Here is a 144,179-nt window from a genome sequence, read left to right as displayed (position 1 = left end):
AGAGAGCATAGGAAGGAGCCACTCAGCAATCTTGCCAGACAGCTTCTCCCGGGTATTCACTGCAACGTTAGCTTTGCCAGTGCTGTAAATACAGAATTCTGCTTGTTGACACAGACACGAGTTACTAAAATAGGTAAGAAATCCAGGTTCCTCTTGTAAATAAATTAAAAATTAACAGTGAATGCATGCTGTCCATGGTTCATTCTTATTCATGCTAACAGCCTTGTTGAAGTAAATAGAACTAGTAGTGTGAGTAAGTATTACTCTGAGGAGTATGTGCTGCAGGATTTGGGCCTTCTTTTACAGCCTATCATTGAGGTTCCACAGTCAAAGATTGCTTCCAAAACATCTCAAAAATAAAATGAAATAAAGGAATTATCGGGTGCTTTTGACCTGTGCCACTTCAGTAAATTTTCTAAACTGGTAGATTATTTTCTGAAACACCCTACGGGCAGTTGGTAGGCCAGTGACATCCCACAGCACCTTTAAGAAGCCATGCCATGATCCTAATTTGTGTGGTCGTTTAGAATGAACATCTTTCTAAAATAGGATTTCAGGCGATGCACATTATTTTAATCAGATGCTGCTGCGATCTTTGCAGCACAAATGACAGAGATCGTTGGCAAGCTTTATTGAGTATGACTTAAATGTATTAGATTAAAAAGCACTCAGTTTAGCAGGTTGATTTTTCTGATTTGGTTGGCTACTCCAGTCATCTCTCCCTTCCTCTCCTTGTATTATGATGAGGATGCCATTAAGCTGGAATGCAAAAAGACCTACGTCAGTTCATTCAGAGATCTAAAGGTGAGCTATCCATGATTATATATTATAGTAATGAGCAGAGTTCCATATCTATCGTATCATAAATCTGAAATTAGATGCAAGAGACACTGGGAGTAATTTAGGGCCTAATATTCAGAAGGTCAGCCTCTCATTTTGCATGTACACTTTGCACCTGGAATTGAATTGCAGGCACAAATCAGAGCAATGAAGCCTCTAAACAGTTGCAGGAGTAAATCAGATAGTTACAGGTGCAAATATTCAAATATGTGTCTACATTTCATTTTGCAAGTGCAAAAGACCATACAAAAGTGCAAAAATTACACCTGCAAAAAGAAAGGCCAGATCCCAGTTCTTTAAAAATGTTAACCTTTGATTTTTGCTATTATAACTTGTAGTAGACTTATTTCTCCATTAAAGGAAGAATTTCATATAGGGAAACCATTGAAGTACATAACACTTAAACATAAATCCCTTATATAACATAAAGAGCCTTTCATTCTGAATGCTACGAATGCCATAGCTGTATCCTGTACCTTTTGAGCTCTATATGAGATTATCTGTTGACCTCAAGGAAAGCAAGAATGGGAATCATTGGCTTGCAGCTATCTCTCACGTGACAAGCAACAACCAAGTCACAAGATGCTACAGGGAGGGAAAGTGTTGGTCAAGGACATGGTGAGAGCCCTTACTGTTGAAATCACATGTTGAACAGACAGGCCCTTGTTAAGGTCACATACAGAAGGCTCATATACAATACTCAATTTATCTATTTCTTCAGAAGGAACTTCTGAGTTAATCCAGCTATGATTAGAAGCTATGGTTTCAAGGATGTCAATGTCACCATTATAGGGATAATTGTACCTTTGTCACCCCTTAAGAACAGCCATACAGGATCAGACCAATGGTCCACCTAGCCCACTATCCTGTCTTCCAACAGTGGCCAGTGCCAGATGGTTCAGAGGGAAATAACAGAACAGGGTAATTATCAAGTGATCCATCCCCTGTCGTCCACTCCCAGCTTCTTGCAATCAGAGGCTTAGGACACCCAGATCATGGGGTTGCATCCCTGACCATCTTGGCTAATGGCCAGTGATGGATCTATCCTCCATGAACTTATCTAATTCTTTTTTGAACCCTTATATATTCTTGGCCTTCACAACATCCCCTGGCAACGAGTTCCACCGGCTAATGGCTTTGTGTGAAAAAGTACTTCCTTATGTTTGCTTTTAAACCTGCAGCCTAGAATGTCATGTGTTTTGTGAAGGGGGAAATAACATTTGCTTATTAACTTTCTCCACACCAGGCATGATTTTATAGACCTCTATCACATTCCCCCTTAGTCGTCTCTTTTCCAGTCATTTTAATTTCTCCTCATATAGAAGCTGTTCCATACCCCTAATCATTTTTGTTGCCTTTCTCTGTACATTTTACAGTTCTAATATATCTTTTTCTGAGATGGGGTGACCAGAACCGCCCACAGTATTCAAAGTGTGGGCGTATTTATTTATTTATACAGTGGCATTATAATATTTTCTATCTTATTGTCTAAGCCTTTCCTAATGGCTCCTAACATTCTGTTAGCTTTTTTGAGTGGATGTTTTCAGAGAACTAGCCACAATGACTCCAAGATCTTTCTTGAGTGTTGACAGCTAATTTAGAACCTATCATTTTATATGTATAGTTGAGATTATGTTTTCCAATGTTCATTACTTTCCATTTATCAACATTGAATTTCATCTGCCAGTCACCTAGTTTTGCGAGATCCCTTTGTAACTCTTCATAGTCAGTTTTGGACTTAACTATTTTGAGTAATTTTGTAACGTCTGCAACCTTTGCCACCTCACTGTTTATCCCTTTTTCTAGATCATTTATGAGTATGTTCAATAACGCTGCTCCCAGCACAGACCCTTGGAAGGCTGCTCTATTTACCTTTCTCCACTATGAAAACTGACCATTTATTCCTACCCTGGTTTCCTATATATTAACCAGTTACTGATTCATGAAAGGCTCTTTACTCATCCCATTACTGCTTACTTTGCTTAAGAGTCTTTGGTGAGGAACATTGTCAAAGACTGAATGAAAGTGCAAGTATACTGTATCTACTGGATCACCCTTGTCCACAAGTTTGTTGACCCTCTCAAAAAACTGATGAGTCATGATTTCCCTTTACAAAAGTCATATTAACACTTCACCAACATATTGTGTTCATCTGTGCATCTGATAATTCTGTTATTTCCTATAGATTCAACCAATTTGCCTGGTACTGCAATTAGGCTTACTGGCCTGTAATTGCCAGGATCACCTCTGGAGCCTTTTTAAAAAATTGGTGTCACATCCATCATTCATCAGGCATAGAGTCTGATTTAAGCAATAGGTTACATACCACAGTCAGTAGTTCTTCAATTTTATATTCGAGTTCCTTCAGAACTCTTGAATGAATACCATTTGCTCCTGGTGACTTATTACTGTTTAATTTATTAATTTGTTCCTAAACTTCCTCTATTGACACCTCAGTTTGGGATGGTTCCTCACATTTGTCACCTAAACAGAATGGCTCAGGTGTGGGAATCTCCCTCACATACTCTGTATTAAAACTAATGTAAAGAATTCATTTAATTTTCCCACAATGGCCTTCTCTTCCTTAACTGCTCCTTTTACACCTTGATTGGCCAGTGATCCCACTAATTGTTTGGCAGGCTTCCTGCTTCTGATGTACTTTAAAAAATCTGCTGTTTAGTTTTTGTGTCATTCGCTAGCTGTTCTTCAAATTCTTTTTGGCCTGCTTTATTATACATTTACACTTGACTTGCCAGCATTTATGTTCCTTTCTGTTTTCCTCTGTAGGATTTGACTTCCAATTTTTAAAGGATGCCTTTTTGTCACTAACTGCCTCTTTTACTCTGTTTAACCGTGTTTTTCTTAAATTTGGGGTATACATATAATTTGAGCCTTTATTATGGTGTTTTTAAATAGTTTCCATGAAGTGTGTAGGCATTTCACTCTGGTGACTGTTTCTTTTCATTTCCATTTAACAAGCCTCCTCATTTTTGTGTAGTTCCCCTTTTTAAAGTTAAATCTGCTACTATGATGGGTTTCTCTGGTAATTTCCTCCCTACCAGGATGTTAAATTTAATTACACTATGGTCGCTATTACTGAGTGGTTCAACTATATTCACCTCTTGGGCCAGATCCTGTGTTCCACTTAGGATTAAATCAAGAATTGCCTCTTCCCTCATAGGTTCCAGGACTAGCTGCTCCATGAAGCAGTCATTAATGGTGTCTAGAAACTTTATCTCAGCATCCTGATCTGAGTACCCCGAGTCAATAGGTGGGTAGTTGAAATCCCCCATAATTATTGAGTTTTCTATTCTTACAGCCTTTCAGTTCTCCCGGAGCACCTCACAATCACCATCACAATCCTGGTCAGGTGGTTGGTATTATATTCCTATTGCTATACTCTTATTATTCAGGCATGGGATTTCTATCCATAGAGATTCTATGGCACAGTTTGATTCATTTAAGATATTTACTATATTTGACTCTGTGCTTTCTTTCACATATAGTGCCACTCTCCCACCAGCATGAACTACTCTATCATTATTATATATTTTATACCCTGGTATTACCATGTCCATTGATTAACATCATTCCACCAAGTTTCTGTGATGCCTATTATATCAATATCCTCATTAAATTCCAAGCACCGAAGTTCATCCATCTTAGTATTTAGATGCTTGAATGCTTCTTGCATTTGTATATAAGCACTTATAAAATCTGTCAATATTTAGTTGTCTGCCATCATGTGATGTAATTGAATGGGACTCTTTTTCATTTGATTTTCTCTTCAGTTCCTACTTGTATTTTATCAAAATCTATCCCATCCTTTCCTCTTGGATAAATACAAAGTATCCCCTCTAATAAATCCTTCCCTAATGGATGTGTCTGTCCAAACCGTGTGCTCCTCCGCACTTGTTGGCTTTCCCCCAGCTCTTTATTTAAAAACTCCTCTATGACCTTTTAAATTTTACATGTCAGCAATCTGGTTCCATTTTGGTTTAGCCCATCCTTCCTATATAGGTTCCTCCTTTCCCAAATGGCTCCCCAATTCCTAATAAACCTAAATCCCTCCTCCTGATATTGTCTCAACCACAAACTGAGACCCTGCAGTTCATGCTGTCTAACTGGCCCTGTGTGTGAATCTGGAAGCCTTTCAGAGAATGCTACCTTGGAGGTCATGCACTTTAATCTCTTTCCTAGCAGCCTAAATTTGGTGTTCAGGAAGTCTGTCCTACCTTTCCCTATGTCACTAGTACCTACATGTATCATGACCACCAGCTCCTCCCCAGCACGACACATAAGTGTATCTAGATGTCTCAAGAGGTCTGCAACCTTTGCACCAAGCAGGAAATTCACCAAGTGGTTTTCCCAGTCATCATAAACCTAACTATCTAGATTCCTAATAATCAAATGTCCCATTACTATTACCTGTCTCTTCCTAATAACTGAGGTTCTGTCCTCCAAAGAGATATCCTCAGTGCTAGCAGATATTATGACATAATCTGGAAGGAGGTTTTTGAACTATGGGATCATTTCCCTCCATTCCAACTTGATGTTCTCCTTCCCTGATACTTTCATCCGCCTCAACAGCACAGAGGCTGTCAGACTTGGGATGGGACCACTGTGCCCTGGAAAGTCTCCTATGTACTTTTCTGTCTCCTTTAACTCCTTCTGTTCAGCCCCTCTGATCTCAAGAGCCCGTACTTGGTCTCTGAGGGCCATGAGTTGCTTGCACCGAATGCACACGTATGATACCTGTCGACAGGGGCAGTAAAATAAACTGCACAACTCCCACTCTGCAGCTGGACCTTTGCCTGCATTATTTTTATTCTTGCAGGAGGGGTTGTTTGTTTTTTGGAAGGTGATTATTGGCCTATGTTTAGAGAATGTTTATTAGGTGTATCTGACTCTCACACCCCATCTCTAAACTCCCTTGCAAAACTCCCCTGTTTGCTGCTCCTGTTTGCTAGCTCCTCTGGTCTCTGAGTGTATCCCCCTCAGGGGTTAGGCCTCATGCCTTCACCGCACCTGGGGGTGGAATTTCACAATTCTCTCACTCTTAGACTGGGCTCAGTGCCACAGTGTTCTATTTATCAACTATGATTACCCAGCAGGCCCTACTTGGTTCAGTACCTGCTATTCTTGCCTTTGAGAGCTTGTGACCAGTGGTGAATACAGTGGCCAGGCAACCTTCTTAAACCAAGGTATTGTTTAATCTGAACAGCAGGAGCACAGTATAACATAACAGAGAAAAGGATTTTTATACAACCATAGGTCTACATCAGTGTGTATCTTACCTTAAATACTACCATCCTGTGGAAGTGGGCCAGGAAGGTACTGCTTCTTCAGACCCTCCATCGTGATTAATTATGTTTTTATTATTTGTATTATCATAGTGCCCTATGGGTCTCAGCTCCTGGACCACTATACTATAAACAAAAAGATGACCCCAACCAAAAGACAAAGTATATGACAAGAGACAACAGATACATACAGACAGATTGGCAGTGTCTATCTCTCTGTCAGTTTGTTCTCTGCAAACAGTTCCCTGATGACTGCCTCTCCCCTCTTTCTAGAGAGTAACTTTTTAACTGATTAGTCTCCTTTTGAGCATTTGGCTCACAGCCTGGGTAAAATAAGTTTCGTAACTTTGGCTGAACCTGGAAGTATCATCCTCCCAGTTAATAGTTCTGGCACTTTGTGACCTCCTCCCCCACCATGTTTACCAGGCGGTTGCTTATCTGGAGCTGTTGTGTTGCCTTCCAACTGGTTTCCTAACAGTCCTGCTAATAACTAAATCAACATATGCATGCAGTAAACATTCCAATAATTCAATATGGCCATACAGTAACTATCTCAATAACCAGGTCACATGCAGCATTCATAAGTTACAGATCAGCCACCCGTCCTTCAGTCCATCATGATGCTCAGATCACTAACATAACCTCTCCAAATCACCATATAATGATGATACGCATATATTTGATTAAAATCAGGGGTTTTCCCTTTCCTTCCTGACCCTACAATGAACTCAATGCTAACTTTGTGACATCAAGATCACGTACATGGTAACAGATTGTAATTCCACAAACACAGGTTTATGACTTCACTGCTGGATCAGGGTGGAGAAATTGTACATGAAAATGTTCTTATTCAAATACAGATACCTGAAGTAATAGGAAGGGGAAGAGGGACAATTAATGCTCAAGTGAATTGCTCTTGCTTAACTTTCCCCAAGTTTATTACAGTGTAGAATTCCCTGTTTAAGGTCTCTTGGAGTGAAAAATATAGGCCTTCTTAAAGAGCAATTTTCATGGAGGTTACACGGGAAAGAAATATACCATGACTCATTTATGGGATTGTGATTAGCCAATTGCAGCCATTAGGCTAATGATGAAGAACAATCTTTAAAAAATTGTGCCTAATAATACTGACACGGAACTTTTCATCTTCACAGCCTGTTACAAATTAATCCTGTGAGACAGGCAAATTAGTATTATTATCCCCATTTTTCAGGTGGGTACAGAAGCGGTGCTGTTGCACATAGAGTTGGCCAGAAAATGTTTTTTATTTTGTTTTAATTTGAGGAAAATTCTGGCTTTTAATGAAAAAAATGAAAACATTTTGGATTTTGTTGAAAATTTTCAGTTTTCAAATGTTTGGTTTCTCCAGGAAATCTGAAAATGTTTGAGGAAAGCAGACACTTCCTGTGCTTTTTTGTTTTAGTTGAATACCCCATTAAAGTCACTGGGACTTAAGCACATGTTTCAAGTTAAGCACATATTTGAGTGCTTTGCTGAACTGGGGCCCAAAGCAAACCAATCTAAGCACCACAGAGACCTCTCACCCTTAGTGAAATGAAATGTAATGTAATGAGGATTTAAATTAATACATTTAATCTGTGTTACATAAGAGAATGTTATTATTTGGCTAAAATTAAATACTATGAGATTTAGTAAAAAACAAAAATCTAAAAGGAAAACTGAAAGAAAATCATCATGGTTCAGTGATATATGTTTAATCAGCTTTTGAGTCTGCATGCATTGAAAAGTAGGGGCTCCTCCGGGCCCCACAATTTTAATCAGCTTTCATGTATGTGGCTACATCTGACAATGAAAATATTTTCTTTGTGATCCAAGTCTGCAGTGTTATTTCCTAATATGCAATTTGCTTTTAGCTAGAAGTAGCTGGTGAAATTAAGTTGCAAGCAACCAAGCTTGAAGCAATATTGCAAATGTCATTAGAGGTTACTTACAATACTGTACACCTTTTGGGATAATATAGTCTAGTGTAAAGAGCAGATGCCAAACAATATCTTTGCTGTGGATTTCCCTGCTGCCCCAGCAGCTTGGCTAAATTATAGCATTGCTCCCCTTACCTTCAGAATGGAACTTTAATTTTAAATTTCACAAGACCAGTATTCTGGGAACAAACAAAAACAAATGACAAAGTAAATCAAGGGGGGTGGGGCGGGAAATGACAGATAGTTGGTCCAGCGACTTCCACATCTTAGAGATGTTCACTTGATTTCATGTGTGTTACAATCTCAAAGTGGCCAGAGCTATCTTAGTGTATTATAGTCATGGCAGTTGAGGCATGAAAGCTGGCTTCCAATTTTCATTTTAACCCTTTGAAATCCAAAATGGAAAAACATAAAAAAGAAAAAAACCAAGTAATAGCAGATATAAAATGTAAGCATGTTGTCTGGGCTCTGGCCTGCAAAGTGCACAAGCAAAATATTCCTATACCTGTATCATTTCTCTGAATAAACAGTAACAACATGGAGATTACTGAGCATGAAATTAACACATTAAAGTTTGACAGCACTTATATTCACTGGCAAGAATGACCTATACTGAAAGGAGATCCCTATAGCAACACCACACCTGTGTACTTCGTGCTCTCGCTGGCAAAACTCGGAGTGATTGGATGTCTTTCCGAAAGACATGCTTCAGCTCAGCAAGGAGTTTGGGGCTTGATGCAAGAATCAGTGGGTGAAATTGCATGGCCCCTTCTTTTTTCCCCCAAGAGCTCAGACTAGATGATTATCCTGGTCCCTTCTGGCCTTAAAATCTACTAATCTATTAATCCAATACAGGGGTGATGGGCTGACTGGCACAGGAGGCTTTATACTAGCAGAGAGTTCTCCTGCATAGGGGGAATTCTCTACTGGCCTTCTCCAGTGGTGCAAAGTAGCATTAGCAGACCAGAGAATCTGGCCTGGATTGATTTCAGTAGAAATTACATCTGTATAAAGGTTGCAGGATTGGGCTGGTGTGAGAAGATCTTCTGGGCATTGTACTCAAGGAATACCTAGAAATCTGTCTCTTTTCAAGCTGCATCTTATAAGATTTCCATTGTTTCCACTACAGTAAAGTATTTTAATGCAGTTTCTTGAATAACACATTATAGATTTAATAAATGGTGTACTGCAGAGGCGTAGCCAGAACTGATTTTTTGGCAGGGCCTGTGGTTGACATGGGTGGGCACAAGCCTTGTGTCACAAGCGAAACAGAGGCTGATAAACACGCAGGATGAATTGCTTAAAATCTGATTGAGTGGGTCTGCTTTCAAAGTGGGTGGGCCGTGTAGCTATTGGGGTAATGGTCTAGAGGGAGGTGTGGTCTGACAGAGGACTGGCAGACAGGAACTTCTGAACTGCAATCCCACAATCCCCAAACATTGATTCCCTCTTTGACTTTGGGTCAGTGAAACCTTTCTGCCTCAGTTTCCCTCCGTATAAAATGATCCTGGGAGTAATAATAGGATAGCAAATCATTTAAGTTTTCATTATGCGGTATGGCATGGACCCTCAGAATTTCACAGCAGCTGTAGGGATAGATCTCAGATCCTCCTACTCTAAAACTGTACTCCCTTATCACTTGAGTTAAAGAAGAACTTGACAGCATAGGACACCCATCCAGACTAGAGAAGTGATATATATACACACAGAGCTGGTTCATTACAATACTTGCCTACCTCGCAGGGATGTCGTGAGAATAGGTTAATGTCTGTAAAGCACCTTGAATAACTCCAGGTAATTTTATCATTATAGTTCAATTCCTTACTTTTTAAAAGCTTTGAAAATCATCCTTGCTCGTGTTAGCATGTCAGAGATTTAACAGAAAAGGTATAGATCATTTAATAGCAAGCTAGGAACCGATGAAATGTGTGTACATAGTATGCATGTATATTTGTGTGTGCATGCATGCATGTGTGTCTGTAATATCTTAGTCAAAGCAGACATTTAATAGCCCACAATTTTTATTTCTCTTTCAGAAAAATCACCCTCCAGTCTCTAGTGCATTGTTCACCCTATTAATAAACACCTGGCAAACACAACTCACTAGTGACAATGTTATTCAGACTGAATATGGAATGAGAATAATCATGACTTGTAAAATTACTGCAAGCTGACTTTCTCATTAAAATTTCATTAATGTCTTTTTTCTGATTCTGCTAAATCTGGTATTTTTAAAAGCATCTCACTCTATTATATTTCCATTAACATTAACCATCATATTAATAGCTCTGTAATATGCACTAGTACGTCTGTGCTGTTAATGAGAAAAAAAATCCAGAAACACAGCTATGCTGTGCAAAATAAATAATAATGATAACACTTTGTATTCTTCCCATGAACGTACTTTAAAGACTTCAGCAGGGTTCCAACCTGTTTTCAAAGTTCTGATTTGTTTAGAAACAAAATGGCACTAAGGTAAGATTACTGAGCACAACCACTATCTGCCTCACAAAAAATGTAAGTGGATACAGTCAAACGGCCATTTCTTTCTCTCTTCTTTGTCTTCTCTACTCTTCTTCCTCCAGTTCCACTGGGAGCTGCCCTATTGCAGTACCCTTTCATCAACTGGTAGGACAGGCATTCATGCGAGTGACTCTTTGGAACTTGCTTGGTAGACCTTGGTCGGCAGAGGTTTCTACAAGGGCAATGCAGCTCAGACCCTCTGCCTCTAGACGCTGATTACATCAACTCTGTGACATGCAATCCTTGGCTTGATGAGCGGGCTCCCTCCCAAATCCCAGTGTGCCCCTTTGAAATTCAGTCTCTCTTTTCATATTAACAGCCCCTTGCTGCGGCACTGCACAGTGAATGAAACAGTTTGAAATGTTGAACGGGGCAAATGGATCCTCAATACACATCCTAAAGGGTATGGTTCAGCTCCTGTGAAAGTCAATGGAAAAACTCCCAGATGTCAGTGGAAGTTGTGTCAGGCCCATATTCTTTTGTTAATTTAATTATGTTGTTGGTTGCCTAAAGAAACCTGACAGGCCTGATTCTAATCTTAGTCCAGTGCAAACCAGGAGTAATTTCATTAGGGGCTTAATGGAGTGTCAGCAGTGTAAAATCTCTGTAAGACTCCATTCAAGCAAAGCATTTAAGCATGTACTTAACTTTAAGCATGTGAGTTCTCACTCTGAAATCAATGGGGCTTCTCACATGCTTAAATATCCTGCTAAATCAGGGCTGAAACAGCATTAGAATCAGGCTGTGACATGCTGTACCCCATGTACACCCATATAGTGTGATTTGTGTATCATTCATGTTCACCCTTACAGTGTAATTGTGTATTGTCTGATGCAAAGTATGTCATGTAAGGTGTTTTTGGAATGCTCATGACATACTGCACATTATTGTTATGGTAGCATGTGTGGAATCAAAGAATTAATCATAGAATTGATTATAGAAGGCCTGAAACTGGGTAGCCTGAACTGTGATGGAAGCCCTCAGGTTAAATCATTGACAGGATGCCCCAAACTGAGACTGAGATAAAGATGCTAAAATCCCACAGGATGTCTCAGGACCACAATCTAAATGCAAACTCCTTTTGTGAACTCTAGCTCTTTTGATGTCTACATCTCCTGTTCTAATAAGTATCGGTACATGCCCCACTGTCTTCCTGGCCCCATAGGAAGTTACTCCATACAAAGTAGCATTTTAACATGTATTGTGTAACCACCCATCTTCGGGTGATAGCCAGGGTACCTGATAACCACATTGTATAATCAAGTGACTCTTTGGTCTTTCCTGTGAAAACATCTGGCGTACCCCATTGTATATATAATTGTCTTTCCTGTTAAGTATAAACTGTTAATCAAATTCCACTATACGATCAACATGTAAATGAACCTAAGCAACCCCTATATAAGTCTTTTGTATCTGGTAGCCAGGGGAAGTACATTTGCCCAGCATCCAGACATGCTGCTTGACTTCCCTATAGCCACCTGGGTTTTCCCTATGGCTATAGTATTCCCCATAGCTATGGTTATGTGATTGTGTGTGTGTCACAATTAAAGCTGCACCCGATCCAACTTTAAAATGTAGCAGTGTGACTTTATTTTTTCCTCGACACATGTTTCCTGCCATGTCATACATATGTACAGATATGAAACTCTGGTGTGTCATATCCCCAAATGTGTGTCTCACATGGCTTGAATAGATCCAGACAAATGCAAAGCTGAAGGTACACCCGCCTTGCAGAGGCATGCATGCAGGAACAATTGACTGGCCGCACCTTTGAGCACTTTGGCTCAAGTGGAAGAAATCATGCCCATTGCTAGACATGGCTGATCACCTGACCCCAGGGGGTCGAGGAAACTTGTTAAAAGAAAAAGGCATCTTTGCCTCTGGGCTCTCTCCTGGAATCCATCTTCTAAGCGACATCAAGGATTGGCAACTGCCCACAGGAGGCAGAGGCGTGTTGCTTGCTAGAAGCATCGCAGCCAGCTGTGGGTAAGTTAACATTACGGATTGAAAAGCTACTGAAATATTAATCTTAGTTTAGGATACAAGTTACCTTTTGGTTGGTTGTGACCAACTCCTTGACACATTATTCATCTCTTGATTTATATTAATCTGATTTATGGTCACTTAAAATCTTGCTGCACTCAATAAACTTATTTGTTTGTTTTATCTAAAACAGTGCATGTGGACTGAGTGTGTGTGAAGGCTTCGCTTGGAGTGACAGAGCTGGTGCATATCAATTTCTTTGAATAATTTGATGGAAAAATGTAAATGAGCTTTCAGGGTGCAGTGTACAGCACTGAACTCTGCGAGATGGCAGTTCCCGGGGTTGCATCTGGGGCTGGCAGTGTTTGCTAAGGGTCAATCTCATGTGCGTCTGGCCAGGAGTACTCCTTCATTGGGACAGGGACCGATTCTGGAGGATGGGGTAGATTGCTCTCAGCAAGTTTGCGGACGACACTAAGCTGGGGGGAGTGGTAGATACCCTGCAAGGTAGGGAGTCTGGGCGTGCAGAGTCCTCCACTTAGAAGGAAGAATCCCATGCACAGGTTGATCCAGGAGTGGGTCATTCACACAGCAAAGAGGAGTGAGTCGGGGCGCAGGACTGAGGAATTGGGGTGCATAGCTATACACAGTCCAGATTGCAGGGGCAGAATGTCACACAGGCCCAACATATTTAGATCAGGAAAGAAACAATTCCATTTGAAAGATGCTCCCAATGATCAAAGATTGGTGGGAGAGAGGAGAAATGTTGAAAAACGTAGGGTTATTGAGCCAAACTCTGTTTGTACCAACACTGATGTCCATCTGGAGCTAATCTAGAGTTACATGCAGATTTATATTGGTGTAAATGAAAGCAGGACCTCACCCGCTGCTTTAACATAATAAAAGATATAGTGTCCCTGAGGATTTGAAATAACCTCATCCGTCCATCCTTTCAACTTGTGTAGGTACATCCAGTAAACTAATAAAGTAATCCAGGTGCACAAAGGATGCCTGCTCTATTATTCAAAGTATTACGCAATCAGTGATATTTACTTTCCTATACCTTTCTAATTAATGTGAGAGAAAAAGCAATATCCATGTGCTCCGTCTCCTGGGAGGAGACTGAAATTTAGCATGTAACCTAAGAGGAAGACAGAGTTATCTATGGCAAGACCCCATCTAATCTTCACTTTGCCATGGAGGGATTAGGGTTAGAGTTGTGGATCTGCAGTTTTAATCGGAGGAGTCACTGGAAATTTCATCATCTACTTTGGATTATTCTGGCCATTCCATGTACCCCCATCCCTCAGAATAATGATGAGCATTTGATTGAATCCCATCTCACCGATACGTCTAGGTTTATATGGCTTTATGAAAATTTGCAGTAATGTAGGCTGCCGTCTCTCAGTTCAGAACATAATGAACTTTTGTGTCGTTTCTCCGCACAATATTCCACAGGATTTGGGGACTTAATGAAGGAACATTTTCTATGGACCACTGGGAGTGGTGTTCCTGTGTAATCTGATCCAAGTAAATTAAATTCCTGTTCTGAGTGACTAGCAAGCACATCACTGACATCCTGCCGCTTTGTTTAGGGGAAGCACGGTATGGTCTTGCCAGAGACACTACAATATCAAAGAAATCTCAGTTCATCTGGTCTAAGGATGAAAGCCTTGTTGGGATTCCCACCAAGACCTCTTTCCACTCGGCTTCCCAAGAACTCAGTTCGACTCCCGCCTTCATCACTCAGGTATCTTTATTTGGCATACAGCAGTGCTACACTGAATTGATCAGACTTAAATGCAGGAGGGATGGATGCAGGGTACATCACAATTCCAAAGTTACACAGAAACCCTCTCCTTCGTATACATTACACATCTCATTGCATTTACTATACAGTGTATCGCACATTTTTGGATTGGCTAGGTTACTTTGCAGGAGCCAATCCCTGTGCAGCATGCTCTGTCCACACACTGTTCATGCTTCAACTTCCTCTTTATCTCATCTCTATATTCCTAACTTATTTTGTTCCTTGTTATCTAGTTCATAGTAAATAGTTCGCTGGGTGTTCTCCCTCCTATCTTAGTTGGCAAGACATTCTGTCTTTTTAGCTCACTGACCTATTTACTTATCTGATTTAGCACAAACATTCTGTGTTCAACCTGATGATTCATTTAGGTCCCTAATTCTATTTTCCAAAAAATGAGGCCTCCTTCCATGTGCTAATTACTCATGTCAGGCCAGGCCTCAGCTACAACCTTAAACAAGTTCCCACTGAAACCAGCTGTCCTCATATAACAACAGAAGACAATTTCTAGCTACAAAACCCCCATGAACCTGGAGCATCACAAAATATGTGTTGCCCTGATCCTGCCTGACTGTGATTAAAGAGGAAAAGAAGGTAGCTCATAGGGTAAAAATGTATTGCTAGTAATTTATGTTGCACCTTTTCATTTTGCTTTATAACAGGATACTTCCGGTCGTCTCAGTGAGAATTGTGCATGGTCATTACTTCGCAGGATCTCACCCAAAGAGGCTGATTTACCATTCATTTTTAGGCCTGTATCCTGCAATTTACAATGTGTGGTCAGTCCCCATGTTGATGGGGCTCTGTGCACATGCAGGCTGTGCCCAAATGTTGCACATTTGAGAATCAGGGCCTTTGATTACAAGCTGTTTGGAACATCATCATCAAATATGCATGCTCTCCTGGGGACAGCTGCACCAGCCAGAGTGACCATGGTGTTGCCACAGATATCGTGCAATGAAGTTTGCAGGTCTGGCTCCATTCCACAACTGCACAAATTTCTGGGGTGGTCTTGTGGGCAGTAGGATTTAGGGGTCAAGACGTGCACCTCTTCACACATCCATGGAAAGTTTGAGAGTACAGTGTACTGGGGTGTCTTGTCCATCCTGGCAACATGGCCAAAGAGCATGCAATGTTGCTGTTGAATACAGTGAGCAACTGAAAGAAGGCCACATCTCTGAGACTGTGACATTTCTTACAAAGTCAAACCACTTTCTGCTCAGGCTTTGGTGCTGTCAGCACATATGGAATGTCTCTATCTATTTCAAGCCTGCCTGTAAGAGAGTCCTGGTTTCTGACCCATATAGCAGTACAAGTAGCACACAGGTTTGACAGACCTGAACTTTGTTTCAGCACAAAGACATTTTTGCATCCATAAGCAAGACATGAACTTCATGCAGGAGATCGTGAGACCTCTTCATTGAAGACTTTCCAGTTTGCTGTGACCACTTGAACTGTACTTGCAGCCTAAGTAAATTAACTTGTCAGTGCTCTCCACAGTGCATGACCCCATCTTCACTCAGAGTTCTGGTGGCCCATCTCTGAGGTTTTGGACCTTTGGACTTCTGCCATGAGACATTCAACCCCAGTGTCTTGGAGACCTTGGAGGATAAGGCTGAATTTCTCTGATTTCTCCATAAACAGGACAGTGTCATAATTGTAGGCTCGATTGGTAAACACTTCTTGACCAACCTTAATTCCAGCATGTGGAGAGAAATGTCCTAATATCCAGCTGATAGCTTGACAGAGTAGTGCCAGGGCAAGAATACATACCTGAGGCTGTGTAGAAATACATCGAACACTGTGACCCAACACGAAGGGACTGTGTTTTCCTATGTATTTGTACTGCACCTCACACAGTGGACTCTGAGCCTGAGTATAGCCTCTGAGATCTACTGTAGTAGTTGCAGATTTTGGGACCAGGCAGGCCAGTTTCCTGGTTGGAGCAGAAATGGATTATGTGGAATCAAGTATTGTCACAGTGTAAATTGTTTATGTACAAAAAATAACCCCAGTCCGGTTTCCTCAACCAGAAGGGTGACAGACCGCACCGAGGCAGTGTAAGGTGCACCTCTGCCCTTTCCCCAGAAGCAGCTGTCTTATATCTTTCTCTTCAAGCCTCACACAAGGCTCACGGCTTAACAAACTTAGTGCAGCCCTTTTCCTCCCATAGTCCCTGAACTTTTCATTTCAGTGACCCCCAGTCCGAGGCCACTCACATTGACCACAGGAGAACCGGGGCATCTACCCTGCTTTTGTGCAGCTACTTTGCAACACAAAGAAACCTCAGAGCTTCAACTGCCAGACAAAGGGAGATTGCTTTAACCCATGCAACACACTTAACCGTTGTCTGGATGCAGCTACTGCCTGGGATCTCTCTCTAACTCTTTCTATGGAGCATTTCATCCTGAGTGAAATAATCAGTGAGACTGCAAAATCAAAAAGGGCCAAGGCTATACAGGAAAAGCAAGCTCCCAGCCCCAGGGATCCTGGCCAGCATCCCTCAAACCTCTGCACACATAAGAGCAGCATGTCTGGATCCTGAAAGCATTGCCACTGGGATGTCTGTTGTGCTGCATGATTTCTCTCTGGGAAGTCACCAAATGCAAGAGATTCTGCCTTTCACCTCCACAAGGCTTCACCACACGTTTTAGCTCTTCTCTACCCCAGGGAGCATAGCAGCCTAAGAAAAAAATAGCAAACGTGGGGCCTAGCTGGGTCAGGAATTTGGCAAAGGGATACAGAGCTTTTTAACCTATACTGTAGAATAGTATTGCCTCTTTTAGTCCAAGCAGTTAGCCGATGTTTCAGGCCCTGCTGGGTTGTTTCTATTACGAAGAGAAATCAATAATACGAGTCAGGTACATTCTTTGGTGTATCCCTGTTTATTTACAAAGGACGTACACAAAGTCCTATTTCCCTGAACACAATAGACACAAACAACGGTATGCAGTTTCCTGGCTCAGAAATCCCCAAGTCTGCCTTTCCCATGAGTTCTTTGCCCAAGAAGCTTGGTCTCCCTGCTTCCTCCCACTCTCTACTGCTTCTCTGGCTTTCTCGCCTCTAACACCCACAGCCTGTCAACCCCAATTCCTAGCCCCTTCATTTTCAATCAGCAAACCCCTCAGGTCTCACAAGTTAGCTCTGATGAGGTCTTGCCATGTGGCCCCTTACTTTGCACTATACCCACCATTGTTTCTAGCTATCTCACTATATAAAGGGACCTAACTGTACCTCCCACTGAGCCTGAAGGAAGGGTGCTTAGTAGAATTGGTTGAAACCTTTTGGATACAATGTGTTTTCATCAAAATATGCCGTTTCATCGAAGCCACAGTGTTTCCTGGGGATGTACTGATTTTCACAAAGTCTTCAAAAGTCAGAGTGGACTCTCTGGCCACTTCCAGACAGAGAGAGATGCAAATCAGAAACCTGACTTAGCTGAAAATGGATGTTTCAGTACAATTCCCTTTTGTGAAAACATTCAAAAAGGTTTGGCACAGAACAAAACCAAAATTTCAAAAGTTGATGTGAAATGGAATGTCATTCTCCAGCCAGCTGTAGCGCTTAGCACAGAGCACTTTGGACCAAAGACACACGAGATGGCAGCCACTAGCACCTTTCAGCATAACGTGTTACCTGCTGTGTAACAAATTTTAGTCTCATCCTAGTGAACAATGTCTTCCTCATAGATCACGACTAGCAGTCTCAGCAGAGAGGCCAAGGACAGAATGCACCTGGAGACTAAACTATCCTTTCACCCCTGCTGGTCTATCTGTGCAACCTCTGCTTCCCATGGAAAAAATTCCTGTGCCAGATCTCTGGAAAGCGGAGGTGGGCATGGGCAAGGAAAAGGCCACAGCATCTACATTTAGGGGTTTCAGGTAAAGAAGGAGTAAAGACCTCAGGATTTGGCAATTTATATTGATTGTACACATTGAATACCGCAGAACCTCAGCCAGTGGATGCTAGGGACTAGATTCAACAACTACTTTGGATCACTAGAACAATCCACAGCTGCCTGATATTAGTAGTTGTCTCTGGGCCCTAAAATGTTAGCATCCTACTATCCCATAGAAAACAGAATTCGCTAGACAGCCTTGCAACGCTGCAATTGCTTTTGCTTAATCTCACTCACGTTTGTGACCCTGGATGGAAAGCGATAACTCACCTTTTTCCAGTTTCTCTGCCATTGTTTGGTACAGGACTGAATCGCATTCAGTCAAAGCGGTTTTTATAATAAACCCTGAAGCAAATTGAGTTTAAATTCAACCTTTTTGTCTGTAATGCAGTTTTCATTGATACAGTAAGTTGGTAGAATGGATGTATTCTGAGGGCCTTTACTATATTTGTTAATGAGAACAAGGAAATGTCACTGGAGCATTTCCACTATTGTATTTTAAATCCAGAGACATTTTAATTTCTTAGTAGTTTTCATTAGCTGACAGCTTCAAAAGTGAGAGACCAAGTGGACAGACACAGGAAGAGGGAATTTATCATTCCTTTTAAAAGAAACCCACTCATTTCCTTCTGAATACATTTTGTTTTTCTCTGCAGCTCTGGGAAAACCATTTGTCCCTCTTTTACAGATGTCTACAGCCTCCTCCATTACCTTGTCACTACCAGAAAATAGGATTTCTCACCTGCAGATGGTGAGGAAGGAGGAGGGTGTCTGTGAACATTAGGTTGAAATTACTTGTCAAGTTTGATCAATTCGTAGAAAGACAAAATCCCTTTTGAAAAGGCACGGTTGATTTTTGAAGATTAGTGGTGTTGTCCTTCCAGCTCCATTGTTTGGCTAAATTATACAAGGATGCAGTTTATTACCTAAATGAAAGATGCATTTGCATGTTGATGGTGCATAAATTATTTCATTCTGCTCAGGACAGTGCAATAAACACTTCCCCCCCCCTCCCCCCCACATATACACTCCAATCTGGACTTATGAGTTATTTGGGTTTGGGGTTTTTTTTTCTCTCTTTTCCCTTTTATTACTTTGTATGTATTATTATTTGACAAGGCACTGGGGAAGGACTACATGAATCTATTAAAGATAACAAAACTCCATTATGATCTGAAACTCAGGAAAGGAAACAAATACATCTTTCATAATGTGGAATAGTTGGCCTCCAGCTCTGAGGGCAACAGAAAACTAAACAAAGAAAAGTTGATCTCAAAATGGACACAAATCTGATTCCTGCTGCTGTTGTAGGGCTTTCTTTTTACGGTTTTGTCATGGCGTGATGTATTAATTACCATCTAGGTGGCTCTGTTTATGGGAGCATTGAGAGACAATACCCAATTCAATCCATCCTTGAGCAGTATTTCCAGGACACAAGTATGCATGTGAGAACTATGGTTTCTGCTTTGTTGTTGTTTACGGTCCATAGCTATAGGCTGCTAATAGGCAGGTAGTTGGCTCTCTTTTAAAGAAGAAAAGAGATTTTTTTTCATATGTGCCAAAATGAAGCTCTTTTGTTTATAGTTGAGAGAAAAATCTTGATTGCAGACACTGACATGTATAATTTATAGCTAAGGTTGTGCCAGTCCTATTCCAGTAGAACCCATCCATTTCATCATTATCACGAGAAAGGCCCCATCCTGTACCACTAAAGCCAATGGGAGTTTTGCCACTGACTTCTATGGAAATGGGATCTAGTGCAAAACTTCTCTCCTGAGTAAAATATGCCTTACAAGACCTCAGCCAAGAAGACCAATTTTATTTTATTTTATATAGCTGGTAAAATGGGGGGCCAGAGCTTGATCCAGTTGCACAAGCTCCACATTTAGGTATCTAACCTTAGTAATCCAATTTTGTAAATGTCAGCCTTAACATCTCAGGGCTTGTCTACGCTGAAAACTTACATCGGCATAGCTATGTCTCTCAGGGGTGTGAAAAACTCCACACCCCTGACAGACATAGCTATGCTGATCTAACCCCCGGTGTACACAATGCTAGGTTGACGGGTGGATTGCCCTGTAGAGACAGGCGAACTCCCATAGTGTACACGTAGCCTCAGTATCCACATCTGTAAAACAGAGATAACAACACCTACCTCTCAGGTTTCTGAGGATTAGTTGGGTGGGAAAACTGCCATTTTGAATGGGAAATGGCTGTCCAGAGCCCTAAATCTTTGGCAGTGCTGAAAACTCATGCTTAATATTTATAAAGTGCTATCCAAGTAGCATTAGCAAACAGATTGGGCCAGATTCTATTAATCACATAAAAACAGTAATAATTTAAAAAAACCTTCCTGTTTGTAGATACTTTCCTCCCTCCATTAACATTTTTTTTCTAAAAAACTCCCTCAAGTTGCTGAACACTTTAAACAGTAGAAAAAACAAAAATGAAACAACTTTTTAAACTGCCACATTTTTTTAAAAAAAGATGGTTCTAAAAGTGGTCCACACGGCGCCTTTGTAGCCACTTTCATTAGCATTCCTGGTTATTTTTAGCCCATGGTCTCACTGTGCATGCGGAGAGACTGTATTATCGTAAGTGCATGCTGCCTTTTAGTCCCCTGGCAACATTTCAATCTACAAAGTACATTTTTAGTACTGCCTCAGCATTCTGTGGCACTACATTTTCATTTGCAAACTGACAATTGCTCCACAGCCATCTGTGTATTAATTAGATGGGGAAGTGGGGGGAAACCAGCCAAACAAGTAACAAAAATCAATTCATTCCTCCCACTTGCCATTACAGAATTGATTGATCCTGAAAGGTGCTGAGTACCTCCCTTTGGACCTTGCTGGACTAGGCCCTAGGGTTATGCTAGAAACCCAAAAGCAAGGGCCTTCATATGAAATCCTCTACCCAATGCTTCATGGGAGGTTTACACTGACTCCCATCAATGCTGCACAGGGAGTTCACATGGTAACTCCTCCATCAACGTCCATTGTTACAGTCATGAATCCCCTTGTTCACTGATGAGCGGTTAGTCTCTTTAGCATGAAACTCACATGTAGGCACAAGGAGATAGCAACACCATGGCTGATATGCTTGTGGTTAGAGTTTTATGCTTTGTTTTTCCTAGAGATTTGCATCGCCATCAGAGAACTGAGGTTCATCTCCTTTCTTTACACACCCCGCTTTAGTCTTCATTCCACTTATGATGCTCTCATTTATCCTCCAGGACAGCTCATGAGTTTAATTTTTAACACTCTGCTTTATGGAACAGAGACCAAAAGTTTCATGGAGTCCAATAATGCAGCCTACAGCCACCATGTATCATGCTGTATCTTAGATATTATAGCCAGAAACTGGCTAATGTGCATGTGCACCACTGCCCTCTGTTAGACAGAAATAGATCTGCTCACATGTGCATCATATATCCTATACTGTTAATCATAGAAATCACAGCAATGTAGGGCTGGAAGGGTCCTCAAGAGGGCATCAGCTCCAGCACCCTGTGATGAGGCAGGGCAGAGTAAACCTAGACCATCCTTAACAGGTGTTTGTCTGACCTGTGTGATGTCACGTTTATAAGAAATCATTTATAATATTATTTAGTATCAATATTGCAAAATTACAATAATTTGTATGAGATATGTCAGGTACCGTTGGAAAGGTTATCATTTGCTAAAATTGATAAGCACATTTATATATATGCATCAGTGTTATATGATAAGTTCTAAATATGTATGATACTTCGGTGTTTCCACTTGTGCTGTGTTTCCGGGTGACACCCCAGACATGATGGCAGCAGCACTAAGCCTGCTTAAAGGCCCCTCAAGGGAACTCAAAGATAGAGTGAGCCCAGGGGCCTACACCTTATGAATCACCAGGACATGTAAGAACATGCCTAGGGGCAGAAGACTCTAAGGCTTTTCCATGCCATGTGCTGTGTGGCTGTATTTGGGGCATACCATATGGCGAAGGGACATAAAGAGGCAGCTGCAGCATCCCCATCTTGTCTTCATTCCTGCTTCTTACCTCTGGATCAACTCATCTGCAGCTGAAGCTATTAAAAAAAGGACTGAGACCCATCCAGGTACTGGATGTGCACCAGAGGGACTGTACAAGCCTGCAAACTCCACAGTTCTACTGAGAATCTGATATATATGGACTTTACAGTCATTTGTATGTATCTGATTGCTTTGACCATTTAACATTTCTCTTATCATTTATTTCTTTCCTTTTATAAATAAACCTTTTGTTTAGCTACTAAAAGATTGGCTGTCAGCGTGGTATTTTGGGTAAGATCCAAATTTATATTGATCTGGTAATGTGGCTGACCCTTTGGAGTCAGGAGAACATTTTGGTAAAGGGAAGAGAATTTTAAATAGCTTATCTCTTCACCAGACCTAGTTACTAACCAGAAGCCAGAAATTGAAATGCAGTAAAGGGGGCTGTCTATTTTTGTTTTGTTTTGTTTTAGCATCTTGATAACCAGTGTGAGGAATCGGAAGCACTGTTTGTAACTGGCTGGGGAATCTAACTGCAGTGTTAGCCACCAGTTTGGGTGAATCTGCTCTTCTTTCTGCAACCTGCCCTGACCTTGGCATTTTCAGATGGACTACCCTGGGCATGGATGGGTCATAACCTGTTCTTAAAAACCTCCAATGATGAGGGTTTCATAGCTAAAAGAGACTCTCAAGTGATAAGAGATTGTGCTTTATAAGCAGGAGGATCTCAGTTTCAGCCCTGTTATCACTCTATTGTGTTCCATAGTAATCAATCAATTCCATCATCAGTTACTCACATCAATGCATCTGCTTCATGTACATGTTCAAGGAGAGAATTTGGCCCTTCATGCTCTTTTACTGCCATTTTCATGAGCATGTGCATAAGTGAATTAAAGGTGTCTCCAGTCCAGAGCAAATACATTTTCTTTCTCTGTTTTGCTGAATTATTTAAAATACCCTTGGTGCATCTCCCAGCTAGGTTCTATTAGGATTAAGTAGTAATGACTTGGTAATTCATGTGGCGGATGAGATTATAGCATGGACCCTGCACTAAAGAGTGAGCCAATGCTGCGCCACTAAATCATGAATATTCACACTGCACATCTGGTCAGTTTTGATCATTCAGGGCTATTCAAGGCAATTTCTATCAGGCATCATGAAAACAGGAAACAGGTTCTGGGAATAAGAAAGTAAAGAAAAAGATTGAGGTTAAAGTGAATTGACAGGCAATAGGATTAGAACTCCTGCCCAATCCTGATCTTGCAAATAACTAACAGTAGCCTGGAATTAAACCACGAAGGTTTTCTTGACAACTGATCTGATAGCTCCAGAAGCCTATTCCAGGGGCATTCTCCTGTCAGTCCTGGGGAGACAGAAGGAACACCAAGCAAGCAGTGATGACACCAGCCTCCTTTCCTTTCTTCATAGTCAAATGGGAAAAAGTCAGTAACACTAAGACATTGTGTTTCCTTTCTCTTTGTTTCCACACACTTAGCCAGAATTAGCATCTGGCTACTGAGGGGCCCTAAGCAGAGGGCCCCATCTGGATTTTGAAATCCCCTCCACCAAAAATGGGGAATGTTGTGTTGGATCAGATGCTTTGGTTGAGCCTGGGAGAGCGCGAGAGGGATTGGCCAAAGTGTGGGGGGTGTTTGGACCTGCATACTGGTTGTATTTATTGTGGTGGGGACGGTGACCCTTTTCTCTTTGATCTAGTTATGATTGTAAATAAGAGGAAGATTAAAGGTGGGGGACAATGAACCATAAGGCAAGCTCCCCAGCCAGTGCACTTTTGCAATTGTTCTTTCTGCCATAGACTTTCATTCCCAGCCTCTCATGATGCAGTGCCCTGTTCATAAAAATAACCCTCCAACGCAAGCTGGTGTTACAAGGAAAGAATACCAAATAGGGTTTAATGGCATTTTTCATGCCAGATACTGTGAAATGTTTCACAGATACACATAGAAAGGTTTAGTACTGCTCTTACACGTAATACATCATCATAAGGATTTCTAGAAAATTATATACATGGCTTCAGATTAAGCAATTCTTTCTCTGAAATATCAGAGCATCTTGAAAAAAAGTGTTTATCACAATACAATACAATTTATTTTATGATAGCAGAAAATTAACTCAAACAAATGCAAGCATATTCCAGACATTGTTTGGGAGAAAACAGTATGTAGGACTCATGTAGATACAAAAAAATCTCTTATTTTTTCCTATGTCATTTTGTTCCCTTAGGATCTGATCCAGAACTCCTCATTCAGGGGTCAGTTAAGATCCTACTTAACTGTAAGCATGTGCTTAAATCTATCTCTATTCAGCAAATGCTTAAACACCTGCTTAAATCCTATTAAAGTGCTACTGAAATCAATAATTCTTAAGCATATCTAGTTAAAATTAAGCAGCTGCTTAAGTGCATTGCTGCATAAGGGCCTCTGGCAACATGCCCAGTTATAGGTAATGTAAAGAGAAAAGGATTCAGGGCCTTAGCTGACTATTTTCCTATGTCATAGCAATAAAAAGATCACTTGGAAAGGAAATTAAAAAGTAGAACCCAGCAAATATCTTCATTATGATTAGCAATCAATAAACTTCAAAAGATCTGGAGGTTAAGCTAAATATTTGAAATATTATCTGAACTTTAAGCAAATCACAGAATTCTTTGTACCTGTTCCACAAACTATTCCCTTTCCTCTTAACTTGCCAACCAAGATCTGGGACTTTGCAGCTCCAGACCCAAACATCCTTTGTTACTGTCTTTAATATTCTTTTCTTCTTATCTTTGGAAAAACTAGATGGTCTTAGCATACCTCACTGCCACTTTGCAGGTCTTCAGATTGCCACATGCTTTCAAATTCCCTACACTAGTACACCCTGGAGTTGTCTACTATGGTAAATGACATTGTGTAAAATATACATTAGCACTCAGTGTAGACAAGGGCTGTGTAGTGGATTGCCATGGGCCCCCTGCCCTTGTAGGTCCTCTTAGCAGTCTTCCCTCTCTAAAACAAATGAACTCACAGGCATCACCCATGCTCATTTATTTACAGTATGCAAATGCAAACACAAACCCCACTACCAAACCAGAACCACTTGGCCCTGAGGCTTTGAGCTGCTCATTCTTCCTTGAACAGGCAGCACCCTGAATAGCAGAACTTCTACCTTTCTCCCTAGCCCCACCAGGCCTCCCTAGCTGGCTTATATACCCCTCCAGCTGGGGGAACAGCTGTTCCCCCTTGCCTCATTAGGCATGGCTCTGGTATGCTCTCATCAGCACCTTCTGCTGTGGCTTCCTTGCTTGCAGTCTGGGGCCCTGCTGACCCACTTTACCCCAGCCCAGGCAGCTGGGGTAGGGGTAGCAGAGGCACCAAGGGGCTAATCACCCTCTACTCTGCCACAGCTGTTTCTAAATTGGACCCTAGGATTAACCATGACCAGTTGCTGTCTACAGCAGGTGATAATATGTGTTTAACATCATTAGTTACCACGTGTTATAAAATACAATTTCATTTCCCTTGGCAGACAAAAGCCCTCTGAGGCTTCCTCATTATTGGAAACCCAATGTGGATTCACCCAGAGATGGGAGGGTTTTGGCAGCTGAGAGGGCATCAGACTGTCCATTTCTTAGAGGAATTGACTCAAGAGGATTTCAGCTGCTGGGAGAAGAAAGGAGGCTGGGAGTGTTTGTCAGGGAGAACCAGTGGGGTGTGCTCCACAGATAAATTAGGAAAGTTTGGGTTTGCAAATAGGAGAGACTCTGGGCTGGTCTACCCTACAGACTTTTGTTGACCAAAGTCAGCTTTTTGGATCAAAACAGTGGTGGTGTCCACATTACAACCCTCCCCCCCAACTCCCCTGATTTTGCCACAAAATAAAACCACCTCACTGAGAGGCATAGAGCTTTTTGCACCAAACTTTTAATGACAAAGCATCGGTGCAGAAACTGCACTCATTTATGTTGCGATAAATGCCCTCTAGGAGGTGTCCCACAACGCTCATCCTGACCGCGCTGGCTATCAGTTTGAACTTCGCCACCCTGCAGCCATCAACCCCTCCCTCTTTAAAGTACTGCAAATTTTTGAAATTCTACTTCCCTGCCTGGTTGGCATGGAGAGGTCACATTGCATCTTCCCAGCTGATGATAGGGACTCCACACACCAAATGCTCTCGTACTTGGAGCACACCAGAGATTCTGGATTTGATCAGCATTAGGGGAGAGGAGACTGTGCAGTCCCACCTCCGCTCCTGCCAAAGGAACTATTATGCCTAGGGTCAGATTTCTAGTGCCATGCTAGAGAAAGGCTATGAATGGAACATGCTGCAGTGCTGTGCAAAAATCAAAGATCTGTGGCAGGGGTACCAAAAGGCTAGGAAGTTAAAGCAGCACTCTAGCACAGAGCCAATGACCTGCCGCTTCTCTAAGGAGCTGGAAACCATCCTCGGCGGTGATCCTGCCTCCACTGCCCAGAGACCTGGGGATATCTCCATGGACCTGGAGACAGCAGATACTGGATTCAACACTGCAAAAGAAGTTGTGGATGAGAAGGTCGAGTTGGAGGATGATGCAGAGCTGAGGATTGAGTCATTTGGTGACATGGGGTTCAAGTCAGTCCCAGCCCTCCAGTCCTGGTGTGCAGGATGCAGGAGAAGGGAGCCTCTGGTAAGTGATTTTTTTTGAGCTGATGCTGTTTGGTTATATGAGGTACAGCTGTCCTTTGCTTTGTTGCATTATACAGGTGGTTGAAGGAATAGAAATACACAAAGTAGCTGTGTTTGCATATGCTTCCCATTCCCCCAGGCAGTGCAGTGGAAAAATGTGTTAATGAGCACCGAGATTTCATGGGAATCCTCCAGAGAGATCTCAAGGAAACTTTCCTGGAGGTACTCATCAATCCTCTGCTAGAGATTCCTTGACAGAGCTGCCTTGTTTCTTCCCCCATTGTAGGAAAATTTCCCACGCCAATCGGCAGTCACTTGTTCAGGGTCCAAAGCAGCACACAGGTGAGCAACATACAGACCCAGTTTGAAGTTGCTCACATGGAGGAGAAGCACCCTAGCATCTCTGCTTACTCTCAGGAGTGAGATATCGGCTCCTATGGCTCCTGCCTGTGGAAAATGGTGTCACAATTTGAAATTATGTCCCTATCTACCTGCATCAGTACCTTAAACAACCACCCAGAACCTTTTCCCCAGCTTGAGTGCCCCCTCCCCCCTGACACAACTCACCATGCCCTGAGTGATCTTCAAGCTGTGTGCCTGCCAGCGGACAGTGAGAAAGAGATATATTTTACAGTAATGTATCAATGCTGTTAGTGCACTCACAATCATGTTTCTGTTCATTGTTTATTGTGCTTCAACAAAAATCCCTCCACACCTGCTGAATGCCTACAACAGATAAGAAAACAACCATGGAGAAGCAAAGAGATGTTCCAAGAACAATTCCAGACCTCTGAGGTGGGAAAAAAAAAGAAAAAAAAAAGGGCATGGAGACACAGTATGACCGAAAATAAAAAAATGTATAAGCAGGAGAGAAGGGAAAACCAGGAGCAAGTGATAGCAGGTCACAAGTGCATGATAAAAACCATGGAGGAGCAAATAGAGCTGCTAAAGTCACTCAGTACGCTGCAGACTGAATTCATGCATGCTCGCCACCCCTTGCAGCCAATCCAGAACTGCTTTCCATGTCCTCCCACACATTCCTACCAAACTCCAGGCCTATCTCGGTAACCTGTTCACTCTACCCCTTTAGACAGCTTCCAAAATGATAGCTGGACTTACCCTAGCTGTCATAGTTCACACTGCCCCTCACTCCTTTCTCCCCTCCAGCCTAGCTTTTTGTGTGTGTTGTAAAAAATTGTTATTTAATAAAGAGATACTATGTGAAGTGTAGGCAATCTTTATTTGTCTCTTACACACAGTGGTTGCAGCTTACATTGATACACAGTGCAAGCTGGCTAGCAGGCATAGCATGGCACAATGCTGTTGACAAAGACACCTGATTGGTGTTCATTCTCAAAATGGTTCCTCAAGGCCTCCCTCATTCAAATGGCCCCCCATTGTGCCCCTCTAATAGCCCTGACATCGGGTTATTCATAGTCAGCCGCAAGGTGATCCAGCTCTGCGCTCCACTCAGGGGGAAACTTTTCACCCTTAGCTTCACACAGCAGGTGGCTATAACCATGGGAATATTTTCCTCATGTAGATCTAACCTGCCATGATGGTATTGCCAGCGATCTTTAATCTGCCAAACACACAGTCAACGGTCATTTGGCACCTGCTCAACCTGTTATTGAAACACTTCTTGCTGCTATCCAGGTTGCCCGTATAAGGCTTCATGGGACATGACAGAAAGGGGTAGGCTGGTTCTCCCAGGATCACTATGGGCATTTCAACATCCCCCATTGGACTCTTTTGGCCTGGAAAGAAAGTCCCTGCTTGAAGCTTCTTGTACAGTCCAGTGTTTCTGAAGATGCGGGCATCATGCACCTTCCCTGACCAACCCGCGTTGATGTCAGTGAAACATACACGGTGATCCACAAGTGCCTACAGTACCATAGAGAAGTACCCCTTTTTATTGATGTACTCTGTTGCAAGATGATCTGGGGCCAAAATTGGGATATGTGTGCCATCTAGCGCCTCGCCACAGTTAGGGAATCCTATCACTGCAAAGCCACTTATTTCACACACATTTCTAAGACTCACTGTCCTTCATAGCAGAATGCGATTAATAGCCATGCAAACTTGGGATAACACAGCACCAATGGTGGACTTGCCGACTCCAAACTGATTAATGACTGACAGGTAGCAGTCTGGAGCTGCCAGCTTCCACACAACAATCGTCACGCGCTTCTCCACCGAGAGGGAAGCTCTCATTCTGTTGTTCTTGGGCCGCAGGGCAGGGCTGAGCTCCCCACAGAGGTCCATGAAGGTGGCTTTGAACATTCGAAAGTTCTGCAGCCACTGCTCATCATCCCAGACCTGCATAACGATGTGATCCCACCACTCAGTGCTTGTCTCACATGCCCAAAAGTGGTGGTGCATTATGTGCAGATGCTTCATGAATGCAAACAGTAATGCGGTGCTGTTTTTTTGCATGGCACACAGCAATTCAGGTGCCTCAGATTCTTGTTTCAGTTGGGAGCTCATGATATGCTGCATGACCAGCCATGATGTGTTCAGAACATTGACAACAACAGTGGAGAGCAGTGCAGGATCCGTCCTTTCAGATAGAGATGGTGGGTGCTCAGAGAACCGGGGATGTTGAAAAATGCCACGAAACACAGTTGGAAATCCATGGAATGACGGGACAGAAATCAATGCATCCTCGGACGTTGCGCCTGCACCCATGTTGCGCCCTCTCCTCCTTCCCACAACTCGTAGCAGCACAAGGTGGTGAGTTGCACAGTGAGATAGCTGCCCCCAGTGCACTGCTCTCGTTGTTGATGCTAGAGCACCCACTGTGGACACGCTTCGGCGACACGACGAGTGCTGCATGAACTGGCACAAATCTTGTAATTATCGAGCTTTTTGATCAGTGCTGTAACTTGCGCTGACAACACTCTCTAGTGTAAACAAAGCCTTGGGTTGGGGTCCAAGGCTGCTTGTCATGGAACAATGAAGAGATTGTTGACAGCTGGTAAGGGGTTGTACTGGGGCCTCCAGCTATCTTAAGCATGGAGTCTGAAGACAGCTGGGAAGTGGGTCAGGGATTAGATGCAGGAGAAATGGGAGTGGACATGGGAGTCAAGGAGTGGATGTGGTCACAAAGAGATGCTGCGGGGGGAACACCTTCACTCAGATTTGAATATGAGCCAGATGTTCGGGTTGAGGGAATGGGGGACAATTGTGACTGGTTCTTCACTAACTCATCCATCCCTAATTATAATATGGAAATGGAAACCTGTTCTGAGCTAGGTTCAGTGGCCTAATAATTAGAAGGTACTTAAAATAAAACTTCTCTGGGTTAGAGTTTGAATGCCTGAAGCACCCAGACACTCTTCAGATCACAACCTGCCACAATAAAAAGAGAAACAAAATTGATGCCTCAGTGAAGGTCTAATAACACAGTCTTAACTATAGAAACACAAAGCAGGACAACAAGTAATAGACATGCTATGAATGAAAATTGATATGATATTGATGCTATGAATGAAAATTGATATGCAATTAAAATGATCACATGCTTCATTCACCATTATGAATTCTGTCTTTTTTGAGCAGACTTTGGGACAAACATTTGTGCAGCTGAGGGTTTATTTATCTACTGGCCAATTGTGACATAAATGTAACCTTTCCCATGGGAAGTCTGCAAGCTTCTGAACAATTAAGTAATTGAGCTGGCTCAGTTTCTGTATCTCATCAGACTCTATTACATTGTATCATTTAAAGTGAAAGGTTCTTTGTAAAATGACACTATGTGGTTCCATGTTTACTGATGTTCTTCCATAGTCAATTTGCTCAGTTTACAGGTAATAAAAAGATTATTTGCCAAACTGCCAGCCCTGCAAACTCAAACTGGGATCTGAAATTCAAGCTGTATTTGTTCCTGCTTGTGCATTATTAGCAGTAATGAAGAATTTCCTTTAAGATGTTGACTCTCTTGATCCCCACTGTAGGAGTCTATTGTGAGAATTCTGAGAGTGTGACCACAGAACATTTTGAAAGCTGTAAATAAGTAGTGGTGTGTGTGCACATCTCCCTGGAATACCACATTCTGGAGCTGAAGGCATAATAGCACCTAGCATCGCGGTATCTTCATTTTCTCTCTTTCTGCCAGCCTGTGCAGCCACAGAACCAAAACTCCCCCTACATCAGTTTAGTGTTAAGTTTAGATGAGTTGATTTTTTAACCTTTTCTGCTGAAACGTGTTGCCTTTTATAATGTATTGCATAGCCCTTCATTTCATATTAAGGTTTATTTATACTTTTAGAGTTTATGATTTTAATTAGTTTGGAGGATGTGGAGAAGAAAATAAGGTTTATGGATTCATAGTTTCATAGATGTGAAGGCCAGAAGAACCATTATGTTAATCTAATCTGACTTTGTGCATAACATAGGCCACAGAATTTCACCGAGTGACTCCTGCATCAAGCCCATAACGTGGTTGAGAGAGAGCATAGATTTAAGAGGTTTAATAGGTGTTCCTCTTGTCCCACTATAATGTCCATTTCAGACTAACATCCTCAATGCTTAAAGTGCTTGGTTAAAGGGCACTTGTTCATCTAAGGGTAGTACTTTTATATCCAGGACTAAAGAAAGGAGTCTGAGACTCAAACCCATTAATAAAAGAAGAGGCTTTGGGAGAATCCAAGATGCAAATGGAGCATTCCCCTGGTTACTTGGAACTGGTGCTGAAATTCTTCTATGGGTATGTCTTCACTGAATCAAGTTATATACATTCAAGTTACTTCTTTCGAGTTAGCCTAGTTCAACTGAGATTGGCCGAATTGTGAAATAACACCTGAGCTGCTATGTTCACATTGGCACTGCACTCACTTGTGAGTGGCACTATGACAATCTGGGGATACGTTACAGGGTTTTCTGCACAGCAGTATGCTGAGCCTCTCAATGAATTCTTCCTCAGTGAATTGTGAGAATTTGTCTGTTCCTTCTGAACACACTGGGGGAATGGCAAGAAGGCACTGGAGGATTTTTATGTATGAATGACTTTTATGTATGAATGGGACTCAAGACAGGGGCAACACCAAAGTTACAACTCAAGTTAACTTTGCAGTGAAGACAATCCCTTTGTTTGTAAAGAAGTAAACTGATTTGTCAGGGAAGGAAGGATAATGGAGGCATGGGTTTGTGGCTCAGGCTCAAGGGCTCCTAAGTCTGTGGATGTGAGTTTCTCAGACCCTTCTCCTCTGAGATGAGAGGTCCCCAAACTGTTGCCTATGGAATCTGGATCACAAATGGTGGGTTAGGTGCTTACTGGAGATGCATGCAGAACGGGTCACATGGTGCTGGTTCCCTCAGGTATGCCTCCTCTGCAATTAGATACCTATGGCTGGCCCGAGCCCACTGACATGGGCTGTGGGGCTTGGGCTATGGTGATAATTAATTGCAGTGTAGTCGTACACTCCAGCCAGAGATCGAACGTCTGTACTGCATCTAAACAACCCCTTGTCCCAGCCCTGTAAGTCCATGTCAGCTGGCAGGGGACAGCCCCAGGTATCTAACTGCAGTGTAGACATACCTTTCCTGACCTCCAGCTGAGGGGAACAGAATAAGCGGGAGGAGAAGATGGCATGCAACACAAAAGTGAATACTGTGATCAACTGTTTGTACTCACTACACTAAAGACAGTTAACAATAAATAAATGATCAGTGTGTGTTATTCATCTTCCTCTGCATCCAGCTGACAGAGGATGTGAGCCTGGTACAGTCTCCAGCCACAGAGCCAGGGCTTTTAGCTTCAAGCTGTAGAAAATCATGTTTTCAGATCTGGCGGGACCAGATTCAATTTCTGGTGCTGGTCAAAATGACAGCTGTCACATACGCAATTGCCATGTAGTTGTGGTCATGAATGGGAGGAGAGGGCAGGTGTGCCAGATACAGTCCCTTTATTAAGATTGTGGTCCCCAGTCCTGTGAATAAGTTGGAGAACGCCTGCTCTAGAGGATTGGAATGCTCCTCAACTCCATTTAAATGCTCCCTTTGAAAAGAAAAAGAATGGGAAGTACAGGAATGATGATGGCTCCTCTAAATGTCTTGCTCAAGAAGGAATTTTTCATCTGCTCCTGCCACCAAAGGACCAGATTCACAATTGCACTCCAGCCCCTTTGGGCCACATGACCAGATTCTGGCTGTACATGGCCAGCTGAAAATTCCCTCTGGGCAAAGACAGCTGAGAATTCCCCCTGTGGAGGACAAAGCTGACAAAACTAGCTCCTCTGCCAGCCACACCCCAAGCATAAGGAGTGTGTTGGGAAGAGCACGTGAGGGGTTGCTGTTTGCCAGAAGCTGGGAATGGGCGACAGGATGGATCACTTGATGATTGCCCTGTTCTGTTCATTCCCTCTGAAGCACCTGGCATTGGCCACTGTCGGAAAACAGGATACTGGGCTAGATGGACCATTGGTCTGACTGAGTATGGCCATTCTTACCTTCTTATGAGCAATGCCTCAGCAGCATAAGTTAGGACAGCCTCATGGCTGCTCTAACTCACACCATAGTTTCCCAGTCTGTGTTGAGTGGAGCTTGGATTCAGGGGGTAAACTGACCAAATATGTCCAAAAAAAGAAAAAGGCACATTTGGGAAGAAGGCATATTGCTCGGTGTCTTTTGCTCTGGGTATGGCAAACTAACAGGTTGTTATGAGACACAATAGTTCTTGGGTTGGGTACAAAAGGTGAGAAAAAAAGAAGTCAGTGTTCCTGATATGGGACATAGTAAGGTCCTTTTTAAGGGCATCCTATGGTCTACTGGACCTGGCAGTTCACTCCTTGGCTACAGATGTCACCACCACATGTACTTTTGGTTATGAAATTCTGGTCTTTTGGCCAAGGTGTAGGTGAAAAAGATTGAGGAGACTGATCATTTCCACTAAAACACTAATGGAACCATAGAGTAGTTCCAGGCAACCAGAGGAACAGGTTGGTCTCTGGGGCAGATTCAGCCTTCCCTTTGGAAAGGATAATCTTCTTTCTGATATCAAGAGAGCCATTTCCATTATTCTTTTTCCTCCATAAGGCTCATTCTAGGAAGTCGGGGAAGTCAGATTGTCATTTACTATCTAATTGTACAGCAGCACAATGTGGCCCCAATCTGGTTGGCTTCTAGATGACAAAGCAATATTCCCGCTGTTAAATAATAATAATAATTTAAAGGTGGTCAGAAGTCTACATAATCTTCCTCGGCCTTAAGGACATCATCTTCTACTCTAGATCTGGCAGAGAAGCAACTTTGAGGATTTGTCAAACTATATTGGATCAGGCCTATCTTTAGTCCCAATTCTTGTTACTCCTTTTGGAGACTATTTGTCCTATTTTTTTGTTGGTCTGACTAAATATCTCTGGGGACCAATAGGTTCTAGTGTTGATTGAATAGGTGGTATACCCTCAATTTTGAGGATATGCCAAAGCTTAATCCCCATTCCGTGTTTCTCTTCAAGGACATTTGTCATAAGTGACTGCTATAATAGAAAGCATTTCTTTCAGAGGTATGATCTATAGAATTCATGCCAGAACCGAAGGAGGCTATTTTTTTTAATTCCATGAATTCTCTATGTCCAATTTTAAGTCTTCATAAGATGAACAAGTATTTTAGAAAAAAATATAGTGTGTCTGGCTTGTCCGAGGAACATCAGTTCTTCCCTATATATTCAGAATAGGTCTAAGACCCTCAATTTTCAGGATGTCTCTTCCACATCTCACTAAGGGAAAGTCACTAAGGTAATAGTTTGGGTTCAAGCTGAGCAATGATCACTTCCAGTAGAAAGTTCTACTTTTTGGGATGACTGCAGGACTGAAGTATGCTTTATTATTGTTGCTGAATAGGGGCTGGAACCCCCTCTATCCTGGCCTCCTACCAGTCTTCTCTAGTCAGGAGCAGAACCCAGAACTAACTCTCCCACCTGGGGTTCCTCCTTGATCCTCCTGGTATCACAACTCTCTCTAGCCCCAGAGAGTAACTGCAGCCCCTCTCCCTGCATCCTCTTTCTGCTTTCAACTTTCTCTTTTTATAATCCTCTTCAAGCCCTTCCCCAGCTGTGCTTCACCCACATTTAATCCTGGTGCTCCCTCCGGGTGCAGCCCAGTATGGTAATCAGGTCCACATTAACCGTTTCAGAGACTTTGTGGTGCACACAACCCATCACCAGGTCTTTCTTGGGGGCGGGAACAGTCTGAGAGATGTCTGAAACAGTCACTGGCTGATGGAAGGATAAACTAGAAGAAGTAAGCTTTACCATCAAAACTGCCACTCCTACCATCTCCTGAATCTACCATAAAATCCCTGGGCCTGATCGTCCTGATCCTGAGAGAGATCCTGACCAGACCAGGTCAGAGAGAGGGATGCAGATGACATCACCACCTTCACCTCCATTGGCTCTAGCTCAATCTGACTGGGAAGTGAGACTTGTCACTCCCTTCCCCCCTGCCCCCCCACCTTTTGTGCCCTTTTCCTTCCCCACTTTCCTATCTCTCTCCTTTTGCCTTCTTTTTAATAAGAGTCTGGCTTAGATGGCCAAAAGCGTATATTTTGCAACACTGCTGTGAGCGTGTGACCGAAGAAGCATCTAAAAGCAAAGCCAGATGCTGCTACAAGTTGCCAGGTCTCAGAGTGGCTGATAAGATCATGTGCCATGCCTATGTTTCTCCAGCAGTGAGGCTGCAAACAAGAGTCAATACCAGAGACAGAAGCTGCATTTTCTATCTTTGTTGTTCTTTTCTCACCCCTCTTATGTTTGTTTGTCTTGTTTTGTCTTCTTGGAAACAGGATTGTACTTTAACAGCATCAGCAAAAACAACAGTTCTAGCCCATCTCAGCTAACTTCTTCTCTTTTCCCTAAAAAGGACAGTTACTACTTTCTTTAATACATCTACAAGACTGTCAATGGAGGGGGGAGAAGGCTCCTTCTAAAATCTTTACAGCTAAAGTGAACAAGGAATGTTGTTAAAACGAAAACCGTTTCTCATACTTTTACATTTCAAATGCTTCAACTGTTTTTCCTTCTTTTCTGTATCTTTAATAAAAGGTTAAAAAGATTTTTTCATGGTGACTTTGCCATGATACTGAGCAGGCGGAGGGCTCTGTACACCAAATCCCAAACCTTGTTTATAACTGTTTAAAGTTGGACAGTAACAGGGTCATGATAAAGTCATTGACTCTTTGGGCCTATCTATTCCATCAGAATTAATACAACAGCACACAGCTTCTACAGTGTGGCTCTGCAGAAGCAAATACACAGAAAGAACAGTTACTGTTATATAACTTTTCTTTCTGAAGGCCAAACCATACCCTCAGGTATAGGTGTGCATCTCTACTGTCTTCAAATTTTGCTATTTTTACATCTGTGATACCCCATTGTTGTTAATGAGGTTGCTCACAACTAACTGAAGACAGGCTTTTGCCCTAACAACGCTGTTGTCAATGTGTGTCAGAATATGAGCCAGCTCTCTTTCTCTTAGCTGTGTTGGGGGTGTGCAGTGCTAACTGGATGAAAAGATAGTAAGAACTCCCATTTGTCTAAAGTAAACAGTTCTGTCCCTGATTACACACAGGCAGCAGATTCCTTGTGTAAGGAGGTGTCATGTTGACATAGTCACTTTTGGGAGTAGAACCCACATTAACACATGATATCAGGTGCTGACACATGTCTTAGGGTACCCATATTGTAGAATTAGTGGCACTGGTTAGAGGAGCAGATAGGTAACTAATGCTGCAGTACTGACTGTTAGAATATAGATATTTAGGCCTGCCTGTAAAGGTCTGTGATTGTTTAAGTATATTCTAGTTATAGGAGTATAAAAACAAAGAATCAAAATCACAGGCCACCTGTCTATAGGCCTTCTTTCTCTGTGACAGTCTGAGGCCTTGTACTTCAGCTAAGCAGCAGAGGCAGCCATAAACTGGGAAGCGTGTGGTCACATCCACACATTCCAAACAAATTACATTAAAACAAGGCAATACCAGGCTGTTAAGAAGGCGATCCAGTGTAATACCTTCAGATAGAGGATGGATCCTAGAATGTTTAAAGAAAACTTTGTTTGATAGCATTCGCTCTGGTTTTTAAACACTTGTCAACAGTTGTGGTTGTAGAATCTACACTTCATATTGTTGGTCATTATGGTACTCACTGTTCTGATAATTTCTGTCTGATTCTTTGATTGTTTCTGTCTATCCCATAATTAATTGTAATCAGTTAAGGTGATGGGGTATGATTGGTTAGAGAATTATGTTACAATATGGCAGGATTGGTTAAAGAATTATCCTGTAAAATTTTTAAGAAAATGATTGGTTAAGATACACTATAAAAACTGAGGTCAAACAGAAAGTAAGGTGGGAAGAAAGAAAATTACTGGTGTGAAGAACTGGGATTCTTGCTTGATGACCCCAATAAACCCATAGTATTGCCTGCTGCTGACTCTGGACTTCTGCTTCTCTCAGTGAGCCAAGAACTGAGGGAGGGGGCCTTAACACTGACCCCTGTGTTTCATTCCCCTGACACCAGGAGGGGATGCCGTGGTATCTTTTTAAAAACCATTACAATTTTTATTCCAAAGAGTTCATATTCTATCCTGTTTTTGTTGGTTTGTTTCTTGCTCTGTGTGTGTTTATACTGGAAGGAATGTAACCCATGTTATGAAGTAATGTTCCAACAGGAAGAAAATTACCCACCTTCTCGCCACTCAGAGCAGGCTTCCCCATTATTCTGAAAGCAAGAGGAGTGGGAAACTCTGGCTGATGAGAACTAACTGATTTATGAAGAGCCATAGGTACGTGGTGTGGCTTAATTCTGGATGGGAGTGGGCTAAAAGGAATAGTGTCCTCTTACTGAATACCCTAAAGTAGAATTCATAGCATTTTCTGTTGGTTAGAGCAGAGGAAGGAAGTCAAATTTTCTAATCTGACTGTGGGCTATTCACTTGGCCCAGCCTTACAAAAGTGTCATGTAAATTTACTAGCCTAAGCTCAAAATCTATTTATGCACCCTGCACCACGAAGGCTGATGATAATGGGAAAAAACTAATGTTGTTTTTCTCATTTGTCAAAAAAATATTCTCACCCCAGGCAAGTGGGGAAATAGAATTTTACAAAGCTGATTTAGCTCAGGCTCAATTTCCTCATTACTAAAACAAGGATACTTATCTACCTCACAAATTTGTAAGGCTTAATTAATCAATGTTTCCAAAGGCCTTTGAGATTCTTGGATGGAATGTGTGATAGAAGCACTAAGTGTTCTAGTATAATACTCTTTCCAGAAGTGAAAAATCCAGGTTCTCATTTGTGAAACCAAGCCACGGTTGCCTTTCACTTATGACAGGAGAGGTGTAAAAACCTACAGTAAGGACATTTCAAGGATGCATGCAAACCAAATTTCATTGATTCTATTTGCCAACATTTTCTGATTTCTGTAGCATTGTTTTGCCACTGAAATGGTAACTTCACCTTCACTTATTGGCAGCAAAGAGCTGTCCATGAATTTCGAATATGAAGGAATTATAATGCCTTCTATGTCAGGAGGTATTATACAATCTGAAAACATTTGCGTTTTATATTGAGATGCTTCTGGGGGCAGTGGAATACTTTTTATTTATCAGGACATGCCAAAAGAAACCATGTAAAGGGACCCACCTAGCTTAATCATGATTAATTTGGGGAGCAGCTATACCTCTAGTGTCAGCCACAGAACAGAAGGTTATTTCATTATCAGGTTCATGGCTTTTACCCTTGCATACAAAGGCCCGGGCTGGTTTAAGCTAGTGGAGCTGTTATTTTTTTTTAGTTCAGTAAAAGAACTTTTGCTTGAGGAGCTAGAGACTCCAGTTTAAGTCCACAATATGCCAATGATTTATTTATTACTGTTGTTTAGGGAAATGTGCTGTTCTAAATATTTAACTTTGTGTAGAAAAATTAAACTGCTCTGAAATGCCTTTCATTTTAGTGCATTAATATAACCAGTACATTCCAACCAGAACTGACTTAGAGCAGAGAACTATGCTAGCTAGCTTACACTGTAGCACTGTGATCCCATTACTGAGACTGACACTTCCTTTTTAGAAGTCATACTTCATTTCTATCCACTTATGAATGGCAGATCCAAGCCTGTTGAGGAAATCTTGACTTTGATTTTTCAGTATCATCAGTTAGGATGAAATCCTAGGTAAAGAGTCAATGAATGTACCTCAGAATATATTATCTTCCTGGTATTCTCCTCAGAAAAAGGGAAAATTTAAAGGCAGGGTTTTACCACTGATTTTTATTGATGGGTAGAGATGGCCCTGAACCACAGTGTTCAGATCCAGACTTCCCCACAAGGCTGGAGATTTTGGCTTTGTTTTTACTAGAAAACAAGGCGTGCTCTTAACTTGAGTTAGCTAACACATGGTAATTAACATGAGGTAAAATCTTAGTGAAGATAAGGGAGTTCAGAGTTTTCAAGTGAGTGAGCAGGTCAAGGTAAACCCTAGATTCTCCCACTCAACCTGCTAATACATGGGAAAATTACAAACTGCTTTGTTGTCACTAAGATTTTACCTCTCATCAGTTAACTTGAGTTAAGAACACACCTTTTTTCCAAGTGAAGATGCCCCTTTAGTTTATCCTTCTATGAACAGCGGTCAGACACAAAGTTCAACTCCACATCTGGATCTGAATTTGCCTTAAATCTGGGGCTATTCAGATCCAGGGGATTGATTCTGACCCATATGTTGTACTGAATCAGCACCAAGTGCTGTCACAGAAGAATAGCTCTTCTGAAAAAACCAAACATTTTCATGACATGACTCTTACTTGGTATCCTATGATCACTTTTGAGCAGGAGGATGTATAGAAAAAGTAAAAAACATGTGAAGTTGGAGAAAAGAATGTTAAAGATATTATTATAAAAAGGACAAAAAATCAAATTTAACTGTCCATATTGCAGGTACACATTCTAGCTGTCACTTTAAAATGAGTATTAATCAGTGAAAGCCATGAGGTTGAGGGCCAGGATTACAACAGCACAATCAAGCTGCAACATGCATCCTGGAAACTTTTGAGGGCTTTAGATTTATTTTTTGAAAAAATACCCTTTGAACATTTGAGAAAATAAATGTTAAACAATGAAAACACTAATTATAGACAATGGATACCTGGGTTTCAGAGACAGATTGGTTTTCCTCTAGCAAGCCAGTCACTCCAGACAATATGTGAATGTAACTTAATTTGGTTCAATATGGCATCCAGCCATGTGGTGTTATCTGATTTAAATGGTTAGGATCTCCAGGTCCTGGATCAGTGAGGAGTGAATACTATCTAGAGGTTGTGGGTTTTTCTTCAGTGGACGGAGTAATCTAAGATCATCAGTGCTGGTTCTATATCATGAGAGGCTAAAGAGCGTCCTTTAAGGTATGTCTATGCTGCAGCTGACCACGTGCCTTCCATCAGTGGCGTATTGTGGGTCTACGGCACCCAGGGGCCAAGCCTTCATTTGCACCTCCCCTTCCGGGAGACCTCTCACCAGATGGCACCGCATCCCAGCTGCCTCAAGGAGGGCGGGTCTTTACCTGTGGGGGTAGGGGACACGCTGCTTACCTCCTCCTGTGCAGGGAACTTTCTGTGGCTCATTGCAGTGGCTTGGCTCTGTCCGGGCTCCGCTGCCCCCGCCATTTACCCACCATGCAGCGCCTGCATCTCCCGCTCCAGCCCTGTAGCCCGGCACCGACTCAGGTAGAGCGGCCTGGGGCCGGCCCTTCACAACACACAGGGGGCGGAGGGCACAGGAAGATCTGAGGGGCACCTGGACGGCAGCCACCTGCCTCCTCCTGACAGCCTCCTGCGCTCCCTGCCACCTGCGCGTTGTGAAGGGTTTGCCCCGTGCCCTCCCACAGGCTGGCGCCCAGGGTCCTGGCCCCGCTGCCCCCCTCAGTACGCCACTGCAGCCCATGTAGATAGATACGTGCTAGCTCTGCTTCAGCTAACATGATAAAAATAGTGGTGTGGAGCTGCCTGTGAACAAGCCCACCCAATCCACTCTGTCTGTACTCAGGTGGCTAACACATGCCACCACTTATATGTGATGGGGTGTCTACCCCACACAGGACTGGTAGGGGTTAAGGTGGCCAGCTAGGCCTATTAACTCTACAGGCTGCACTTGGAAGGAAAGGCAGCGAACAGGGAATTGACTGCAAGCAAGCTCATCTGGGCAGGAACAGGCAGGGCCTATAAAGCAAGGAAGCTGGTCCAGAAAGGGGCTGCTGCTGGGAAAGGGCAGTCACTCCCTGGGAAGAGAGAGAAGGGTTTGGAGCAGTACAGAGAGAAAGGAGGGGAAGCAGTCCAAGGAAAGAGCTGGGAGAGGAAAGCCCAGAACTTCTGGGTGTAGGGTCCCTGGACTGAAACCTGGAGTAGAGGGCAGGCCTGGGTTCCCCTACCAGCCACTGAGCACATGGCATAGACCAGCAGGGCAGTGAATGGGAAAACTGCCTGGGTCACTGTGGTAGTGACAGAGAATTGAAGGACTGAACCCTGGAAGGGGTACCACTGAGTGACCTAGCCAGGGGGCTGAGTCATGAAGAGGAGGCTGTGGCTCTTGGGACAAGAGAGGACCTGAAAGAGATACGGTCTAGCAGTGTGAAACCATGGGAAGGGGCATCGACCAAGAGAGCTAATCCCCAGACTGACCAGGAGGCGGTGCCAGACAAGCGGGAAGAGGAGCACTCCGTGCCACAATGTCCATACTATTATTTTTAGTATGCTAACTTGAGCAACAGTAGTGTGTGTCTGTCTGTCCAGGCTGGGAGGCAAGCTCCCAACTGCAGTGTCAACATACCCTTAGATTGTAAGCTTTTGGGGGCAAGGACTGTTATTTATTATATGTTTGTAGAGTGTCTAGCACAATGTGGCCCAACTTGATTGTGGGCTTTAGTCTCCATTTCACTATCAATGTTAAATGATTATGGCTATTGTTGTTGTTAAATAAAGTAACTGCGGAATAAATATGAGCCGCCATTTGATATTGGTTCTGTGATTCCCCCTGGCCTTTATCAGTGATAGTGCTTCCCAGAGGTGGTGGGTCATATAATGCAATGTTCTATGCAGACCATCTGCGGAGGTCAGATGGATCATTGCATGCTGGAGCTTACCATCTCCTTGAGTGGTGCCTTAAAGTTTTGCACAGCTACAATTTGCTCCATTTAAAGCAAACTAATTGCAGTTCCCCACTTCCTATGAAATTGCTAATGAGTGACACTCACAAATGGGAAAAGCACAGACCTCTGTTCCATGTGATACATTTCACCTTACTACCAGGAATAGAAAGCTTCATTAGTACCCAATTATTAGGCAGACACTAACGGAAATGCATTTGTATGGCGTATCCAAACCAAGGATTCTACAAGTCACCTTGCTGGTGGTTTCCACACTGGCAGTCTCCGCTCAAGAGATGCAGTGACTTATTTTGATGGAGACAACAACCTGATTATCGCCTTTAAAATGTGTCATAAAATTGTATTAACAAAACAGCGAATACATTACATAAAGGCCTTAATTCCAGGATGTTTACATACTGCCCACTGTGGACAAATACTAAATACCACAAAAGACCTGAGACCCCCCAAAAAAGTCTATGAGTTCTGGCTTTCTCAAGCTGCTGAAGCACAGTGTTTTCTTCTTTACATTTCTGTTTCAGCAGCATGAACTTTGCTCGCAGTTATTGCAATTCCTATAGCCAGGCTTCCATTATCGGAGAAGAGCTGGGCCAGTGAGGTGTTAAGGACAAGGCAATCGCCGTCTGATATGACAGAGTCAACACACTCCAGTACTGATCTTGGCGTGGCTTCCCACTTCAGGCGCCTCTGATTCCTGTTGAGCTCAAGCCTGTAGGTGAAGTTATCAGCTTGTGTGGGGGTGCCGATCAGCATCATGGTGGCAAAGAACTGGGGGTGGCCTTCGTATTTCTCCTGCTTCCTGAGCACAAGCAAAAATTGGTGGCCAAGGCAAGAATGCATTATTATCCAATCCATTGGTGCAGGAAGGTGCATGTCTGTGGCCAGGAAAACAATCTCTGCCCCGTGAAGGATGTTGATCCGATGCGTCTGTCTCAGATGCGATACCACCACTTCTAAATGGCCTTCCCATTGACAAGAAAACAGAGGGCATGTGCAAGGAATTAGTTGTGGGTCATGCACTGCCTCCTGGGGATGGTGGGAGTGAAGGCTGCCTTGCTCCGTGGAGGTCTGACCGACTGCATGCCTGTTTGATACATACTGCAAGAAGAAAAGAAAAAACATGATGGAAGCCGGGGATACCATTCTGGGCACTTACTTGGAACATACTTACAGGGCCTGGTCTGAGGAGCTGAGCACCTGCAAATCCCATTGACATCAATGGAAGCTGAAGGAACTCAGCACCTCTGAGATCAGACAGACCCACCATGAACAAGATGTGGACTTGTACAGACAGCAAAAAGTGCCAGTAGCTGTCTCGTTCTTCAGGGGAAAAGATAAACCAACAGGACTACAATAAATCATCTTAAATGAAAGTGATGTATGTGTTTTAAAAAGCAATTGCATTAGTTCAAGGGAAACAAATCTGTATTATTTAAAAAAAACCAAGGGAAGCATGGGGCATTTTATGCAGTTATGGCTCTTAGAGCTCCAAACAGGGAAATGCAATATTTATAGCTTTATTACCCTTTAATGAGACACTCTGGCAAACATGGACAACTTTTCCTGAAATAACATGTTTTATAACACCCATAATTTGTGAACCAAAAATCAATGTTAATTGTGTCTGATGGCCTCAGTATTTTTCTTTATGACTAAAAATACTTTGTGCCTAAATCATGCATTCTCATCCGCATATATCAAAAGGTAGACACATGAGAAATTAAGGCAGCCACACAATAGCACATGCACAGAGCCAGCAGCTCTGGAGTCCTGTGATTATGTCAGAATTTCAGCGTTGATTACAAAAAATGTAAGTTTCTATCCTCATGGGTGTGAAGAAACACTCAATGTCAGTTTTTGAGTTTACCTGATACAGTGATCTCTGCCTCAGTCTGCATGCATCCTGAAACAACAGCTCTGGGTGATGTAAACTGTCTCATACATCTCAAAGGGTTGCTAACTCTGAGATCCACTGCTCTGATGGGCCTCGCCAACACCTCCTCAGAACAGGATTTTGTGAGTGACAGAGGGAGAAGAATGCAGAGGACATTCAACCCATCAAAGGTTGCTCAACACTAGGGATAGTTGACTACTGGAGACCCAAGTCTCTTTCCCCAATTTCAGCCATAGGAGGTGCCCATGCACTCAGAGAAGTGAGCATGCTGCTGCAGAACAAACCATGTGCTGAAATGAATGTGGTGATGTAATGTTTTAACACTTTGTCCAGCAATACTGTTCATTTTAACACAGTTCACCTGACGTAGGAAACAACAGTATGTATCAGAACATCTATCACCCAACCCTCTCCTTATTATGTCTCTAGTATGACTGGGAATTTATCAGGCCATGTGACGTTTGTTTATGAATGTCAAGATGCTGAGACCTAACTGTCCCACCCTGCCCCACATTCTGGACTGAAATCTCCTTCCAGTTTGCACAGGCTTGAGCAGATCTAAATCTGCTCCAATGACATGGTGGATAGATCTATTACCAGTTTTGGGTTGTCCTGTTTTTGTCTGGGTGCCCTTTGTTAACATTACAAACACTGAACCAGGAGAGAAAACATTCAGAAATTCTTACTTTAACAATTATTTCCACATCACTTGGACTTTGTCATCCCAGACATTCTGGTGGGTGTCCTTTCACTCAAGTAAATTGTCCCACTACTTAAATGGTCAATATTCACTCGGAAGGCATGATTGCAGAGTTCAGGCTTTTCAGGCAATTAAATTTTTATCTAAAGCTACAGTGGGCAAAGAGCGGTGTTAAGTGTGCTGCTGTGTAATAGGTGGTACTCACTGAAACCCTGTACATCAAGTAGATACATTTCTACTTTCTCTGACATTTGATGCAAAGAATAATGGACCATTTAAACACGTAGTGAACCATCTAGTACTTGCTTTGGAGAATTATTACTCCTAATTATTATGCTGTGTTCTTTTTTCATTCTTCTCCTTTTTTATGTAGTTTGTTGTGTTAAAATCCAAGAACTTAAAACTTCCAACAAGATTTTGAACCAAAGACTGAAAAATAACCAACATTGTCTGAAAAATAAAGTACATAATTATAAACTAATCAAGGTGTCTACCTTTAGCTGCCTGTTTATCACAGAGGGAATGCTAGAGATGACAAAAACAATGAGAGTGGCGAAGTGATGAAGTGGGTTGCAGCCCATGAAAGCTTATGCCCACAGAAATTTGTTAGTTTTTAAGGTGCTATAGGACTCTTGTTGTTTTTGCTGTATACAGACTAACACGGCTACCCCTTCAGAACTGGACATGACGGGTTCACACTTTATCCTGCATTTCTTCCTTCTTCCTATTTGGATGAAAGTTATGGTTAATTTAAACCATCTTTTGGTGAACAAGATTATTTTGCAACAGCAGATCATAAAAGACCCTTTTTAAAATCTCTGAAATGCTAATAGCTTTATAAAATGAATTCTAATCTCCCCATCTAATACAATGTGTGTGAGCAAGTACTTTCGCTCAAACTGTTAATGCAACATTAGTGATTATACTAATTAAAACTAATGAACTCTTACTCGCATGCTGATAAACCTCTCAACAAATTCCAACCTTCTATCAGTTTTATTTAACTTCCATTTTGGAAGATGGATCTTAAATTAACCTCTGGAATAACATTCAAAATTAGGTTTTGAAATGTAAAGCTTTATTAACTGTGTATAATTCCTCTACAAAGATTACCAGAGTCAGAGAAACCATTTCCATTGAGGGTGTAATTGAATTTAAAATGCATTCTCCTAATTTGATACGTTACACTAGCATGATGTGTAATGGTAGCTCATCTATCTGCATCTTAGACAAGGTAAAAAAAAAAGAGATGTCTCTGCAAATATCATGCTATGACAATCATTCTTTAGTGGATCAGGAGCTTGGTAAATATTTTGTAATGAATAATGTATTAATTGAATTTTACCTCTTCCTAGTTTTGTGAATTTTCCATGAACAAATTGTGAATTTCTCAAATTCACTACTAGAAAGGATTTGTTGAATCATTTCAGTGAAGAATTTCAGGTTGGTATCTTCTTTCAGGTCAGATTAGTATGAAATACTTGAACTTCAAAATAGGTTGATTACACAAAGGTCACATGGTATGTGTCTATTCTCTGACAGGATAACAGCAATGCTTGACATTGAGTTTCTGGTATGAATTCTTACATGCATGAATTCAAAATTCACTTTTGCCAATATTTTGTAGGATTTGTTTAAAATTCATGGTCTCACTGACCATGCCTGCCAGAAAACAAATTTGCTAAAATATCTCCTAAAACCCTTGAGATTTAAGTAGTGCGTGGGCCTTTTGCTGGCTCTCTGCCCAGGCATGAATTGCACCATAAAACACAAAAGAGGCATGAACACAACAATTGTGAATTAGTTTAAGTATTCAGATGAATACTTCTGAACATTTTTCCACGTGGACCCACTCAAATATGTTCCTTCTGACATTTTTTTTTTTTCACAGTATGACTTGCAGGACTGTGGTTCTCTTTAAAAACAATAAAGTGCAATGCCTAACTGATCCGTTTGGCAAAAGGCATATTTATAATACAAATATTTATAAATTCAGCAAACTCAGCTGAATTACAAAACAAGAGAGAGGAAGTTTGGGCTTGTTGTTAGGATTCAGAAGATCCAGGTTGAGTTCCTGGCTTTTTCGTACATTTTCTGTTTGAACCTGGGCAAATCATTGAATCTCTCTGTGACCCTGTTCTCCAGCTGTAAAACAGGGATAAGAATCTTTCCTTTTTTCCACCATTTGTCTGGCTGGACTAGATAGATGGCAAGTTCTTTGAAGCAGAGATTATCTCCAAAGCATGTATATCCCCTAACACAATGTGGCCCCAGTCTTAGTTAGGGCCTATTAGTACTACTGGAATATAAATAATAATCTGTGTATTTTAGATACTCACTCAGAAAATCAGTGGCAGAGCTGAAGATAAAACCCAGGAGTCCCTGCCCTTCCCAGAAGACTGTACTTCTTCTATAGCGCTATTTTGGCCATAGATGTGATTTTTCTTGATTTTTAGCAAGGCTGTTGACACAGGCTTATATGACTTTCTCATACACAAACTAGGGAAATGTGGTCTAGATGAAATTACTATAAGGTGGGTGCACAACTGGCTGAAAGACCATACTCCAAGAGTAATTATCAATGGTTCACTGCCAGACTGGGAGGGCGTATCTAATGGGGTCCCACAAGGGTCTCTCCTAGGTCTGGTAGTAATCAACATTTTCATGAATGACTTGTATAATGAAGTGGAAAAATATGGTAATGACCCCAAGCTAGGTGGGGTTGCAAGCACTTTGGAGGACAGGATTAGAACTCAAAATGACTTTGACCAATTGGAGAATTGGTCTGAAGTCAACAAGATGAAATTCAGTAAAGACAAGTGCAATGTACTACACTTAGGAAGGAAAAATCAAAATGCACAACTACAAAAGGGGAAATAACTGGCTAGGCAGCAGTACCACTGAAAAGGATCTGGAGTCATAGTTGATCACAAACTGAACATGAGCCAAAATGTGATGCAGTTGCACATTTGGTTTATATTGATCCGGGGTGCACTAACAGGAGTAATGTATGCAAGACACGGGAAGTGATTGTCCTACTCTCCTCAGCAGTGGTGAGGCCTCAGCTGGAGTATTGTGTCTAGTTTTGGGAACGTCGCTTAAAGAAAGATGTGGACAAATTTGAGGGTGTCTAGAGAGCAACAAAAATTATCAGAGGTTTAGAAAATCTGACCTATGAGGAAACATTAAAATAAAAAACTGAGAATGTGTAATTTTGAGAAGAGAAGACTGAGGTGGGACTTTATATGTTTAAATACGTTAAGAGCTGTTATAAAGAGGACAATGATCAATTGTTCTCCATGACACTAAAGGTAGGACAAGAAATAATAGGTTTAATCTGCAGCAAGACAGATTTAGGTTATATATTAGGAAAATCTTTCTAACTACAAGGATAGTAGGTCCCTCGAGGTCCCTTGCAGCCCTACATTTCTATGATTTTTTGTGTGAAAATTCTGGCTGACAGCCCAACGCACCTTGATAAGCTGGAATTTTACATGTAATGCAGGCGGTAAGCAGACACTTTTCCTTTTATGAACACAAACAATGACTTGTTTCCTCCAGTGCTTGAACTTTTGTGCTGAATTACAGCAGGCTTGGTAGACCGTCGCTCCCATATGTGTCAGTTAAGGTAGATAAAGTCCTCTTTGAATTAGACTCCCATGTTCTCCCAGTTAGACTCCCCAGCTCCTGCACACCTCATCTATGGCACAAAGCACACATTACTCATGTATTTCTTCCCAGTTTACAAATGATTTCTAGTTCAAAAGTCCATAATGTCTGGATTTTCTCCCTCAGGGAGTTTTGATGTTCATTTGTATAATCTGAGGGCCACACTTTAAACAAAGTATATCAAATAAGGATTTGATTAAATGTAACTGATTTGCTTCTTGTCCTCCACTCTATCAGCTATACTGGTGAATCATTTAATATCAATGAAACACAGGTTGTTCTTGATACATCCCAGTGGAGCTCAGAATGTGCGTTCTGCCTGAAACATGGAATGTGGGACATTCAGGATCAGTCAAGGAGTTAAAAAGTCACTTTTAGTGTTTAATTAAATACCAGTTAATTATTAAAACCATATTTACTGAGGCTAAATAGCTACAATATAAAAATGGCAGATATACCAGTTCTTAAACTTCAACAAGAATATACCACAAAGTTATTAAGCTTCCATAATAAATACACTTTCCACAAAACCTTTTTTTTTCATGGGAATGTAGCACTGGTGAAAAGTATAAGCCTATTTACATCTGGAGATAGTAGATGGAGCTCCCCCCCCCGAACAACAAAAGGTCCACCCCCTCCATGCTTTGGAGTAGGGCCTTGAAATTTGGTAGGAGGGTAGCCTTTGCTTCAGGGAGGTGCCTTTTGCTATTCCTGTGAAATTCCGCCCACATTTTGCTAAATCTGAAAAAACAAAAAATCAAATTTGCACGTGCTCAGAAGAGACTTGAACAGATAAATTCCCCAAAGATTCCATCACACTGAACATGCACCAGCCCAGGGCTTAGTAGGACTCTCCCTCCAAATGCAGCACTGCATTGCAGTGGAACTGATGGGGGCTGAGCACCAGTACTAAGAACAGGGAGCCTGTCCCTCCTCTGCTCTCAATGTCCCATCAATACTCACCTCCTCCTACCCCACCCTTGAGACCAGGCAGTTTGCGGAGGAAGCTGCCTGATTTGAATGAAGAGTGGACAAGATCCAGATTGGACAAGATCCAGAGGTGGGGGTGTGGGCCGTGTAGATTGGAACAAGAAGCCAAAGGGGAAGATTGGGACTGGAATTTGGGGGAGACTGGGACTAGGAACTAGGGGACAGTGGAACTGGCTAGGTGTCATGACCGGGATATGGGCAGTCTGACCTACATGGTCAAAGCGGGTGTTTGGGAGCCAGGTCAGGTCTGGTACCAGGAGATCAGAGTCCAAGACAGGCCAGAGGGCAAACCAGGAGGCAGGCAGGCACGTCAGGTTATCAGGAGATCAGATATCAGAGTCAGGCAGCAGGCATGGGTGCCAGGGTCTTATAATTTTTGGTGGTGCTCTGGCCAGGGTGCTGGGCCCACATCATGTGGGAGAGGAGCGGGGCTGGGAGGGGGGAGCTGCCGTCGCATGGTGCTGCTTGGGGCCGGGAGCAGCTCCTGGTCAGGGCGCTGGGCCCCTGTGGGAGAGAGCCAGGAGGGGGCAGTAGCCACCACTGCACCACACAGCTTGGGGTTGGGATCAGTGCCGGAGCGGCTCCTGGCCAGCTGCTGAGTGTGTCGGGGGAGAGGGAAGGCAGCAGAACGGCCGGGCTGTCCTGGGCGCTGGGGCCGCTGCACTCTGCACTTCCACGCCGTCCTAGTTTACAAATAGGAGCACCACAGAAATATTAGTGGAGCTGGGCCCACCATCCTCAATGTTGGTGGAGCCCGGGCACCACGGGCCCATATAACTTGCCGCCTATGGCAGCAGGAGCAGGTAGTACAAAGAAAGCAGTCCTCAGCAGGGGAAATCCAGTTGCATGGGCAAATTCCTGTTCCTGTGTTCGGTTTAAATAGAAGCAGGGAACCAATCAGGACCCTCAGAATTCTGCCAATCAGATCCTACAGTCCTCAGTCAGAGCTCAGTTTCTAGTTCTGGCAACCATTAGGAGGTTACTAGGTAGCAGGTCAGGAGAGGACTAGGAGAGGAAAGCTGCAGAAGTTCAGCATTATGCAAATATGGACTATGCCAAAGATATTCCCATAAACTTGATGACATTCAGGTCATTGTTGGCAGGTTTTCTGAAGTATTCCAGCTCTCTGGCCTCACTGTCAGACTCAGTAAGACAAAGGTCTTGTTCCAACCAGCACCTCATTTCAATGCCCCAGTATCAACCATCTTCATCCAAGACATATAGCTGAAAAATGTGGATCAGTTCAAGTATTTGGGCAGCACCATTTCGAGTGACGGTTCCCTTGATAAGGAAATTGCCTCCAGAATCAGTAACGCTATCCGGGCCCTTGACTGACTCCAAACAAAAGTCCTTAACCAACCCAACATTCGTCTCTTCACCAAATATAAGATCTACAGTGCAGTGGTTCTAACATCTCTCTTGTATGACTCTGAGACATGGACTTTTTACAGACAGCACCTTCAACAGCTTGAGCAATTTCACATGTGCTCCCTCTATTCAACAGGAGCATTCTTTGGCAGGACAGAGTGACCAATATTAAAGTCCTTGAGAAAGCAACATAGCCAGCATTGAGGAAATGCTATTGAGAGCGCAACTTAAGTGGACAGGACATGTCATCGGAATGGAAGATCACTGCCACTCAAAACAGAGCTTGCATGGGGAGCTGAGGCAGGGCAAAAGAAAGGGTTGTCCGTATAAGCACTTCTAAGATAACCTAAAGAGTAGTCTTCAGTGGGCTGGCATCAATCTCAAAGAACTCAATCAAGTGGCTCAGTACAGAACTTACTGACGGTCTCTGACAAGATCATCATGTAACAGGTTTGAGTGGGATCAAGAAAATCATCTCCAGTCTGCACATGAAAAGTGCCACAGAGCTGCATCATTAAACATCAAGAATACGGACTTCTCATGCCCTCAGTGCAGCTGACTCTATGCATCAGGGTTCGGACTTCAGAGTCATATGCGTAGCCATAGATGAGAATTGTGACAATATCATAATCTTCATCAGCGATGGACTACCAAGAGGTGGCAGGTCAGAAGTTACTAGTATTCAAGGGCTCTGTGGACTAGTGTTCAAGACCCCCAGTCTCCAAAGCTACGAAGGAGACTGGGACAGAGGCCTTCAAAAACTGGGAATGGTTAGGCAAAGAGAATGGAACTGGGACCCCTGGCATAGTGGTACAAAGGTGGGCGGGGGAGGAAACAGAGGTATGACAAGAAGTCAGGATGCAAGGGGAGAACTGGGACTGGCTGGACAAAGAGACTGGGATGGGGATGCTGAGAGTGGATGAGAAGCCCAAGGAGGGGACTGGGAGCCCAGTGAGGTCAAGGAATGTTGATGGGGGGCATGACAGATTGTCTGATGAGCCAGGAAAGGAGAACAGGGAGTGGTTGGATAAGGAGACTGGACTGGAATGGAAAACTGGGACTGACTAGATGAAGAGAATGGAAGTTGGAATGAAGAGTCAGGGGCAGGGAAAAGACAGGATTGTAAAAGGACCGATTGGAGGGAATTGGGACAGAAAGGGTTAACTGTGGGAGGACTGGGCAAAATAGCCTGTGCCCACTAGAGAACACTCTCCTACAGTGCCTAGAGTGAAATCCAAGATTCCTGAATATCACCATTCCTCTCCTTCCAGCAAATATCTGTGAAACCCACTGATAAAATGTCTCATCCCCTGTCTTGTTCTGGTCCAGATTCAAGATGACAACTTACGACCATTATCAATTAGCTCAAGTGGCAGAGGTCTGTGTGGTGGATATAAAGGTTCCAACTCAGATGATGATCTAGTCTGATGTCAAGATGTCATCACATCTGTTTTTTCAGTTTGCTTTTTAAAAACACAACACGTTACACCCAAAAACTATGTTAAAAGAATGTTATCAAGCTTGCAAAGCCAAGCACTCAAAAGTTAGGAAATGCAGAATGAAGATTCCCCATGCAACCTTTATTTGGCCTCCTTGTCCATATGCAATTTGATATAACAGTCTTCAATTACATGATCACATTTTTCCAGAGGACCTCTGCCTCATTCAGCGCACAGGCTGGATGGTGCTCACTTAATTCTCTTTTCTTCTTGTTGTTCAATGTGTGGCCATAGGCCTTATTTGCTGTACATTACTCAAACCCTGCTCTGAAGACAACATTATTAATTTCCTCATGTACTGTTTTAGTAGCTGAAAGCTTCACAAATATTAATCAATTTACCTTCACAATACCCAAGTGAGATGAGTGTGTATTTTTCCCATTTTACAGATATGGAATTGAGACACAGAATGATTAAAGTCAAAGTATCCACTAATCTTGGGGGCCTAATCTGAAACACCAAGGGCCTGATTTTTCATATGTTCAACACAGCTCCCATTGACTTCAGTTGCAGCTGTAAGCACTCAGCACTTCTGCAAATCTGACCTAGGGTCTCAAGTCAGGCACCCAGAATATGAGAAACACACAGTTAGTAACTACCTGGAAAAGTTTGGTTTAAGTGACTTGCCCAGCATCACACAGGAACTCTGTGGCAGAGGCAAAGACAGAATCCAGTCCTCCAGGCCAACATTCAACTGACTTAACCATGAGATCAACCATTATCTTTCTGCAATGCCCTGCCTCATTCACCATACACTTCCAACTTCTACCATAAGTGAATACTGGGATCCTACAGAAAAGAACCTTCTTCACTACTCAAACATGATTCATCTCCAAGGCAAGTCCATCCTGTGCACTGAATGAGTCAGGGTTCCCGTGGAAAAAAAAATAGTAGGCTATCACATAATTCAAGACCGTATATATGATGCATACTGTGATGAGGCTTACTCCCATCACTTGTTAGACAAGGAGGTTAAGAGACAATTAGTACACTTGTGACTGATTGTGTCCTTGCCAGAGAGGGCAGAGCTAGGTAAGGATTGTTCGTCATCTGGGCATTATCAGGAACCAAAGGGACTTCAGTAGGGAGGAGATAGGATTCTGCTGTAGAAAGAAACCCATAGGGAACATGTTAGGCCCTGGGGTGGGGGGAAGCCCTGAGATAGGCCTTAAATAGGGAAGTAGTCAGATAGGAGGGTCCACAGCAGGCTAGGCTTCTGTGGGAGAGGCCCTGAGGTAGGGTCAGTAAAAGCACTTCAATGGGGCCTCAGAAGGGTGGAAGGCTTATTAGTTCGGTGCAGAAGGCAGAGGCTGAGAACTAAAGGGATGCTGTGTTAAGCACAGGCTGTGGGGAGGCAGCACAAGGGGACTCAGAGGTAGGAAGTGGTTCAGAGAAAAGCAAGGTGGTTGAAGAAGCAGACCTAGCTGCTTCATACAGTGTCCCTGGGCTAGAACCCAGAGTAGCGGGTGGGCCTGGGTTCCCCCTAAAGCAGAGGCATGCAAGCCCAATAGAAGGAATTCTGAGCCCAGGATGGAGCTAAATACTGGCATAGGAATAGCCCAAGAGGAGGGGCCAAAGACTCTTTCATATTGACACATTTTGTAAACTTTCAGTTGGACCTTCTTGATACCCTAGAAGGGGGCTGAACTTCTTATGACTAAGCTGGAGGGCCGGGTCATGGAAGACCTGGTGAGAGGCTGATGACCTGCAAGCAATGCCAGAGATGAGAACCCATTGTAACATCACACCATGACACAAAGGGGCATTGCAGGGAGGGAGTACACTATCTTACATGTATGCACCAGTGGGCCAAATTAAAGTTGCATGAGTAACTCTGAGTTCAGGATGGGGCAAGGAGGCCTGGACTTATTCCATGCATTCTTCACCATATCTGTCGCTGTCTGGTTTGGAGAAAGAAAAGAGTCCCGAGGGTCTGGAGATTTCTATAATGCAATCTCCACCCTGCTTCTGCTCCCCCACATGGTGAGGTGGAGGGGATGGAACAAGGCCTGGTGCCCAGGAAGGTCCTTCTGGGTGCAGTGGGGAGAAGGTTGGGCTGGAAAGCTCTGAATTAACCCTTCTCCCCTTAGCTGATGTTGGCTGCTTAAGGGTCAGAGCTCCACATGTTCTATAGAGAAGTTATGATTTTCTATCAAAAACTATATAACTTTTTCTGAAAGGGGCCTGATCTCTTAATTTGTGACAGTCTATGAAATATGCTACTTATCCTATGTTCTTCCTGACATCCTCCTTTTCTTTGCTTATATGGGCCCCACCCTATCTCACCAGCTATATAGGAACTGTCTCCGCTAGTTCTCTAATTCTTAGCTCCCATTTGACTCATAAAAGCTTTGCCACCCACTGTTATACACCCCCGTTATTTACACTTACCATGTGGGGCGGTAAGCTCTAAAGTTAACATGAAGAAACTAGTGATCCTTTTAATTCTGGGCTTCATTTAATTTCTTTTCTGCTCTTTTTTTATGATGCTAATGAGATTTTATAACTCTGTTGGATGAAAGAAGACGGGGAAAAAACCACTATGCCAAAAGCCAGATTTCCATATCTGAAATTAAGAAGTCCAAAACCAGAGCCCATGTTAGAGATTTATTTAAAATTTTAATTACATGAAATCCTATTAATTATGAATGCATCAGTAGAATGTCTTAAGTACTGCATGTTAGTCAGAGGTTTGGCAGTGGAAGGAGCTATTTGCACCACTATCAAACGGTGCTGAGAGGACAACTTCAAGCTCATTTTGCTAATCTCAGTTTGCAACATAATCAGGCATGAGATGGTGACACTGTGCTTCTGGAATGTGTTAATGTTTCTAATGAGGCATCACTGTCTATGAAGAAAAATTGCTGTGATAAGCCTTGTCTACGCTAGAATTTTGCATCATTAGTAACTGAACCAGCAGGTATGCACCAACAGTGCTGTGTGTCCACACTAGTCTTGTTGCTTCTGATGCAGGTTGGCCGCAGATTTGTCATGTCTCCATGCTAGCACTGTACTATACTGCCTTCCAAGTACCTCTCCCTCAGTTCCTGGCCCAGCTTGCTGAAGTAGGGGCTTCTGGGAAATTTCAGTAGGCCTTCTGGAAGCCACGGGGAACTCCGAGGGAAGAGGTTAAACTCCCATAGCTCCGCAGGGAAAATCCTGTGATTCCCTTGAAGACTTTTACCATTTCATAGTCCTTGTCCCAAAATGGAGGCCAGAGTGAATGTTCAGCTCTGTCCTTCCTCAGCAAGAAGGATGTCTGCTGGAGCTTTTGAAAAGCATTTGTGAGGCAGCTGAAGAGGCTGTGGCAATGCAGGTGAAGGATTTTCTATCAGCACTTGCACAGAGCCAGAGATCAAGACCAGTATGTCTCGGAGTTCATGATGGAACAATATTCATGCACTTACCACTGCCTGAGTAGATAGCTCTTTATTGTAGCTGCAGCTGATCTTCAGTGGGCAAAGTGTGGCTTTCGGGTGTGCACCACAACCACAAGCAGGTGTGACTGAGTCGTTTCTGAGACCGGGGATGAGCTGCAATGACTGTATGACATTGAGATATGGAAAGAGACCATTCTGTGCCTATGAGGCGAGTTAGCCGTGACACTGCCGTGCCAGACCATGAGGAGAGCTCCTCTAAGTGTAGACAGTGAATGAAAAGTAAGAGAGATGATCTCCCTTGTAGAATCTGGTTACCACAGATAGCAATGGATCAGCTGGGTACCAGTTTGTGACTGAAGTCCCCAAAACACTGTGGAAAGCTTGCACACTGTTTTGCAGGAGCATGTGATCAAGATGGCCAGTGTGTCAGAGATCAAAGGGATGTAAAGAGCTGAGGTTCCAGAACGGAAGGAGACACTGATGGAACCCATGCAGCCACACTAACAGAAAAGGGTTCCATTCACTGATCAGGCGTTCCTTCCTGGATCACTGTGGAAGGCTCATGGGCACATACATAGGGCTGTAGTATTGCCAACCCCAAAAAATCATGAGGGGTTTTTTTATATAAAAAATGTGATCAAAAGATGTCTCAGGCAATGATGCTCTAAGGAGGATTTGGGCTGTTTGCCCGTGAATGCCTTCCGGTGGTCAAAGACTGTTCTCATGAGATGCACTCCATCTGAGTGGGAAGGGAAATAGATATCTGGGATAGACGTGGGCACAACTGATTAAAAGAGCTTTAAACTTGAAATGAGGGGGAAGACTGCTAGGAGGTGCTCATGTAATCTCCATGCCTGATTCTAATATTGAGCTGGAGAAAACTCCAGTGAAAGAAGATACAGCAATGGAAACAAGAACAACAGAGGGTAGGAGAATAGACAAATGGCAGAAAATGACTGTACCTAGTCTGGCAAAGAATCTGGGTGAGGCCAAATGGAAACAATTAAGATGTCTGTACTCCAGTGCAAGGAGCCTGTGAAACAAAATGGAGGAACTAGAACTAGTGGTCCTGGAAATGAAACTAGATATTATAGGGATAATGGAAAAATGGTGGAATAGTAGTCATGGCTGGAATATTGAAGGATAGGTGATGGTCAGGAAAGACAAATAAAGCAAAGGTGGTGGAGTAACATTGTATATTAATGACTAGGCTGTAAAGAATTGAAAAGAGATGGAACAGATAAAACAGAATCTGTTTTGGGTCAAAATCACTTTGGGGAAGAATGGTAACAGAGGTTCCACTGGTATGGTGCTTGGAATCTGCTAAAGACTCCCAAGACCCAATCTGGATGTGAATAGAGTCCTCTTTAATATTCTAATCAAATAAATACTACTGAGAATTGTGTGATTATGGGAGATTTTAATTACCATATGTAGATTAGAGGACAAATGCTACTAATAATAGTAGGGCCCAGAGATTCCTTGATGTGTTAGCTGACAGATTTCGTCACTGAACCAACAAGAGGTGATACCTTTTTAGATTTAGTATTGGTAAGTAGTAAGAAGACCTGGTTGTAGAGGACAACCTTCGTTCAAGCGATCATGATTTAATTCGGTTTAAACTAAATGGAAGGATAAAAAAAAATAATTTTGCAAATAGGTCCTTGATTTCAAAAGGGCAAACTTTAAAAAACTAAGGGAAGTTGAGCAATTATTTAGGGAAGTTGACTGGAGTGAAGAATTCAAGGATCTGAAAGTGGAGGAAGCTTGAAATTACATTTAAGTCAAAGTTGCAGAAACTATCTGTAGCCTGCATCCCAAAGAAGCGGAAAAAATTATAGGGAAGTGTTGCAGACCAAACTGGATGAACAAGCATCTCAAATAGGTTGTTAAAAGAAAGCAGAAAGTCTACAAGGAATGGAAGATATGATGGATCAGCAAGGAAAACTACCTCTTGGAGGTCAGGAAATATAGGGATAAAGTGAGAACTGCGAAAAGCCAAGCAGAGCTGGATCTTGAAAAGGAAATTAAAACCAATATAAAAAGGTTCTTTAGCCATATAAATAAAAATAAAACAACTAAAAAAGCCCTAAGCACTGAGGATGAGGTGGAGATTAAAGATAATCTAGGTATAACCCAGCACCTAAACCAATACTTTCCCTCGGTTTTTAATAAGGATAATGAGGAGCTTGGGGCAATGGCAGGGTGGCTAATGGGAACAAGGATATGCAAATAGAAATTTACTGCATCTGAAGTGGAAGCCAAACTCAAACAATTTAATGGGACCAAATTAGGGGGGCTGGTTAATCTTCAAAAATTATTAAAGGAACTAGCACATGAAATTTCAAACCCAATAGCAAGGATATTTAATGAATCCATAAACTCCTATACCCTATGAATGGAGAATTACAAATATAGTACATATATTTAAGAAGGGGCGTGGGGTGGGGGATAATGATCCAGGAAACTACAGGCTTGTTAGTTTGACCTCAGTTGTATGCAAGGATTTAGAACAAATTTTGAAAGAGAGTAATTAAAGACATAGAGGTAAACAGAAATTGGGATAAAATACAACATGGTTTTACAAAAGGTAGATCATGTGAGACCTACCTGAACTCTTTCTTTGAGATGATAGCTGATTTTCTAGACAAAGGAAATATAGTAGACCTAGGGTATGTCTATCCTGATGGCGGCAAAGTCACCGCCGTCAGATCCATCTTTCTGGATAGATTGAGTGGTCAGTGTAGACCCGCTCAATTGACAAGGAAATCGATGCCGGTAAGCCACCCCCTCAAGTGGCATAGCGCTGCGTCGACGGGAACGCGGTTCCCATCGGCACAGTGCAGTAAAGACAGCGTGCAGAAGGGAAGCATAGCAGTTGACGGAAGTTATGCAAGCTACTCTGTGTAGCTTGTGTAACTCCTGTCGACTGCTACCAAATTTCCGGGTAAGTATAGACCAGGGCTAAGTCTACATGGATTTTAGTAAAGCATTTGTTACAGTTGCACATGGGGAATTATTAGTTAAATTTGAAAACATGGGAATTAATACAAGAATCGAAAGGTGGGAGTGATGGGGTGTACCTACCCTGCACCAGTTCAGCAGGGGTTAACTGCACACTGTGGGCAGAGGAACCCATGTCCTCTCACCCCTGCTGGTCATGCTCCACTGGAACCAGAGTATAAAAAGGAATAGCTCAGTTCAGTGTGGGCTGGCCACCATTGAGAACAGATGTTGCTCTCAGTGTTGCAAGCTCCTGCCAGGAAGCTACCAAGGCACTGAAACCAGCCAGGTGGAGACTCCAGTGAACCCCAGCCGACTGCCAATGCCAATGGAAGAGAGACAGTGGAGGCCGTGAGACTACCAGCATCGGAAGGAAGGGTAGGAAATGGCCCAGGGAACAGGGCAGTAGTACCGCATGACCAAGACTCATTATAGAAGTACCAGGTCCCTAGGGCCCTGGGTTGTGACCTGGTGGAGAAGGTTAGGCCTGGGTCTCCCTACCATGGCTGTTCCACCAGAGGGGACAGCTGACATGTGGAAGGGTGAACTCTGAACAGGACTCACTAACTCTGGCCATTGGGCCATACTTCCCTGAGCTGTAGGGCTGCCAGCTAGGTCTAGGCCACTTGGGCTACCAAATAGCCATTTCAATAATCCCCACAACCTGACACCCGGTGACAGGGTGTATCTACTCCACAAAATTGGTAAAGAACTGGTTAAAGGAGCGATTACAATAGGTCATATTGAAAGGCGAACTATCAGGCTGGAGGCTGGTTACCAGGGGAGTTGCTCAGGGATCAGTCTTGGGTCCAATTTTATTTAACATTTTTATTAAATACCTTGGCACAAAAAGTGGGAGTGTGCTAAAAAAATTTGCAGATGACACAAAGTTGGGACATATTGACAATACAGAGGAGGACCAGAATATCATATAAGAAGATCTGGAAGATCTTGAAAACTAAAGTAATAGAAATAGGATGAAATTTAATAGTGCAAAGTGCTAGGTCATGTACTTAGGGACTAACAAGAACTTTTGCCATAAGCCGGGGATTTATCAGTTGGAACAGAGAAGGAGAATGACTTGGGTGTATTGGTTGATCACAGGATGACTATGAGCCGCCAATGTGACGCAGTTGTGAAAAAGGCTATATGCAGTCCTAGGATACATCAGGTGAGATATTTCCAGTGGTGATAGGGAAGGGTTATTACCATTGTACAAGGCCCTTGTGAGACTCATCTGGAGAATTATATGCAATTCTGGTCTCATCTTTAAGAAAGACTTATTCACACTGGAACAGGTGCAGAGAAGGGCTTCTAGGATGATCAGAGGATGGAGAATGTGCCTTACAAGAGGAGACTTAAGGAGTTTGGTTTGCTTAGCACAACAAAATGAAGGCTGAGGGGAGATACGATAGCTCTCCATAAATACATTTGAGGGATAAATATCAGTGAGGAAGAGGAGTTATTTAAATTAAGGACCAATTTTTGGACAAGAACAAATAGATATAAACTGCCCATCAATAATTTTAGGCTTGAGATTAGTCAAAGGTATCTAACCATCAAGAAGAGTGAAGTTATGGAATTGCTTTCCAGGGGAGTTGTTGGAGCAAAAAAACCTGACTTGTTTCAAGACTAAGCTTGATAAGTTTATGGAACAAATGATATGATGGCCCATCGGCATATGGCACAGTGGCATATGGCCCATCCACATCTGCTATTAGCAAATATCTCCAACAGCCAAATATGGAACGCTAGATGGGGAGGGCTCTGAATTACTACAGAGAATTATTTCCCATTTGTCTGGCTGGTGGGGCTTGACCACATGCTCAGTGTCTAAACCAGTGGTTCCCAACCTGTAGCCCGCAGGCCAGAAGTGGCCCACGGGGTCTTTCAGTGTGGCCCGCAGCTCCCCTCCCGCTGGCTGCAAAAGGGAGCTGCTGCCTAAGTACCCAGGTGGAGCGCATTGCCAGTGCAGGCTCCTTGCTGCACCCAAGGGGATGGGAGATCAGCACTCCTCTCCCCCTAGCCGTAGCAGGGAGCACAGCAAAGCTCTCTGCCTGGGTCCCTAGGCGCTGGGTCCCTGCTGGAGCCAGAGGGAGGGGAGCACTGATCTCCAGTCCCCCTGGCTGCAGAAGGAAGCCACTGCCTAGGGACCCAGGTGGAGCTCTCAGTTTCCCTGCTGCAGCCAGGGGGATGGGAGAGCCTCCTCACTGAACTCCTTCCCTCTGGCTGCAGTGGGGAGGTAGGGAGGCTGGTGGTGGAGCCTGGTGACCCTTCAGGGTTCTAAAAATTATATTTGTGGTCCTCAAGCCAAAAAGGTTGGGAACCAGTGGTCTAAGTGATCACCATATCTGGGGTCTGGAAGGAATTTCCCTATGGTCAGACTGGCAGAGACCTTGGGGTTTGTTTGTTTTTTTTGTTTGTTTTTTTGCCTTTCTCTGCAGCAGGAAGCACGGGTCACTTGCAAGTTTGAACTAGAAAAAATCAAGATTTGAGGACTTCAGTAGCTCAGCCAGAGGTTATGGGCCTGTTGCAGGAGTGGGTCAGTGAGGTTCTGTAGCCAGCGATGTCCAGGAGGTCAGACTAAATTATCACAATGGTCCCTTCTGACCTTATAGTCTTTGAGTCTCTGAATCTGCAGATCATATACTGTTTTATTTCTCTGAGTCTACTTCTTGTCATTTTTCTGGCCAGTCTTTTGAATTTTGAATTCCCCCTATTCCCAGTATGTGCATGCTGCCAATGTTCTCAAATTTATTAAGGTGACTTTTTTTGGCCCCCACTGCAGGTGTTCTCACCCCTACATCTGCCCAGTCCCTTCACAGCAATTAATTCTACTCCCCAAACCTTAAACCAATCCTGTCCCCCAACTCCCCATCTATTCTACCCCCACATCATCTCTTCCACCTCTGCCCCTCCTGCAACTCCCAGGGCTTTTCACCCCCCTCTCCCATTCCCAAGCATGGGGACGGGTAGTGGAGCTCCGGGGGATTCCCCTTCTTTTCCTTCTCGGCTGGAGGAGGCACTGATGTTGTTTCCATCCCTGCTGTAATTTCGGGGTACTCTGCATACCATTTTTTCCCCTGGCCAGTGAAACCTTTTCATAACTGACTACTCAAACCTGAAGAGACACACTCAGTAGGTTCAGGATGGTGATGGAATGTGCATTCAGGAGCTTGAAAGCAAGATATTGAAGGCAACAGACATCACTGACTGCATAACATTCATGAATGCAAAGGAGAAATGTTCAGTGGACAATGGAATGCTATGGCAGCCTGGCTGACATCAACCTATGCACAGCTGGCCAGTGGTTTCATCTGAACTGGTAAGTGCAGTCTGCACTGAACGCACCGCATAAATTAGAAATGTTCTATGCACATGTTTTCATACTGATGATGGATTGGGCATAGGACAACGGAGTGAATATAACCTTTAGTATAAGTTATTTTATGCTGTCATGAAGCTATTTATGCGTTAAGATATCCTTTATTTATCCTCTTCTCTCTGGACTAGATTGAGATTTTATGTCTTGTCCCAAGTAAGGGATGATGTATAGCTATACTGTCCAAGCAGCAGCACAAGGAAAGAACTGTGACTCAGATTCACACGTTCTCCTCTGATTTCCCTTCTTGCTCCAGAAAGGAAATAATTGGGGGGGAATGCCCTTAACCAGCAGCAGATAACTCCTGAGTTACAATGTGGCTCCTGATCTGCTTTTTGGTAGTTCAGCGATGTGAGGCCCTCTGACGTGGGCTGGACTGCAAAGAATACCGGTACAGAAATTAGGATGTAGCAGGTAATTTGTTTCACCCTTTATTCGGTCTGTATTTCATACAAACCTTGCTACAAAGTCCAATGCTATGATTGGCTTTAATTGAAAGCAAAATGATAGAGTAGTTCTGGGCAGTATCTGCTCAATTTGAAAGAGGAGTGAAGGGTTCAGGATGGCCCTGGATCTGACCTGGTTTACAATCAGACAGGAAAAACATGAATAAGGAAAGGAAAAGAAAAGGAGGAACTGGTTCCCTGCTGTCCTTATAAACTTACCAGTTCAGACTGGCTCTAATAACTCATCATCCAATATTCACTTACAAGTTACTACAGTAACAGCATGTCTGAGAGAAGAGCAGATTTACTGGTGTCAGCTGAGATAATTAGACCAAATCCACACAGAGACAATTGAAATTCTTTCCTTAAATCAGACAATTTCCAGTTTTCACAGTAAGGTAATGTAAAGGTAATATAACACTCTCAAGGACATGTCCTGAAAGTACAGGGCTGTGACATAAAACACACATTTTTACTAGGAGAAAAGAAACCCCAAACCAGGAGTTCCCAAGCCCCCCATTGGTATAGATATTATTGAATGTCAGGCTTCTTTGACTAGTGTCCTAGGTTCCTCTTCTGAAGCACAGAAACATGCTGGACTTGAATGTGCCACAACACAGCACAGGCTGCTCCAGACCTCAGTTTTGCAGCTCTCCTGCAGCAGTAAGCATCTGGGCCTAAACCATGAGGTGCATATCTGAATTGGGATTTAATTCCTAATCCCCTAAAGTCTGGAGCAGTGTAGATTCGGTGTTCCAGTTCGGCACATTAGATTCAAGTGATTAAGTTTAAGCCATCGTGTTCAGCTCCAGATCTGGACCCAAATTTTCTTGGTGTACGGCGGGGGAGAAGCTTGGGAGGTTAGTATTGTGTCAGCCCATTATAAGGATGGGCCTGGGCTGTGACTTTCCGATTGAAGTCTGCATTTCTCCAACATTCAGGGAGGAGGGTGTTTTATTGAAAATGGGGTTTGGGGCCATCTTGAAGTCACAAGGCCAAAACCTGGTCCCTGCTCCGGCCCCTTCGTCCTGTTTTACCAGTGCAAAGGGGGGCAGAAGCCTACCCTAACAGGGTAGCTGAGAATACCTCCACCCTGAGGGAGCAGAGTTGGTGCCACTGGCTCCCTACCTAGCCACCCATAGGGAAGGGGATGTGGCTAGCTGCCAGTGTGCCTCGCTGGAGCATACTGCTCTCTGGTGATCCCTGGGCAGTGTAACAGCTTTGAGGTTGCTCCATTTATGCCAGGGGCTGTAGCGGTCCTGTCAGACCTGGGGATTGGAGAGTGAAAGGTGGCCTAAACCCACCTCTGTTCACTATCTTCTCAGCTGCATCAAGCAAAGCTCTAACACAGCTGTGAATCTGGCCCAGGGTTTGGAGAAACGTAGGTTTAGAGTGTACACAACCAGTTGGTAAAGCTGCAGTATTAGTCTGCAAATCTGGGCCAATTGTCCAGCCTGGGCAGAAACAACTGTGTTAAAGAACATTAGAAAGAGAATAGAGGGGAAAACCTCAGGGTCCTAAACTCCACCTAATCTTACAAGTCTCCTCCCTGAACCTCCTCTACTCCACCAATGACACCAGCTTAGACTTCCTGTTTGTCCACTGGTCCAACAAGCAGCTCATTTTTTTTCTGTCCACACCTCTTGCACATGGAAAGAACCTCCCAATTCTGGTTCATTAAGGTCTCTTCATTCAAATCCCATGTTAAGACTCACCTTTTTCAGGATGTCCATAAGAGGCGAGTCAGACTCAATTAAGATTTTTTTTAAAGATAATTATGTTAGCAAGAGGTACATATTTCTAAACTGAATAAGTGTGTGTGAGAGATCTTATTGCTGAAAGCCTTTATCTTCCCCGACCCAATACCCTCTTGTTTGCTACCCTCACTCATGCTTGATGTGTAGAATGTAAGCTCTTAGGGGGATAAATCTTTCTATTTGTTCTATAAGAACCTGACCAAAATCCCGCTTATGACAATAGAAAAACTGCTATGATGTCCATGGGAACTGGGTCAAGCCCTAAGCTCCAGATTCTCAAAAGTATTTAGGCACCTAATTCCCATCCAAGATCTGGGCCTAAGTTCCTTGTATGCTAACATGCTTCTAAGCACTGTAAAAATAAATAATAAAAATTATGAAAGGAAAGATGGTCTTATGGTTAAACACTCATCTGGGACTCAGGAGAGCTGAATTCAATTCCTAGATTTGCCACAGACCTTGTGTGAGTTAGTCTTTCTCAATTCCTCATCTGTAAACTGAAGGATAATATTTCTTCCTCCCACCTTTCGTCTAGGAAGTTTATCTATTTAGATGGTTAGCTTTTTGGGGCCGAGACTGTTCCTTGCTATCTGTATGTACAACACCTAGCACAATTTGGCTCATTCTCGGTTGAGGTCTGTAGAAGCACAAATAATAATAATAATGAAATCGCTTGTAAACAGGCCTCCTATTCAGCTGTTTGTGTGGGGTTTTTTTCTTTACATGATATTTAAATTTCTTAGTGAGGGGTCAGTTTTGAATGAATAAATTCTTTGTAGTACAAGATTGACCATAATTCTTCGTTACTTAGCTGGCACCTGAAAGTGTGACTTGAATTTAAGCATTCAGGGTTTTAAGAGAAAAAAAACACTCCTCCCTATAAATATCTTTAGTTTCTAGAAACAAAAAACAAGAATTCAGGGAAATTTCACTCACTGCATATAAATTATATTGCTGCACCCTTAGTAAAGCTTTTGTAGTGGGGAAGAGGGAACGTCTATGGGAACACTAGTGATTTAAGCCACAATTATTTTTGTTTGATTCAAATCATAGTCTGCTCCTCCTCCCACCTCTCCCTGGAACTCGGTGTCAACTTGTTCACAGGCAGATGAGTGCAAGTGGAGGGAAAAAAAGGAGGCTGAATTTAGTCAAAGACAATGTTCCACCTACACCAAGCAAATTATGTCTATTAATAGAGTGAAGGAGTTTTATTAAAAAAAAACTTTTAAATTAAGCAATAAAATTATGAAAGGTACCAGCTTGACAGCTCCAGAGACTGAGGAGCTCTGTCTGCAAATGAAAAGCATAGTGGGGGTAGAGAGGGGTCATGCCCCCGGGCACTGGCCTGGGGTGGGGCACCAGCCAGGCCCTCTTCAGCAGAGCTGCCCTCTGCTTTCACAGGCAGCCAGTGGCCGCTGGGCTTTAACATCCCTGGCAGCCGTGCCAACCGCAGCTCAGGCCTGCCGGTGGCCAAGGGCTCCTGCTGCAAGGGGAGCAAATATCCTTCTAGCCTCTCTGGCCCCATGCTGGGCTTAAGAAGGGAGTCACAGGGACCCTGGCTGCGCAGGGACCAGGCAGCCAAATGCGGGACTCCAGGGCAGAGCCCGTCACACCACCCCCTACCTCCCTGCCATTGGGTGGCCTGGGGGCATCTGCCCCTGTCACTCCTCCTCCCCACCAAACCCGCCGCCACCAAAGCGGAGGGGGGACTGAGGGAGAGTGGGAAACGGGCCCGCAGATCCACCCTCCCGCGAGGCACTGCTGCTGCTACTGCCAACAGCAGAGGGAGGGGTGGGGTGCAAATGTAAGTGTTGGCCCCCAGGCTCCAAAGTAGACAGCCAGGATGTTTGTTTTCTCTATACTGCCCAGCCAAGGTGCCTCAAGCCTAAACTGAGGGAAACATTTCCTCACATGAAAGGTGAGGTCAGTCTCCATACCCATTCACACCCAGGCCTCCTCGTAAGCAAGTGTGCCAACCGGCATGGACATTTTTGTGATGAGGATTTTCCACCAGAATTTGGAATTTGGCATTTCACACTGGAATATGGGGTGTGTCCTCTTGGCCCAGCTTACTGCTCCCCCACTTCCAGTAACTTGCATCTGGCAGGGGGCAATCCTTGATGTATCAAAGGAAAACAAATAGATCCCCAAATGGTGGTAATGTTTGATCATTGCCAGCCCAGGCTGGATTTTAACTGATAACCCAAAGGTGAAAGACTCCATCCCATACCACTTATCTATCCTGAGAGCCATGCACATCACTAGGCTTGTATGGAGTTGGTTTTTATATTCAGATACATACATTTACCTTTCTAAAAGTAAAGTACAAGTAATCAATGTATAGGATCCGTTGCTTCATTCTTATGAGAATAATGATGTCTTGGAACTTCTCTGTTTGAATGAAATTTCCCTACTATTGTGTTTAATTATTTGAAGAGCCACCAGTGTGTGACACACAAAGAAAGACAGTTCCTACCCAGAGGAGTTTACAAAATAAATAGACGGACAACACAGGATGCTCTGGGAGATGCAGAGGAAAGTTCTATCAAGGAGCATTTGTATTTGATGGGTAAGATTTTCAAAAGAGCCTAAGGGAACTGGCATCCTAACTCTCACTGACTTTCACTGGGAGTTAGGCACTCAGCACACTTTGTTACCTGTCAGCTCTGTGTTATTGGGGAACCAGGATACAGTACACAACCTGTCTGACTCACGGGACCTCTCCCCTCCTTACCCCCCCAGCCTCTGCTTAAACCAGAACAGATCAGAAAAAAGACTTACAAAAAGCAATAAAAAGGCAGTGGGAGACACTCTGGACAAGGGTGACAACCTCATCTAGCCTCTTCTACATCAAAGATGGAACAAGGAAACATCTCTATTAGCTTACCGAATGGAGAACCAAGCTTCAAGGCAGGGACCGCACTGAACTCTGGGATCAGCGAAGCATGAAAGCACAGCATGATGTGAGATCTCTGCTTCTGCTTTAATGAACCCATGCCTGCACACACCCAGCTCAGCAGTTATCAGACCAATTCTAGTCATAGATCCTTTACTGATATCCAAAACACTAAATCTGCCTGATTACATTGTGAGCTCCCTGGAAGGAACACTGCCCATAGCCAGGAATGATCAGTTCCTATTGTCCAGCCTAAACAAAACAACTCTGCTATACTCCCTTGAGTCATCGTTTACCTATAAACAAATATAGTGTTCTCCCTGGAACCATTGTTTCTTCCCTACAAAAACCCCTACCCAACTTCCAAGTTCAAACATATTCTGTTCTGATGCCCGGATCCAAAAGCTGCACCAGTTCCACTGGGACTTCACCGTTTCCAATCCTGACTGATTATGTTGGGGCCTCTGCCTGTCTCAAGCACTCCGGACCCTAAACTGAATAGTCTGTCTACTGGGAACTTTTGACCAGTTCAAACTGTGCTGAGTAGTGAGACCCCAACTCTCTCTCTCTCTCTCTTCTCTGGTTAAGCCCACTTTTTTCCTCAGACCTAATTTGATCTCTCTCTCTCTCTCTCTCTCACTCCAGGTATAACTTTCTAAACCTGACTTGTAATCAAACTTGGCCTAGATTTCCTCAATACCCCGTGTAATATTGTAACTGTTTTGTTTATTGGTCTCTCCTTGTATGGCTATTACGCTATATATCTAGCAATAAAATAACTTTTATAATCAAGCTGGTTGCCAGACTCTCTCCAAACTTCATTTACTCCTTCGTGGTCTCAGCTTCCCTATCTTACTTTGCAGCAATGCTTCTTTTACCTAAACCAAGATCCCTGTAACTCCCAAAAATCCTGTGGGGTTTGCTCATTAAGGGGGTTACTACCAGAATAATTGTAGAGTGAAAGTGGGGACAGCGACGTGCTGAACCTGTGGCATATAAGGGTGGCAGCTGGAAAGTGCTGCTCTGTCCCGCCTGTGGAGTCATGGGGCATATAAGGATGTCAGCTTAAAAGTGTTGTTTTGACCCAGCCTGTTCAGATGTATTGTATTCCGGTGCGGTGCCAGTGGCATATAAGGGTGTCAGCTTTAAAGTGCTGTTTTGACCCAGTCCGCTCAGATGCGCTCTGTTAATCTGTGAATTAACAAGAGTGTCTCAACCTGCAGCTTCTGAAGTCACCGGAACAGAACATGTCCTCATCCAGACACACCGAGCAACAGAAGCCAGAGTCCTGATGTCCCACGAGGTTAGGGACAGTTCTACTAAACAAGTAAAAGAGGTGGCCAACAAACAGTTAGGTACGTTATAGAAAGAGTTTTGATACCCCTACCCACAATGAGTAGTACTTTACTCCATGAATAATCCCATAGAGTTCAGTGGAGCTGCTTGTGGAATAAGGTACAACTCAGTATAACTATGGGTGGCGGAATTTAGCCCTTAATGACTGTAGTCTAAGACTATTGGTAGCTATTGCCAATTTGCCTGCGGCACAAAATTCCTTGAGCGGGCACTGGGTTAGCAAATTATGTTACCAGTTGAAGTAATTGGGCTGGTCATAACAATTCTCAAACCCTCCAGGTTTAATTGTGGAATAAAACTAATTTGCCATTTTTGCCATTCTCAGGACAAATTTTCATCTCAGTCCTTCACGAGAAAAGCACTAGAATAAATGAATGATTACTGACCCATGATACCTATTAGAAATTACACTTGGGTCATCTCATTTGTTTGTTTAACACAAGGGCCCTAGCATGGCTGTCACAAGACTTGAATTGATAATGAGAGAACATCATCTTTACCAGAGACTTATTCTAGCACAGCACACAGGAAAACTAACAAAGAACAAGACCTTGAACCTTAGGCTTTAGTCAATGAAGCTGGCAGGACTTTCCACTCACTCTGGCATGCTTACATTACTACCTGCAAGCATAATATAGCAGTGATGCATTTCAGTACTAGAATTAGGCTTCATATGTACAGATAAGTGCTCTTGTCTTTTTGCTTCATCCTTCCCCTACATCAGTGCACACAGCTAAATTGCACACTGAAGTGTTTTTGAATCAAAAGAAGTTAAACTCATGGGCCAGTTCATTTCCAACAACAGCAGTCTAGTTGGACTCCTGTGCACATTTTCCGATTCTGATTGCAAACCAGGTCCCTGCTGCCAAGTAAGAAAATTGCACTTTGAAAGGCATCTTTGGCACTGACAAAGAAATATTTCTTACAACTTTAAAATGATTAAAGTGCTTCATGGCTAATCCATCTATGGACCACCCATTACTAAGGGCTAGATTCTGCTGCTCTTTATTTAGGTTGAGTAGTACTTTACTCTGCCAGCAGCTCTGGGACCACGCACAAACTAAGGTACTACACATGTCTAAAGGTGCAGATTTGGTCCTAATGTTTTAAGGAAGAGTTGACTGCCAAAAGTCAGTTAGTTTTTTTCTTTCAAGTGATAGGGAGGAGCCCAGAAGCCCACCTCACCAACGGCAGTTCCTGGAGACATTCAGCCTGGCAGGACAAGTACACTCAGTTGGCTTCTACACCTCCTACTTGGAGTTCTATTGTATCCTCCCCTGGTATGGAAAGATGGCAGAGCCATGGCTTTGTCTCCTCAGCAATGTGTTCCACCACAGGCAGCATTAACCCTTTGTGCTCAGAGAAGCACAAAGACAGGGATGATGCCCCCCACTTCCTCCCTAGTACGGTTGTGCAAGGTGGCAATTTACATCCACACAAGGCTAGCTAGTGTGGGCCACAGTATGTAATCTGTTTTGGATTTAGACCAAGAAGTATCTATAAACACAGAGGCCTGAGTCTTTCCTGCCCCTGGTGTGGCCATTTACACCTATGCAAAGGGAGTGCAATGTGGGTATAAAATGGTACCAAACCAGAATGGTAGGGCCAAATCTTCTGGCAGTGTAAATCAGTGTAGCTCCATTGACACTGATTCACTCCAGTTTAGGATCTGTCCCAGTAGTTTTATACCTGTTTTGCACCTCTTTTGCATGGGTGTAATGACTACACAGAGGGAAGGGAAGGGCACAATCAAGTCCTAGTGTTTTTATAGCTGTTGTTAATGCAGCTGTGGAGATGACATCCCCTCCCGTCCCCCCATTTCCCATCTTATCCCTTCATCACACAGGCTGTCTTTCAGTTCTTTTAAGGTTTCCTCTCTTTGTTTCTTTGATGGGATTTAACCTCTTCTGACCTGAAGCTGTGAAGGCAGCTTTGCAAAGCTGGACATGCAGGTCACAAATGACTTGTATTTCCATTTTGCATCTATTGTGAGCCTACTTGTCATTTGTTTCAGCTTCCTAGTTACATGGAGGCCTGCAAAAGGAACCCAGGCTACAGCTTTTAGTCTTACTCCAATTCTCTGAAATTTTCCAGGGATTGTTCGGTAACAGATACTACGGGGCATTGATACTGAGGATACATTAAGTAATTGGAAAAATCAGGCCCATGTCTCCCCCTTCCTTTCACTGCATTGCCATTTATCATAACAACATCCTTCAGCAGCCAGAAAAGATGTGCAGGATCTGAATCAGTCATGGTTTAAAGTGGCCATAGATAATTCAAAGTAATAGCTTACAGCGGAGCACCGGTGCTATCTTAAATACTTACAGGTGTGATAACTATCTCAGTTACACTGGGGCAAGTCAAGAGTAACAATCACCAGTGAAGTTACACTGTTGTAAATAAACCAAGCCCTGTGCCTTTCAGAAATTTGGGGTCTCTGCATTTTGAAGATATAGGCTATATCACACTGCATCTTTCTCCATGTGTTGCTTTCTTCTATACTCATAGTGTTGCAATGTCAAACACCAAGCAGGAGAAATATGTTTCTATCTCTAATACAAACGCCCATCACTGTGATGGCCTGGAGCCAGGCAGAATAATGTAACTAGGATGTTAAAATATAAAGACCAGTAAAAGGGGTGAGGGAAATAAAATCACCATTTTAGAATCCTCCCATTCCTGGATATTGAAATGGCATTGGCAGAAGACTAAGGGAGAGTGAATGCTTCAGGATGAGAAAGCAAATCCCAAAAGGCATGATAACAATTTTACAATAATATATATAAGGCAGAGTATTGGGTAGGATGAGTACAATGGACCACAACCTCCCCATAATATAAGGACATGAAAAAGTGTCAGTGCACACCAATATCTACCCAAAGTAGCGTTCTTTGATACACACGTTTTGACTTACAGAGACCTTTCTGCTTGAGACTTTGGCTGTTGGCGTTAGAGAGGTGAGCTTAGTTATTGGAATATGGGATGCAAAGATAGGGGGCTGTACATCAGAAGATTATGGAAGAGCAACATCCAGGGCAAATTAAACCATCTAGAGCTAAAGATAAAGCCACAGCAACTTCCTTTATAATTCATCCTGTCATTCCTATGCTTTTGGTATTATTGTAGTGATCTCTCAACAGCAGAAGGTTTTACATATTACATGTGTTAGGGTACTAAAACACAGAGGAGTGAGTTACAAGTAAGCCTTCAGTGGGAGGTCTCAGGGGTTCATAACAGCAGACATACAGCCTTTCACTTCTAGGTTACCAGTACAAATCCACCCTGGGCCAGTAGTAGCCACAGGTTGTTCTCAATTGACTGGCCTATGTGTCACGAATCTAGTGATCCCATATCCATTGCCAGTGCAGGGGAGTTCACATGACAAAAACAACCATCACAGTTCACACTCTTGCTGATAGTCTGAGGACAAAATCTGCATGAACACTATCCTACCTTCTCACCCTTTGTGAGATTCCATCCAGGTCAGGACTGAGGCACATGGGTGAAGCAGTGTATCTTGACTTAGGCTCTCCATACTGTACATGTTCAGTGAGTAAATCAATTAGGGATGTCATTCTGGCACTTTTCCTAAATATTAAGCTGGTGGGCTACATTCAGATATATTATTATATTCGGTTTTTTTAAAAAACACTTCTTTATAAAAAAAATCTTTCTTCCTTCAATTGTGCATTGTGTTGGCAACTTTTCTGGGACCAATTCAACTCATAAATTGTATTGTAGCCCTTCTGTTGACATTAAAGGTCGTCGGAGATTTAACTTCACTGTCACTGGACCAGTTAGAACACAATGCAAAGTACCCTTGAAATCAATGTGATTCTCATATTAGAAATACTGTGCCCATAAACTTTAGAAAGAAGAGTCAAAGTGTATTATAAAGCATGTAAAGTAGACACTAAACCTCCAGTACAACCACATTTCAAACCTCAACACGAACCTCTCTCTCTCATATATATATAGTTCAGAATTTTTAGTAATTGTAGTATTTGTGACAGCTCTCAACTGACAATCCTAGAGAGTGAAATCCAAACAAGGGTCTAGGGCTGCACTACATTATATAGTTTTATGCAGCTGTACTTCCAGCTGAGATCCAGTGTTAGAATAAGCTTCCCCTCCCAGTCGAGGTGCCTCAACTACAACCTTAAGAGATCACCACTGTGGGTGCTGAAAGAGCAAAACAGGGGTGGAAGTAGCTCACCAGTTTTCATGGCTATCACCACAAGTCTTGATCTTAAGTGGAGAACATCTTATGGTGATGCAACACAGCAAGGAAAAGAGAATGGTAATCATCTGTGTTTTTATATTGCTTTCATCCCCACGTTACCTGAGGACCCTACAGATAGGGTGATCAGATGTTCCGATTTTATAGGGACAAGTCCCGATATTTGGGGCTTTTTTTATATAGGCACCTATTACTCCCCTGCCCCTGACCTGATTTTTCATAGTTGCTATCTGGTCACCTTACCTACAGGGACATAAGAGGGATGTATCTGAAAGGAATTCAGATCCAAAAGCAGATTCATAGCCCACCACACAAAACTATGTGATGTTGGCATCTGCGTACGGGCACTTCTTTGCTGCTCTCAAGCTTGTTTTTGTAAATTCCACCGTTTGAAACTGGCAAGGGGAATCTGCACCAATGTCAAACAAGAACTGGGGGGCAGTCCTACCTCTGCATCCTTTGAAAGAGTGATGCAATTTCCTGCATTTGGGGAGATAAAGCAAAGGAACTCAGCTTAGCCTGGCACCTGTCTACAAGAGAGAATTCCAGATACATTAAAACTACCGGAACCAAGACTTTTTTTTTTTTTTTTTAAAGGCAGAGAGATGTGATTGTCCAGGTCAAGAGTTAAAAAAAAAAACAATTCATTTACTAAAAATAGCATTTTATTATGAAAAACCTAGAGGGGGTCCTTATATGTGCCAAATTGATTTATTTGTCTTTACTTCAAGCACAAAATATCAATTAAGACGAGGTTATGTCCTAGCTTAAAAGCAGGGTGAGATTTATATGAACAATCAATTTTAGTTACATGGAATTAATCTGGTGTAAGACTGAATTATTTTTCTTTTATGTCATTTGTCCTGATACCAAGTGGCACTACAGAGTAGAAGTAAATTTGGCTTCTAGTTATATGTCCAAACCTGAAAAGCACAAATACAGACACCTGCAGGTGAAGGTTCAGATTCAGCTGAAGTAAATACACCAGCTGTGCTTATGTAACATAATATTTTACTAGATTCTTAGCTCCAATTTCTTATACAAATAAAGAAACCCTGGTTCTAGGAAAAAGATCAGAAACTAAAAGGCCAGAACCATAATTATCTGTTGGAGCTGTATATTCCCCATGTGTCCATGTCATTGTAATATATATTTTCCAACTATGGACATAGCAGATAGTTTGAAAATGGACTGAAAAATGAACCATGAACAAATGTAGAGCCAGAGTCTCAGTTGATGAAAGGCAGCATAGCTCCACTGAAGAGAATACAACCATGCCAGTTTATAGCAGATAAGGATCTGGCCTGTCACTTTTTTGTTTCATATGATTGTAACTGAATCCTACCACCTTCTAAGTTCTCTGCCTGACCACAGTCAGCATTGTCACAGCATTTCTTAGGAAGGAGACCCTTTTGTGCCTCACTTTTGACATGATGTAATGAGGTGTTCACTTGCTCTGGAAGGGTTAAAGCAGACTGAGCTTTGAGGAAGCCCAGCTGAGGAGGAATGAACTGGACAGGGAATATAAAGGCAGGAAATTGGCAGCAGAAGGGGGCTGCTGGGAAAGTCTCTAGTCACTTCCTTGGAGAAGGGAGGTGTATTTGGGCTGGGGAAAACAGGCAAGGCAAGGCAAAGCAGAGGGAATGGCAGTAAGGTGTAGAAAGGAACATGCCTTGACTGTTGGCTAGAGGGTCCCAGAGCCAGGGCCTGAAGTAGAGGACACTTCTGGATTCCCCTGCCAGCCACTGAGGAGGTGGCACTACAAGGCAGTGAATGGGAAAACTGCCTAGGACTGTGGAAGGAATACTTTAGTATCCCAGAAGGGGAAAACATGTATAGTGACCTGGAGGGCCAAATGATGAGGTGGCGGCAGCAGCAGCTCATGGTGCAAGAGAGGTGCTGCAGACCCAGAGAGAGGAATGGGGTGTCAATCTCGTGAGCTAGTCTCTAGGAGGAGATGCCATACCTGTGGTGAGTAGAGCACCCTGTCACAAATGGTGTCTAAGATTTTTACCTTCTAGCCTCTTCTGTGGTGCTCAAGAGTGAAAAGCCACAAACACAACAGTCACTAAGTCCAAATTCAGGGCATCTTAAATAAAACAAGCTTAATGGAGAAAACAATAGAAAAAATCATTAAACATAAACATGACTCAGACCAAATATGTCACTGGGTGGACCACAGCCTAATGCTGCAAAGTTCTGCGCGCTGAGTCCTTTGTTCACCTCCCTGCGAATCAGCCACCTCTGCATCTATTACTAGTCTTGGGTTATGTGCAATACAATGTGTGTCTGTGTATGTCCAGCAAATGTGGGGTGAGTCCTCCCATCTTTCTTTCCTATAGTCTGGCTTCCTAGTCTTGTTTCCCATTAGCATTCGGGGGGAGGGGATCACTGAATCAGTCCAGCTCAAACCACAAGGTATTAGAACTAGCTGAGTTCAGAGCCTAAGACTGAGTTTCTTGGCTTCTCCAAAAGGTGCACGCTGGTGTTCTTTACATCATCTGATGCCCCAAGGACACTGTCATTTAGCAATCTCTGGATACTAATTGGCACTGGGCATAAGGCATTCATAAGGATTTCAGGAATCCTCTAGGACTGGAATTTACATTCAAGATCTCTAATAAAAGCCTGTATCACATTGGTTATTTTAGCTCAGTCTCTAGAAAGTGTGTTATGATGTTGTTTTATATGTAACCATTTACTTCCAATATTTTTATTCAGTATCCCTTGAATCTCTGTTTAAACTTATTTTTGTTTTTTCTATAAATATATCTAAGTGCTGTGTTTTCAGCAGTGTAAGTCGAAGTAATTCTAAAGTATAAGTAGTAAGATGTGGTGTACTGTTCCTTTGGAAACAGCAGGCCTGGTAATTCTGAGTGTTCAGTGGCTAAGGGGCTAGATACTACATGGAATGTTCAGAGGACTCGGGGGTTGGTGTGTGACTATTGCTAACCTGCACAGAGACAGTGAGGCTTAGAAGATAGTGCTTGTGTTGCCAGAGGTGGTGGTTTCAGGGAACTGAGGCACAGTAGATGCACACGAGACTTCCCCATGCCCAGGCAGGTTGTATGGTGCCCCCTAACCCAGGGTACCCCAGCAAGTGTGACAGATCCCATGGGAATGGGTAACGTTGTAAGAGGATAGACAGATAGAACGCCAGCTTTTTTTATGACAAATTTTTCTGCTGCATTCTCCACTAAATGATCCCTTGGTGAATGTCTCTTCTGATCTTAACCCTTCCAGCCTGGCTTTAAGGGGCGTACTGCCTGTAGAGTAATACCTAACAAAAGCTTCATTTCTGATCTGATTTTGGCTATCCTCTCCCACACTTGGGCAAATGGAGAAATGTCGATTCGATAGACACTCCAGACCAGATTTTAAAAGGTACGCAGGCACCTGAATATGCAGATAGGTGCTGTTGATAATCCCAGTTAGGCGTCTAAGTGCACGATTCCCATTGAAATCAACGGAAGTTAAGCACCCAGGCGCTTTTGAAAATCCCACTCAGCACCTGTCTGCATCTTTGGGTGCCTAGATACTTTAAAAAATCTGGCCCTCACGCCCCATGAGATCACATAGATAGAAATGTAAAGGAGTTCACACAATCATCCCATAAATTGAGCATGGCGCTATCCATCTCCTACAAAGTGTGAGACCACTCAGAATGTTCTTACACTCAATCCGCTCCATCTATAAATCATAGAACAGGTAGTGCCTCTCTGACACTGAACTGAAGTGCAGAATGATTGACTCTCAGTGGGACAAATGGGAAATCATGCACAGGTCAAGCTAGGAGACTAGAAACATTCATTCAAAAGGTGGGATGGAATCCTCACCCGCAGCCTGCGGTAATTCGTGTGCAGCTGGGCTATGGCTGCTCTTACAGATCATGCAGGGAGTGGGAAGTGGAGGAGAGAACAACAGATGGTCTCTTTCTTCTCCTACGTTTTAGTCTAAGGCATCCATACCATGCATGGGCACACCCACTCCCCATGCGCTCTGCATTATGGAGGGCCAGCATGACCCACAAAATTGTGCAGTCCCCTTGTTCCAGCACTCCACTGCCTTTCCCTGCCACAGGCAGTGGAGACGAAACATTTCCACTGTGGTCTTTGCCGTGCAGGGCCACAGAGCATTTGCCACTAAATAAAAAGTACAGCGAATATGGCTTTGGAAACAGCGCACTGAAGTGGTGCACACACTTTTCATCCTATTCATGCAGAACTTGGTTCTGTCACTTTTAATCAGGCTAAGCAGCCCTTTACTCCCTGATAGTCCCATTGAAATCAACTGAGCTCAAGGCCAGATTTGGGTGCAGGCGAACATCTGAGGTCCTGGGTTTGGTGGATGCTGGGCTCAGGGTGCTGTTTGTGTTGTTAGCAACAAAAGCGAAAATAGGATGTTTAAAATAAAATGTTTCAGGTATTCTGTATGTGAATTCATTTTTTCACTAACTTCCTAGAATGTTCTGGACCTTTGTAGAATCTTGTGGAACCTTCCGGACTTTCTGAGAACTACATTTTCCTGAACCTCTGAGAATGTTGCCAGCCGTGCCCTCATGGGTATACAAGGGACAGGGCATCGCCCATCAGTCAGTAAGATATAGGAAAAAACTGAAGTGAAGTGAGAGCCCAGCTGCAATATTGTGAACCTTGTTTTATTGTGTAATTGTGAAAGGGTACTTGTGTTTTAAGACTTCAAGATTGTAAGCAGAGACTACCGAAGGACTTATTTAATGAGACGCCACAGATCTCTATTGAACCCTATCTATGCAACATTATAAAAGAAATACTGTTACTAGTTTTGCCACGTTTAAGACATAATGTTTGACTTTCTAAAGGTCCGGAAGATAGACCTTTTGCAGTTTTTCAAAGCTCAGGCTCATTAAAACATATCTGCGATCAATAATGGCCAATGAAAGACTGACATGGCTTGCTGTTTTATCACTTGAAAATGCCACTGGTCAGTCTTTTGATCTCTCTGACGCTGTGCTTCAGTTCAAGAGGGCAAAGGTGAGAAAAGTGACCTTTTGAACTAAAGGACTAAGGTTAACATTCTAAGGCTGCAACCTTCTGTAACACTATTTAATACTGGTCCACCCAATGTTGATGCACAGTTCAATTTCTTGATGTTAAGGCCTTTTCAGTTATTCTTGAAATTAAAATTTCTATAAGCATAGAGGAAATAACTTTTTTTTATTTGCTTATATATGACATGAATAAATACAGATTTACAGATCCTAGCATGCAATTTGCAATCATCTTATATGACAGGGATAAATGATTCATGCAAATATCAAAGTGGTGAAATGAGCTACAAATGCAATACAAAATAAAAAGTTTAACAAATGGGGGGGCAAGGAAGAGGCGCGCCGAAGACTTTCTTTACCTGAAGCACCGTTTGGTCTAGGGCCAGCCCTGACTGAGCTCATTGGGACTGCTCACTGAGAAAGGTATTATTCAGTGTGCATTGCAGAACCTGTCCCATTTATGATGTTACTCAAATATTGCTGTAATATCACACTTCTAAAATGTGTATTTAAAGTAAAACCCTATGTGCTCTGTGGAATCTTCTGTAGTGTTCATGGGCAGTTCCGGCCTGGAAATGAAGTTAATAAGCCACATTAAGTGTTTAGAGGGAAATGCCTCTTGCACGTACTCTGCCACCAAACTGCAAGTGCCTTAGCTCTGAGTCTAATCTCAATCATGCTGGTGCAAAAATACAGTAAGTGCATTGAAGTCAATGGGCTCCAGTTCATCTCTGTCTTCTGCAGCTACTTACCCCTGTGCAAAATGGACGCAAAGCTGCTGTCAAAGGCTGCCAGGCCAGAACAGCTGAGTTTTACACCCACTTTTCACAGGTGCGAATGCCCACACAAGACACAAGGCAGTGGAGAATCAGGCCAATGGGTTTACATCAGAGTAAGCCTGTTCTGAGCTCAGATTCAAGCAAGATGGTTTTATTCTTTACATTTATAGGACACACTTTAGCTGAGGATCTCGAAGCTCTTCTCAGCCACGAGGTGGGTCCAGTGTCTGCTGCTCTTACTCATGCTCAGTAGCACCTTACCATGCAAGTAGTGCCGTGAAATCAACAGGACTACTGAAGAAAGGTATTGCTCAGTGTAGGGTGGCAGAATCTATCCCCTAAGCATTATTCCTTTTCCCTGTCCTCCAACCCCTTTCCTCTCCTATCACTCTTTTTTTTTTTTTTTTTTTACATTTGTCTCACCCTGTCACTATCTAGTGTAAGTTCCAGCCACCCAGAAGCCACCTCAGGTGTGTCCACGCCATATGCCTGTTTGATCACACAAGAATTCTGCCAATGCCATTTCTCTCCACTGGCTCCATAACACGAGGCTGCTCTTAATGTTTTTCCTTTCTGATTATTCCTCCTCCTTCAGCAAGAGATGGCTTAGAAGAACAATCTTACTATTCATGGCATATTGTGATCAGTTCAATCTGCCACTCACCACGGTTGCAGTTCCCTGTCGGTGGTGTCAGTAATTAAACCACAACCTTTTAGCTCAACATCACACTGACTCTTCTTCAAGGATTCTTTTTTGTCTAAATTATTATTTTACAGCAGCTCCCTGGAACTTGGCAAAGTCTTAGAGCTTGTTAGTCTTAAAAGACTGTGTGAAGCTGAAGTGTCAGGCTCTTTATTAATCACCTTAAGCACTTAGCTATAATGTGTTGGGGGGAAAAAAAAGCTATGATCATGGGGCACTTCAATTTGAGTGACATGCTGGAGGTCTCATGCGGCCAGTAATAAAACATCATCAGAATTTCCTATTATAGATGACAATTTCCTAATTCAAAAAGCATTGCTTCCAGCATGAGGGAATTCTAGATTAGAACGCGTCTTGACAAGTAAAAAGAAATTGATGATTGTCAAAACTGGACCTACAAATTTAGCATATGAACTTACAATTAGGGTATCTCAGTAACTTAAAACTACAAACCTTGATGGGAAAAGGTACAAAAGAAAGACAGACTGAATTCGTCCAAACATAAAGGCCTCTTGATATAACTCAAGGCGTGTGTTTAAAATCATGCTTGGTAAGCATGAAAAGCATAGAACCAGAAATCAGCAAAGCAAAATTGGTGTGTTGGAAACTAGGCCTAGTTGGTGGGCAAAATGAGGGCTGAGCTATTCTGCCGTGACAGTCTGTATCCCCATGTTCACCCTTTTTTTTACAAAACTATAATGCATTTTGTACAAAATATGCCTTGTGAGGTATCATTTGAAAACTCAATGTGCTGATCATTATTGTCCTGGTACAATGCGTGACAACATTCTATGTAAAGTTATAAAATTAGATTCTATGACATTGCTGAAACATGCTCCAAATTTAGAAAAAGTAGGCACAAACCTGTTCCTCAGAGACAAAAGGCAAACTGACACCTCAGTCAGGTGTCAGTCAATTTCACAAATCTGAAAAAACAATTATAAGCCAAATCAGCTGGGAAGAAAAATGTGAACTAGATCCCCAAAAAGCCACAATCAAGAAAGAAGGTGGTATTGGCTAAACTGACCTGCTTTAGAGGGGAAGTGTAGGCAGCTATAAACAAATAAATATAACAAATGAAAGAAAGAGAAAGCTGCTAATAAAGAATATTAATCAGAAGCTATGGGGTGTAGAAAATGAATAAGGAACACAAAAGGAAGTCTATGGCCAGCAGAGTGAAGGGCAATAAGGATTTTAAGTATATTAAGAATAAAAAGAATCTCAATAATGCTATTTTCTATTACTAGATAGAAATGGTAGAATTATCAATAATGCAAAAAGGCAAAAGTGCTCAAAAATTTCTGTTCTGTATTTGGGAAGAATTATGTAGTCCTATAGCATGATAATGTGAGCACTCTTTCCATTCCATTAGTATCTCAGGAGGATGTTAAACAGCAGCAATTAAAGACAGACATTTTTAAATCAGCAGGTCCAGATAACTTGCCTCCAAGAGTTTTAAAAGAGCTGGCTGAGGAGCTTGCTGGCCCATTAATGTTGATTTTTCAAAAAGTCTTGAAACACTGGGGAAGATCCAGAAGACTGGAAGAAAGCTAATGGCGTACAACTATTTAAAAAGAGCAAACACGATGACATAGGTAATTAGAGGCCTGTTAGTCTGATATTAATCCCATGCAAGATAATGGAGTGGCTGATACAGGACTTGATTAATAAAGAATTACAAGAAGGTAATATGTAATACCAATCAGCATCGGTTTATGAAAAATAGATCCTGGAAATCATCATTGAGCAGGTGTGTTTCTAGTGGGATCCAGCAGGGATTTGTTTGCTGCTTTATGCTACTTAACATTTTGACCAATAACCTGGAAGAAAACAATCATCACTGATAAAGTTTACAGATGACCCAAAAATTGGGGAAGTGGTAAATAATGAAGAGGACAGGTCACCAATTTAGAACAATCTGGCTCACTTGCTAAATTGGACACTAGCAAACAATATGCATTTTAATATAGATAAATGTATACATGCAGGAACAAAGAATGTAGGCTGAATTTACAGGATAGGGGATGCTGTCCTGGGACGCTGTGACCCTGAAAAAGATTTGGGAGTCAGGGTGGATAATCAGCGAACCCCAAGTGCACTGCTGTGGCCAAAAGGGCTAATATAATCCCGGGATGCATAAATGGGAATCTCAAGTAGGAAAAGAGAGGTTATTTTCTCTCTGTCTTTTGTATGGTGCAATCACTGCTGGAATACCATCCAGTTCTGGTACTCACAATTCAAGAAGGATGTCGATAAATTGAAGAGGGTTTAGAGAAGAGTCACAAGAATGATTAAAGGATCGGGAAACATGCCTTAGCAATAGATTGAGATCCTTGAGTCTATGTAATTTAACAAAGAACAGATTAAAGGGTGATTACATGGGGAATCAATATTTTATAATGGCCTCTTCAATTTAGCAGAAAAAGGTATAACACAATCCAATGACTAGAAGTTGAAGCAAAACATATTTCAACTGAAATAATGTGTACATTTTTAACAGTGGGGGTAATTAACCTTTGGAACAATTTACAAAGGGTTGTGGTGGAGTCTCCATTGCTGACAATTTTTAAATCAAGAATGGATGTTTTCTAAAAAATCTGCTCTAGTTGTTATTTTGGGGGAGTTGTATTGCTTGCATTATGCAGGAGATCTGACTAGATGATCACAATGGTCCCTTTTGGCTTTGGAATCTATGAAACTACATAAGCATTTAATCACTTAGTTGTATAGGAACATGATTTTGTGTCATCCTGCTATCTTCTGACAGAAAAGTGTGCTATGACACCATGTTACCATGCAGCTGCCTAATGCTCTTGATTTAGTGCTGCTCCTGCAGCATCAAGGTTAGGGTGCTTGATAAATCATGGCCATATCTTCCCCATAACCCTATCCAATCTGGTGCAACCTCAGTTTTAACCTCCAGACACGGGAGTCTCCTTTTAAAAGGCACATTGCAAAGGATCTTGGCGGTCCATTTAATGACAAATATAAAAAGGCAGGAATAAATAAGATAGTTGTGCCCCTCACCATGTCATAAATGTGTGGTACTGCATTAACACGTCTCTACTCTAAGTGCTAATCATTTCTAAGCATTGAGGTCAATGCTTCCTACCACTCCCTCTCCCCAAGATAAATTGACCCTCTCTAAGTAAAAAACTCTTTTCCAAATCACATTACAATCTGCTTAGATGACAGATAGGCTTCAGGACATAACAAAATTAGAGCTTTTAAATCATTATCCCTTCTCCATCAACATCTGCACGATCCAAGGGAAGCTAGACTGCTAAGGAGAGAGCAGGGTTTCTCCTGATCTCATTATGGCTTTAAATAACAAAATAAATAAAGGAGAGCTGACCCGTGGCTGAGGGAAAGCCATTGGGGTTACACAGAGGCAAAGAATTACTACAGGATGATTATATTGTGATCCATTTTTTGTTGTGAAATTATTTTCTATTCCCCATATCTTTTCCTGGACGCCATATACCTGATAACACACATACATATATTTAGTCAGGTAGACATGTTTGTAATTTCACATTGTATGTGTAATGCCAGAATATTTTTTAATTCAGATGTCTGCGTCTTAGTTGTTAGAGTTTATTCTAATATTTTACATTCCTACAGCTGATAAGTTGTATATAGGAGCCAGGGAGCGTGTCTGATCCCCTTGCTATGACAGGCAATAGCTGAACTGATATGCTCATTGTACTCAAAGAGAAGTGTGAACACTATAAATGCTGGAATGAATCCAGCAGAACACAGGAGTGGATTCAGGCTATTGCAAAATAAGCTTGTACGTAGCATTATGCTAGGAATTGTGCAAAACCTCACTAAAACTGATGGCCATAACAGCTACCCTTAGTTCAGGATAAATCTAAAAAACAATTTAGCTTCTTTATGGAATAGATAGCTGAAAAAATAGGAGCCACCACCCAAAACACAGGTCACATATAAGGCTGGTCAGAAATCTGAGCTATGTAGGTGGAGGGTTTTGACTGTTGGCTGAATGTAAATACTGTGCTAGCTGGAAAGGGGCTAGAACCAAGAGCAAAGAAACTGTCTCCTGCTGTTTGATTCATGCTATATTCAGGGAAACAAGACTTTGTGTATATTCTCTGTAAGTGAACAGGATTGTAAAGAAATTCCTGACTCATGAAATTTATTTCTCCTCCTAATGGAAGGAAGCTTGCAAGACCCCAAATATTGGCTAGCCATTTGGGACAAAAGGAGTAACAGTAGCAAGGTCCAAGACTATGATAGTTTTCCCTAAATGAGATCTCCTGAAAACCGTCCATATCAAATAAAGGTTTTCTTCTATAACCTTTTTTTAATACTCTGTGTTCTGAACACTTTGTTTATGTTTGAATCTAAAAGGTATTTTTATTTTCCTTCTCTTAACAATTGAGAACAAAGAAGAAACAGACCTAATTTGCTAAAAAGAGATCAAAACCACTTAAAAAAACAGTACAAAAAATACGCAGCAATTTAAATAATTGTGTAATACAATTATTTGCTCATTGAGGAGAACTGAAATTTGGTTTTCAAGGGCCTGATTCTGATCTTATTCTATTTATAAGAATATTATATTGGTGCAACTTCTCTGGACTTACCCCCAATTTCCACTAATATAAGAAGGATCAGAAGCAAGCCCAAACTATTTCCAGTAGAGACAACTGCAAGCCAGAAAGTGGAAAACAGAAGGTGATTCCAAACATCAGAGGTTGTGGTTGTTTGTATTTAGGGATAAAGCCCATTTCTAGTTTTAGGGATTGATGATCAAACTTCAAAAAGGTGGGAGCTGAATTTGATTTATTATGTGTATTGCAGTAGCACTGAAGGGTCCCTATCAGCGATTGGGGCCCCATCCTGCTAGGTACTATATTTAAAAAAAAAAAAAAAAAAAAGAGAGAGAGAGACAACCTCTGCCCCAAAGATCCTACAATATAGGTTACAACAATCTAGGAAAGTGACAGATAAATGACACTAAAGGGAGGGAGGAGACCAAAACAGACATGTCTTAGCACAATGAGTATGAATCATGACTTTCCATTTGCCTAGCCACTGCCAGATAATGACCCATACATTTAGCTGGTTATTGTGAGCACATCAAAACTACCTGAGTCTGTAAAACCTGGCTGGAAATTTTGCATTTCCAACAGGCTCTTTCAAGAAATGTCCTGTACTGCTTGCTTCCAGGCATACAATGAATCTACTGCTAAAATAGCCCCCAACAACACAGTATCTGAGCACCTCACTAGCACTGCTGGATGTATCCTCACAGCACCCTGTGAAGTAGGGAAATATTATCCCCTTTTCTGTTATATACACACACGCTATTTTGTGGAAGAGCATGGAACTGGTCTCACATCGCGTAAATCCCCTTGCAGTGGTTTTCACTATAAGCTCATCTTTACTCTCACAATGCAGAAAATGCCACAAAAATGGTCTCTCAGGGTTTTTGGCATTTCTGCTTCTGGCAGGATTCCACAAGTGCTGAGGCAGGCTGACGGTGGTGAAAAAGCTAGGGAGGTTGGAGGGGGAGGAGCTGAACTGAACATTTCAGAATCTTCACAAAGATTTGGTCAGCTGTAGAAATAGGCAACACATCTGGAGGAATAGGGGGCAAGTGGGACAGGATAGGAAACTATTTCTTTTTCCAAACAGATTTGTTCACCCTGGGTTTTAAGTAAAGAGAGACCCAAAATGCAAAATTTAGAATCAGATATAGATGTTTTCTAGTGTCCAGGAATATTTGAATCTGAAGTTTCCTTTCTGGTCTGTATCTGCTTTAAGCTGTATCACAGGTATACAAATATCTCTTGCACAAGGATTGACTTCCTGAAGAAAGAAAAGAAGTAATCCCTAATCCTTACACACACACCCCTCCTCTATTCCAATCTGATAGAGATTCTTGGAAGTCTGGGTCTCCGATTAAAGACACTGAATTGCAAACTGGCTTCTGGCCTTAATAGTTTGGACTGTAGCAGCCATTAAATTCCAAACAATTAATCCCTAACTGCCAATTTCTCACTTTGCCCAAGGACACTACAACAGGTTTTCTTAGCAGAACCCCAAACAATCATTTCCTCATTTTGTTCCTAAACAAGCTGTGCCAGGCAGTTTGTGGTGTGTTCATTAGCAATGAAAACAAACATTTTGCCATAGCAGGAGAACAAAATAGAAAATTACAGAAAATAAATTCAAGAGAAGTTCACACCCTGAACTGTCATTGGCTTCCCTGTGGGTTTGGACTGCCCAAGAAATGCAGATTTGACCCCTTGTGGGAGAGTTATCAAATAACTTTTCAGAATGAACAGTTTACAAAGTAACTGAGGGACACTCATGATCGTTGGACCTGCTGCTATCAGGTTGATATCAAATATAATTCTCAGAGAGGATGTATCCTGTCATGTAGGGAAGGACCACATGGGCCAAATTCATCCTAGGTATAATCTCATTCACTTCAATGGAGTTACACCAGGCCCAATAATATCATAAATCTATTATGTCCATGATCCTATCATCCCAATTTGCCCAGTATGTCCATGCGACTCACTTTTTCAGCTGTTAAGCACAGAAATATCAATATTGAGCAGGAAAAGCCAAACACTGATGAAATTCTGAAATAGCATGATCACTTGACAATCTGTAAAACATTGTATACAGTGATTAAAGGAACTAGATGTCTCATGGGACTGATAATGGATATGGAGAATTTTCCCTGCTAGATCACCAGTGTGAATTCAAACCAGGTTGCTAGATACTAAAGTCATTACTTCTAGAAAGATGTTAGTTGCAGCCCTACATGAAATGAGTTGGTGGTCTCATTTTTGTGGAGTGAAAGAGAATTTTGTTCTCTCAAACCATGCTGTACCTATTCAGCAGATAGAGGAATTCATTTGTAAACCAACTTTGAAAGTTGGGAGGGAAAAATGTATTTCAAAGGGACATAATTTTCTCTGTGAAAACCCAGAAAATTCTCCTGCAATCAAAAGAAATGGACCATAAACAAGTCCTCAGAACCAACCCATTGAAGTCAGATCCCAGACGCACCCTCTGTCTTTGATTTTGGGTTGGATCCAAAACCAGACAGAGCCTGGTTCTCCAGTTTTGTTTCAGATGTGGTTGAAATCTCATGAAAATAAACTCATGATATATCACCACTGTCAAATCTAAACTCAAACCTTGGCCTTGCTTGGCCTCAAACCAAACTCCAGATTAATATTTAATCTAATCCAAAACTGAACAAAATATCTCTAGTCCACCTTAAATAACCAACTGAGGCCTTTGTTCTTAATTCTTCCCCCCAGCAATGCTCATCAGCAGAGGCATAATTGAAAAGCATTCCACGGGCAAATATTCAGGAGCCTGCCTCAGGAAGAGATAACATCCTTGTTGCAAGAAATGTGCACACGTCCTCTGGAGCATCAACAAAGTCTCAGAATCTTGCTTAATTTGGACAGCAAGTCAAATGTAATCCTGAGGCAACACAATAAACAGTTCAAACTAACCTACTAGTCATTTTTTGGACTCTGGGATTAAAGACACAGAGTTAAGGCCCCATTTGAAATGGAAACATCCTCTCAAAGGGGATTACTATTTTATTCTGGGGGTGTGGAGGGAAATGTAGCCAGTATTATATAAAGTCTATCCACACTCTGTCTACACTGTCCATGTATCTTTGAGTCAGTGTTCACATTTACTTGTCATTTCCTCTAGTCGTGGTTTTATTATACATGACAGGAGCATAGACTGACTAAACAAACCCTCCAGTACAATTAGTATTTTTCTCTGCTTCAGAATTGAAAGGAATAAAGTTACATCAGTGCACTTTATTTTAATTTTTCCCTTGTAAAAAGCACAAGAAGCAACAGTCCCTAGGCTCATTTGGGGCTCCACCCCACTAGGTGCTGAGAGCCCTCAACTTCTAGTTAGTTCAAAAGGGGTTTAATCTCATCTTCTATGATACTATTTAGGCTTCCTTAATAATAAATGGATGGTCCTAGGAGTAGGGCACCGAACTCGGAGTCAGGAGATTGGGATTCTATTACAGTTTGCATCACAGACTTGCTGTGTGAATTTGGTCTATCTTGTCACCCAGGCAAGCCTGCCTTTGTGAAAGATGGTCCCTTACGCCAAAGATTACAATAATATTCAGGTCACTCCCCCAGAAGACGGGTCGCTTACCCCAAGTCAACTGCACCTCAGATCACACACCAAAGACAACGTTTCTAGTCAATCCAATAATAAACTAGCTTTATTAACTAAGAAAAGGAAACGAGAGTTATTTACAAGGTTAAAGCAGGTAACACACACACACGAATCAGTTACAGTCTTAGGTTCCAAAAGGTAACAGAAGCTGCTGTAAAGTGCAAGTTCTAAATGTCCTTTAGGGCTATCCTAAGCCAAGCAGCTTGGGGATCCTTTGCTTAACCTTAAAAATATTTCCTTTCTCCAAATTCCAACCAGCGTAGTAATACAATTTTTTCTTGGCAGGGATTTTTATTCCCTTCTCCCAGAGCTCAAGCTGATGGGATGAGCATCTGTGCACATACCCTCTTCATGGGCGTGGAGGAAGCAATCAATAAAGTCTTTTGTCCTCTGATGTTCCACAATGGCTTGTCTGGTGCCTATAGGCCTTCTTTTGTTGGAAAGGCAATAACACCTCTTGTAGTAAATTAGTATTTCACACTTGGTAATGCCTCTCTCCTGGCTGTTGGGGTTTACAGTTTCAGAGCAAACATAATTTCCTCATAATATGGGGTACAGATGTTATAAGTAAGATTAATACATGCAGCATCCTACAAGCATTTCATAAAGACTGAAAACATTCATATAACTCTAACACCTGTTTTAACAATACTAACATATGGGTGTGCCAGACTTGTTTCCAGCTACGCCTTTGTCAGCGTTCAGGGAGGCCTGGGGCCTTTAGCATGTGCTGGCACCTGGTCTAGAGTCACAACAAGGTATAGTAAAGATTCTCCACAAACTCCCCAGACCCATGCTATCCATATATGCCTTTTCTGATGAAAAAAGGACCTTTTGTGTCTCAAAGTTATTACTAAATACTGGGATAAAGAGCTGGAACATTCTTTGTGGGCTTCAAAGTGCTCAGTTGTATTGCACAATGCAAAACATGCTTCCATAGGTTTAAGCCTATAACGTTTGACTTGGTTTGGAATAAAGCCTGGCCTAGTAGCACTGAGGCCTCCAGATGCAGTGGAATACTTCCAATGTGCAGGGCAGCATTTGGCGAAACTATAGAAGGGCACACACCACTGCATGCCATGGAGCTATGGAGGGACTCCCTGCCTGCTGTCATGAGAGTTAGTTTGAGATGTGAGTGCAGGAGGAACAAGGCAAAGACAGGAGATCCGCTGCTAACTGAATCTGCCAGCCATTGCTCTCAATAGAGGAGACTTCCTTCTGCCTCTTCCCTATGGAACACTCCAACCCACAATGCAGCTGCTCAGGACATTGCCTCGGGAAGGGTTCATACCATTATGTGCACACATTTCTTTCTCTTACTGCTGTTGAGTTTAAGAAACATGTCTCACACTTCTGGGATGTATTAATAGGAGTTAAGGCATATGTAAGGCATGGGAGGTAATTGTTCTTCTCTACTCAGTGTTGAAGAGGTCTCAGCTGGAAGTAGGGTGTCGAGTTTTGAGTACTGCACTTTTAGAAAGATGTGGACAAACTAGGAAGAGTCCAGAGGAGAGCAAAAATACATAAGAGGTCTAGAACACATGACCAATGAGGAAAGGTTGAAAGAATTGGGCATGTTTAGTCTAGAGAATATAAGACTGAGGAGAAAACATGAATACCCGTCTTCAGATGTGTAGAAGGTTGCTATAAAGAGGATGGTGATCAATTGTTCTCTATGTCCACTAAGAGCCCCTTAATGCCCACTGAAAAAGGTTTCACTGCCATGAAACAATGACCAATATCAAGTTTGACAAACTCACTACACCTAACATGATGTTGTCACAGTATTTATCTGTAAAGAGTGTTGTGTGAAGAGTCAAATGAAAGCTGGTTACACAGCAGTCATTAATATCATTGTGTGATGTATATACAGATGGTCTATAAAGAATTATGCATGTGTGCTGGAAATATGTTCCTAGAATACATCTTGGGGGCAGAGTTGCTCAACAAGTTTGTCCTAGACAAAGGAATGTGGATTTACTTTTCTGCTTTGGAACCTGTTGTGAACCAAATGGAGCTGGGGCCTGGACCAGGAATGGGGCCACAGGGCCTGGGCCGCAACTGGAAGCCGGGGCAAGCCAGGAACGGGCCATGGCTGCAGGCTGCGGCCAGGAGCGGCTGAAGCAGAGATTGGTGCAGAGCAGGGCTGGGTGGCACTTCCTCTCCACCCCCATGGGGGCTGGCTCAGGTTCCACTGCCTCTCACCCCAAAGGTTAGGGGGTACGCCCCACAGTTTGAAAGACCTTTGTCCTAGTGTAAACACTCCCAAGGAGACAAGAGCACTTTTTACAAGAGGAAGATTGTTAGCACCCTTATCCTGGCCAGCCCACAGTATCCCAGCTAACTTCTACCTCAGATCATAATTTTCTGCTACCTAAACTCCCTCCCCCATATAGTTTCAGGTGGGAAAACTTTCTTCACTTTCCCTCCTACAAACAAACAAACTGTGCAGTATAATGCTGGTGCAGAATGATTCCTTTATTCTTTTCCATTGGCAGCTACATATTAACTCTGGAGAAATGATCCTTATATGCATTACTTAACACTTTTAAATGTTGTATATTGTCAAAGCATGTTAATCATCATGAATTAATTAGGGCCACAAATATTAAATGTGGATGCCTCCATATAAGCTCCAAAATCCATATTCCAGCTCCTAAATAAATGTAGAGCCATATTGTGAGACAGACTGAATACTCATAAATCACACTGAAACAAATGGGAGCAGCAGGTTTCCCAGCATTTCTGAAAAATCTGATTGCCCTTATATGTAGGTCCTTTATACAGATTTGGGAGTCTAATTTTAGGCACCCAGACCTGAAATTTTTGTCCCAAGTCTCAAAACACCCACACAAGGTAGGAAAATATTATTAACCAAGACACAGATAGGTTAAAGGACTTCCCCAAGACCTGGCAGTGAAGTAATGGCAAAACAGGACTTAGAGTTAGGATTTCCTGGCTCCCAGCACTGGGCTCAATCCACTAGATCATGCTGCCTCTCCTGTTTTCTGCTCTCAGCTGTATGCAAGCACCAAAGTGCACAGAAATTATATAGCAATGCATGAATTATAAGTAAATACATTAGATAGGCTTTAGGTGAGCTGTACCTGAGAGCAGAATTTGTCCCACTCTATATAAAGTGCATTGGTATCCTTCTTAATGAAAAGCACTGCATGCATTATGTTATTTCATCTGCAACTTTCATGTAAATTGTAAAAGTCAAGAACAAAAAAAAAAAAAAGGGAGGGGGGGGTATAAAGAGCTGAGAGGCTGATTTCAGCATCAATTATTTTTCCCTGCTAGTGAGTCAAGAAAAGGTTTTTCCTTCCCTACTAACATCTGCTTCTTTAGTCTGAGTTCCCTTGCTAAAGGGGGTTGATTGGCTTCTGGCAAATCAGAGTTACTTTAGTTTAAGCAATAATCAGGCATAGTGCCTTGACGCTGCCATTGGTAACATACTGTTGCTGTTGGATTTATCTGTAAATCAAGGAAGGTTCTTTCTAATCATCGGCTCGCTATTAAAAATACATGAAAGGGTGGAAAAACTAAGATACCCTTGAAAGTTAAACTAGTGTTTCCAGTATAACTGAAATGCTAAATTATCCACAATTGCCCTGCGAGGCCGCTGGAGAGATTAAGCTAGTTTCAGATCTGTTTTCTGATAGTGCCTTCTGATAGTGTCTTCATCTTATACCAACAGCCTGAAAGAAAAATTCGGGCTTTTTAATCAGGACTTTCAGTTATTTACAAGCCCATGGCTGTGTTTATAAAACCTTGCATGACCTTAGCTTTGAGTCTCCTTTGAAATATTTTCTGTTACACTAAGAAATCCAGTAAAAGTTTCATTTTTTTTAAAAGATATATTATTTCCTGGCTGATTTATACTCTTCTGAGATTCCAGGCAGAAGTTACAACTGGAAGGAAGATTCCAGTAAGACTGCAAGGGGAAATTGGGTGAAATGATTTAGAATTACCACAAGTGCTTATATTTGTTTTCTCGAGACACCTTAAATCTTGAGCTGGGTGAAGACTATAAAAAACTGCCTGCAAGGAGTCACTCCAGTGTAAAATGAATTTGATTCAGCCACCTTGCTGCTTTATTTGTGTTCACAGTCTACAAAGATTGACAAGTGTGTGTGGAAAACTCCTTTTAAGTGTTCACTCTCAAGCATTTGTGCACTCAGAGTATTAAACTCACATGTGCACAGTGATGTCTATTACAGGCGATGGGTCCCTCATAGCGGTTCCTCAAACTCCTCACTTGAGCCCTGGCACAGAGGAAATTAAAATCAAACATGGATCTGATCACCCCATTTGCAAATAGGACTGTGACCCACCAATTACACATAATAATTTAGTGGGAATGAGATGACTGAAAATTTAATTTAAACTCTGCATTCCAGCCACTAAGTATTACAAGTGGCATAATTATTTTTTAGGAATAAAACTTAAGACAAGGCCTGTGTGGCTCAGACAGGGAAAGGTATTTTCTAAAATTCCCTTAACGTGATTGCCTGCAACCCTTCTCTAAATTGCTACCTCCTGAGAGAGTCAGCTTCTGTCTCTTCTTCTCCTCTTGAGTATAAAAGATCTTCATCTAGTCAGGGAACAGATAATACCATTTAACTTATGTACCCAATCACATTTAACTAATGCAACTTGCATTTTGAATAATGGGCTTCCAACAACCTGCAGAGAACTGCTTGTGATCAAACCATAGAGTTAAAAAGAATGATTATAACATTAATTTAGTAAAAGTGAGGAAACCCTGATCCACTTGCAGGCATTCCACAAGGAGAAAGAGACTAAATTCATTGAGCAAATCATTCATTCCATTCTACTTAAAACTTGGCTTGCTGTAGGCCAATAGCACGTTGCAAAGTTATAGGAAGCTGGATATAGAGCACTCCGTCTTCTCCATTTAGCAATGTATTTCACGTTGCTTGTATGTATCAATGAGTGAAACCCCTAAGCATATTTTGGAGTAATTCTTCTCCTCTATGGTCTCCTCTACACCCACAATGCCCCCTTCCTTTCAATACATATTAAACATAATTGCTAAAATGATATTCCTGGCCAGTTAATCTGTCCACATCACCCCTATTCCCTTCAAATTTCTCTAGTGGCTCCTCTTCACCACTGCAGATTTGAACTTCCTGTACTTGGACCCAAGGCCCTGCACAGCTCTGCCCCTGCCTGCTTATCTATCCTACTCACTCACTGTATCAGTCCCCTAATCCTATGGTGACACTATCAGTGCCCTGTTTATCAGCTTCAACTCCCCTGACTACACAGGGAAAGCCCTGCCTGAGCTAATCTTCAAAGCCATTCTCCACTTCTCCTGAAGAGCTCCATCTACCACGACTCCTACAAGAAAGGAGTCAAGGACATGTTTTTATTTTTGTATTGACCCATTTTTCATTAAATGCCTGCTCCACATTGCGGAGCATCTCCCATACCTTCACTGAGTATCCACACGATCTGAGTTTTGCAGTCCACGCCTTTCTCATCTGTCCTCATTCTGTTGTTTTGTGGCACTCCTCTTTTTGACATCTGAAATTAGATTGTGTGCTCCTTGTGACAGGGAGCGTGTTATCTTACCTGTATCTTGAGGCACCTTGCACGCTATTGTAAAATAATATTGCATAAAATATTTAGATGCTGTGCTCATATCCATATTGTCTGTGTTTATCTTAAAGAGACATGGCTGGATTTCCTTTTGGACAAATCAAAGGAACCATTTTTGCTAGCTGTAGCTTCAGACCCGAAACTTCATAGCTAAGGTTACTAACTATTACTAACTATAGCTATCTATAATCAGAGATGTCTTCTCTCAAGCTCTGTTAGTACCATTGGGGAGGAAAAACTTAAATGCAGCCCACAAGCTCACATAGATCTAAAATGTAGTTTACAGTTGCCCTTCTCGTTAGCACAGGATTGCAACCAGCAGAGACTACAGGTCCTAATATGCAACCCTACATCATGATCGGCGCAGATGATGCTTTGCAGTACTGAGACCAGTACTTTTGGTAGCCTGCACCTCCCTATTAAAAGGAGAGAAAGGCTGCAGCCTGCTCTGTTTTATACAAATTAGATGTGGTCCTCAGGCTCCTGGCAAATTCCTACCACAGTCTTCAGCTGAATGAAATTTGGGTGCCTCTATCATGAAGACAGACAATTAAAGCCCCAACTCTACAAAAAAAAAAAAAAAAATCTACACACATACTAAATTCTAAGCACTTGAATAATCCCTTTAAATTCATGGTATTACTCATTTGCTTAAAGCTCAGTACAAATATGATTGCAGGATGTGGGTCTGCAATGCTCTGACACTGTCAGTAGCATAATCCTGCAGTTACTGTCTCAAACTCTCATTTCAGCAAAGCTTGAAGGTGACCTTAACCTTCTGCCTGCCCCAGCCAGGACACAGAACCCTCTTTGTGTTTATTTACTAGGTTTCACACATATTACTTTGCTTATTTTTCACATGGCAGTCTGTAAGCGCTGTAAGCATTGTAACCATGTTTTCATTTCTGATGGGGTGATGCTCTTCTCTGCTCTGTTGAAGCCATCTCATTGTTTATCTGTAGCCTTTATTTGTTTTCTACACAATAAAAGGTTACTGATTTGATCTGATTTTTTTTTCTGTCTCATTTGTGCTCCATTTTTCTGTGCTTGGCTTTTCATTTCAGTTGACAGAGGGTGTCAGAGAAAGGACAATTTTGTAGTTAAGCTCCAGGCCTGGGAGTCCAGGCCTGGGAGTCAGGCTCTGGATTCTAGTCCCATTCGTGCCACAGATTTCCTGTGGGACTTTGACAAGTCTCCTAACTTCTCTTTAGCACAATTTTCCCAGCTGTAAAATAGGGATAACAACATGTTCCTACTTCACTTCATCTGAAGTGCCAAGATATTTCCTCCTCTTCCCTGCCCCTCTTAAAATAGAACAGTCGGGTAGAACATGTTTCATGCATGAAGCAGAAATCTTGTATGTGTTTATCAGATGGACAGCTCACACTGACATTGCTAGAAAACCTCCATGCACCACTGAAATTTTACCCCTGGTACTGCTGTATACATTCCTGCCACTGAGCCTGTATATCTCTAGAAACTAATTCCAATAAAAAGAGATATTGACAAATGTCTGCAGGTACATGATGCATTCAGATTTAGCCATGTCTCAATTCACATCGATGGGTGAGGAAAGGGATGGGTGACAGCTAAGGTCTTGTCTGTACTACAAAAATTTGTTGACATAAGATATGTCGACTTTCAGCCACCGCTATGTGGTTGACGTCCACACTGCTCTCCTGGAGTCGGTTGGAGTGCATCCTCACCAGGAACACTTCCACTGACTTAAGGGGCAGTGTGGGGAGCTGAGAGACCCATCCCTGTGGGCTGCCCCCTCCCCCAGACTCCCTGGTACCAGTTGGGATCCGGGTCAGCCACTCAGGGACTTCTTCTCCCCTCCCCAGTCCCAGCCAGACTGTAGACACAGGAGCTGAGAAGCAGCCGGCTTTCAATTGGAGAGGTGAAACTGACAAGAATGACAGCCCCTCCACTGCTATAAGGGGATGCAGTAGCTACACTGACACAGCGTCGCCCTAGCTCTGCCGACAGAAGCCCTTCACCTCTCGTCAAGGCAGTTTTATTTTGTCAAAAAAAAAATGGACAGTTTTGTTGACTGTAGTGTGTACATCAGCACTGTTTTGTCGACAAAACTCTCTAGTGTAGACCAGGCGTAAATCTCTCTGCTTTTACAGTTCCTGACTATCTTCTTGTGGGTGATTGTTTTGCTGGTGTAAACTATCGATAGCTGACCTGATTGCACTGAAAAATCTGTTGATTAAATTATTGTAAACTTAATTTCAATGAGTTGAATTGCAAATACGGAACCCAATCCTGCAGTGGAGTCTGGGGAGTTTTACTTCAGTCAGTGGGAACAGGAGTAGGGCAAAATCAGGTTACTAAAAAGCAGGCAGGAAAATCTTTTGCTTCAAATTTTCGCACAGCTGGCAACTGGCAATGTGAGGAACAACTGAAAGGAGGGGAAGGTACTTAACAGAAAGAGAACGGCTATGAAAAAAAATAAAAATGAAACAATCCGATAAGGTGTTTAAAGCCTTGACAGTCAGCTTTTCAGTTTCCAAATAAAACACCTATCTGGACAAAATGGCATGCTAGGAAATTGCTCACATTTACAGCTGAATCCAGACCAAAACCTCAGCTTTGATCACACCCAAACTCTGGCAAAGTTTGGATCTGGATTCCAATCAACTGAATTTGGCAGCTTCTCTCTACTCACATTATAGCATCTATTCTAAAAATTGAGCGTATGGGAGAAACTATCACCTAGATCCCATTGGATTTTTTAAAGAAAGCCTCACCTTATCAAACTGAAACTGCATTCCTTCCCTTCCCACCTTCCAGACACAGACCTGGGGCAACATCTCTGAAGGCAAATGAAGGGGCCTTTTATTTTCTTTTGTGTATGTGTAATTGTAGTACACATGAGGGGTGCCAGATTGACAGCTCTGGAATCCTCTGTGTAAACTGACTCTGGTGGTTATTGATCCCTCTCATATGGCAGTAGCATTAACCTTTGTCACCCTCACCCAGGTCAGATGAGTAGGACCAGGAAATAAAGTCCAGTTTCTTATCAGTATGCCTGTGTCTCATAAATTTATTACAGCTTCTGTTTATTCCCAGGACAGGTTCAGAATAGGTAGTGTCAATGTAAAGCTTCCCGACTCTGTACTGGGAATGTGTCTTAACTCTGATCTTTTAGGAGGATGATGTTGGCAACTTGGACAATTTTACTGTGAGTCTCACAATTTTGAAGGTTTTCTATAAGCCTCCAAATGCTGGAGCTGGAGAATCTCAGCTTTCATTTAAGGAAGAAAAGTAAGTTTTTAGCCCTCATGGGTGCAGAGAAAAAGCTTAAAAACATAGCCCCTAATTCTCCAACAGCAAAAGAGTCCAATATTTATTCTAATTTAAATCTCATGATTTTTTAGCCAAACCCATGATTTGGGTGGGGGGCCTAAACTCATGATTTTTGAACGCTTGGAGTTGGCAGTACTGAGTAAACTACAAAGCGTGCCAATTAGTGCCAGTTGTGATTATTTTTGTGTGACACATGTCCACAGGGAACCAGACCAAGACCTTTCAACTCATTTCACATCGTCAGACCTTTCATTCAAATATCTCTTTCGTTTGCACCCACTGTGTTAGCAATGGTCATCATATGGAGCTACCTACCTCCTGAAGATGTATTTGGCCCATTATGTGCAATAGAATTTAAGGACTATATTGAGAGATGATGGGTCTAGTGTGTTGTGGGTGGGGCTGATGGATCTGGCAGTGTGTGGGGACCCTATTAGATAGCTAGTTATAAACACCTGCTGTCAAATCCCCTGCTGAGAAGGTGGGTATTTCTCTAATATTATAATAACTACACTGTGGTCTGCTGAAAATATATGACTTCAAACTTCTTGTGAGGAATTTTTTTTTTTAAATTAAAAACATTTTAAAAATAACATCCAATCTCAATGCCAAACATAATATGTACCTCCTGCCCCCATCCCTGGGGCTGTATCATGACAGACAAAAGCAACAGTGAATCTCTCACACAGGGAGGAAAGTTTAAGAGGATTAAGTCAGAAACTATTTTTCCCTCTATTTCATTTGCTTTATGTTCTGTAAGGAGAGATCACAATTGCTGTTCTAGGCGATTACATTTAAATTCTGAGCTGCCCAAATTTTAAACTGTAAGTCTGTGTTAGACATTTAAAATGAAGCCCTTGTTGCCCTGTGCTAAGCCTCTGTGGTGTGTGTGTGCCTTTAAACTCAAGGTTAATTGGTTACAATAGAGAAGAACTCCAGGGATTAGATAGATAGAGGCATTAATAGACAGTCTCCCCCAAGGGAGAGTTGGTGAAGCATACTCCGGTATGCCTTTGATGAAGGAAAAGGGTTGTGTATGACCCACGGACGTAGCAAACTGGGGAGGTTTCTTGACTGTTTGTCCCGAAGCTAATTTCCAGGTTTACATTCTGAAGCCTGTTCAGCTGAGGCTGTGGTTAAGGGGAGCAGCAAGTCACCTGTGGTTGGTGCTCTCCCTAGGGACACTGTGCTCACACCAAAGGCTTTAGCGAAAGCTTTTACCTCTTCTTCAAGTACTGTGTCAAGTCCAGATTTAGGAATAACCTAAAACTAATAAGGTTTAAGCTATCAAACGATCCATAGTTTATAATGTATAGTAGTATGTGTATACACATTGTATTCTGAACGCCCTCTAGTGGTTATTATTACTTTAGTATTTCTTAACATGGGGGAAACTGCCTGAGTAACTAACCTAGCCCGAATCCTGAACAAGAAATGAAGAGTGTCTGTGTGGGGAGAGCAGGGGAAATATAGCAGAGAGGCTTTTTAGCAGCACATTTCAAGGTAGGCCTCTCTCTTTCCTTACACTAAAGAAATAATTAAATCCCATGTGTGTACAATACACCACAGCACTTAATCCTGGTTCAAAGTCTGTTGGGGATAAAGTGGAATACTACGCAGCCTGGCTGACCAGTGTGCACGGAGTATTATAACTGGATTAAAAACCCTTCTCTTCTTCAGTTAAAGCGGATTAGTTTGGGTTTTTAAGATCTGGTTATAACAGTTTGGCCCTGTGAGCTGTGTTATACACAGTTTGGCTACAAGATTAAACTGTGTTTAGGCACCTCTTTAAATATGGTCCTTATGATAAAGTCATGAGAGCTAAAGGTCCTTCATAAATGGGGAAAGATGGTCTTATAACAACAACACATTTCTTTACACAGAGAAAAGAATGAACATCTGAAATGGGGAAGGTGCCATTAGTCACCAGAAGTTAGTTACATAGTCACAAGGGCATAGATTGTAAACTTTTGGGGCCTGTCTTTTTATTGTGTGTGTGTGTGTACAGTGCCCAGCACGATACAGCCTCAATTCTTGATTAGGGCCCGTAGTCACAACTTGTAATAAAAATAGTATATTTATTATTAATAATTAAGGAGGAAATACCCCATCGTAAGGCTGAACTGCTGTAGCGAAAGGAAAGAAGCAGAGACTTCCGAGTTCACTGGTCTTCAGCCATCCTTATAATGTCCCTCCTTCCTATGTGCTGTTTATGAACTGAAGTATAAGACATGAAAGAGCTGATAACTTCACCACCTCTCTTGTGGTCTGATTAGCAGGATTTGGAAGGAAGAGGTAACAGGGGTTGAGGAACCTGTACGGTGGAGTTATCATTAATAGGAAAGAAAAGAAATGCATTGACCCTTCTTTACACACACACTAGCATACATTCCTATTCTTTCCATGCACACAAAGTATTTAAAACTTTCACAGTAAACTAATGGCCTTAAACAAGGAGCTATAAGCACTGCTTCTTTAAGCAATTCCCTTTAATTATCATGGTCTTAAAGTGTGTAATCATTTAGCTAGCGTGGTTAGGTACATAATAATGCTTTTGCCTTTTATTTCAAAAGGGAGGCATCACATTGTCTGTATGCTTGAAGGAATCCCAGGTTGCTAAGTAATGGATATAATATGATTGAGAATGAAGGTGACCTATAGAAGCATGGTAAATACATGATTTTCTCTGCTCAGCAAGTGAATTTTGATCATAGCTCAGCACATGCCTCTGGTTTTAAGAGGCTTCTGGCATTCTTGGGAAAGCTCATGAAAGGAGAAAGTACAAAAAGCTGCAAGGAAGAAAAATAGGCTTCAAAAAAACCTATTTATACCCACATAAAACAAAGAAAATTGAGGGCGATGGTTGTAATCTTGTCTGTCCTTGTTTACAGCTGCCTATGTTAGTCTGTCATACGAAGAGAAAATATCAGCAGATCAATACAGCTATCTGCATTGACATTTTCACATTTTTTAAAAATACACTAAATGGATTATAAGCCTCCCTGGTTAGCAGTCTTTTCTGCCTGAGGAAGAATATATGCTTCTAAGTGTGTATTTTACTGCCAACATACAGACCGGCACTGAAGGAATTGGTACAGTAGCCCTCTCTTTACAGTCATTGGCCCGAATTCTGATCTCTGTTACAGTACACTAGAGTGAATCTGGAGTAATTCCATTGATTTCATTGGAGTTCCTCTGGATTTACCACGGTGTTCGGAAGACCAGAACTTAGCACAGTGTCTCTGCAGAATATTAGCATTTCCCTGCATTATGTGAGTCAGTGAACACCTTGGTAAATACAGGATCACTGAATCATGTTAAATGTATATGATGTGTAACCACAGGTCCTCAGATTGGGCTTGATCCTACACTCATTGAAAGTTCCTATTGACTTTAATGGTGCAGAATGAGGGCCCTGGTACAAACCGATGTCAGTGGAGCTATGCCAACTTACACCAGTTGAGGATCCACCCTATGGGATGTGTCAATATATCTGATCAGACAAAGAAATGTGATAAGCCTTTCATTTATTTTTCATAGTACAGTAGCAATCAGATCTGTGATCCATTGCGCTAGGTGCTGTACAGATCTGGTTGCTACTGTAATAGCAATCCCTGCCCAAAGAGCCTACAACTTGAGTGAGGAAAGTACGTGTGCTTATGGCCCTTGTTCTCAGTCAGATTTGTACTCGTGACATATTGCAGAATTAATTGCAATTTTTACTCTTTTTATATTTTAGGATTGTCCAAAAAAGAAAGTTTGGTTGAAATGACCAAATCATTGATAATAAAATATGGGACATCGAAGCTCTCATAATATTGGAAGTCACCTAAAGTGTAGATTTGGCTTTTTATTTTAAAGTAACACATCACTTCTGTTTTAATATATTGGGACACTTTATTTCTAAAATTCATCATTTATGTAATGTATTATGTATTTGTACAGTGCCTGGCACTACTGGGCCCAATCTGCTTATGGTCTTGAGATGCTAGCAGCATCACAGTTAAATAACAGTCATCATCAATATTATTACCAAATTTGGAAATCTTTGAAAATATTTAACTATTATAGAGCTCTGTGTCAAGTTTCAACTAATATTTAGATCCTTTATAGACAGAAATAACTTTGCAGCCTACTTCACTTTACACGTCATATTTGTGTGTTGAAATGATTTCTTGACCACTCTCATATTCCCCCTAGTGTTATAATGTATGGAGTGAAACACCCTCATTGGGCCTGATTCTGCAAAGCCGCCCTATTAAAGGAAATGAGAGTTTTCAGTATGGGCTCAATCCTGCCATTCCACCACATCTGAAACTCCCATTTGCATCAGTGGGACTTTTGCATGTGAGGTCTGATCCAAATCCGAGTGAAGTCAATAGGAAGACTCCCCTTAACTGCAGTGGGCTTTGGCTCAGGCCCCTGGAGGGCTCAGACATAGTGAACTCAGGTATTTATTTCCAGGGATAAAGAACAGAAGAGCCAAATTGTTTCAAAGCTTTGGAATGTACAAAGTGCAGCTCCAGCATGAGAGAAATTGCTCTGATTAAATGTGGGCCTAATCTTCCACGGTGCTGAGCGTCCACCTTCAATAGGCACTTCACATCTTGCTGGATTGGCACCTCTATATAGCTCCTCTGTACCTGCACTTGCAATAGCCTAGGACACTCATTTCCTCCTTCTTGTTGTTTTTAATTAGAATGATTTGATGGTCTCCTGCTACTGTGATACATCAAAGGGGTTAGGATAGAATTATCCATTTTGTAAAAATATATCTTTCATCCATTTAAAAGTATAAATATTTCTTTCTACATAGTGCCTAGCTATTTTGAACAGTCATATACCATAGGATAATAGGTTTGGGATTTTTTAAATAGGCTGCACTCGTGGTGGTGGTGGTGTGGGAAGCACTTTGCAAGTGATAAGATGAGACGTGAGGTAGTGGCTAAACATTCCATTTGCACCCCTGTAATGCCAGCCCTACCTCATCTGCCTCGCTGGGGGCTCTCAATGTGCTGTCAGCATGCTTAGAAATATACCTTCCAGGAGTGTCTGTACTTCTAGAAATGACCTCTTCTCATCAGTCTGACTCCCAAAGTTAGTGTTGTCTGACACTGTAAATATTATTCCTAGAAGCCTGCGTTTTGTGGGTGCTACTTTCTGGAATAATAAAAAACAAGGTCAGGGTGGCAATAACCAATGGCCAGATTTTTAAAGGTATTTAGATGCCTAACTCCCATTGGCCCCAGGTTCTGAGGCTAGCCCCGTTCTCTCAAAGGATTCTCTAAAGCCCTATGCTGGGAGAAGGTTTCCTTCTGAGTTCCTGACAAGGATTTTGGAACAGCCAAAGAAGAGTCCGCCTACAGAATACATCTGTTCATTTTAAATAAGGCTAGTGCATGGGAGGACAGGACATTGTGTTTGAGTCAGGTTGGTGAGGACCTCCAGCAAACCAAGATGGACATTGATAAAAATACTAATTTGTTACCATAATAAAACTCACTAGTTGCTTGGTTCCTCTCTAGATGAGATCATAATAACTGGGTTTTGGCATAGACTCAGCTACTGCCCGGCTGTGAATGAAAATCTAGACACTTAATAAGAGAATATAGCAAGTGGGGTATTTTTACGGTGACTATAAATGTTTTTGCTTTATTAAGGCAAATTTAAACTCATGACTAAAATATGTTTTTCAGTGCCAAATGACGTGGGGCACTTCACATGCTGGATGAACGTGTTCAAATTCCTCTTAGAAGAAATGGACAAACACTCAAAGAAAACCTCTCTCCCTTGCACCCTCTTTAGATTGCTAATCAGCAGCATGTTCCCCCTCAGTATCACACAGTTCGGAAGGATTTCCAGGATCTGTGTTAGTAACGTTTCACAAAAGGAAACAGATTTTCATTAAACGAACTTTTCCAAAAATTTTGCCAAACATTTGCCTCTTGAATACTTAATACACAGAAGAAAGGGAGGAGGGGATTTCTAGAGAGAGAAGCAACAACTTCACAGTATTCCCAGTAGCCACTGACTGCTTCCCTTTAGCTCTAAAGTAAACCAAACAGAAAGACCACATGAAACAGTCTCTTTGCCAGGACTGTAATGTGTTAGCAACAGCCTGTCCTATCGTGCAAGAATATCATTTCACTGCCTATGGAGAAACAACTGAGTAGCATAAAACACTGGAATAGAAATATATATTTAACTCACCTTTAGGCTGTGTGTTGGGTTCACAACACAGACAAGTTGCCCAGCAGCTGAAAAAACCCTCTTAGCCTTGTAATGTTGAAACCTAAGGTGAATAAGATCTAATACAGCCCCAAAGCACTGGGTGAAGAAAAGCATCACAACTTTGTTGTTGTTGTTGGGTGAGGAAAGCAACAAAGGAGACTGTCAGTCCTTGAGACTGGGGAAGGAGTGCAGTCTGTGAGAACTACACTCCTGCACAGCTTAGCATGCCTTCATATTCATCATCAAAATAAGACCGTTAGAATCTTGCAGCAGTGGGTCAGCCAATCAAAAGGACCGAAATGTTATCCTTGAGGTCCAGAGACAGCCAATAACAAATTGCCCCCCCCCTCTACAAAAACTCCCTGATGAATTGAGGCTGGTGGAGAATGCATTATGGAGCATTAACATATATCAGCACATTGCATTTATCTTGTGATTACAGTCAGCCATACATAATGCTGTGGAGATATGCAGACAAAATTGATTGTTTAATGTCTCCATTTATTAATTGACTTAATTTAACACAAGAGCTCTCTAATACCAAGGCTAAATGTAAAACATTTAAAAAAAAACAACCCACCAGTAAAACTGTTAGAAAGTAGCCAAAAGGATTAAGTATACGTCTGTGTTTTACTTATAAAAGCAGCTTGGGAGAAAAATCAAATAGTAGAAGAGTATTACAATGTCTTCTAGGGATTAAGTAGAAGCAGATCTGTATATATAAGTAAATCTATAGGTGTGTGTGTTTGAAAGCTGCAATTAGGATTTATGGCACTCTGGTGCTTTCTGAATCTTATTCTCAACTATTTTACAGCAAAGAAATTCCAAGCGCCCTAATACATCTTTCTTAAAAATATTAGACCAGCTCTTCAGCTGATGTAAATTGGCACCGCTCCATTAAGTCACTTGGAGCTACTCTGATTTACACTAGCTGAGGATCAGATCCACCGCATCCAAAATGAAGTAATTATTGGATACTGGAACTAAGAGAGCACAAAAAGGCATAAAGCATGCTTCTAAAAATAATGAAATACATGATGCATGAATGCACCCACATAGAGACTAACACTGAGGGGAAAGTGGCTTGTAAATCAATGGAATAATTATAAATGTAGAAGGCTTTTACTTGTCATTCATTTGCATATTGGTGGGCAGCAAATTGCTAATTAACCACTAGATTGTCCTAGACATTAAAAATGGGACTAAGATCATGCATGCAAAATAATATGCTTTTCTATACTATTACCAATATATCTCTACTTCAGCGGGCAAGAGACATTGCCCCAAACCATCAGGACTTGTTAAACTTGAATACATAACAGATTTTACAGGGGTGGAAGTTTCATAGCAAACGTGTGGCTCAAAATGCTTATTCGTTTGGTGGGGCAATCCTGATATGTTGCTCAGCTTGTTAATAAATCAAAGAGGGCTAATTTAATTAGCTCTCTGCCAGTGCTTCCTATCAGCGTGCTATTTAGGATTGCTGGCTAAGTACTCAGATGGCTTATTTAGCCTTTGTAATCCTTTTCCCTTCAGAGTGGAACAGATAAAAGTAGCCCTTTGTTGTTTTTTTAAACGTGAGAGCAGCCTTGGCTCAGGATTCTGCTCAAGACAGACAAGCCCACATAGCGAGCTAGCTCCAATTTGTGACTGAATTGTCACAACTGCTAGTTCCTAAATCAATACTGTCTCTGCCAGACTGCAGAGGGTTTTTGCAAAAACCTTGACTAGATAAATGTGTGGGCTACTGTGAAATTCTGGTACAGTAAGTGATGTGAAGAGGGGAAAAAATGGGGAACAAAAAGTTTGCTTTAAAATTTGAACAAAAGATATTCCTTGCAGTTCTGGGAATGTGTATTGAGAAATTTTTTTCAAGTAAGTTTGAAGAAGAACTGAGTAAACAGTATAATGAATGTATTTGATGAAATGTAGTCTTTTTTTTTTTTTCTCTTTGTGAATTCTCTACACACTATCAGTTTTTTAAATGTATTTGTTATTTGAAATTGTTCACACACTTTATGTGAACATATTTCAACCTAAGAGTTGTCAAAGCACATATTTTGCAAATAATTTCTAGTACTAATAAATGTTGTTCATGTCACTTAAGTCACATGGGATTATTTCTGTTTCTCTGATTGGATGGTTGAAATGTTTATAAACAGTAAGGGCCAGCTTTTTAAATGTATTTAGGAGCCTGAAGTTGTAGGTAGTGGGATTTTCAAAAGTGTCTTGGTGACTAGCTCAGACACTAAATGACCAATCAAAGAGACTGTAAGAGGGCAACACACTGATATTTTCACGCGTCTTTCACATTACACAATTAATCTTCCAAATAACTATTCACTGCTATGATATGTTTGCTGAAAATGACCTGGAAGTTTGTGAATACAACTGAAGGTATCTTGTGGTTGTTATTTGCATGCAGATTTATCAATAGTCTTACAGAATTTGACCTAGTTATAAATTATAATGCATAAATACTTTATAATTTACATACCCTTTATTTCTATTTTAAGTATACAAGACCTAGTTCTCCTCTCCCTTACATGAGTTTTCCACTGGTGTAACTCCATTGCATTCAATTCACACCAGTGGGAGTGAGAGGAGAATCCAGCCCAGACACTGGATTTACTTGATCAATACAATTTAATTATTAATCCCATGTTTACTACTAGTAAATCCCAAGGTAATTAATTCCACATCATCTGACCATAGGCTAGATCCTTAGTGGAATCTGAATCTGGTAAATGAGCACAGCTCCTGTGATATCAGTGAAGTAATGTGTGTTTATAATTACATAATACTTCCCATTATGCTGTTACTGCGTAGTACTAATGTGATGACAGGTCAACCATACAAAAAGAGAATATCGGATCTCTAATGTAAGGGTTAAAATTGTTCTGGTGTGTTCACTGGACCTTTATCCCTCCCCCGCGCACACACACACACACACGCAAGCTGCAAACCCTTGTTAATTTGTCAACATCCCTAACCATTGTCTGGAGCAGAAAACAAGTGGCTACACTGTAGAATGTGACAGGGATGGTTCAGCTGCTGCAGTTGCAGGGGTCCCTCAGATCTCGGAGTCTGATTCCATCAGAGCCAGAGGGAAACACTATTGTGAGGTTTTGCTGCTCATGCTCCAGGGCTGAGCAGTGTGGAGTACATGCTGACTGAGAGCTTGAAATAAGACATAGGTTTCTAACCATCAGAGGAGTGAAGTTCTAGAACTGCCTTCCAAGGGGAGCAGTGGGGGCAAAAAAACTAGCTGACTTCAAAACTGAGCTTGATAAATTTATGAAAGAGATGGCATAATGGAACAGCCTAATTTGGCAATTGACTGATCTTTGACTACTAGCGGTAAATATGCCCAATGGCCTGTGAAGGGATGTTAGATGGGGTGAGTTCTGAGTTATTACAGAGAATTCTTTCTTGGGTGTCTGGCTGGTGAGTCTTGCCCACATGCTCAGGGTTTAGCTGATCGCCATATTTGGGGTCGGGAGGGAATTTTCCTCCAGGGCAGATTAGCATAGGCCCTGGGGGTTTTCGCCTTCCTCTGCAGCATGGGGCATGGGTCACTTACTGGTGGATCTCTGTACCTTGAAGTCTTTAAACCATGATTTGAGGACTTCAATAACTCAGCCAGAGATTATGGGTCAAGTACAGGAGTGGGTAGGTGAGGTTCCGTGGCCTGCATTGTACAGGAGGTCAGACAGATGATCATATTGGTCCCTTCTGACCTTAAAGTCTATAATCTCTGTGGAGAGACTGAGCCCTCTGGGGAGTCAGGAGACCTGTCTCTCCACTGCTGTGGTCCACTCTGTTTTCACTTACACATGTACACAATGAATGCAGGTGGTGTCAAATGCTATCATTATGCATGTGTGACTGCAAGGGGCCGGGCAGAGGTGAGGCAGGCCCAAGACTTGTTCCCCCATGATTCCGCACCATCCTCAATCTGTGTGGCACAGACGTTTCAAGGTATTTGTGAGGAGGTCACACACTGAATGTTGGGCCTTCCAGCCAGCAGCCTCAATCAAATGACTTCCTAGACTTGCTTGTACCAGCCTGAGACCTAAGTTCCTAGAGAGACTATTGCTGTGTTAATATTTTCCAACTCTCCCGTAAGTACCACGTTTTTGCAGAGGCAAAGTGTCTGTGTAAATTAAGCATAAACAAGGCAGAGAACAAAATGGATGAGAAGTCAGGACTTATGCCAGACATGAGGTGAGGCTGCAAGGAGGCTGGGACCCTGTAGCTATCTAGTAACTACTAACACACTCATCACTTTGGTGGCTAAGCTCCTGAGGCTAGATATCCATTTTGCCAGGTTTGTTTTTAGCTGGAGTTGCTGAGGTGAAATTGAGACTCTAGTTAGAAACTGCAGGTGTCCAGGCATGAAGGAAAAAAATGTACATGGAAAGGTTTCAGTTTGATGACTTTTTTTTTTTTTTTTTACTAGACACCCTGTTTGGGATGACCTTTTTAAATTTTGCCTTCTCTTCCTCCTCTCCACTTCCTTCCTCTCTTTGGGTCACCGCTGAAAGGTGACAGGCTGTCAGTATGTTGGTCCAAATTCTGTTCTCACTTACACCTGCGTAAATCCACATTAATTTCATTGAAATAAAATAAACTCTGTTAGATTTACTCCTGTGTAACTCAGGTTGGAATCTGTCCCATTATGTGCAGGCGGAAGGAAATTAAATGTTTTTCAGACACCACTTGTGACAGCCTGGCTCCTGAGGAAGGATGAGGCAGACACTGCTTGCAGGACGCAGTGCTTTATTAGTATCTACTCAGGCAGGTTATTAGACTGCTAACATGATCCTATTACTGACTCCCTGTAAGACTTCAGGCAAGGCTGCTTGACATGGGACATCCATCCCCATATACATATGGCTCATAGATTTATAGTACCTTAGAATACACAGGTCAAGCAAGTGTGCTGCTGCCGTCATGCAGGTACAGCCTGGATTAGTGCATACTACATTCTGCTTTGGGGAATGAATCCTTGTCCATCTGTCCTTCTGTACTGACCTTTATAGCTACTAATTTATTATTTACCTTGACACTAGTTCTAATGCATTGCAACATCACTACCTGACCCAAGCTGCACATCCGTTTTCTGCCTGGCAAGAAACCTGATGTGTCCATTCACTGGGTAATTTGAAAGACACCAGCTACAGGAATGGCCATTGTTCAAGTAATAGAGACTGCAAAAAGTAGCAATAAACTAGAAAGGGAGGAGATGACTTAATCAATGGTCTAAGCTGAAGGTTTCAAATGCCTAAACATGGCACATTTTACTCAACCCTAGCTCTTTCCAAGGCTGGATTTCATTCCTGTGTCTTTTGAATGCAACTTTAACACCAGGGGTCCTGTCTGCAATATCTTGAGTTTAAAAATCTCCTGGCAGATTTTATGAGTAGGAGGGTTTGTATCATGTTCTTAGTAAAAAATGTCACTCTCACCATATATGGCGCCCCAAATTGTACATCTGGAACCTGATTCTGTTCCCGTTGATGTTAGTGGCAAAGCATCCATTAGGCCTGATTTTTCCACAGCAGTAAATCAGAAGCAGTACCATTGAAGTCAATGAAGTGTAAAACTAGTGTAAGGGAGAGGAGAATTAGGCCCATAGATTTTAAATCTGGAAGGACTATAACGGCTATATATTCTGACTTCCTGCATAACATAAGTAATTTACTAGCACTCAGTGATTACTGCATCAATCCCAATAATTTATGCCTGAATTAGATAATATATTTTTAGAAATTCTTGGTTTAAAGACTTTAAATGATAGAAAATCTACCACCTCTCTTTATAAATTGTCCCAATGGTTATTTACCCTCACTGTTAAAAATTTGCACCTTGTTTCCAGCTATTTGCCTACCTTCAGCTTCCAACAAGTGGATCTCATCATGCCTTTGTCAGCTAGATTAAACAATCTTGCAGTATCAGATATTTTCTCCCCATGTAGGTAGTTCTAGACCATGACTGAGTCATGTCCTAACATTCTCTTCAATCAGCTAAATACACTGATCTCCTTCAGACACTCCTTGTGAAGCATATTTTCAGACCTTGAATCATATTAGTAGCTCTTCTAAGAACTCTCTTCAGTTCTCCAACATCTTTTTTTTAAAATGTGTACACCAGAACTGGATACAAGATTTCAGTAGTGGTCTCACCAGTGCTGCATACAGAGATAGTATCGCCTGCCTGCTAATTGATATTTCCCTTATTATGTAGGTATACATAGTATGTTAGCTGTTTTGGCTTCATCATCACATTGAAAGCTCATGTTCATTTGACTGTCTATCAGGACAAGAGCTAGTCAACATTTTTCCACACAAAACCTATTTTTCTCAAAAAATGGAGTTTAAAAAAAAATTATACTTGTGAAAAACTGTTCGTGTTTTCAAAATGTTCCATTTTTCATTAAATTCTCCATATTTTAACCAATATTTTATTTCAATTTTACTGAAATTTTTATCCAAGATTGTTTTTAAATAACTCAGCAATTTTCATTTCCCAAGACCCCAGTTTTCAGCAAACAAACTCCCCCCCCCCCCCCCCCCCCCCCCGCAATCAATAGCAATTTGGAAAATGATTTAGATAAAAATGTCAGTAAAAATATCAAGTGAAAATGTCATGGAAAATTGTACTAACATGGGGAAATCGGGAAAAATTCTGAAATTTTCCATGCAGTTGTTTATCCATTTTTCAACTGGCTTCAACCATGACCCTTAAATTCTTTCCAGAGTGTCTGCTTCCACAATATAGTCCCCCAGTCTTTACATATGGCCTAAATGCTTTGTTCCTAGATATATAAGCTTGGTTTGGTTGCATTCAAATATGTGTTGTTTGATTGCACCCAGTTTACCACGTAATTCAGATCACTCTGTTTCAGTGATCTGTCCACCACCATCATTTACCACTCCAATATTTATCTCTTCAAATGTTATCAGCAATGATTTTATATTTTCTTTCAGATCTTTGATGGTAATATTGAAAAGCATTGTGCTGAGAATCATCTCCACTTGTTGATAATTCCCCATTAATTATTACATTTTGAGAGCTATCAGTTAACCAGCTCATATCCATTCAGTATGTGCCCTATTCATTTTCTGACATGCTAATGTTGCAATTAGAATATTGTGCAGTTCTAAGTCAAACACCTGACAGTTTAAATACGTATTTGTGAAAAGGAAAGAAGAATGAATCCCACTGACTGCATGGAAGCAGAAGTAAACCCCAGGGTCTGCTTGGGTGCCAGCCTCTACTGCAGAGGTGGCTGCATTTCAGTGATGCTGCAATGGAGAGTTTGAAGAGTGCTTTGGAAGGAACAATATTATATCAGAGTTAATTCTGATGATCTGCTGTTAAAATCAGTTTTCGCTGTCAATCTCTGGAAACATGGGGCCTGGTTCCCCACTCTCTTCCTCCCGTTTTATGCCAGAATAACTCTGCTGATGTCATTCTTTCTGCTTATGAAATGGGTTCTTAGAGAACTGAAATTGTGGGCTGCCAGTGGGTGGACTGTGCTGTTGCTGGCTGACAATCTGGGAACTAGCTGTGTTTGTGTGTATGGGAATTCAAAATGGCTGTGGCTGTGTGATAGTCCATACTCTTTGTGTTTCTCTTTGCGCCTGTCTTCTATTAATTCCTCTTGTGTGGGAACTGCTTAACTGGGCCTTCTTGGCTCAGATCCTCACCCCTGGATATCTCTTTCCTGGCTTTCCATGTGAAAGCATATGACTGTGGCCATACCCGACTCTGCAAATATTTTCTTGGTCCCTGGCTTCTGTTTCTCAGGCATTCACAGAGGACCCTACCTGAGCCACCCCCCCCACACAACAAACATGAGTTAAGCTACCATAGATATGTCATTTTTACGAAACATTCCATTCTCTTCTTGGATCTACTTATTGACTTTGCCAGCTGTGCTCTGCTTGCTCCTGTCTTGATGAGGCTTCTGCTTGCAACTTAGAGCAACCTAGTGGCCAGCTCATGTAACTTCAGCTACGCAGGTCTGGACCAGTCTGTCTGCCACTGGGTGTCATCTTTGACTTGGCCATCTCTCCTCACATCAAGGCTATATCTAAGTCTTGCTAATTCTTTCCGCATAACATCTCTCAGATACAGCTTTTCCTATTTCTCCACACAGCTAAAACTCTCATCTAGGTTCTCATCTTACATCTCAGATATTGTATCATCCTTTTCTCTGGCCTTGACAAATGCGGTCTTCTCCCACTCTCAGCCATGCAGAATGCAGTTGCAAAGATCCTTTTCCTAGCCTGTGACTGACCATGTCACCCCTCTCTTTGAATCCCTCCACTGGGTCCCTCTTCTCTGTCATATCAAATATAAGCTACCTGCCTTCACTTTCAAGGCCCTTCACAACCTACCACTGCCGTACCTATCATCTCTCATTCACTAGCCAAAGGTTGACTCCCACCTCCAGTCAGCCCATTATGTCAGCCTCTATCACCCACTGGTTACATTTTCAAACAAGCACCTTCATGGTTTCTCCTATGCTACCCCACGCACCTGGGACAAGCACCTTGTAAACATCTTCAGACCTAATTCATTAGCCTCTGTGATGGGGTATACAAACCTCACACAGGGCAGCCAGGGGTTAAGGAACGGTTCTGGACTCAGGCAGCCTGAGGAAGTGCACCAAGTGGAGGAGGAGTTAAAAGGCAGGAGAGCAGCACACCTGCTGGCAGAGCAAGGAAGAGAGCAGACCTGCATCCTGAAGCTGGAGCTGAGAAGAGCTGAAGGAAAGGCAGAATATTTCCCTAAAACAGCTACCCAAAGGCTCCTCCCCTGGGGAAAGGGAGGGCCTGCTGCAGAGACAGCCTGAGAGGGAAGCATTCCCGTCTCCCTCTCGCATAAACTCTGGGTTTTGTTAATCCCCTTTGTTTTGTTTTGTCTACCCCAGTAGGGGGAAGCCTTAGGACTGACCTGGCCCAGGAGCGGGGGGAGGAAGGAAGATGCCAGAGCAGGAGACAGTTGCCGCCCCAAGAGAAAAGGCGCTACCACACTACACGCAGCCCCAGGAGGTGCCTCGTGGTGAGTGGACACCCTTCGTGCTGCCTTACCCCAGATGGCAACCTTGGGACAATCGCGGGAGGGGAATAAGAAATGGCCCAGAGAGGGGAGCCTTAAGCACCCCTGGTTATCAGATCACTGATAGCCTTCAAAGGGCCCTGACTCAGAGCCCGGTGGAGTGGGAGGGGTCCGGCTCCCCTACCAACAACCCCCCTGCCAGTCACGGGGCCAAAGCCCCTGACCACTAAGTGACGCTCCCCTGCCAACCACCCCCGCCAGCAAGGAACGTCACATACGCTTTCAAAACCTTACTTAGAACTTTCCTTTGCTGTGACACCTGCACAAATATTGACAATGGCTAGTGTGCAAAGACCACAGCCTGCCACACTGACTGTATTGTATCGTTGTTTCCTTGTACTCCCCAGTTGAGTGTCTGGCTGGTGAGTCTTGCCCACATGCTCAGGGTTTAACTGATGGCCATATTTGGGGTCGGGAAGGAATTTTCCCCCAGGGCAGATTGGCAAAGGCTCTAGGGTTTTTTCGCCTTCCTCTGTAGCATGGGGCACGGCTCACTTGCTGGTGGATTCTCTGTACCTTAAAGTCTTTAAACCATGATTTGAAGACTTTAATAACTCAGTCATTGATTAAGGTTCTATTACAGGAGTGGGTGGATGAGGTTCTGTGGCCTGCATTGTGCAGGAGGTCAGACTAGATGATCATATTGATCCCTTCTGACTTTAGAGTCTATGAGTAGGTCTATCTGTATCCATTATCTCTTGTCGTGTACCTAGATTGTGAGCTCTTTGGGGCGAGGATAGTCTTTTTGGTGTGTGTTTAGACAGCACTTAGCACAATGGTCCATGCCCGGGCCCCTAGGCACTATAATAATACAAATAATAAAGATGCCTCCTCACCTGATTTGCTGTGTAAGTCTGCTTAGTCACCTTCACTGAAGGCAGTTTGTACCACTGCAGGTTTTCAACACCGTCATCTAAATAATTGAGGAATAAGGGCCCTCTTATCAATGTGTAACTAACCCCTCCTGATGTACAGTCCATTAACTTTGCCCACACCTCTCTCCTCAGTCACATGGTGAAAGGCAAAGTGTTTGCCTGCACAATTTATTCAGTACAGACCTGCTGAGCAGGACTTTTCTTGTTAACCTTCATTCAGCAGAAACTTACATCTCCCTCTGGCACAGAAGGACATTAATGCTATAAGGGATTAAAAAAGACACCTCTCCAACGTGATTATTATTAGTACAGGAGTATTCTAGCCACTGGGTCAAGAGGAGAATTCTGCATTTCTCCTTGAGTGATGTCTGGTGCCCAGGGAAAAAGGTTGCCTCCACGTTCTTAATTTGTTCCCATCAAACTGTTACATTCTTTATGACCCTCTGCTGGTTTATTAACAGGACCGTTTATGGCAATATATTATGCGACTTCTATCTGTGAATGTTACGCCAGAGAGAGGGAGGCTCCTTTAATGCACAGGAGCAACACGACAGCTTAATAAAAACACATCACACTTTCATGCTGTTATTAGGTAAAGTAACCACCAGGATTTCCTATTCATGGTAACTGCCTGGTTAAATTGTCAGTGTAATATAATGCCCACATGTGAGTCATGCTGCATTGGGCTACATCAGCTCAGAAAGCTAATGTAACCTAATAGCACTTATCACCTTGTGTCAGAGGAAAAGAAAGTACCCAGAAACAGGTTGTTTGTGCAGGAGCTGTGGCTAGTGCAATGAGGCATCCCTCTAATTTTTAACAGGTTTTAGGGGCTGAGTTATTTCAGCTGACAGCATGCCTCATTTTGAAAGGTTGTCTCTCCTCTCTGGCATTTGGGACTGAGTGCTATACTTTACCTGAGCAAACAGCAGTCAGCAGGGCAGCTTGAAGACAGCTCTAGTGTCACCATATAATTTGGTGACTGTGCTCTTATCCCCAGTGCTGACTTGTGCTCAGAATTTTAGTTCTGTCACTGAGCAAGCATTAAGACCCTCTCTCCCCCATGGACTATAGGCTTTTTGTCACCAAGTTTACAGAGCAAAAAAAACCTATACAAATACCCACAATCCCCTGAGGGTCAGTGCACGACTTTAAGAAGCAGGAGAGTCCTGGGAAGGGAAAATGCTCTGCTATGATATCAAAGCAACAGCAGCTTCAGCAAGCACAAGCAGTCAGCGCTACACCCAACCATCTCATTCCTTTCTGCGACACACAGAAGAGATGCCCACTTAGGGCTTGACGACAGGGAGCCGCAGTGCACACTGCAGGGGGGGTGATTTCTAAAGCATACTGATGTGCTGCACATTAATTGGTCTGTGTAGATCCCACTGGTGCGAACTCTAAGTTCCCTAGTGCGTGAGAGGCTGAACCTCTTTGAGGAAAACTAAAGCTAACGTGAGGGCAGCATTTAACAAGGTCATTATATGGCCCCCATCACTGTAGGAAGGGAGTACCCATCAGCTATGAATACCTCACGAAAGCTTTATGCTTTATAGGGCGTGCATAATGGCATTGGTGAGTCAAAGATTCCTCCTTGTTCTTAGCTTACTTGGGTCAAAACCCTTGAGCCATCCAAAGACCTGAGTTACACACCAGCTTCTGTGGGTGACTCCCAGTGGATGGCAGAAATTCCAGCTGGTTGGGGGATTCCAGCAGTGCGAGACATCTGCAATCCCTGTTCTGCCAAGAAGCCCACAACCTGCTAGCACTGCTCCAGACTAGGCAGCAGTGGCCAGGGATAGCTCGGGTGGTACTAGCACTGATTCAACACAAACCTCAGGGAACCTCTGCCAGAAAGGCTCCTGGGGAGTTTTGCTGCCTTGGCTGAATCCCCAGGAAAGGGTGTTGATGAAAACATGACCTGAGAAGTCCTGGTGGTGAATCCCCCATGTGGGTCCAGTTGCCCCACTAGTGCTGGAGGGTGAAATTTGCAACCCTCGGCATTTATTCTGCCTACGATCAGCTCTCCTGCTATCAGGACTCCTAGGTTCTAATCTCTGCCGCTGACCTTGAGTAAGTCATTTAACCTTTCTGTGTCTCAATTTACCCATTTGCAAAATGGACATCATAAAACCTACTTCACAGGGTGTTGTGACGCTTAATTAATAAACATCTGCTAAGCTCAGGCTCTTGGGTGGGAGGCATTATTGATGTGCCAAGTGTTATCATAATTACTATGTCTTATTGTATCACCGGAGGCATCCATCCGGCTTGAGCTGCACCGGGTGACTGCTTGCTTGCATCGTGCCCCTTCTCATCCATATGCACCAAATGCAGCTTGTCTGACAATGGTATTTTTCAGATAATAAATCTTCCAGCAAGTTCAAGTTAAACACAGCTATTCCAGAGACAAAACAACAGTGTTCTTGTCCAAAAGAAAAGATCACTTGTCAACAAACCACACTTTCCTCTCTAATCCCCTTCGCCCTCCAAGAAATTCATGGTGCTGTGACTCAGCCTATGTTGCCACAGCATTTTGAACACACACAGCCTGATTCTGATCTCAATTATACAATGTGAATCAGGACTCACTCCACTGAAGTCAGTGGAGTTACACTGGCATAAACACGGCATAGATGAGATCAGAATCAGACTAATGAAGTTCTAAGTCCTGTTATTATTTCTCTGAATTTCCTTTATTTGTTCCTCATCTCTTCTCATTTGCAATGATGTTAGCTGCATTTCTGCCTTACCCATGTGGCATGGCCCATTTTTTCCATACAGAAAATGGAACAGATGGAACCTCTTGAAGAGTCAAATTCTGCCCTCAGACACACATGTGCAGTTCCCCTTTAAGTCAACGGGGTTTGCCCATGGGTATCTGATGCCAGAGTTTGACTCTAGTGGACTTATTTCTTTTGTTCAGGGTCATGAAAGGAGAAAAAAGATGACTAGTACATGGTGAAACAAATTCATGGGCTATGCTTTAGTCTAATCTACCTTTTCATTTATGTTAATATTAGTGGCAAGGATGTTGATTGACTCTGCACTCGTAGGCCAGCCAATTTCACTGTTTATGTAGCTTACTTGAGGTTATGCCCTGCAGCTATGCTGCTTTCTTAACTACATGTGAAAACTAGTCTCTTGATGACAGGCTCCTCATAGCCTAGAAATAGGTCATGATGTCTAGGATGCACTTTTAGATATTTTGCCACAACTGGTTTGCTGCACAAATGCCAAGGTCAGGCAACCTACAAAAGGTTATCTTAGTATCCTCTCTTCTCTGATCTGTTTATCGTGTCTTTGCATTTTAAGTGGAAAAGTAATGCTTCAACCATGCGTCAAATCTGGTCAGAACAGCAGACTAGGCAGTCTGCAAATGGTCTTAGCAGTGGAGTTTTGTTGGGCCTTGGGTGGTGAGGAATGATCAGGAATTGTCAGGGAGGCCAGAGAGGAGAAGGAGGATGTAGCAATCAAGATAGGCGATGATGAGAGTCTGACTGAGAGTTTTGGCTGTGTGGTCAGAAGGAAAAGCCTGGCTTTCAGAAATGCTATAGAGGAGAATGGATGTGGATATGGTCTGGATGTGTGAAGTAAGGGAGAAATCAAAGATTTCCTCAATAGTCATCACATAAGCTCTCTGCAGCGTCCATAAGATCTGTTGTAATAATGAGCTCAACTGTAAAATGTATGTAAAAGTTCATAAAATATCACAGTAACTATAACAACAAATATTGATGGGAAAAGATGTGAAAGGGAGACAGAAAAGCTGATTTAGTCTAAACAAAAAAGCCTTCTGATGTAACTCAAGGACTATGTTAAAATCACGGTTGGTTTAAAAAAAACAAAAACAAACGTGGAACTGGAAATTAATGAACTAAAATTGGTGTGCTGGATGTTTGCTTAATTAGTGGACAAAATAATGAGGGGATGGGCTATTCCACCCACCATTCCCTTTGTGCATCCTTAAAGAAAGAGGCTTTGGAGGGAAAATACAGAAGAGTAGATGGAGGCTACTGGAGTGAGCTCCACTGTCATGGCTGCCACCCCCCCCATCTCCTGGGATAACAGGCCTTTGCCCTATTCTTAGCAGATGTTCTGACCAGATCAAGCCAGAAAGAGGGACTCAGATGGTGACACCACCCCTACCAGCTCCAGCTGAATCCCAAATACCAGCTGAGATGAAATGTGATTGGAGCTTTAACTACCGCAACAACAACAGCTCCACCTTATCTCAACTAACTTCTCTTTTCCCCAAAAGGACAGTTATTACCATCTTTGATACCATCTAAGAGACTGTCAAATAAGAGGGTTTTTCCTTCTATAACTCTTTCCAGCAACAGGGAAAGGGAACAAGGAATGTAGTTAAAATGAAAGCCTTACTTAATACTTTACATTTTAAATGCATTAGCTGTGTTTTTGTTTTTGTTTTTTTGTTTGTTTGTTTGTTTTTTTTCATTTCTGAATCTTTAATAAAAGGTTAAAAGGATTTTTAATGGTGTGTTTGCAGTGGTAAGCGGGCTGATGTCTCTGTATATCAACCCCAGACCTTGTTTAACTGTTTAACGTTGGTCAGTGACTGGGTCATGTTAACCTTTGACCCATTTATTCCATCTAAATTGATATAACAGACCCCAACCTGCCCTGTCTGTAAATACTTTCAGCAAATAGTATTTTTGATGTTTGCAAACCTGGGTTATGCACCCCTCATTTTCACTCACGCATAACTTCCTAAGGGCTAGACTGTACCATCTTTACTCATGTTGCTGAGCACGTTCCTCACTGGAACTATTCATGCAGGTACCTGCTCACCAACGTAAGGCTTGCTCGAGCTAGCCCTGATATGTTAAAAATATAGAGTGTTGCAGGTGATACCATAGGAATAATTACTTAAATCCATATTATGGCCTGGATTTCAATGAGGAGATCTATTTAATACGGATGACATTATTTGGAGCAGGGCTATGGGAAAGACCTTATTGCTTTTCTTTCTCTTTTTTTAAATATAACTAATTTATTTTTATATACACTACCGGTAAAAAGGAGCTTCTGTCTCTGGCTCTCAGACAATTTTTTAAATACATAATTGTAAAATGAACCACTCCTGCAATCATCCCTTACACAACAATAGCTGGAATAGTTAAAATGATCATTTAAAGGGAAGATGGTTCTAATTTGCTGAGACTTACTTAGTCAAAGGTCTCTGTCCCAGAAAATGACTGATGCTCTTGAAAGTGTGACCAGTTTTGTCTCTGTGATATGATCAGATTGGTCCTGGAATATTCAGACCTTTATTTAACACTCTAGCATTACATTGCTACAGGTGATGCTAAAAGAGGTGCATTTTCACATCCAGATAGCTAAATAGTTAAAATCCTAATGGTGACAAGGTCCTGTAGTTTTTGCCTTGATGTAGTTAGTCCAAGTCAACACTATGCCCCCCATGTGGGGATGTGATCAACCACAGACTGGAAAACCAGGAGTTAAGGGCTCATTCTGGGCCCAGCCAGCTTTGCCCCAGCACACCTGCAGCAAATGCTCTATCAGGTGGAGCACTTAAAAGAGAAGGGAGCTGGAAGGAAATGGATCTGTAGCCTGCAGAGTTGAAGCAGGCTCTGAATCTGACACCACTGCCCCCCAAGAAGAGCCCTTCCTGACAGAAGGGTGGCCCCAACCCTGGGACAACCAGAAGAAGTGGTGTGGGGGAGAATTTTCCCTCCCTGTTCCCCTGCTGGTGAGTCCTGGACATTAAGAATCATCTCCTCACAACCCCACTGAAGGCCACAGACTACTAGACCATGCTCCCCTTGCACCCCTCAACTAGCTACAATGAAGTAAAAACTACCTGGTCTCCACTAGGATTTTAGATCCAGCTAGGTAACTTGGGATAGCTACCTTTATGTACAAATACATAAATACTTTTAGCACTGAGGGTTGGGTTTGGCAGTTTAAACTGCAGACACAGGCTGACATACCCTAATCTCTCTTTAATCTCACGAGAGCAATGAAGCCACAGCAGTGTGTGCTTCGGTACAGGCTTCTCCTGCAAGTAGTTACCCAGGGTTCTAGGTGGGCCTCATCCAGCCATGGCTCCACTGGTCTGGGACACAAGCTATCTTGAGCATTCCTGTGTCTATACTTGCCACCAAATTCGGCGGCAGTCAGCAGGAGATACGCCAGCTGCATAGTGTTACTCCACCTGGCGGAGGTGGATTAATAGTGTCGATTCCGGCTTGATTGAGTGGGTCTCCAATTCCGCTCAATTGATCCGGATAAATCAATCTGATGGCGGCGAATTTGCCACCGTCAGTTTAGACATAGCCTATGTCAGCTTGAACTGCCGTTGCACCCTCTAATTACAGTAGGGACATGCCCTTAGCCACAGTCTGCAATGTGCTTTGTAACAGATAGCACTAGGTTTAAAACTGCACCTCTAGTCACGTTACCACATCATGTAGTCATGCAGTAATTCATATAGGTTTGTCTATTTTTTTCCTGGTTATCTAGCTAGGTTTTTATACCATGCTCATCACCATATTATATGACCGCCCAGTGTCTAGTAAACTATAATTTATAGGCAGTTTTATAAAATAATTTAATAATTTATATCAAGCCCATCATGACAATATGTGGGTCCATCTGAAAAAAAAATTAAACCCATCAATATCTGTTGGCAACAACTGGCTACAGAACAAACTGCTCATCACTGTTATTCACTGCATTGAGATAGCTCCATGCAGCTATTGACCTCAATCCACAAAAAACAGATTAAACAGATGAGTTTTGACCTGCATTCTGTAGGCCAGCACACTTGGGCTCTGTGGAAAGCAAAAGAGTAAATCTGAGAATTTATGGGATTTTACATTTTAAATGGAAATGTATAAAATCATGATATAGGTAACTCTGAAATACTGAGTTATTTGAAATCCAGCGCATGCCATGTAGTGTAACAATGACATGCCTTGGGGTTTTGCAATTTTTTTTTTTAAATGAAAGGATGTTGGATCATCAGCTGAATAACCTGGTGTTATTTCACCCCCCTCCGAGAAGCAAGGCCATTAGAGACACTTTTCTTAATTACTTAGCAATCCCACTGAGATTAATTTACCTCCAGGGTTGAAATATGCTAGGCATTTAAAGTGCAAACTAAATGATTGTATTAAAAGTTTGCCAGAATGACTATCAGCATTTTATGTGTATAACATCCCAGTACAAGTGGTTTGAAAAAGTGGCTATGATGTAATTAGTTTAATTATTCCTTTCATTGCTTTTATAAATTGAATATATATACTTCACACACAATGTACACCTAGATTATATATGGCATATTAGTTTTTAACAAAAAACAAAGCAACAAGAAGGCTGTTTTTCATTTAACGTATTCATTGCAGTACTGTTCATAACAGAAAAATACAAAGTAGACTATAGGAACAATAAAAAAAAACTTAATGGGCAAGTTAGTAAAGCATAAACATAAAGGCCTGACTTTGATTTAAAGAGAGGAACACATTTAAACAATATGTGTATAACTGAAATATAAGTCAGCAGGCTTTAGAGGAAAAAGCACAGGGTCTGGAATTAGGAATTTTTCAGTGCTAATCTTAGGTTTGCCACTGACTTGTTATGCAGCCTTTGGCAAATCACTTCACCTCTCTGTGCTTTAGTATAGCCAACTGTAAAATAGGGCTAGTTATAGTTTAGTACCCAGCAAAGGTGAGGTGAAGCTTAATTAATACTGGTACAGGGCTTTGAATGAATAAAGCACTCAGTATTATAGTGTCATGGCCATGTGGAGATATTATTTGGCAACACAGTGTACTGTATATAAATTAAAACATCAAGCTGGCATTTCTTTTCTGATTAGTTACATAACATATAGTCTTGTGGGAAGCAAATCCACACACAAACACCTACACAAAGGCCCGAGTGCAACGCTGTTTATTAGCAGAGCTCCAGCAGCCTTCTTCATAATCTGTAAAAACTGTACTGATTGATCCTTCCAGCAGTGCTTGGGTTTGCAATTTAAGAGCCAGCCTTAAAGAGAGACACCACTGCATGTAACAAAAGCTAAATTAAATTAAAATAATCTCTAGACATATCCCTGAAGGTGGAATGGCCATTTCTAGATAATGCCGTTTATGGGTTTTTAAACATAGCTAGGTCTTTTGACTTTTTGTGATTATAACATGGGGATAAATCACAAATCACACTACAGTGAGAGCCAAGTTTTTATAACTGGTTAGGAAGGTGGCCAGTTTTACAGCTACAAGATACAGGGTTCCATTTGTGCTGACACACCAGCCTCTGTGCCCTCATAACTGTGTTTTTCCATCTACACCTAGCACTTTGGCTAATCAAGTTTTTAAGACTGCTTCCTGGGATATTGTGGGCAGATATCCCATTGTGGCCCAGCAGCAGCTGCCAATGCAAGGACTATGGGTATTTTTCCAGCTCCCTCCTCAAGTGGGATTTCTTAGGCAAAATTTATAATCTTCTGTCTCTAAGGTCTGCCCATTACTGGGGTACTTGTACAGTATCCCTCCCGCGCAATCTGGATGAGGCATCTAGGTGTTACCACAATATGAGACGTTACTGGCCCGTTAGGTGGCTGCATCTTCCATTTTCTGGATGACGATGCCTGACAACAGAACAGAGATTGTAACGGCACCCAGAGATGTATTGGATGTGGGCATAACGCTAAAGCAAATGCTGCTATTTCTGGGCTTTTTATGCAGGCACATGTAACCACAGAGCAGGATTTTTATTAGAAAAACAATCATGCAAAACCCTTTTGGGGCTGTGCAAACTGGAACAAAAGTGGCATTTAAGTGTCAGCTCTGCTGCTTGGTCACAGGGAGGTAACAGCTCTCGTCCCTTTCCACACAGTATTGGTTGGAAGCAGTCCTGCGATTCCAGGATGGGGAGGAGGAATCTATTCTGGAAGACTGAAGAAATGGGAATCATTGTTGTTGTATTTGTTGTGAGGCTGGGGTGCATGCGTGGTCCCATTTGTGGCCTGGGTGCAGATGATGGTGATGCTTCCAATGACTGCCTCCTCTCTTCCGCTTCCTTCTCCTGCTGCCTCTCCCGCATCCTCCTCCTTCCTTTGGTGGCTTCCCACTATCCCCAAAACACTAACACCAGCATCTCAAGGCTCTGAGCATCAAGGCTCTTGAGCATCTCAAGGCTCTTGAGCATCTCAAGGCTCTTGTGGAAATCACTAGATCCAACACATCTTCAAAAGCAGGCACTGTGTGTGTTGATAAAAACCATTTTTCTCCTCCAGTCAGTTTCATTTTCTTCTGGGTCCTGCCATGAAGCTGTAATGCTGTGCTTCATGATGGCACTGTCCGGAAGTTATGCATGTCAGGAAAATCAAGATGATGACTTTGCAGCAGGATCAAGTGGGAGAAGGAGGAGAGAGCTGATAGGGAGCAAATCTTCTTTCCACATACATTGATTACTAATTAGCAAGAGAGTTCTATGATTTTTATTTCCTGCATATGAAAGTTTCCCTTAGTCTGCAGGTCCCTCTTTAAACTTACACTGTGGATGAGAAAGCATCCTTGATTCTTGCATTTTCATATCATTTCCCAGTGCTCTATCATTAATGTAAGTGCAGCCCTGAAGATCTCTCTATTTGTGTTAGAGGGTGTCAGTCTCATTTACAGCTAATTTGGGAGAGACTCATTCCACTTTGCTTTGCAGGACTGTAGCACAGAGCCAGATCTGTTTATGAGATGCACTTTATTACAAGTAGAGGTGCCCACAAGACACTGCATCAATTTATAAATACTTAGTCATTGCTTATTCTCTTAACCCTTTAATTGTCAGCATATTTCCATTTTGTTAGCTAAATAATGAGATGATTCATGACAACAGTCTATTTCCACCTGGGAAATGACATTTTTCTAAGATAGTGCATCCTAACTAATGAAACTGGGGTAAGAGACATTTATTTGCAATCTAATAACACTAATGGGATATTTACAGAGCAACTTTTTGTCTAAGGCTCTCAAAGAACTTTACACACACTTAGAGAGCGGTTATGGGGAGTAAGAAGGGATTAAGGGCAAAATCCTGGTGTGACAACCTTGTCAGGGTGCAGGAGTGCAATCTAGACCAGTGAGGAGTTGTCATCACCTGCCCTGGAATCTTGGGTGCCTCACAATGCTTTGCTGCCACAGCTCCCAACCTGGTCACACCCTGAGTGTGCATGCAGGTCACACCCTGAGTGTCTGTGTGCTAAACAGCCCTGGTTCAGTAGCTCAGACCGCAGCCCAGCCTGTCTACAACCCCACTCTGGCTCTCACCAGCCTTGGTTTTTATGTGCAGGATGACCCTAACACAGTCCCAGGTCCGAATTTTCCCAAAACCATGTGCTCTGCAATGTCCAGCCCTCTCCTGAGCAGTTCACAAAAATAATAGGGTTCACTGATCCTTTAAAGACACAAAACTACATCACATCAGATTAACTTAACTGGGGGTAAATACACCCTTCCTTTTAACCACAGCTCTGAGTTGGTTTATGGTAAAAATGAAATAATCCTATGTCTATTTTGTTACTTTAATTCACTTAAATTTATTATCAGGCATGTAGATAGAAAGTTACAAGCAAAACAATACAAAATACACTTCTAAAAGTGTAAAATCTAATCTAGCAAGACATAGGCTTTGTTCAAGATGGTTTCTCTCACCAGTCATTCTTCCAAGTATGGTTGACTTTCCCTCAATCAGTACTTTCCACAAAGTTACAGGGTGCTGGTTTCCCTTATCATCTTAGGTGAAAGATCTTTGTCTAATCAGGTTTCTCAGCTATATTCAGTTCCAGAGTCTTCACCCCCCTCTCTCTTGGCTGAAGGACCCATCTTTCTCAGCTTGTAAGAGCTCTGGCTTCTTGCGTCTGTCTAGTGAGGGGTGTGAAAGATGGTTTCTGTCCTTGCTTATATCTTCCAAAGCTCAATGAACTGTTTCAAGAGGCAGGATGACCTCATGCTGTTCTTCCCTTCATGGAAGCTGCCCATCCCCTTGTATGATTTCTATGTGAATGGAGCTTCCATTGCTTCTGATTCCACCATGCTTAATGTACATAAGAGACAGGTAGATAGCTGTGACATTCCCTCCTGTCTGGGCAGGTTGTACAGCCTGATATCAATGAATAGCCATAACTCTTTACATAGCATTAATACATACATTTCACAGTGATATTTATCATCAGTGTGTCATTAGCTTTCAGAAAAGACCTCACTCTATACACTCTTATAATACAGTAATATTGTATACAATTAGTCAAATCAATTTCTTATCACTTAAGGTTCAGGCCCCTTGTCTTTATAGACCAGGAAACCTTTGAAATGGTTTCTTCTGAGGGTTACCCCTCAAAGTAAAGTTTATTTAAGTTGTGAGAACAGTGACATGGAGTCTGGTGGTGAAGAAACCTCCATGCTCTTCCTTCCCCCACTTGTGTTTGCTGAAATGCAAATTGTTCTGTTTCCTGCCACCTCCTTGCCCTGCTGTCTTGATCGTCCTGTTTCTGCTTGTATGTAAATATGGACCTTCGTTGTCTTTGCCTGAAGATTGGGCTGGTCAGAGAATCAAATACACACATTCCTTTGTCTAAGCAGCCAGTTTACCAACTCCCCCTGACATGTCTGGGTTGAACACATTTTAGTTATCATTCCAGCTTATGTCCATAACTCTTAATATCCACCATGTACATACATCATGCAAGATTATTAATGATCAATGAGTTATTCATTTTCAAATGATACCTGATGAGGTATATTTTGTACAAAGATTATTACAAAAGCATGTAAGGTATGAATACAGAGATGTTTAGTGTCACACCTGGCTCCAGTGAAGTCAGTGGCGAAACTCCCAATGGCTTCAGTAGGGCAGGATTTCATGCCAAGTCTTCCAACGCCCCGTAGGGTAGGTAAGCATTGTTCTCCCTGTTTTATAAAGGGGCAGAGAGGAGAAGTGACTCATCCAAGCTTACACAGCAAGCCTGTGATAGAAGGAAAGATAGACAGGAATAGAAGCTGCTTCTCCTGACTTCCTGAGCTGGGCCTGCTCACTAGACAATGCTGTCTTCCACTGCTGACAATTGTATGAGTTTGGAAGAGGAATGGGAAGCCAGGGAAATTCTATCTCCACTCACCCTAAGCTACTCCCGGTCTCTAAACACTGAATTACCTTCCACCCAAGGCTTGCACTTTCATTTCCTAAGTAGATTATAGCGCGTTTGCTGATTCGCTGTGATGTTCATAGGTACAAAATTAGCTGACTCTGCATGCTTTCTCTCCTCTGTTCCCGTCCACTTGATGCCTGTCAGTCATTCTGAGTGACCATCCTTTGCAGTAAGCCTTTGTGAACATGTTGAGTGAGCTGTTCGTCCTGGATGCCAATGGGTTATGGAGAAGCCAAGCAGCCTTCCTCCTCTACCACAGTGTCCACTAAACCATGACCAGTGGAATTTGTCAAGACATTAAAGGTCTTACTAATCATCCCCTCAGATTGCCTTCAGTCAGCCTCAGACCCAAGTATCTCCTTTTGCAAAGACGTTGCCCCCCACCTTATGGGTAAGTCCACCCTACCTCAGACAATCTCTCCAGCACTGCAGGGAAAAACTGCAAGCAGTTGTTAGTGAACAAGATTTCAGCCCAGTCACACAACCAGATGTCCTGAGAGTACTGTGAGAAGACAGCATGGTCATATATGGAGGGGGCTCCATGTCCCTAGTAGTTGTGATCTGCTGCTGCCCAAGAACTTAAAAAAACAAAATACCTTGCCTACTAGCAAACATGAAATACACAATAATCCATCCTGTACTCAGAAAACCATCATTCAGTCCAGCAAATCATTCCAGCTAATACCCTGACTCCAACCTATGCTTTTTTGGCAAGGTTACTGTGAAGTTGTTAGTGACTCAAATCCAGTAGCAACTGATCTTTCCCGGTATCCTTTACCTTGTAAATCAGGCTTCAGATTAGGGTATTACAGAGCTGATGCTAGTAGCATTCACTGAGGATCTCCTTAGCCCCGTCTCCATGGCTAAGACTTTTAGATCTAATATCAGCCTTTCACACCAATCATGAGGTGCTGCTCCTCTGTGATCCCACAGCAGCTAAGACCAGCTGATGCTCCTCAGCTCCTGTCCCCTTGCTTTAATCATGAAGGAGCTGGTGGCAGTGTGTTCTCAGGGAGAACTCCTGGACTGTGAAATTCATTTCCCCCATCAACTCAGTGGAGCCTGAATTTGTTGACCTTCAGGTCACACTGTAATGCTCCTCTCTTCCCCCAGGACTTTCCCAGAGCAACTGAATTCTGGATGAGGGTAGTATGAGTGCTTTGCTTTTCTTCAGAAGAGCTGTAGGTTTTGAATGCTGGAACTAGGCATAGCCTTTGTCTTCATAACACTGGGGCTAATTTGTGACTGATAAACCGAGGTTGTATTGCAAGTAGGGGATGGATCATTTTCAGGAACCGAAAGAAATTAAATAACTTAAAAAGAAAAAGGTGTTAGTTTTGAAAGAAGTAGTTCATTAAAAGTTGTTTACTCATAGAGCTGGTCAAAAAATGGTCATCAGCATTCTTCAATGAAAAATGGCTTTTTGAGTAACAGGATATTTTTAAAAAAATAGAAATTCTGTTCTCATTGAAGATTTTTCAGTTCTCAAAAACCTAAATTTTTAATTTCTTGATGAAAACCAGAAAAAGTTCAGTGAAAACAAAAAAATTCCATTTTTGTAAACATTTTTGCAAGGAAAGGGGGGAATCATTTCTCAACCAGCTCTAGTTTCTATATTAAAATAGCCCTTTTTATTCTACACATTGGCCCATGAAATGATTTCAAACCGTACCTGCTTGCTTCTCTCAGCAAAAAATGCTTTCAGTCCTCTTTGCCACTGCAGAACCCATATAGCCGTCACAGAGCAGCCTGCCTCATGCATCATCAGGAAAATGATTAAGCTTCTAATTGGAGAATCTTTATTCTGCCAAGTATGAGGCAGAAAGAACAACAGGTTGATTTTCAGATGTCAGAGGCAGTTTGTAGCTTTGGATAGATTTTCTATGGAAATCAATGCAAGAGAATAAAGATGGAACCCATGCAATGGCAGTTTTATGCTCTTTTTTTTTTTTTTTTTTTTTTTTAAACTACAATCATACTTTAAGCAGCTTTTGTGCAGGAAAAACCTGGGTGAAAAGGAGAACAAATCACGGAACTGCAGGAAATGGCAATAGGAAAAACATGTCAAAAGAGTTTAATGGTCATCTTGCTTATGATGATGGACTGAATATTTTAGCAGATAGCATTTTAAAGCCATAGGATGATCCTGGCTATGTTCTTTTGCTATTCATTATTAAATCATATTTAACTAATATGGTATTAATTGTGGTTGTGACAAGTATTTATGTATGATTGCCACTGTAATGCAGATATACTGAATGCATTCATTACTTTAAAGCATTGGCCTTGAATGGATAAGTTTCATGCCAGTTCCAGCTGGGAATTTGGGGTCAGCCTCTGCCTACAATGATTTAAAAATGATGGCTGCATCCTTGTTACTATCTTCTATCCTGCACTTTTGACTCTCACATTAAAAACATTCAGTTTGCAAAAGCAGACTCTTAATTGTGCTATCTTGGCCAAATCCCAGCAGGGATAATTTTGCTGGCCTAGACAGAGATGTTATCCTTCATAAAAACTGTTGCTGTCATAGAAAGATTGCAGCGCTCCATGCTGGAGGTGGCTGCATTTCAGAAGTTGGTCAGTGACCCTTGTAGATACCCAGCACTTTGGACCCCTGCAGAGGTAAGGGGCACTCTAGTGTAAGTGTCGGTAATGATTCTCAAATACATGCTTCGACCAATCATCAGATGCATTTCATGTTTTGTTTTGTTTTTTATTATAGCACAGCTCCAATATGGCCTGGGGAAAAAAAAGCAGGTGACAGCTCTGGAAGTTCTAATCTTGTGGGGGAAAGCTAGGGGTTCCCAGTAAAGCTTCACCTTTGTATCCCAAAGTATTGAAGGGGCGTGGCCTCCTGCAGAGATGGATAGGGAGGGACAGCCCGCCCCTGGGTGGGCGGAGCCAGAACAATCCTGCCTGCCCTGCCGGAAGCAGAGAGGTGGAACAGAAAGTATAAAAGGAGAGGCCTCTAACTCAGTCAAGGTGGCCTGGCCAGAGGAGAAGGACAGCCCTCCACCCTCTCTGGAGCCCCAGCCAGACCGCTTTGCCACTGAAGAGCTGCCGGTACTGCCTGCAACCTAGAGGAGCTGCTGCCAGTTGATGATGTTGAGGGACTGTGGAGCCTGCCCTTAGCTGAGTACCCCAGAGAAACTGAAGGTGATCCTGAGAGCCAGGTACTCCAGGGAAGGGGGGAAGGAAGGAGCCCAGGGAAGCCACATGACAGCCCGGTTGTGTCGTGGCCTGCAGCCACGTCAGTGAGTTGCAGCTAGAGCACTGCAGACCCAGTGGCAGATCCCGATGGCCGGGTCCAGAAATTCATTACTTGCCTGCCCTGCCAGAGGGCCCAGGCTATGGATCTCTTCAGTGCCCGTGAGTGGGTCAGGACTCATGCACCAACTGCTAATTCCCTCTGCAAGTTTCTGCCCGCACAGTGATCTCCCTCCCAGATGCACAGGGCAGGGTGGCCTGCCGCTTTACACCCAGGCTTTATGGAACACTAAATCATTGTCACACTTGCCCCCATCTTGCTCTTTAATTATTTCCCTTTCCCCCCCATTGTTGAAGCTGACAGATATAAATAGTAAAAACAGCAGCAGCAATTTCTGTAAGTTCTCCTGAGCTTTATGGAATGTTCCTCGTAATGTATCCTGATGCAGAGAGTGTGTCATCCATTGACTAACTAGATTGGTAATGGCTGAACTTTTTTTTTTTCCCCTAATCTTTCCATTACGTATAATCGTTTTACACACGAAGGGATCGTTGCTTAGAAAACAGTTACTGTCAGCTTTTGAACAACTGAAAAGCTTCAGCATCTTAATGGAAAGTAAATTATGGTTGCTTTCACAGCCAAAGACGCTTTGTAACCTGATGGGAATCTTAACCGTTTAGTGTCTTTTTTTTTTTATTTGTCTGCTCTTTTCAAAGTGATTGAGAATTTTGCAGAACAGTTACAGCATGTGCAGTAGCAGTGCAAGCTTCCCCAACAAGGTGTTTCAACCCTGAGCTAGATTAGTTGTCTTAGGAGAGTTGTATTCAACCCAATTTCATAGTGGCTTCATAACCCATTGCTATTACCCTGATTCACTCAGTCTCACAATCCTCTGGCAGTTTCAACAGGATTCTGTATTCATCACTCCCTGTCTCCACTGTTGAGTAGTGTAGCTGTGTACCGCTAAAGAATTGCTGTGTTTCAGTCCAAAAGGGTCTGCCTTTTAGCAGTGGGTGAAGCATATGTGGTGTACGCACACACAGTTTTGCAAAGTACTTTGGGAGTCTTTATGGACCAAATATTGGTCACCTTTACATCCTGTAGAATCTCATTTATTAACTAGGGGCTGCATAAAGTGATTATCAGGGTACAGATAGGTTCATATCAATAATTTGGGGTGTGTGTGCATGCGTGCACACACACATGATCACACATCTCTTAAAAGATAAAAAGATCTTTCTATGAGTGTGTTGAAAATGGGAAGGCAGAAAAGCCAAACAACCCATATCACAAAACAAAATAGTATCCTGGCTTGAAACATTCAATAGCTTCTCAGCAAAGGAATGTAGAGGAGGAGACAGACAGTCTCTGGCTAGGTGTGACGGGGTACGCAGGCTCAGCACCTTAGAACCACACAGGATGAAGTCAGTCAGGACACCAGTGAGTGGGTCTCCCCTCAGAGCTCGCTTCCACTAGGGGTTCAGCACCTCCTGGATCTGCCTTCAGAGCATTCAGCACCCCAGTTCTGCCATGAGCTCCCCTCAGTGAGACCACCAGGATGGGACACCTGGGGAGCTTCTACATGCCCCCAAAGTGGCCATGCATCCCACTTTGCAGTCAGAAGAGATTCATAGCCTGCATGGAAATCAGACAAAGACAACAAGGAGCACTTCCATTGTGAACTTGATGCAGTTCCCACTGTCACAGCCAAGGAAGACAAGCTTATCCTCATGGGTGATTTCAGTGCAAGAGTTAGGCGACATCCCAAACTCTGGAGAGGCACCAGTTGGAAAGAAAGAGTTAACTTTCCCTGCTCCACCTGCATTCTTCTCCTCAGTAAATGTGTGGAGCATGATTTGCTTATCAAATATGCCATCTTTAGACAGCGGGACAAATATAAGAGCACATGGAAACATCCACGTTCCAAACAGTGGCATCTTTTTTACTATGTCATCATCGGAGCCTGTGATCATACTGATGTCCATGTTACACGAGCATGAGAGATACGAATGACTGCTGGACAGACCATCATTTAGTCAGAACAGTCATGAACATGTGTCTTGCACCACAACACCATAAACTAAAAGGAATTTGGAAGAGATTTAAAATCACACTGGTCATGAGACTCTTCAACAGTGCCTCATTGAAAGGTTCTCTGGCCTACATGACAACATCAATGACATTCAAACACATTGGGAGGAGTTCAAGACCATTATTCACAAGGCATGTGCTGAATCGATTGGATATTCCACTCACCACCATCAAGATTGGTTTCGTGAGAACAATGAGGAACTCCTAGCATTTATTCATCAGAAGAGAAGTGTGTTTTGCACTTGGCAAAATGAACCCTCTAACCAGCAAAAATGAGAGACTTATCATTGCCTTAAAGCTGTAGTTCAGAGGAGGCTGTGTGACATCAAGAATCAATGGGGGCAAGCAAAGACCATGGAGATCTGGAGTTTCGCTGATCAACATGACATGAGAAGCTTTTTTTCTTTTTTTTCAAACAACGAAAGCCATCTATGGGCTAAGTTCAAATGGCATAACCCCTTTGCAATCCCAGGACAGCTTCAACCTTCTTAAGGACAATGTAACCCTCAAGCAATGGTAGAAGAGCAGTTTGAGACTATTGAACTGTGAATCTGAAGTCTCAGCTGCCACTATCGAGTCCATTCTTCTGCATCCAGTAATAGAACCTCTTGCTGACCCGTCATCTTCTGAGGAACTTTGGTGTGCCATCACTCAAACTGGAAACAACAAGATACCAGTTGCAGATGGCATCCTTGTGGAAATCTTCAAAGCTGGTGGAATTGCACTTGTGCAAAAACTTCATCAATTTCTGGTTAGAATCTGGGTTAATGAGGAAATTCAACCTGACCTAAAGAATGCTAATATTGTGATCCATTTTAAGAAAGGGGACAAGTCAATGTGTGGAAATTACTGTGGTATTGCCCTCCTCTATATTGTCAGGCAGATCCTTGCTCACAACCTGTTGAATCGGCTCCTCCTTCTTGCCAAAGATGTCCTTCCGGAATCCCAGTGTGGTTTCAGACTGTCTTGGGACACTACTGACATGATTTTGTAGTATGACAGATCCAAGAGAAGTATAGAGAACAATACCAGTCATTTTTTATGGCATTTGTTGACCTAAGTAAGACCTTTGATTCCATCAATCATGAAGCATTATGGAACGTGCTGTCTAAGTTTGGTTGTTCATTGAAGTTCATTTATGTTCTCAGGCTACTTCATGATGGAATGACTGCCGCCGTAATGGGTTAGAGACAGACCCCTTCATCATCCGTACTGGTGTTAAGCAGGGCGTTGTTATTGCTCCAACCCTTTTCTCCATCTATTTTGCTGTAATCTTGATTCTTATTTGTGACCATCATTCTTCTGGAATTGGCATCGAGTATTGCATGGATGGCCAGCTTTTCAATCTGCGGCATCTTTAATTCTTAAACTAAGGTCCCCAGGACTGTTATTACTGACCTTCAGTATGCTGACGATTCTGCTGTCCTCGCACACACCGAGGCTGACTTGCCATCCACCCTCGATCTTCTCTCAGGCACCTATCATAGCCTAGAACTCTCCCTCAATATTGGGAAGACTAAGGTGCACCACCAATCTCCCCCGGAACAAGTTGCCCCCCTTCTCCCACAAATTGACATCGGCAGTGAACCCCTGAAAAACATTGAACATTTCCCTTATCTTGGTAGCCACCTCTCCCAGACAGCCAAATCTTGATGTTGAGATCAAACATAGGATCCTTTATGCCAGCGCATCCTTTAGAAAGTGTCTCCCTTGTGTCTTCACTGACAGATCTGTGGATGAAAACTAAGATCCTGGTCTACAGCGCAGTAGTCATCCGCACTCTTCTTTATGGGTACAAGACATGAGTGACATATCAAAGCGATCTTAAGCATCAGGAGTGGTACTGGCAGCGCTGCCTTAGGAAGATTCTCCGTATCAGGTGGGAAGACCATCGCACCACTGTCAGTGCTCTCTTTGCAGCTAACACCAGTGTTGAGGGAAAGATTATGAAATATCAACTTCGTGAGGCTGGTCACTGTGTGCAGATGGCTGATACTAGTTTTCAGAAGCAAATCCTCTTTTTCTCAACTTTGTCATGGTGAGAGGACACACGGGGGACAGAGGAAATGCTACAAGGACACCCTGAAAGCATATCTTAAGAAGGGAGGCATTGACTCCACCAATTGGGAAGAGCTGGCTGGCAATAGATTGAAATGGCATCACCTCACACATCAAGCCTCAGCCCGTTTTGAAGAGAATCGCCTTGCTTCTGAGGCTGAGAAACAATAGAGGAGGAAGGAACGCGTGCAGCATCCTGGCCAGCAGTTGTGCTCTTTCCAAGCAACCACAGAAAAATCTGTACAGCATGTATTGGACTCCTCAGCCATCTTAAGTCTCATCAATGACTTTCCCCCAGCAGACGTCATCCTCGTATTCAGGGATTGCCAACAACTGCTAGCATGGAAATCAGAAGGATTTATTAGTCCTCAGGAACACAATGTAAAACAGAACTTGTTAGCAGATGAATCAAGAAGTTACGACAAAACCCATCTTGGGGAACGTCAGAGCCCTCCATTCCTGGGACCTGCTCCCTGGGTTCCCCCTCAGGGGCCTGGTTCCTCCAGCCAGTCCAGCACCAGACATGCCTCTGCTGCTCCTCTTCCTCCTCTGTTCCTTTCCCAGGCAAAGCAGATCACCTGGTCTTTTGTTCTTCAACACCTCTGGCTGGCCCCTTGCAAGGGGATGAGCTCTGGCCATTGTCTGTGTGCAGGCAGCTAGAGTCAGTCACACCTGCCCTCTTCTGGTCACTACAAAGATCACAGATCCTTAACCCAACTCCTAAATTCTTGAATAGTACATAGGGGAAACTGAGGCACACATACAGTAGCCGTTAAGAACATTCCCACTTTGTCACACTAGGAAGCCAGTAAACAGGACAAAATTATCTCAGATCTCTATGGTAGGACTCAACTCTGATATTTTGCTCTTCCTCCCTGTGACATAAATGGGAGGTCTGCATATGTGGAAGAATATCCTCCCATTCTGTTTGCCTGCCTATCACCTCCTGACTGACGGCTAGAATGTAAGTTCTTTCTGAGGAAGGGAGTGTCTTGGTCACTTGTCTGTATAGCACCTAGCACAATAAGGTGCCCTGCATAACTGGGATCCTCGATGCTGTCACAATACAAATAATAATAAATACTGTGGTGCTGGTAGACCGGGTGCCAGCTCTTTCCAACTCTGCAGGCATCAGCTGAGCACTGACAAATTCATAGCTGGAAACTAGACCAGTTCACCTCTATGTTAGTATTGTTCACTAGAGGCATTTGACTTGTAAGGCTGTGTTTAGTGCTTAGATTCTATAAAATGCTTATAAGTCGCCGCATGCATTAACCTTATAGCATGGGATACAGACATTGCAAGTAAGATATGAAAGTTTTTGCTTTATAATTGTGAAAAGGCCTGTTCTGAACGTGTGAACCCAGATAGGAAGAATGGTTCCCCCACCTCGCAAGGAGGACTCCCAAAACTAAATGAACCAGTGTAGGAAAAAATTTTGCTGCTTGCCCCATCCACCCAGGAAGAAGTTACAAGCAGGAGTGTTCGTCCCATTGATTTGAACTGCAGGGGAAGGTCATATAAACATGCTCACAAGAAGAAATAGTTATCACGTTGCTCTTTGGACTCTCATAAGGGCTGGAGATAAGAAACATAAGCAGTGACCCTCTGGGTGAAGCCTGGTTAAACATTCAGCAGCCAGATTACTACATTTCTGTCGCCTTTTGTAACCACAGACTGTAACTCATTTGTGCATATATGTTGTCTGCTTTAACCTGTAAGTACATCTCATTTCCTTTCTTAATTAATACATCCTTAATTAGGTTACTATAGGATCGGCCACCAGCGTTGTTTTTGGTGTGAGATCTAAGGCTATGCCTACAATAGAAACATAAATTATCCTATATTAGGTCAGCTTACAGCCACTGCAGTAATTATTGTGGTGGTTCATGTCCACACTACCCTCCTTGGGTCGGTGGTGCACGTTCTCACCAGAAGCGCTTTCACCAACCTAAGAGGGGCAGTGTGGGGAGCTGAGAGCCCGGGTTGGTAGCTCCCTGCCAGGAGCCCAGCTGCCCCACAGGCTCTCAGGCTCCCCGAGGGCTGCCCACCCCCTCCGCTCTCCATTTCCCACTAGAAGTGGGGGGAAGTGGCCAGGACTTCTCCTCTCCCCATTCCTCACCAGGAGCTGGGCAGTCTTGTCAATTGACAAGACAGCCAACAACTGATGTAAGGGACACAGTGTCTATACAGTCACTGCATCACCTTAACTACACCAACATAAGCCCTACGCCGCTCGTGGAGTTAGAGTTATTATGTTGGTGAAGTAGGGCACCTACATCAGTGGGAGGAAGGCTGTAGCGTGTAAAATGACATAATTAGGTTGACTTAAGCTGCCTTATGTTGATCTAACTGTGTAGTGTAGATCTTCCCTAAGGTACTAATTGATCTGGGGTAAGTGACTGGTCTTTTGAGACTGATTTTTTGTGTGTGTGTGTGTGTAAGTGACCATCGATCGCTATGTTCAGCTTGCCTGTAAGGCAAGACAGACTGGAGAGCCCAAGGGGACTGTCTGTGATTCTGTGGTAAGACTGGTATAGTACTTTAGGAGTACACATTTGTTACTGGTTGGTGAAATCTAATTATAGAACATATCACCACTTTGGGGGGGGGGAAGGGGTCTGCCTTGCTTTTTCACAGTCTGCCCTGAAGTTGGCACTCAGTCATGAGCCACTCCAGACAGCGTGACAAATACTACTGAGTCCTGTAATGTGGCTGTGAGAGAAGCATTGCACACCACTGGGATGTGAATGAAGGAAGGGCAGTTCCCCTTTTTGTTCCTCATCACTAAACCTACAAATTGTTGCTAGAAAGGTATTTTGCTCCCAGGTACATAGATTAGATAATAAGCGTGTAATACATAATCTACACTATGGACATCAATAGGACAGTACCTAGTATAAATCAGGTCAGAATATAGATCATGTGATATGAAACTCTCATTATATATAAAAAATCTGGCTTCCTTTCACTGTAACTTTCTTAACCCTCCTAAACGGAAGGATTGACTTTAGCTCTTGACAGGTGAAAGATTTATGGCTAGAAATGTGAAGGATGGTGACCCCTTTCATCAGCAGCCCATATGCCTAGTATGTGAGAAGCTGCAACTCAACAAGGTCATATTCATTACCTACACCCTCGCCCAGAGACATCAATAACAACTGCACCTCATCCTTCAACTGGGGGGGCTGTAGTCCAGTCTGATAAGGCACACAACTCATCTTATTCCCCCTCCAAAGAAAATTAACAATTTCACTTATGATCCTAAATCCGATTCTAACCTAGGTGTCTAGATGGCAAAGGCAATTGCTTTAATCCATTAAGCTACTTTAGTTCCCTGTCTTTATCTGAAACTTGCAGACAGGAAGTGTCACTGGGAACTTGATGGACTTAAATACTTATTGCAATCAAAGTTCGCTGTGTATAAATCACATTTTTCTTGGGCAGCTTGTTTAAAAGGGAAAAAGCGAAAAACCGATCCTTATCACAAGCCTGGACTCTTCGGATACAGCTATGGGCATGTTAAACAAACCATGGCAGTGAAGGATTTGAGAACATTTTGGGGACAGAGGTGGTTTGTTTATTACTATTCACTTGAAAGTGGCTGCAGCCTGAAAGACAAGCCATTTTTAAGGGTGACGCTAACCCAACAAGAGAAAACAACGGAGCCTGTTAAATCAGTGATGCTACTAGTAGACAAGTGTGACATGTTGATTTCTTAGTCTCTCCCTATTTGCTAAACTGCATAAAGGTTTCCAACATCTTTATGCTGAATCTAGCTGTCTCAGAACTATAATTTAGTGTATACACAGGCATCACAGTGTTTGATGACTGGGAGCAGAGAGATGCCTAATGACAGCCTTTTTGGCCTCAGGCCTTTTAAATCCCCTGAAGCTGTTATGTTTAGATTCTGACTAGAGAAGGCTAAAACCTTCATTCAGAACTGCTCATCTGAATGGGGAAGAGAAAGCCGCACTTAGAAGCCCCCTTTCATTTACATCAAGCTTTCTTGTGTTACCTCAGTTCAAGATTTTAGAAAGTCCAGTGTTTACTTTCTTTACCTCCCTAGGAAAGTCATCCAGGGACTAAAATTTTTGAAAGAGCTGCCGCTGGGATTGGAAATGTGGTCAGTTCTCTGTGTTCATGCGCAAGGGTTGAAAATGAGAAATTTGGTCACCCTATTCCAGCCTAGCAAGTGTGAAAAATTGGGATGGGGTGAAGGGTAACAGGTGCCTATATAAGGAAAAAGCTCCAAATATTGGGACTGTCCCTGTAAAATCAGGTCACTCTAGGCTGGAAACAGAGACCTGGCATTGAACAGTTTGCTGGTGGCAACATACTTTTTGACCCTTTCTTGAAAAATGGGCTCTTAATACTTTCATGGAATGTTACTTCCTAGTCCGTGATGATTAGTGGGGTGGATATAAATTGATGACATTTTTTAAAAAAAAATCAGATTTAAAAAAAAAGTCAGTTATTGTTTTTTAAAATTAAATACAGGATTATTTACCCCTCCCCCCAAAAAAAATTATTTAAAATTTCATTTGAAATTGACAACCTATGTTAAGGCCTAAACTTATTAAAATATCCGTCAAAATGTTTTAAATTAAATACAAAATATATAAGACCCTACCTGAATTGCAGGATGATCTTCAAATAATTGCCGCTGACTTACGGAGAAGACATGGAAAAAATCACAGAAAAGTAATAATGCACCTTCATTATTGCCGTAATTTGGAAAAGCCACAGCAGATCTGTTTGTTTAAGAGAAATTTGCTGGAACAATATAAACATGAATGATTATGTTATGCCTGTGAATTTTTTTGATAACCAGACCATTTGGTGCAACTGCAGGGCTGTACCCAGGGCAGGGTGAGCAGAGTAGCCACCCCGGATGCAAAGCTGAGGTTGGGGGGGAGAAGTGTGGGGAGGGGAGGAAATGAGGGGAAAAATGGTAGGGGGAGAGCGCTGCAGCAAGCATTGTATTGCCACCCTTACTTCTGTGCTGCTGCTGGAGCAGTGCTGCCTTCAGAGCTGGGTGCCCAGCCAGGAGTTGCTGCTCTCCTAGTGCCCAGCTCTTTAAGGCAGTATCCTGCCAGCAGCAGTGGAGAAGTACGAGTGGCAATATCATGCCCACTGCAGGGCTCTACCCCCTACCGCTTTTTCCCTTCATCCCTCTGCCCTTGCTTTGTGCCCTGACAATAGCCCTGCCCAAAACTCTCCAAGATCATTAATGTACTAATGGGGGGAAGCGGGCGGGGGTGGGAGGAGTGTGTGTTGCAAACCTCAAAATCTATGTAAAATTCTGGACTGTACCAAGTAAGCTAATTTAAAACAAAATTGCGGTGGAAACCTAATACTGTGGAATCTGCAGTTTTCACAATATCACAAATGAAGTAGGACCTTAAAAATATAAATTAAGCAGTATGTGTTTGCTGCCAAGTTTTAAATAAAATCAGACCACAGAATTGGTGGAGGCTACTGGCTGGGCATTTGAAAACAGAGTTTGCTGAAGGGCTAACCTAGTTTTTGACAACAGTAGTCTCTTCTGCAGGTGCAGAGAGAATATTTTCTTCATTTCAGCTTATTCAGCTAGTTAAGTTCAATGACTAGTTCATTCAAAGTTAAGAAACAAATTGGAAGTTGAAAAAAGCAGGAATGTTTTCCTCTCCCGATCTATGAATAAAGTTAGGTGTGAGAGGATGAGATCCACTAGATCTAAAATCTTGAAGGACTTGGTGACCATAAACAATCACAACTAACTAACTACAGCTAATACTTTGTTTGCTTAATAAATCAGTTAGTTTTAAATGCAGACATGTTTTGATATACACATTTAACATCCAGTACATTTAAGGTAGTTTTATTTAATAAAAAAATTAAAATGCTATTTTTGTGCATTTGAATTTCCTTCCAGATAGAGCTTGATATAAATCACAAGTAAAAAAAATTAATAAGCTAGTGAAAAGTTATTGTATAATTGCTTAAATAAATAGCTATAGTTTATCCGCCTGGTTAGCAAAAAAGAAGCACCAAATTTAGTGTAAAAGTTGTATTTAGTTGCAAATCAATGTGTTTTGATGGTTGCCAACCACTGAGAATTCTTTAGGAAAATAATTATAAAATATATATGCAAAACACAATTAAAATCGATTATGTAAATGAAGGTTTTCTGCTTGCTATTTTAAATCATGATTAAAATTGGATAATTAAATCGCGCTGATTTAAATCAAGCCACCTTGATAGATTAGTAAGAAAGCAGTCAAACTGAACACAAAGAGTCAGGGCTTTAGAAGGAAAAGAGTGTTTTCAGTCGAGTAAATAATTGGAACCACAGCTGCTTCTAATGTCTGAGCTGATTTGCTGCAACAGTAGTTTAAGCTTGGAAAAGTTGGCTTAGACTTTCTAAAGCCCTTGCATCATAAGCACCCTACCCATGCTATGTAACCCAGCGTGACAGAAAACCTAAAATGCTTCATTACCCTTCATGAGATTATTAAAGCCAATGAACTAATGGATTTTCAGAGACAGAAGCCTCTGCAAGAGGCACTAAATCAGCAATGGGTGTTGAATCTGAACAAATTACCCTCTTACCAGGCTTTTAAAGTCCCAAACATAAGCACAGGAAGCTCTGTTCTTGTGCTGGCTTAAATAATCCACAAAGCCATATGTCCATCTAGTTCCCTTCCAGTCTCTGGGCACTACACTCCCAAAAGACCAGCATCTGCTGTCTGGCTGCAATAATAGAATGCTACTGCAGCTAGTTGGTGCACTGCTCTTGACTAGATTCTTCCAAAATCGGAGGAGTCATTATGGACAACTGGACAATTAACTTTTGTAGGTGGCACAGCAAAGACCCTGGAAATTTGCATCTGAGGCTAAAATGTTGTCCTTTGTTCACTCCATTCTAATGAGGCTTTCCCCACTCATACTCTCTCCTTTTTGCAACCTGTAGCTATTATTAATACAGAGGAGTTTTGCATGCCACAGTTTAGGAACAATCGTCTTTAGGCTTACCTTGTGTGCAGATGCTCGTTGACAAAATTGAGGAATAAGGGAAGATGAATATTTCAGGTTTAGCTTTGTTTGTGTGGCATTAAATTGGTCCCTTCATACAGCCTTTAAAAAAACAAAAAACAAAACAAACAAACAAAAACAAAAAAGTGACTTAACAGCTATCACATTTTTACAATAGTCCTCATAGCTCTAAATAAACCCATCATTACTAAAGGAGACCTGCAATGGGTTATTAAGAAATTGGCTTGTGCCCTTCTTCATTTCTTTATAATGTAGAAAGAATGCCTGATGTTTTATTTATTCTAAAAAAAATTTCCTGCGTGTTTTCTCCCTTAGGAATCGCAGGAAAAGTAAGTCTGCTCTGCTCTGGTTTTGCTAAAGGACATGTCAGAGTTCTCAGGGATACTTACTGTGTGTTCTAGAACCCGAATGGAAGGTGTGAGGGTGTGAAAGCCTTAACAAAGGTTCCTTTTATTCAAAATGTTGGGCAATCACGGACATCAAGTTAGGTTAGCAAAAACAGTTTTAAAATAAAAATAAATTACAATACATTTTAGGTAGTCAAACAAAAAATTCCATCCCCTCCCTCCCCCCAAGTTGCTCAACTTTCACTCTCTTGGGTCTTGTGGTGCCACCATTTCACTAGGCTCCTGGCCTAGACAGGACCTGCATTCCTAATGTAAACAGCAGCCAGAAAATCATTCTTTATTTGTTTAGAAAAATCAGCCTTTCTTCATGAGCCATAACAGAACAATAGCAAGGGCACAAGCCTCTTTCCATCCCCCAAACCCTTTTTATAAGTCCCCTTTAAGGCTGGACTGTTGTCACTGTTATTATGGATCTTATGATTTGCAGTTAAAAAACATCCCATGATGTATTTTGGGCTATTTGTGTGTGAGTGCATAGGTGGGTGGGTGTGATGTTCTCATTGAATCAATCTCTCTACAAGCTGCAAAGTTTACCCTGGACTGCATGAGAAGCTAATAGAGAAAAGAAACTCAGGGATAACAGTGCAATTAACCCATGAAGAGTTGATCCCGCCCGCCGCCGACCCGTGTCTGTCGGCTTTGCACAAGGACAAAGAGAGCACTTTGTCTGAGAGCACCACTGAGAGCATTAATTACTCAGGGAATATTACACTGGAGGAAGGTTGAATTCATAAATGTAGTTTGGTTACTAGAAAACACACCGGTTCATTTCCCAGCAGTTTGGGAAACAACCACAGTTTAGTACCTGTTGGCAGTCTTGGCAGAGACAGAGAAGAACTAGGCTACCCTCTCACTACTCGGTGTTGTTCCTTCACTACAGGATGGTTGTTCACTACTGAGGCACCTTCACTACAAAGTGCCTGAAGAGGATAGTTTGTAGAACCCACATTGCCTCGGCCCTTACTCACCCTATTCTGTGGATTGAGGACTTCTGTCCTGAAGACTGAAATCTCCCTTTCACAGGCTGACGTGGCCATCTGCCAATCTGGGAGGAGAAAACTCAACAGGAAAGTGGGATTAATCTGACTGTAAGACCTATTTCCTTTCACTCTTTAGGCCATGTATCCAGGTGCCATTCCTTTGGGGGAAGTCCACTGAGTCCCTAGATTCTTCTGCAAAGCAGTGGGTATTGTGTGGGTTTCTGTATTCAGTGTTTCCTTCTGGTTCCCTTGTTTTGATAGTCTGACCTGCATTCCCATTCCTTTGGGCATTCTTGGTCCCATCATTAATTTATTCCTGTTCTTTTGTAGCTTTCCCCTTACCTACTGTTTTTGTTGAGGGATGGCTTCTTATGTTCCTATGTCCCCTGATTTTTTGGACTCAGTCTCAGAGCAGGGGGCAGTTTCTGGGCTTCTCTACTTAATTTCCCCCTCTGGATTCCGTGTTCTGACCCTGTGAGCTGCACCTCCACATTTGTTTTTTCATTCTTTGTCCCTTGTAATCTAGGCGCTGTGGCCCCTCAACTCCTGAGGGGGTGGGCCTTTCATTCTTTCTGTGGACTCTGTCCATCAACCCACAGTCCAGTTATACCAACCTTTTTTCTGAGCATTAAATTCACTGAGACCCTGTCTACACTTACCTTCAAGATTCGGCGGCAGTCGAGGGGAGTTACACAAGCTACACAAAAAACTTGCATAACTCCCGTTAACTTCTCTGCTTCTCTTCTGCGCACCGTCTTTACTGCACTGCGCCAATGGGAACCACCTTCCCGTCGATGCAGCGCTACGCCACTTGTGAAGGTGGTCTTAGTACGTCGATTTCTGGATCCACTGAGTGGATCTTCACTGACCTCTCAGTCGATCAAGAGAAATCGATATGACGGTGGCGACTTTGCCGTAGTGTAGCCGTAGCCTGAGGCAGAATTTAAAAAGAGAGAGAGATGATTTTTTTTAAGAACGTTTTTCTCTTACATGCCTCAGAATTTGCTCTGAGGGAGCTACAGCCCTGAGACATGCCTTACCTGCCCTATGTGTTGTGGAAAAGGATTATCCTCTTCTGAAGCATTCCACCCCATGGATTGATGGGATCTGCTCAGGTATGTAGATTCCTAGGTTCAGAAATTGTTAAACTATGTGCCAAATGCTGCTGCTACTATTGCCCCCAGATAAACAAGCATAAGATGATTTAGGCTGTTTTGTCATAACTTAGTTTCTGCTCCACGACCCGAGACGTTGCTAGCTCACAGGTGATGGTAATGGCCGCATGATTAAAAACCAAGAGCAAACTGAAGGCCCTCTTGAAAACATTGGAAACAGATGTTCAGAAGACACAGACCTCTCTCCATTAATTTCAGAATTTAAATACCCATTAATTCCTCCTTTTATTGCACAGCTCCACACTGCAGCGCGTTCAATGTCAAAGACAACTATCCTGCAGGGACACGCAATAGATCAGATCTGAAGGTCGCTTAAAAAAAAGGCAACTTAAAAAAACGAGGGGTGAGGGAGGGTGGGGAATTGAGGTGGCAAGTTGCAGTTGGGAACAGTCATGCTATATTGAACAACAGCTGAAACTAGAAAAAGATAGATGTGGGGGTTTGACAGTGATGACTTCACACACAATTTGTAAAGAAAAAAGTTGGTGAAGAAAGTAAAATACACAAAGGGATTTAACTCTTTAGAAGTTACCCAACTCCTAGGCAAATAACTACTGGAAACTGATGAACATCTAGTTTCAAGGCGGGGGGCAGATGGGAGTGTTTTGGCATTGGGTGAAGAGATTATAATGTATCCATTCTGCCATGTTTTCTCCTCCGCACGTTCTTCCTCTCTCCATCCTAGCCTTCAACCTTTTCCCTCTCCCTCACTCTTTCCCAGACATTCATTCTATCACATTTCCTCTGTCCTTTGTCTTCCAATCCTGTTTCCTATCTCCTCTACCTACCACCATCCAGTACTCCCCTCTCCTACAGAGAATGTAAGCAAAAACACCCATGCCTGTTACAGTGACTATCTGATGAAGGGAATGGTTGAGTTGCTTATGACCTTGCCACTTGACCACTGCGTAGTCGCTGACTCCCTATGGATCGAATTCTAAATGTAGAGGAAGGCTGCCTTAAGAAGAGTCACTGGGACGTCTCTCTGAAGACAGCAACACATGACCAGCTTAGTGGTTGGTGGTTCTTGGAGACCCACACAGCACCAGTCTGCTCTCAGTTTCACCAGTTCAGCTGGCCAACAGCTATTTCAGAAAGCCAGAATCAGCAGCAGAAGCAACTGCAATAAAGAGCCTCTAAGACATAGTAAATTCAATGGTTCCCCAACCCTATGACACAGAGGAAGTCATAGGAAGTGGTCCACTGTACGCTATGTACCTCTGGCAGTTCTGCTGGGAATGACAGTATGGCTGAATTTACTGTGCAAAGATTTAACTTGCAAGTCATATTTCTAAGCAAATGGGTTTCCATCTATATATGGTAGGAAAGTGGTATGGACTAGTGGAAATAAAAGAAGGTAAGGCAAGTGCTTCTGCTGTAAACAGTTTTCTCTGTTAGTTGAAAGATGAGTCGAATCTCCTCCCACATTCTGTTAATGTCAAGAGTTAATGTCACTTATTAAACAAAGAAGACATGCCTATTTACTGAAACCTTTAACTGTGCACATATTGTATAGGTCAAATATATATCTGAAGATAGCATGGTCACAGTTGCTCTTTGGGGGTTTTGGTAATACAATTCATAAAAGGCTTTTCTATTTAGCATCCCTATCTATATCTTCTTAGACTAGCCTATGGTGGAAGCTTGTCAGTTTGATATCTACATGGCCAGAGGAAGTAATAATAGAGAACATGTCCAACTGGTGCAATATTAATTATCTGTAACAAACATGTCAAGTCAATATGCTGCTTGTACACATAAGATTAGCTTCAGTTAATGCATTAAAAGGTCAGCAGGAAAAAAAGAGAAAATGAGAAATGTGAAAAATAGCATCTCTGATGTGTGGGGATATGCTGTGGGTATTCGCAAGGGATTGTCTCCAAAGTATTCCAGTCTCTTTCCCTAAATTAGCTGCACTTTCCTTCCATACAGTTACTATTAATTATGATGCTGTCAGTATAAAGGCACGGGAATGTTATGCTAGCCAATGACTTTCCAATTAATTCCAAGTCTCCTACCTACAGAATACAAATCCTTTACACACACATATTATTTCTTGTGGTCATCTAAGAGCCACTCCATAAAAGAGCAATAAGTGTTATGGAATTCTGCAATCATAACTGCTATCACTAAATTATATTACTAAATTCAGGTTGGACAAGAACCTATTCAGAAATATGCAGTACTCCCTTGGGACTAAAACAAAGCACCTTAATAATTCAAGGGAGCTGTCCAAGGTACAGTTAATTTTGGTTAGTCATATTGATCATTTGATGCTGATAATGAATTGAGACAATATTTAGAGGTCTCCAAGGAATACGCTAACTGAGAAGGTATTGTTATGCTACTACAATGTGATGCATTAGTGACTATTAAACTTCTGTTTAATGGATGAAGACTAGATGAAGGAACCAGCTTCAGCCCA

At 42.3% G+C, this 144,179-nt stretch overlaps 1 protein-coding gene across 1 annotated transcript; it reads right to left on the bottom strand.

The window, feature by feature from the left end:
• Positions 1 to 42,230: 42,230 nt before the first annotated feature.
• Positions 42,231 to 102,875, bottom strand: SIAH3 (siah E3 ubiquitin protein ligase family member 3). Its single transcript, XM_067562761.1, has 2 exons — positions 102,577 to 102,875; positions 42,231 to 43,216 (listed from the first exon to the last, which is right to left on the bottom strand). The coding sequence occupies exons 1-2, from the start codon at positions 102,709 to 102,711 to the stop codon at positions 42,623 to 42,625; spliced, it is 729 nt and encodes a 242-aa protein (XP_067418862.1). The 5' UTR covers positions 102,712 to 102,875; the 3' UTR covers positions 42,231 to 42,622.
• Between the last annotated feature and the right edge of the window lie 41,304 nt (positions 102,876 to 144,179).

The sequence above is a fragment of the Emydura macquarii genome, unplaced genomic scaffold (assembly GCF_026122565.2).
Source record: "Emydura macquarii macquarii isolate MOO-44397 ecotype Brisbane River unplaced genomic scaffold, CSIRO-AGI_Emac_v2 contig_2473, whole genome shotgun sequence".
NCBI classification, from domain to species: domain Eukaryota; kingdom Metazoa; phylum Chordata; order Testudines; family Chelidae; genus Emydura; species Emydura macquarii.
Note: the sequence above shows the minus strand (reverse complement) of the source record. Positions and strands in the feature narration are given on the sequence as shown.

What these genes read in the sequence shown, in the direction of transcription:
- SIAH3 (XM_067562761.1), bottom strand. Translation starts at nt 102,711, where the DNA reads ATGCTTTTCTTCACCCAGTGCTTTGGGGCTGTATTAGATCTTATTCAC. An exon ending in ACCCAACACACAGCCTAAAG is followed by an intron (nt 43,217 to 102,576) that starts GTGAGTTAAATA and finishes TTCTTCTTGCAG; the next exon opens with TATGTATCAAACAGGCATGC.